General features: G+C 45.6%; 1 protein-coding gene across 1 annotated transcript; it reads left to right on the top strand.

Annotated features, from left to right (window-relative positions):
- Positions 1-1016: 1016 nt before the first annotated feature.
- Positions 1017-76643, top strand: dnajc5b (DnaJ (Hsp40) homolog, subfamily C, member 5 beta). The gene is made up of 6 exons (XM_070875501.1): positions 1017-1081; positions 8464-8580; positions 34306-34441; positions 43575-43788; positions 50841-51012; positions 75145-76643. The coding sequence occupies exons 3-6, from the start codon at positions 34335-34337 to the stop codon at positions 75237-75239; spliced, it is 588 nt and encodes a 195-aa protein (XP_070731602.1). The 5' UTR covers positions 1017-1081; positions 8464-8580; positions 34306-34334; the 3' UTR covers positions 75240-76643.
- Positions 76644-119724: the final 43081 nt, after the last annotated feature.

Raw genomic sequence — 119724 nt, 5'->3', positions numbered from 1 at the left:
AATGAAGAGGTATGGGGAAGAAGCAGGTCGGTCTCAAGAATTTCACAACATGTATTCCACCTGCCATATATTCCAACAGTGATGCCATGGATGCTTGGAAACCCTGCCACTCACCAGTTGCTGGGTCATTTCCACTGGTGAGTGGCAGGGTTTCCTATCAAATCTGACATATGCTTTTCATTATGTGTCCAGATGCCATATTTTCCAGGGAAATATCTTAATATCTATGCACAACAAATTGTGCATACCGACACCGACACCTGGGAATCCCCGGCCCAGGACCGCCCAAAATGGAAGAAGAGCATCTGGGAGGGCGCTGAGCACCTCGAGTCTCATTGCCGAGAGCATGCAGAAATCAAGCGCAGACAGCGGAAGGAGCGTGCGGCAAACCAGGCTCCCCACCCACCCTTTCCTTCAACCACTGTCTGCCCCACCTGTGACGGAGACTGTAATTACTGCATTGGACTGTACAGCCACCTGAGAACTCACTTTTAGAGTGGAAGCAAGTCTTCCTCGATTCTGACGGACTGTCTATGATGATGACTAGTCATGAATGTAGTCTGCAAAACCACCTGAAGCAGGTTGGCACAGCTTGGTCACTGCCTCTCTGATGAAGCAGGCATATTGAAAATAGCATGGTCTTGAGTTGGAGCACATATAGTGGCTGAGGTGCCTTTGCGCCTGAAGGTGATGGCGCCTCGTGAATTAATTCTCTTCATCTAGGTCATGCAGCATTATTGGAGCATTCCTAGGGATTCCTAGCTTCCCAACTTGCTTTCCCAGCATTAATGAGCAAGACTGTAAATGATGGCCTTGTTGTCTACAGTAAAAGTCGCAATAATGGAGGCATCTACAAATATGCAATTATTTCTAAATTGACAAAAAAAGGGTTGATCCCGCTTCCAGCCGGATGGTGCGAGCAGGGGACCATTACTGCCAGAACTCCGAGTGCTGATGACTCTAATTCTTGGCTTCCAATTTCCCAGACCAGTCCTTACTTGGCATGCGCCATGTTTTGGCGGGAAGCCGCTGTGTCTTTGTCCTTTCCTCAATGCTGCGAAGCGCCGGGTCTACCTTACTGGTAAGGGTTTGTTTGTTTCATATGGGGTAATAATTACCAGACAGGCAGGTCCCATCACTCACTTTTAGTCAGCGTTACCAATCAGGCCGATCTTGGAAACGATATTCCCGGAAGTCGCTGCCTGCCAGATCCGCGCGCTTTCAATGTGCCGTCTCCGGCCCACCGCGTGCCTTCACCCAGCGCCGGAGGGGAAGGGGGAGAGGAATGAAGGTCCAGGGGAGGAGAATGGGGGTCATGGGGAGGGGAATGGGGGTCCAGGGGCGGGGGGAGGTGAATGGGGGGAGGGGGAAGGGAATGCGGGGGAGAGGAATGGGGGTCGAGGGGAGGGGGTCATGGGGAGGTGACTGGGGAATAGGTGGGAGGGGAATGGTGGGGGAGGGGAGGCAAATGTGGGGGGGGAGAAATGAGGGTCATGGGGTGGGGAGTGGGGGAGGGGAGGGAAATGGGGGTCCAGGGGAGGTAACTGGGGGGGGGATGGGGGTCCAGGGCAAGTGACTGGGGATCCAGGGGAGGGGGGAGGGGAATGGAGCCGGAAGAAGGGTAATGAGGGATGCGAATAGGGGGGGGGGAGAGGGGAAGAGACCGGGGGGTGGTGGGAGCGGTCCAGGGGAGGTGACTGGGGAATAGGGTGTCCAGAGGAGGGGAATAGGGGATCCAGGGGAGAGGAGGGAAATGGGTGGGTCCAGGGAATGGTAGTGGAATGGGGGCTCCGGCAGGGGGGGGGGGGACAAGACGAGGGGGATCCAGGGGAGCGGACTGGGGTGTGGGGGCTCCAGGAGAATGGGGGTGTCCAGGGGAGGTGACTGGGGAATGGGGGGAGGGGAATGGGGGTCCAGGGGAGGTGACTGGGGAATGGGTGGGAGGGGAACGGGGGTCCAGGGGAGGTGACTGGGGAATGGGTGGGAGGGGAATGGGGGTCCAGGGGAGGTGACTGGGGAATGGGTGGGAGGGGAACGGGGGTCCAAGGGAGGTGACTGGGGAATGGGGGGGAGGGGAATGGGGGTCCAGTGGAGGTGACTGGGGAATGGGGGGGAGGGGAACGGGGGTCCAGGGGAGGTGACTGGGGAATGGGTGGGAGGGGAACGGGGGTCCAAGGGAGGTGAATGGAGAAGGGGTGGGAATGGGGTCTGGGGGAGAGAAATGGGGGTGGGAATTTCCGGGGAGGGGAGGAAACTGTGGGGTGGAGGATTCCAGGGGAGGTGACTTGGGAATGGCGGATCCAGGAGAGGGGAAGGAAGGGAATGGGGTTTCCGGCAGGGGAGTCCAAGGGAGAGGGAGGTCCAGGGGAGGTGACTGGGAAATGGGGGTCCATGGGAGTCCAAGGGAGGGGACTAGGGAATGGTGGGTCGGGGTCCAGGGGAGGGTGAGGTGACTGGAGAATGGGTTTGGTGGAGGGGAAGGGGACTGTGGTCCAGGGGAGGGGAAGGGGGCTGAGGAATGGGTCCAGGGGAGCGGAAGGGGGCTGGGGAATGGGTGTCCAGGAGAGGGGGAGGTGAATAGTCCAGGGGAGGGAGGGGTTACTGGGGAACGGGCGTCCAGGGGAGGGGGAGGTGACACAAGAATGGTTCTCCAGGGGAGGGGGGAGGTGACTGGGGATTGGTGTTTGAGTGGGAGCAGCCAGTAAAGTGATGAGTGAAACCTTAGTGTGGGTAAATAGGGAGGGAGACTGAGGATTCCTACTGGAAAAACAAGGGGGAAGTGAGAAGGAAATTTCTTGAGCTCGGACCTATTGTACCATGAGATGCTTCACCACAACTGGCTATTGAGGCAAACTGGACTGTCATTTAAAAGGGAATGGGGTGAATGTTTAAAAAAGGAGGACTATAGGGAGGATCTAGGGGAATGACCTTAGAGGAGAAAGAACAAATGGCTGCCTCCTGTGCTGTTATTTCTGTAATTCTATGAAAACTCACCGAGAAACATAGACACATAAAAAATAGGTGCAGGAGTAGGCCATTCGGCCCTTCGAGCCTGCACCACCATTCAATAAGATCATGGCTGATCATTCCCTCAGTGCCCCTTTCCTGCTTTCTCTCCATACCCCTTGATCCCCTTAGCCGTAAGGGCCATATCTAACTCCCTCTTGAATATATCCAATGAACTGGCATCAACAACTCTCTGCGGTAGAGAATTCCACAGGTTAACAACTCTCTGAGTGAAGAAGTTTCTCCTCATCTCAGTCCTAAATGGCCTACCTCTTATGCTTAGACTGTGTCCCCTGGTTCGGGACTTCCCCAACATCGGGAACATTCTTCCCGCATCGAACCTGTTCAGTCCCGTCAGAATCTTATATGTTTCTATGAGATCCCCTTTCATCCTTCTAAACTCCAGTGAATAAAGGCCCAGTTGATCCAGTCTGTCCTCATATGACAGTCCAGCCATCCCGGGAATCAGTATGGTGACCTTCGCTGCATTCCCTCAATAGCAAGAACGTCCTTCCTCAGATTAGGAAACCAAAACTGAACACAATGTTCCAGGTGAGGCCTCACCAAGGCCCTGTACAACTGCAGTAAGACCTCCCTGCTCCTATACTCAAATCCCCTAGCCGTGAAGATCAACATACCATTTGCCTTCTTCACTGCCTGCTGTACCTGCATGCCAACTTTCAATGACTGATGAACCATGACACCCAGGTCTCGTTGCACCTCCCCTTTTCCTAATCTGCCGCCATTCAGATAATATTCTGCCTTTGTGTTTTTGCCCCCAAAATGGATAACCTCACATTTATCTACATTATAATGCATCTGCCATGCATTTGCCCACTCACCTAACCTGTCCAAGTCACCCTGCAGCCTCTTAGCGTCCTCCTCACAGCTCACACCGCCACCCAGTTTCGTGTCATCTGCAAACTTGGAGATATTACATTCAATTCCTTCATCTAAATTGTTAATGTATATTGTAAAGAGCTGGGGTCCCAGCACTGAGCCCTGCGGCACTCCACTAGTCACTGCCTGCCATTCTGAAAAGGACCAGTTTATCCCGACTCTCTGCTTCCTGTCTGCCAACCAGTTCTCTATCCACGTCAGTACATTACCCCCAATACCATGCTCTTTGATTTTGCACACCAATCTCTTGTGCGGGACCTTGTCAAAAGCCTTTTGAAAGTCCAAATACACCACATCCACTGGCTCTCCCTTGTCCACTCTGCTAGTTACATCCTCAAAAAATCCTAGAAGATTCGTCAAGCATGATTTCCCTTTCATAAATCCATGCTGACTTGGACCGATCCTGTCACTGCTTTCCAAATGCGCTGCTATTTCATCTTTAATAATTGATTCCAACATTTTCCCCACTACTGATGTCAGGCTAACCTGTCTATAATTACCTCTTTTCTCTCTCTCTGCCTTTTTAAAAAGTGGTGTTACATTAGCTACCCTCCAATCCATAGGAACTGATCCAGAGTCGATATACTGTTGGAAAATGATCACCACTATTTCTAGGGCCACTTCCTTAAGTACTCTGGGATGCAGACTATCAGGCCCCGGGGATTTATCGGCCTTCAATCCCATCAATTTCCCTAACACAATTTCCCGCCTAATAAGGATATCCTTCAATTCCTCCTCACTAGACCCACTGTCCCCTAGTACATTCGGAAGGTTATTTGTGTCTTCCTTCGTGAAGACAGAACCAAAGTATTTGTTCAGTTGTTCTGCCATTTCTTTGTTCCCCCTTATAAATTCACCTGAATCCGACTGCAAGGGACCTACATTTGTCCAAGCCCAAGGAGTGGTTTAGAAATTTTGGTGCTCAGATCAGTTTAGGATGATGTGTCCTATGAGAAGTGCCCCAAAAACCAAGCTCACTGCCCTTTGTGAGATCTCTCAATTTGGTTCAGGCTTGGTTTTGACGTGTGCAGTCCAGGTACAGATCGGCTCTGACTCAGTCTCCCAGTTCAGAGTTGTTACCTTCACACAGAACTTTAGTTCAAACCAGTGTCCAAGGAGATAGGAAGAGAGATGGGGCCTGTTAAAGTGACATTGACTGGGCAGATGGACCTGGAGCAGTGCCAGGTGATTCCGGCCTCTTTAGTAGGTGAACTGGCAGTCATAAGGAGAGAAAAATGGTAGAAAAGAGAGCAAATGTTGCTGAAGAGTCCTTATCAGGTTTTCTAAAGAGACCAAAGTCCAGAAGTTACATAAAGTGTAGAAGCACAATTCTGCCTTAATTGTGGCATGGTGGGGGGAAACAACAATTTGGGGCAGATCCTGAATCTGCTGGGTTTCCCCTGAAGAAGCTCAGCCAATCATGCTCTGTATGGGCTGGCCGCTTCTTTTGCAGACCCCCACTATGTTACACAACCAGGCCAGTTTGAGAGCTTTTCTGGGGCTTTTCACAGGCTTCCCTAAATCTATGAGTTGCAAGATATTCCTTGTGCTTCAATGTTTGAAATTTGGTACTGGAGTTATGACTCGTAGATTCAGATCAGGGTCTACGTCACATATAAAAGTGAGTAGCATTTAGTGTACAGAGCAATGATGTTGAATCCATAGGTTAGTCCCTTATCTAGCCGCCAGTTCTTCCAATAACCTATGTAGATTATGAGGACTCGGGGACAGCAACAGGGGTCTGGAGATTACATAGAAATGACAACATAGGCCTCAATTTTAACGGGGTGGGCGGCAGGGGGTGGGGGATGGTGGTGATTTAGTGAGTGTGCCCGCGCTCCGAAGCGGGCAGCATGCTTGGAAACAACTAATACGTCAAGGCCCGGACGATTTTTAACTGGCAGGTGTCATTTCAATAAATTTCCTCAGACTCCCAACCTAACTCGGCAACTATGTGGCCGGTGGGTGGGAGCGGGAAATGAGGCCGCAGCGAGAAACCCGTGGGAACAGTTCCCGACAGTGGGGTAAATAATGATGGGGGAAGTAATCCTGGTCCTCCTGGACTACAAAGAAACTTGAATTATTTTTTTTTAATTACCTGCCTCGATCTCTTCTGGACTACGATCCACCTCCCAGCAGGTTTGGTCTGATGGGAAACTATGACGGCCCCTCCAACTAAAATTGCAGTTGGGTCCCAATCTGCTTATTTAAAGAAGGATCCCACTACCTTCCTGCTCAAAAGAGCAGGTTAATATCAGGACCTGATGGGAAGGCTGTGGGATCACAGGGTAAGTTGCTGCTCTTATTTTAACTTTCTCCTGTCCCGCTTTCTGCCAGGTGGTTGGGAGTTAAAATTGGGGCTGTAGAAGCAAATTGACCCAACTATCCTACCTTGGTGGTTATTTTCCAACAGAGAGGTAGTCGTAATCCCATGTGCCTGCTCTGTTCCCATATTCTTTTATCCCCCTTTCCTTCCACATATCTAACCTATTCTTAAATGTTGGCATGTTCTCTGCTTTCTTCACTAATTCCAGTAGTGTATTCCACAGCCTCACAACCCTCTCCTACTTTCCATTATAAATGTCTTGTATCTTATATCTATTTTCTTGTTCTGACTTGACGACTAGAAACAATCTGTTTCACACTGGAAACCATCTGTTTCTATTTCCTCTAGCCCACCCTTTTTAATTTCAACCATCTGTTTCAGAAAATACCTTGCTGCTTATTGATGATACAAAGGTAATGCCCAAGGGCTTTGCACCCCATGATGGATATGTAGCTTCTGCACAAAATGTGATGAAATGGTTAATTTCCACAATGTGGCAACATTCAAATTATGCACAAATACACAATGCTGCTATAGAAACAACAGTGCGATTTTGTTTGCAGAACTATTCAGGCGGGTGGTAGGCAGGGCACACGCAGCAGCCACTCATTCCATTTTGGTTTGTGGCCCTCATAATATGCTCGGCGAGTTGCTAGCGTAAAACGTGCTCCCTAGTAGGCAGCTCGCCAATCTGGAGGAGAGAAATTAGGTGGGGTGGCTGAATGAGAAAGGCCTGCAGCAGCACCTTTTTTTAAAGGAAAGTAGAAGCATCGGGAGTGCAAAAAGCAGCACATCGAGCAGCATGCAACATTTTTGCATAACGCACAGCAGCAAGTACATTAAATTTTGAAGCCTTTAAGGTTTAAAATGCAATGGCACTGCCATAAAAATGTGTTCCAAACCTCCTCTAGCCTTCCCTGACTGCAGCTGAGGATCCCATTAATTACGCTAATGCCACCTCTTGAATTGTACTGCCCATGGTTGGTAGGTAGAACAAGGAAGTGGTGATGGCATCGGGCGTTCTAACTGTGTCTTCTGTCCTCGATTCACATATATACTTGAGGTTCCCACCTGCTTTAGGCAGGAGTTAAATTGAGGTGTGCATGAAATTCAAGATAGATGGAGACTCGGTGGTAAATGACCAGTTCCATTCCATGCACAATTTTGGTGCTGCCACTACCCTGTTTTTAAGCACAAACTGGATAGTAGGGACATGAAAATCGCCCTCAAAATTTCAAAACAAATCACAAAATGTGCTCCCAAGTACATTGCACATAATAAGTCGACCCATGCATAAGGAGATGGAACTTAGGCCCATCTCTAAAACTAGATGTAGGAATGTGATTCTAGACTGAATATTTCTGATCATCAAAACTAAAATATCAAAGCATACAGTTTAGTTAGTCAGCCTGGCTTCAGGGGAGAGGGGCAGTGACTGCCATTTTCGGCACCCAAAAATAGAAATGTTAATTTTCAAATTTTAGTACGTAAATTTAGAATTGTGGATTTTGTTGAATATATTTTTAATAAAACCATTCAATAGTCTTTATTTTACTTTTAGGTCTAACCTGTGAAAGTACTTTGTTGGATTAACAAATACAATTAATGTAATGTATGTAGCACTCAAATCACTGACTCCACACGGTCTTGTGTTGTAGTAACTGCTGTGACCTTAGTCCTTTATTGTGCAACTCCAGAGTGCCTCTCAGGTGTGGTGGGCAGCCTTTCATACTCTGTCTTGCAGATACTTTCAGGTCTCCCTCTGTGGCGCACCATTGTACTTATACATTTAATGTACCTGGACAATACGTAACAATTAACACTAAGATTCTATCAAGTTCCCTATGCTTTAGATATAGATGAAGTGTAATCAGATAGCTAACACTTTAGAACAACATTTGTCCCAAACTGATACAGGCCCTTAAATGTACCACTGAGGATGGTTAATAAGAAGATATTACTTTCTCTTTGACCACACATGAAAAAACAATTGCAAAATAAATGTGAGTGACCGTTTATATTTTTCATAGAAATACAGCTATTTAGATGGATTTATAGGAAAACATTACTTTTCCAAACACCTTATTTCTTGATTTCATCAATCAGCCTGATGGGCTGGAGGAGTGCAGAACGACTATTAGCTGTCGGTTGGTGAAACATAATACCACTTTTCAGTCTCATTGGTTTCCAGGTCGACTATGACGATAAATGTTTTATTCATTCTGTCCTAGGTTTTATGATTGGAAGGCCAATCAAATACCTGCTTGAACAAAGTAGGGAATACAATCTGAGTGACCTGTTTACCTCCGTACTGAGATCTGAGAGCAGCCGTTGTATCTTCACCGCAGGTAGACAATGTACTGACGATAAATAGCTTATCTCGTTATTTTGGTATTCTGTAATTTTTGCTATAAATGTACTTCACAGATCAATGTATGACGGTATTACAAATATAATGTCTGTGTGTAGCAAGAAGACTGCACAACAAGCAGATCATCTGTTAGTTGCAGGTGATTATGTTGGAGAGTTTGGTTACATCAGCTGAACTGAAGGATGGTTTGTAAGTGTAGGGTTCAATTTGACAACTCAAGTTTGTGGAATTACTGAGTTTTCTCTTGTAATGAAATGTGGTGAATTTAAGATGTGATTATAATGCACAAAATTGTGACTATTGTATATTGTAAAATATATTACACTGAAATTGCACGTGTGCAAGAACAAATCTCTTTCTTTCCTACACCTTTATATAATCAAATATCTTTGACACATGCTTGCCATGACTAAGTGGAAGTGCCTTTTATAGGAATGGCTCTTGGTGTGAACATTTTCATTTTATAGGATAGCAATACCTATAGTTATTTAATAGCCCCAGACATTTACATCAGCTTCTATCAGGACTTTAACCACTGTCAGGACTATTTTGTTTCCATCTGTTGATAAAAAAAGCAATAGAAGTACGAACATGTAAGGTAATACTATAGGTCTGTCCTGAAGTGAACTACTATTTCATGTAACAAAGTCTAAGGTCACTTTTTTTTAATGGATCCCAGCTTCTTGGCATAACCACACCATCTTGGTTCTTTAATTTATATCCTTTTGATCTTTTCTCTCTGCTTCCTTTCCCTGAATTTGAAGTCCTTGGGTTCTACAAGATCATCTTAGGGGCAGAAATTGCCTCTTCTTATAGCCCCGTTAGCACCTCCTGGGGGGTGATAATGGGGCGCAGTGTCGTTTTCACCTGGGGGAATGGGGGCAGTAGTGCCTCTGGGGAAATTGCCCTGGAGGTTTGGGGGGCGCTAACCCGGCAGCGCTGTGTCCCGTGATTAGCGCCAAACTGGTGATGATGTCATCAGCATGTGCGCCGATCCCTCACCGCCCACACCGCCCGCTTTGCACCCCATGGGAGAAATTGCCCCGCGAGCATCAAGGCTGGTGTGGGTGGATGCCAACGCGGACATCCGCCGCTGGGGCGCCCCTTAAAGAGAAGGCCTTTATCGCCCCAGGCCACAATTTTATTTTGTTGGCTGACCCTTGGGTCAGCCCAACAATTGCAGCCCTTGCGTCAACTTGGCCCCCCATCATGAAGCTCGCACTCAGTTTTGGGTGCCAGGCCGCTAGGCTGGTCAATCACGTCCCTGGCCCAGTGGCAGCCACCAAAGCCTGCAGAGTGAGCAATGGCCCTCCCCTTTAACTGTAGGGGAGGGGCGTTGTAGCACGTCAGCGCTATTTGGATGATCCACGCAGTGCCAGTCTCCTCAGCGCACTGCTGGACTCAGTGCCACGCTGCCGCCCCGGGAGCATCCATCCAACGAAGTGGAGTGCCGGAGACAGCGCTCCGCTTCGTTTATGGGGCGCATGACCCAATTCCGTGTCGGGGCGGATTTACGGGCGCAAGAAGTCCCGTCCCCGGAAGATTACCGCCCCCAATCGGAACGTGGGGCAATTTCGGCCCCTTAGTGTTTTCTATGAGTTCTAAATTTTTTTTATGTTCCATATACCTCTCACTCCCTAACAGTCAGTCCAATGGAGAACATCTTTCACAGCTTTATAGCTGCTTATCCACCTTTATGTAGTCCTTAGTGCTCTTGGTTACTCAGTTCAACCTCTCTCTTTTAGTTGGCTTGCACTATCCAATCTCGTGACTTATCTCTGCTCCATTCTGTCTATCTGCATTGGATAAATCCTTGTGCGATTTTTATGTGAGCAGTATACTTAAAGCATGTCATCACAGCAAAATTATAAGCATGGCTAGAAGATGCCTCAGTCCCATGGGCTTCAGAGTTCAGTTTGTCCATGCTGGCGTCTTTGCCCCATGTCAGATTTTATTCAATTCTCAGTAGATCAATTGTGTCACTTCTCCTTGATAACAAAGGGAAGAAGGGTTCTCAGACAATCAGAAATGACCCGCACTTAAGCAATATAATTGCTGTAAGCATAATGTCTGAATTTATCTATTATTTGTAAGTATGTTATAGGTTCTCAGATAGGTGTTCTTATCCAAGTGCAACTTCGCTGAAGCCAAAATATGGTCTCTATGCTTTAGATTCTCCATGAATGTGCCTCTAAAGTTGAGACCCACGGCTTTTTTCTTGCCGGCCCTAATGTAAGTTCCCATTGCTGGTCTCAGTGGAGCAGATTGGTCAATCCTGGCATTCGACTGACATGCAGGACTGTTGATATTGGTGCTATTGGCCAGGGACTTTGAGCACTGTTTGGGAGTGAGCGGAATATTGGGGAGCCAGAAGGTAATGTCAGGTGGGTCATGGAGCATGTTAAGGAGCACAAGCTGGAGGTTAGGTAGCAAGGTTGGTCAGAAGAGCATATTAGGGAGCAGAAGGGATATGGTGGATAGGTGTTAAAGGAGCAGGCATAATGGGTGAGAAGGATTGCACTGTCACTTCTACTTTCCATTTCTTCACTGTTCCTTCCTTACTCCAATCATTCCACTCAGCTCCATTCCACCTTCTCCCATCGCCTAAAATCCCCCAGTAACTCACTCCCTAAAATGTCCTTCCACACCCATCCCCAAAAGGAAGGAGGAGGGAGGGGACAAGTGGTGGATAAAGAGGGGGGTCGGGGAATGGGGAAATTGGGAATTTGGGGCTTCAAAAACAGATATGGAGCAAGGTGATTGGTCCTTTTTTTATGTTGCTTTCGAATACCACTGGAAAATGAGGCCTGTTCCCCTCAGTAGCTCCTTTCCGTCACCTCAAGCCCTTTGAAAGAAAGAAGAAATGGAAAAGACAGATGCAGAAAATTACATGGAGCTTAGAACAAACCAACAAAAGAGGAGAAAAATAGAAAGGGAACAGAAATAAACTGGGAAGCGGAAGATGAGATAGACACACAGGGAAGAACAACATGAAGATGACAGGGAAAGGTAAGAGAGAGACTATTTGCTCTGACTTCCCATGAGCAACACCATAGGAAGCTCACTAACTATATTCAAATCAATGTGTGGCTCAAACATTTAATTTCAATATGCATTGAAAAGTTCTATTTCTGTCTTTGTCTGTGGCAAAATCCATTTTAAAAGTGTTAACATTTACCTGCATTGCCTGTTTATGTCTCCTAGATGAGGCCATGAATGGCATTTACAGTGTTAAAGCCTGTTATATATGTGGACTTGTATTTACTCTGTACAGCCATCAGAGGGCTCATTCCCCGGAGTCCCAAGGAATCCCATAATCCCTTGGGAGCACAGGTGTTTAAGAAGGCTTCACAGGTTGGAGTGGCACTCTGGAGACCTGCAATAAAAGACTAAGGTCACACTTTACTTTGAGCTCACAGTGTTCAGTCTGACTCTTTCTCCATACACTACAACTGGCGACGAGATACAGATAGCGAACCCAAAGATGCAGAGAACAGTGGACATCCAGGAGAAATTTTCGGAGGGAGATGATTGGGAAACTTTTGTGGAGCGACTCGACCAATACTTCGTGGCCAACGAGCTAGATGGGGAAGAGAACGCTGCAAAATGAAGAGCGATCCTCCTCACCGTCTGTGGGGCACCAACGTATGGCCTCATGAAGAATCTGCTCACTCCAGCGAAAACCACGGAGAAATCGTACGACGATTTGTGCACACTTGTCCGAGAGCATTTGAACTCGAAGGAAAGCGTTCTGATGGCGAGGTACCGGTTCTACACCGACAAAAGATCTGAAGGCCAGGAAGTGGCGAGTTAAGTCGCTGAGCTAAGACGCTTTGCAGGACATTGCGAATTTGAAGGACATTTGGAGCACATGCTCAGAGACTTTTTCGTACTTGACATTGGCCACGAAACCATACTTCGCAAACTTTTGATTGTAGAGACCCCAACATTGATTAAGGCCATAGCGATAGCCCAGGTATTCATTGCCACCAGTGACACTATTAAGCAAATCTCTCAGCACACAAGTGCTGCTACAAGTACTGTGAACAAAGTGATGTTGTTTTCGAATCGTAATGTACAGGGCAGGTCACGCATACCTGCAGCTACACGTCCGCAGATATCCCAGAGTCCACCATCAAGGGTGATGAATGCAAGGCCATTAACACCTTGTTGACGCTGCGGGGGTGATCATCGTTTCCATTCATGCCGATTCAAAGGATACGTTTGCAAGGGCTGTGGAACAATGGGACACCTCCAACGAGTGTGCAGGCGAGCTGCTAAGCTGTTAAACCTGCACACCACCATGTTACAGAGGAGGATCACGACGAAACAGAGCCTCAGATAGAGGAGGCAGAGATACATGGGGTACATACATTCACCACGAATTGTCCCCCGATAATGCTGAATGTTGAACTAAATGGACTCCCGGTGTCAATGGAGCTGGACACGGACGCAAGCCAATCCATCATGGGCAAAAAGACTTTCGAAAGGTTGTGGTGCAACAAGGCCAGTCTTAACTCGCACAAAACTAAGAACTTACACAAAAGAACTGATTCCTGTAATCGGCAGTGCTACCGTAAAGGTCTCCTATGATAGAGCGGTGCACAAGCTACCACTCTGGGTGGTACCCGGCGATGGTCCCACGCTGCTCGGCAGGAGCTGGCTGGGAAAGATACGCTGGAACTGGGACAACATCCGAGCGCTATCGCCCGCTGATGACAGTTCGTGTGCCCAGGTCTTAAACAAATTTCCTTCGTTGTTCGAACCAGGCATCGGGAAGTTCCAAGGAGCAAAAGTGCAGATCCACCTAATTCTGGGGGCGCGACCCATCCATCACAAGGCGAGAGCAGTACCGTACATGATGAGAGAAAGGATAGAGATTGAGCTAGACCGGCTACAAAGAGAGGGCATCATCTCACCGATCGAGTTCAGCGAGTGGGCCAGTCCTATTGTCCCAGTCCTCAAGGGAGATGGCACAGTTACTTTGTAATCGCCATAGGTTCTAACGATCAATCATTTCTCCCTGCAGGACCAATACCCACTACCAAAAGCCGACGGATCTCTTTGCAACGCTGGCGGGAGGAAAGACGTTCACGAAGCTGGATCTGACTTCAGCCTACATGACGCGGGAGCTGGAGGAATCATCGAAGGCCCTCACCTGCATCAACATGCACAAAGGTCTTTTTGTTTATAACAGATGCCCGTTTGGAATCCGATCAACGGCGGCGATATTCCAGAGAAACATGGAAAGTTTACTGAAGTCGGTCCCGCACACCATGGTCTTCCAGGACGACATCTTGATCATAGGTCGGAACACAGTTGAGCACCTGCAGAACCCGGAGGAGGTGTTCTTAGTCTTCTCAACCGCGTGGGGCTCAGGTTAAAACGCTCGAAGTGCGTTTTCCTGGTGTCTGAAGTGGAGTTCCTGGGAAGGAGGATTGTGGCGGACGGCATTAGGCCCACCGATTCGAAGACGGAGGTAATCGAGAACGCACCGAGGCCACAGAACGTGATGGAGCTGCAGTCGTTTCTGGGACTCTTGAACTACTTTGGTAACTTCTCACCGGGTCTCAGACACTGTTAGAACCACTGCATGTCTTACTATGAAAAGGGGGCGAATGGTTTGGGGCAAAAACGAAGAAAATGCCTTTGTAAAAGTGAGAAAACTGTTATGCTCAAACAAATTGCTTGTGTTGTATGATCCATGTAAGCATTTGGTACCAGCATGTGATGTGTCGTCATATGGCGTTGGGTGTGTATTGCAACAAGCTAATGATTTCGGGAAACTGCAACCGGTTGCTTATGCATCCAGGAGTCTGTCTAAGGCCGAGAGAGCCTACAGCATGATTGAAAAAGAAGCGTTAGCGTGTGTCTATGGGGTAAAGAAAATACATCAATACCTGTTTGGGTTAAAATTCGAATTGGAAACTGACTATAAGCCACTTATATCTCTGTTTTCTGAGAGTAAAGGGATAAATACCAACGCAGCGGCCCGCATCCAAAGATGGCCGCTCACATTGTCCACATACAACTACGCCATCCACCACAGGTCAGGCACAGAAAACTGCACCGATGCTCTCAGCAGGCTGCCATTACCCACCTCGGGGGTGGAAATGGCTCAGCCCGCAGATCTAGTCATGGTTATGGAAGCATTTGAGAGTGAGCAATCACCCGTCACTGCCCGGCAGATCAAAACTTGGACAAGCAACGACCCCTTATTATCTCTAGTCATAAGCTGTGTGCTTCATGGGAGCTGGTCCAGTGTCCCAGTGGAAATGCAGGAAGAGATAAAGCCATTCCAGCGGCGCACAGATGAAATGCCTTCTGTGGGGCAATCGCGTATTGGTCCCCAAAAAGGGCAGAGACACCTTCATCAATGACCTCCACAGGCATCGTAATGATGAAAGCGATAGCCAGATCCCACGTGTGGTGGCCCGGTATTGATGTGGACTTAGAGTCCTGCGTTCACAGATGTAATACATGCTCGCAGTTAAGCAATGTACCCAGGGAGGCGCCGCTAAGTTTATGGTCTTGGCCCTCCAAACCGTGGTCTAGGGTTCACGTCGACTATGCAGGCCCGTTCTTGGTTAAAATGTTCCTTGTGGTTGTAGACGCGTACTCCAAGTGGATTGAATGTGAGATAATGTCGGCTAGCACGTCCGCTGCCACTACTGAAAGCCTACGGGCCATGTTTACCACTCATGGCTTACCCGATGTTCTGGTGAGCAACAAAGGGCCATGTTTTACCAGTGCTGAGTTCAAAGAATTCATGACCCGTAACAGGATCAAACATGTCACATCTGCCCCGTTTAAACCAGCGTCCAATGGTCAGGCAGAGAGAGCAGTGCAATCCATCAAGCAATGCTCATGAAAAGAGCACTTAAGACAAGGTTCTCGTTAGTTCACCCTGATCTACTTGAACAGGTAGAGAGCAGGCGGCTTCAACGAAGTGCATACCATGATAACGCAAATGTGTCATGCGAGATTGAAATCAATGATCCTGTATTTGTTTTAAATTATGAACAAGGTCCCAAGTGGCTTCCGGCACTGTCGTGGCCAAAGAGAGGAGCAGGGTGATTCGGGTCAAACTTTCAAATGGATTCATTCACCGGAAACACTTGGACCAAATCAAACTCAGGTTCACGGACTATCCTGAGCAACCCATCTTGGACCCTACCTTTTTTGATCCCCCAACATACACACCAGTGGCAACCGACACCACGGTTGACCACGAAGCAAAACCCATCATCCACAGCAGCCCTGCAGGGCCCAACACACCAGGCAGCCCAGCAAGGCCAGCTGTACAGCAGCCCAGTGAGGGCCCAACAAATGATTCAACAACACCAGTTTTCACACCGAGACGATCAACCAGGGCAAGAAGGGCCCCAGATCGACTCACATTGTAAATAGTTACACTATTGACTTTGGGGAGAATGTTGTTATATATGTGGACTTGTAGTTACTCTGTATAGCCACCAGAGGGCTCATTCCCCGGACTGCCAAAGGATCCCATAATCCCTTGGGAGCAAGGTATTTAAGAAGGCTTCACAGGTTGGAGTGGCACTCTGTAGACCTACAATTAAAGACTAAGGTCACACTTTATTTTGAGCTCGCAGTGTTCAGTCTGACTCTTTCTCTATACACTACACCTGTCAGGATAAGGTTGGGTGCAAAGACTTTCAATTGTACTATGATTTTGGCCATGAGAGCAGCATGCAGTTCCAGTACAAAAGCACTGGGTAGCAGCATATGAATGTGTGAGGAGTTCTCGCAGGTTTGCAATATGTGGATGAATGGCAAGAGTTGTGTTGAACGAAAAAATATTTGAGAAAAAAAAACTAAGCCTTTGTTTTTAAACAAAATTAGTACTCACTTTTGCCTGAAGCTAAAATCAGTTTCATCCACCTGTCAATTAAGTTTTGAGAATTTGCAATCGTACTTTGAGGTGTGATCTGCATCACTCCCCTTCCATGCTTTAATTCTGCCTAAAATTCAGGCTCATGCCCCAGATGCCATTCAAGGAATGACGTCCAAAATAATTTTTAACCCCTGTATATTGTAGTCCTACCTCCACCTAACCCAAAAGTGAGTTTTGCTCAATGCAGGCAGATTTCACTATGGCAAGAACTTAAAGGTTATCTTTATCTGTGCTCTAGACTAGACAGTTTTACCCGTTATAGAGATTACTTGGGCAGTGTAGAAAATAGATACGCAAGCTGCAAGATTGTCGGCTAAGGCATTGTGATGCTTGAATAGATTATGGTGTCATCAGAACTCCAATATTGTGTTACTGACTTTTGATGTACACATGTTGCATTTTGTAATATCAGAAATGGAAATATTCTTCAGGGAGAATTGCAGTGCCTAATACAAGAACACTTGCAGCAACAAAAACTTGCATTTATATAGCACCTTTAATGCAGAAAAATTGTCCCAAGGTGCTTCAGAGTCAAAAGGGACAAAAGTGGACTTCGAGCCAAGGAAGATAGTATTAGAAGGGGTGACCAAAAACTTGATTAAAGAAATAGGTTTTAAGGAGGGTCTTAAAAGAAGGGGGGAGGTTATAGGGCTGGAAGAGATTATAAAGACAGGGAATGATGAGGCCATAAAGGGATTTAAACACAACAATAAGAATTTTAATTTTGACGAGTTGGGAGACCAGGAGCTAATGTAGATCAGCAAGGACACGGGTGAAGGGTGAGTGGGTCTTGGTGTGAGATTGGATATAGGCAGCAGAGTTTTGGATGAGGGTTGTAGTGCTGGAGGAGGTGACAGCGATAGGAAGGGGCGAGGCCATGGAGGGATTTAAAAACAAGAATGATCATTTTAAAATCGAGGTGTTCCTTAACTGGGAACCAATGTAGTTCAGCGAGCACAGGGGAGATGGGTGAATGGGACTTGGTGCGAGGTATGATACGTAGAACAGAGTTTTGGATGACCTTGCATTTATGGAGGGTGGTAGATGGGAGACCGTCCAGAAGAGCATTAGAGTATTCAAGTCTAGAGGTAGCAAAGGTATGGATAACGGTTTCAGCAGCAGATGAACTGAGGCAGGGGGTGGAGATGGGCAATGTTAGGGAGGTGGAAGTAGGCAGTCTATGTGGTTGGAAGCGCATCTTGGGGTCAAGCAGTCTGGTTCAGCCTCAGTGACCAGGGAAAAGGATGGAGTTGGTGGCTAGGGAACAGACTTTGAGGAGAGGACCGAAGACAATGGCTTCGGTCTTCCCAATATTTAGTTGAAGGAAATTACTGCTCATCCAGTGCTGGATGTCGGACAAGCAGTCTGACAATTTAGAGACAGTGGATGGGTCATCATCATAGGCAGTCCCTCGAAATCGAGGAAGATTTGTTTCCACTCTAAAAGTGGCTGAACAGTCCAATGTGGGAATTACAGTCTCTGTAACAAGTGGGGCAGACAGTGGTTGAAGGAAAGTGTGGGGGGGGAGCCTGGTTTGCCGCAAGCTCCTTCCTCTGTCTGCGCTTGATTGCTGCATGCACTCAGTGACGAGACTCGAGGTACTCAGTGCCCTCCCGGATGCTCTTCTCCACTTTGGGCGGTCTTGGGCCAGGGATTCCCAGTTGCCGCTGGAGATGTTGCACTTTACCAAGGAGGCTTTGAGGGTGTCCTGGAATTGTTTTCTCTGCCCGCCTGGGGCTCGCTTGCCATGTAGGAGTTCCGAGTAGATTGCTTGCTTAGGGAGTCTTGTGTCAGGCATGCGGACGATGTGGCCCGCCCAATGGAGCTGGTCGAGTGTGGTCAGTGCTTCGATGCCTGGGATGTTGGCCTGGACGAGAACACTGACATGAGAACACAGGGTGTGAACTCCTCAAAAAAAGGGGACAAGTCCGACTGCGGCACCTACAGAGGAATCTTCCATCTGTTGGCCACTGGGAAAGTCATCGCAAGAATCCTCCTCAATCGTCTTCTCCCTGTGGCTGAAGTGCTCCTCTCAGAGTCACAGTGCGGATTCTGTCCACCACGGGGTACAATGGACATGATCCTCACCACGCGACAACTACAAGAGAAATGCAGGGAACAGCACTGACCCTTGTACATGGCCTTCTTTGATCTCACAAAGGCCTTTGACACTGTCAACCGTGAGGGACTATGGAGTGTCCTCCTCCTTTTCGGCTGCCTCTAAAAGTTTGTCACCATCCTCCAGCCTGCGTCATCGCACCAATGTTCTTCTCGATCTTCCTTGCTGCAATGCTCCATCTCACTCTCAACAAGCTCCCCGCTGGAGTGGAACTAAACTATAGAACCTGTGGAAACTTGTTCAACCTTCCCCGCCTCCAGGCTAGATCCAAGGTCGTCCCATCCTCTGTCATCAGATGGGTCAAGAGAGGTGGTGGTGAGGTAGAGCTGAGTGTCATCAGTGTACATGTGGAAACTGACGCAGTGTTTTCGGATAATGTCACCGAGGGGCAGCATATAGATGAGAAATGGGAGTAGACCAAGGATAGATGCTTAGGGGGACACCAGAGATAATGGTGTTGGAGGAGGATGGTATGATCAACTGTGTCAAAGGCTGCAGACTAGTCAAGATGGATGAGGAGGGATAGTTTATTACAGTCACATAGGTTGTCATTTGTGACTTTGATAAAGGCCATTTCAGTACTGTGGCAGGAGTGGAAACCTGATTAGAATGATTCAAACATAGAGTTGTGGAAAGATGGGCATTGCTTTGGGAGGCAACACCACAGTCAAGGATTTTGAAGAGGAAAGGGAGGTTGGAGATGGGGTGTTAGTTTGCAGAGGGATCGAGGGTGGATTTTTTGAGGAAGGGTGTGATGGTGGTTTTGAAAGGGCAGGGGGGAATACCTGAAGAGACAGAACCATTAACAAACACGGGAGTGAGGAAGGGACGTTGGGTGGTCAGCAGTTTGATGGGAATAGGTTCGAGGGAGCAGGAGGTGGCTCTCATGGACAGGGTGAGCTTGGAGAGGGCATGAGGTAAGATAGGAGTGAAATTAGAGAAAGATGCAAGTTCAAGGCCAGGGCAAGGGGGAACCTTGGGGGAAGTTTAACTTGGTGGGCTAAGGGAAGTAAGGGAAGCAACAGAGGCAGCTGATCGAATGGTCTCGATCTTAGTGTTGTTGGAGATGAGGGTGAAGGGGGCAGGGGAGATGGTTTGTCGTGGAGAAGCGAAGCCGGGGGTTATTATTGCATTCCAGGATGATCCTGGAATAGTGAGCAGTTTTGGCAGAGGAGAGCAGAACCCGATAGTGCTTTGTGCTTCAACCAGATCTGGCGATGAATGTTTATGGTGGACAACTGTCTGCAACCTTTAGACTTAATGGAGCAGAGATAAAGGCCGTACCAGGTTGAACGACCAGGGTGAGAGGGAGTAATGGTTTTAGTGGGGCCAAGGGCATCAAATGTGGGTGCAAGGGTGTGATTGAACAGAGTGATAGCTGCAGAAATGTACTGGTAAATGGAGGACCATCGGGTACACTGTTCGGTACTGGGTTAAAATGATCCTAAATTACTTTCCTATTACATGTCTTGTTCCGGGTTATAAGAACATAAGAAATAGGAGCAGGTGTAGGCTATACGGCCCCTTGAGCCTGCTCCGCCATTTAATACCATCATGGCTGATCCGATCATGGACTCAGGTCCACTTCCCTGCCCGCTCCCCATAACCCCTTATTCCCTTAACGGTTAAGAAACTGTCTATCTCTGTCTTAAATTTATTCAATGACCCAGTTTCCACAGCTCTCTGATGCAGTGAATTCCACAGATTTACAACCCTCTGAGAGAAGAAATTCCTCCTCATCTCAGTTTTAACTGGGCGGCCCCTTATTCTAACATTATGCCCCCTAGTTCTAGTCTCCCCCATCAGTGGAAACATCCTCTCTGCATCAACCTTGTCAAGCCCCCTCATAATCTTAAATGTTTCGATAAGATCACCTCTCATTCTTCTGAATTCCAATGAGTAGAGGCCCAACCTACTCAACCTTTCCTCATAAGTCAACCTCCTCATCTCCCGAATCAACCTAGTGAACCTTCTCTGAACTGCCTCCAAAGCAAGTATATCCTTTCTTAAATATGGAAACCAAAACTGTATGCAGTATTCCAGGTGTGGCCTCACCAATACTGTGTAATTGTAGCAAGACTTCCCTGCTTTTATACTCCATCCCCTTTACAATAAAGGCCAAGATTCCATTGCCCTTCCTGATCACTTGCTGTACCTGCATACTAACCTTTTGTGTTTCATGCACCAGGAACCTCAGGTCCCTCTGTACTGCAGCACTTTGCAATCTTTCTCCATTTAAATAATAACTTGCTCTTCGATTTTTTTTTCTGCCAAAATGCATGACTTCACACTTTCCAACATTATACTCCATCTGCCAAATTTTTGCCCACTCACTTAGCTTTGTCTATATCCTTTTGCAGGTTTTTTGTGTCCTGCTCACACATTGCTTTTCCTCCCATCTTTGTAGCGTCAGCAAACTTGGCTATGTTACACTCGGTCCCTTCATCCAAGTCATTAATATAGATGGTAAATAGTTGGGGTCCCAGCATTGATCCCGGCAGCACCCCACTAGTTGCTGATTGCTAACCCAAGAATGAACCATTTATCCCAACTCTCTGTTTTCTGTTAGTTAGCCAATCCTCTATCCATGCTAATATATTACCACCAACCCCGTGAACTTTTATCTTGTGTATGGCACTTGTCAAATGCCTTCTGGAAGTCCAAATACACCACATCCACTGATTCCCCTTTATCCACCCTGTTCGTCACATCCTCAAAGAACTCCAGCAAATTTGTCAAAATGACTTCCCCTTCATAAATCCATGCTGATTCTGTCTGACCGAATTATGTTTTTCCAAATGTCCTGCTACTGCTTCTTCAATAATGGACTCCAACATTTTCCCAACCACATTAGATTCTAACTCTAAGTAAAAGGACAATGTTTGAACCGACGCGCTTTCTAGCTTCAGCCCAGCCCCCATGACCTTTGAGGCAGACTGGTAGGCCACGATTTCACCTACCAAGATGGGATCAGTGTGGCCGAGGTAGGTGGCGGACTGCGACCCCGCTTCTGGCTCCATGCCAGCTTCCCCCACAAATTCCCTTGATGGGGCTTATTAAGCCCGCCCTGTGGGATTCCCGTCCAATTAAAAGGAAGTGGGTCTGATGATGTCATTTGATGATGCGTCATCAGCTGGTTTCCTTAAAGGGACCATGTCCAAATTGATTTTAACAGTTGTGCTGTCAGTGTTTTGCAGCATTGAGGTGCTACAAACACTGACAATGACTGCATAAAGGTGCACGGCTGCACCCAGGTTCTCCCATGACTATCTCCATATGCTTATGGAGGGAGTCACAGAATGCAGGGAGGTTCCCTTCCCTTCCAATGGGTGGAAGAGACCTCCCCAGGACACCAACGCAGCCTGGTTGCACATTGCACAGGAGGGCACAAGCAGGGATGTCATCAGGAGGACCTGACTACAGTGGCACAAACCTTTCAATGATCTCAGTAGATCATGAAACGTTACTGCAAAGCCACACTCAACCTCATCCTGCTGTGCCACTCATCACATCCCCATCACTCTGCCTTCCTAGCCTACTCCTTACTCACACCAACTTACCTTGCACCTCCTTCCATCCCTCTCTCTCTATCTACATTATCACATAGAATCATAGAGTAATAGAAATTAACAGCACAGAAGGAGGTCATTCGCCCATCGTGTCTGGGCCGGCCAGTAAATAGCTGTCCAGCCTAATCCTACTTACCAGCTCTTGGTCTGTCGCCTTGTAGGTTACGGCACTTTAAGTGCATAACCAAGTACTTTTTAAATGCTATGAAGGATTCTGCCTCTACCATCCTTTCAGGCAGTGAGTTCCCGAAACCCACCACCCTCTGGGTGAAAGAATTTCTTCTCAAATCTCCTCTAAACCTCCTACCACTTACTTTAAATCAATGTCCCCTGGTTATTAACCCCTCTGCTAAGGGGAATAGGTCCTTCCAATCCATTATATCTAGGCCCCTCATAATTTTATACACCTCAATTAGGTCTCCCCTCAGCCTCCTCTGTTCCAAAGAAAACAGCCCCAGCCTATCCAATCATTCCTCATAGTTAAAATTCTCCAGTCCAGGCAACATCCTCATAAATCTCCTCTGTACCCTCTCTAGTGCAGTCACATCTTTCCTGTAATGTGGCCTAACTAGTGTTTTATACAGTTCAAGCATAACCTCGCTGCTCTTACATTCTATGCCTCAGTTAGTAAAGGAAAGTGTCCCGTATAACTTCTTAATCACCTTATCTACCTGTCCTGCTACCTTCAGGGATCTGTGAATATGCACTCCAAGGTCCCTCTGTTCATCTACAGTTCTTAGTGTCCTACCGTTTATTGTATATTCCATTGCCTTGTTAGCCCGCCCCAAATGCATTAACTTACACTTCTCCGGATTGAATTCCATTTGCCACTGTTCTGCCGTCCATTGATATCTTCCTGCAGTCCACAGCTTTCTTCTTCGTTATCAATCACATGGACAATTTTTGTATCATCTGCAAACATCTTAATCATACCCTCTACATTCAAGTCCAAATCATTAATATATACCACAAAAAGTAAGGGACCAAGTACTGAGCCCTGCGGAACCTCACAGGAAACAGCCTTCCCATCACAAAAACAGCCTTTGCTTCCTGCCTTTGAGCCAATTTTGGATCCAGCATGCCACTTTTCCTTGGATCCTATGGGCTTTTACTTTCGTGACCAGTCTGCCATGAGGGACCTTATCAAAAGCCTCACTAAAAATCCATATAGACTACATCAGACGCATTACCCTCATCAACCCTCCTTGTTACCTCCTCAAAAAATTCAATCAAGTTAGTCAGACATGACCTTCCCTTAACAAATCCTTGCTAGCTGTTCTTGATTAATCTGTTTCTTTCTAAATGAAGATTTATCCTGTCCCTCAGAATTTTTTACAATAATTTTCCCACCACTGAGGTTAGGCTGACTGGCTTGTAATTACTCAGTGTATCCCTTTCTCCATTTTTAAACAATGGTACGTTAGCAGTCCTCCAATTATCCGGCACCACACCTGTAGCCAGAGAGGATTGGAAAATGATGGTCAGAGCTACTGCTATTTCCTCTCTTGCTTCTCTTAACAGCCTGGGATCCATTTCATCTGGGCCTGGGGACTTATCCACTTTTAAAGATGCTAAACTCCTTAATACTTCCTGTCTCACTGTGTTTACTTCATCTAATATTTCACACTATTCCTCCCTGATTGCAATGTGCGCATTGTCCCTCTCTTTTGTGAAAACAGACGCAAAGTATTCATTAAGAACCTTACCCCCATGTCTTCTGCCTCCAGCCACAGGTTACCTTTATGGACCCTCATAGGCCCTATCCTTTCTTTAGTTATCCTTTTGCTCTCAATGTATTTAGAAAACATCTTTGGGTTTTCCTTGATTTTACTTACCAATATTTTTGCTTTCCTAATTTCCTTTTTAATTTTTCAGCCCTGCACTTTCTATACTCCTCTAGAGTTTCTGCAATATTGAGCCCTCGGTATCTGTCATAAACTTCTTTATGACAGCTTTTTCTTTATCCTACCTTGTATGCCCCTTGACATCCAGGGGCCTCTAGATTTGTTAGTTCCATCCTTTTTCTTTAAGGGAACATACTTGCTCTGAACTCTCACTATCTCCTCCTTGAATGCCCCCTAATGCTCTAACTCCTGGATGCATTTTAAGAATTTTGCTCCCTCTATACCTTTCACACTAATTCTATCCCAGCTAATATTAGGGTAGTTGAAATCCCCTACTATTACTGCCCTATTGTTTCTACATTTCTCAGAAATTTGTGTGCATATTTGCTCTTCTATCTTCCTCTGACCGTTTGGGGTCTATAGTACACTCCCAGCAGCATAATTGTTCCTTTTTTGATCTTTAATTCAACCCATATGGCCTCATTTGATGATCCTTCTAACATATCATCCCTCCTCACTGCTGCAATTGTTTCTTTAATCAATATTGCGACCCCCCCCTTCATTTTTGACCCCCCCTCTATCTCGTCTGAAAATCCTGTAACCAGGAATGTTGAGCTGCCATTCCTGCCCTTCTTTCAGTCATGTCTCAGTAATAGCTATAATATCATATGTGTCTATCTGTGCCCTCACTTCATCTGTCTTATTCTTGCATTGAAGTATATGCCATTTAGCCCTGTTAAACTCCCTTGTTGACTATTTTCTGCCTTCCATTTCCAGCTTTTCTTCTCTCCCCTCTGAATGTACTCTCAGGTTTTGATCCCCCTGCCAAGCTAGTTTAAACCCTTCCTAACAGCACTAGCAACCCCCCCACGAGGATATTGGTCCCGGCCCTGTTGAGGTGTAACCCGTCCGGCTTGTACAGGTCCCACCTCCCCCAGAAACGGTCCCAATGCCTCAGGAATCTAAATCCCCATGTCACTAGCTATCCCTTACATTCATCCTCAACCTTGTCCAATCATATCAACCAACAACACACAAGGGTAGGGACTTGGGTCTTTTAGCCAATGTTCATGTAGAGTTTCTGCTAATGTGTTATCAAACATTGAAACCTGTATTTTGAACACTTTGCCTTCTAAGACAGATTTGTGTGCTCCTTTGGAAGTGGCTTAGTGAGTTGTAGCGAATGATGAGGCATAACGGTACCTCCCGCAATGGTGATGAAAGGAATGGCTTGGGCATTGTAAGGGTGCTTTATAGTGCTGGTGTGGGGTCATACCAACCTGGCGCATCATGTGGCAGCCAGGTTGTACAGCCTCAAGTGAAGTAAATCTGGCCATGATGAGGCCATCCCTGGCCCCCTGGGCAGCAATGTGGTTGGGTGCTGATGCCCTGTGTCCTGTGCAGCATCAGGTGAAGATTTGTGTTGTTGGTGGTGATGCTGGTGTGCCTGATTGTGGTGGATTTCTGAGGACCAAGGTGATATTTTTTCAAGGGCACCAATGCTGCTAGAATAGATGGCAGCTGAAGTTGAGATGACAGAAGCGATCTGTCAATGGTGAGAGAGGTTGTTTCAAGGAGGTGACAGTGGATAGAGAATTTACTCCAAATACTTCCAACCTTCCTAAAGCTGAAAAGTGTATTCCAAATCCTGAAGGCTCCAGCTTCTAACATTGGAAAGTGAACAGCTGTGAAATGGTAGCTTTTATACCACTTTTGCAGCTGTTACCTATTCAGAGAGTCATTGAAAACCAGAGCTACTTATCAGATGTGATCCCCGAACGCCGTGAAACTTGTCAAAAAGCTGGAAAAATGGTAAGTAGATGGTAAAATGCTGTTTAACTACCTTTCAACAATCTCAACTATTTCAATTGGCTCATCCGACGCTTAGTGTCGGGTCTATAAAGCACAGGCAGACATGGCACTTGGAAAAACTGACACTGAGGTGGGTTCACAGTGGGATACCGCCACGCTGTCAATCTTTTAGATTTTGCCAGTGGACCTGCTTCTGAGTCCACCCCCTGAAGCCGTCAAAATCCTGGCCCTAGTGTGCCAAATAGTATGCACTTTTCTCCTGTGAAGTTGCAACTATCAGAACTAGGTTAAGAAAAAAATAATTTAATGTAGGACCCTAACGCTGATGGAGAGGAGACTTTCTGGGATTTGAACCCATATTTGCACGTGAATGGACAGTGACCAGCTTCACCCAGTAGAACAACAACGTTTAAATTCGTACAATGTAAATTGGGCTTTTGGCCCCTTAAATATGCTAATAAGGGGTCTATCGCAGTTTTAACTCCCATTCCTGAAATTCTTTTGCCTTGAGCAGAGCAAATGTCGGGTTTACTCTGATCAGGGTTACTTGGTCTATGTGAGGCCTAACCAGTGGTCCTTTGAGGGACTGCTGGAGGCCACAACTAAAAGGGTACGTTAAAAAAACATTTTTAAAGTGAATCCATGAGGATCAGGAATGCTCCTCACAGCTCCTCAGCACTATTATGGGCCAATTCTAATTACTTACCCTTCAGGACTTGTCTGAGGGATGCTGGTGTTGCAGTGGTCTGACATTCATCCTTGCATTATTGGTGAGATGACTGTGGGCATGCGGTAGACACCCACAGGTTGCTGGTTTTGTAAAAATGAGGCCCGAAGCCCAATATCAATTTGGGCCTACCTGTTCTGGAGTAGGAATCGTCCCCTGCGGCCAGTTTGTGCTGGCCTACCAACTTCTACCCCATGGTTTCAAAAAACCCACATTTGATTGTTGCTATGCAAATAGCACCCCATCTGTGATTCAGACAACTTTCTGCAAAATAATTCAGAGATTGTCCTTCTTAGCTGGGATTTCTGCTGGAGTTACGTTAGCTCTGTCACGTAATGCTAGCGAGCAAGGGCAGAAAATCAGGAGGGAGTCATTCCATTGACTCCTCCCAGGCCCCACCAGTTCTGGGATTTTCTGACCTGAAGTGATAGGAATGTAGGCTATATCCACCCTCATATGTCTTGGATCCCCTTGTAGGCTACATCCACCCTCTCCAGTCATCTTGGATCCCCTTGCCACTGGACCAAGACCTTGCTCTGTCAAGCCCGTGTGGTGGCTGGTATGTAACGGCCACCCCACGTTAAAATAATTCACGCACAGGCATCTTCCACCATTTAAAATTAGTTTATCAGTCACCTGAGTGCTTTTTTTTTAGTGTGGAAGCAAGTCATCCTCGACCCCGAGGGACTGCCTATGATGTATCACTGTATTCAAAAGCTACACAAATAACAGAAAAACGTCATCCAATAGTTTTCCCATGATTTCTACCACAGCAATGCTGGAGACTAAGAATGCTACAGCATTCCTGGTACCTAAGGTTGGTATTGGGATGCAGGGAAGATTTAGAAACTAATGATGGAAATGATTTTTAAAAAAGGAGGGAGAGAGAAAACGGGTCATTATAGACCGGTTAGCCTGACATCAGTAGTGGGGAAAATGTTGGAATCAATCATTAAGGATGAAATAGCAGCGCATTTGGAAAGCAGTGACATGATCGGTCCAAGTCAGCATGGATTTATGAAAGGGAAATCATGCTTGACGAATCATTGAATGGCGGTGCAGGCTCGAAGGGCCAAATGGCCTACTCCAGCACCTATTTTCTATGTTTCTATGTTTCTATGTTTCTAATCTTCTGAAATTTTTTGAGGATGTAACTAGCAGAATGGACAAAGGAGAACCAGTGGATGTGGTGTATTTGGACTTTCAAAAGGCTTTTGACAAGGTCCCACACAAGAGATTGGTGTGCAAAATCAAAGCGCATGGTATTGGGGGTAATGTACTGATGTGGATAGAGAACTGGTTGGCAGACAGGAAGCAGAGAGTCAGGATAAACGGGTCCTTTTCAGAATGGCAGGCAGTGACTAGTGGAGTGCCGCAGGGCTCAGTGCTGGGACCCAGCTCTTTACAATAAAAATTAACGATTTGGATGAAGGAGCTGAGTGTAATATCTCCAAGTTTGCAGATGACACTAAACTGGGTGGCGGTGTGAGCTGTGAGGGGGACGGTAAGAGGCTGCAGGGTGACTTGGACAGGTTCGGTGAGTGGGCAAATGCATGGCAGATGCAGTATAATGTGGATAAATGCGAGATTATCCATTTTGGGGGCAAAACACAAAGGCAGAATATTATCTGAATGGCGGCAGATTAGGAAAAGGGGAGGTGCGACGAGACCTGGGTGTCATGGTACATCAGTCATTGAAGGTTGGCATGCAGGTACAGAAGGCAGTAAAGAAGGCAAATGGTATGTTGGCCTTCATAGCTAGGGGATTTGAGTATAGGAGCAGGGAGTTCTTACTGCAGTTGTACAGGGCCTTAGTGAGGCCTCACCTGGAATATTGTGTTCAGTTTTGGTCTCCTGATCTGAGGATGGAAGCTCTTGCTATTGAGGGAGTGCAGCGAAGGTTCACCAGACTAATTCCAGGGATGGCTGGACTGTCATATGAGGAGAGGCTGGATCAACTGGGCCTTTATTCACTGAAGTTTAGAAGGATGAGCGGAGATCTCATAGAAACGTATAAAATTCTGACGGGACTGGACAGGTTAGATGCGGGAAGAATGTTCCCAATGTTGGGGAAGTCCAGAACCAGGGGACATAGTCTTAGGATAAGGGGTAGGCCATTTAGGACTGAGATGAGGAGAAACTTCTTCACTCAGAGAGTTTTTAACCTGTGGAATTCCCTGCCGCAGAGAGTTGTTGATGCCAGTTCATTGGATATATTCAAGAAGGGGTTAGATATGGCCCTTATGGCTAAAGGGATCAAGGGGTATGGAGGGAAAGCAGGAAAGGGGTACTGAGGGAATGATCAGCCATGATCTTATTGAATGGCGGTGCAGGCTCGAAGGGCCGAAAGGCCTACTCCTGCACCTATTTTCTATGTTTCTATGATTCAGTTATAATTTAAAATATATTTTATTTAAAAGTTTAACATTTGTTTGTACTTAACTTTAATAAAAATATTTTTGTATCAGATATGTTTTCAGTTAAGATTACTTACAAACTTTAAGATCACTTACAAACTTTTAAACTTGTGAATTTGCATCATTTACAAAAACTTATATTTGAGAACAGTTACAACAGTAACAACAACAACAGCTGTAAAGAAAGGCTGCATCCATCTCTCCTCCACCTTATTCCAAGACCGCCCGCAGCACTTGGTCTTGGTGACTTCACCCCTGCCCGCAGGCAGTGGTGCAGCGTTTCTCGGGTTGGTACCAAGCTTATTCTTTCAAGCATCTTGGGTAATGCGCACTTCTTGATAGGGGGCATGGGCAGGCGGTAATGTGGAAGGCCCGGCTTGGGCCTCTTCAGAGGCTGGTCTGGGGATTAGAGTGAGAGTGCCAGTTGATTCCGTCAATGGCCGTGGGGTCTGGCGTGTTCCCTTATTACAGCAGTAACTCCGACATTCCCTCCCTCATGTTCACCGACAGTGTATCAGCTACCTGGGACATTCCCTCTCTCATGTGCACTGACAGTGTCTCAGCTGTCTGCGACATTCCCTCCCTCATGTGCCCGGACAGTATTCCCATTTCTCATGAGAGTGTTGTTACTTCTCCAGACACCTCATCACCCATCCCACTGATGGTGTCCTTGAGTAATCATGCAAGGTCAATGCTCTCCACACTCATTGCCATCATCTGAACCACATCTGTTAGATCCTGCACCTCAGGAGAGTGCTGTCGAGCTCTCCTTCCCCTCCTCACCCTGGGTGTGGCTCGCTGCATCCCACTGGGCCCCGCAGCATCGGGAGTATGCAAAACCATGGAATGTCCCAAAATTCATCCCACTCAGGAAAGGGGCTGACACCTCAATGGACAGCACCTGAACCTCCTCTAGAGTGAGTACAACAGAGGAGGTTTCATCCCCCCCCTCACCCCCGTGTTCTTGGTCTGGAAGGTGGGATTGGAAGATACTTTCCTCAGGCTCGTCCGCATCTGAACCTTCTTCTGCATCGGCTTCAGCCTCGTCAGGGTTGGCCTCAAGTTCTGCAAAATATAACAGAACAGACAAATGGTTAGCAACAGAGGAGGGGGCAGGGTGGGTGGCATGAGTCGGCTCACACAGCGCAGGCAGCAGGCTGATTTGAAGGACCACGATGAATGAAAGCACATTACATCAACTGAAGCGTAGCTGACGGAGACATTCCCATGAACCGAAGCATGGCTAGCCCGTACAGTACTTGACTTTTAGCAAAGCGAGACTGTGGAATTTGCAGGACTTACCCTCTCCCTTGAGTGTGGACCCAGCTTGTGCAGTGGTGGTTGCTTTTCTCCAGGCAGGACCCATTAAAGCAGCAACCCTGTCTTTCAAGTGTGTTCGTGGGTGCAGATTTGCCAGACCTCCTCCTGTTCGAGTTCTTTCTCTTTTGTTGTGTGCCATCTTACTCGGGAAATGTAACTTATTAGAGAGGGTCTCTTTCTGCTGGGTGGGATATACAGATGGTCACATTTATAATTGCAATTCCAGTGAATAAATGAAAATATTACTTACACTACATACTTGACCAAGGTCCTGCCATTTCTTTTTGCACTGGCCTCCAGACCTCAGGGTGGTCACCATTGCACAGTAATCTTCTGCAAGTTGGTTCCAGCGTTTCTTTTTCTAGTGCCTCCACTTCATCCTGTGAGAAATTCTTGCTCCTTGAGCCACGTGGCATATTGCAGCTCCGATTTTTCCACTGAGAATTAAAGTTCTCACACTTTAAAAATGGCTGAATGCAGAACGGGAGGTGTACTGACCATGTACACCCATAGCAGTCACGTCAAAAACATCATTTTTTTCCTGTGCATGCGCAGAAGGGGGGGGCATTGTTTTTTCGGCGCAGACACTAGGCTCCACCCCCCCGAAGCTAAAGTATAGGCTGCGTGGCGCCAATTAAAAAAATTAGAACGGGAAAATTTGCAAGTTATTTTTTTTGGAGTAGTCGGGACCAAAAAAACAGGTGTAACTTTTTAAATATGCCAAAAAACAGCATTGGGGAAAATTGAGCCCTAGAATTTAAAAATTAAATCTACTGGATGTAGAGAAAAGTTAGCGCTTATTTATTTAATAGCAACAGAGATACAATGAACTGTGATGCTGTTGTTCTCTGAAAGCTGTTTTTCTTCGATCCAGTTTCCAGTTTCCAATCATAATTGGGATAGGGTAAATTTTCCAATCTGGTGAAGTTCAGTCCAGAAGTGTGAAGTCGGTGAGAAATAACGTGTTGATTGTGTGCAATTTTCCATGCAATGCTCATACAGGTAGAACGTCCAAAATCCGGAGTTCTAAAAACCGTAATTGTCTGAAAACCAGACATTGAGCAGATCGCAGAAGTCGGCATCCGGAATCTGGAAATCTGTTTCGAAAACTGGATTTGTTTTTAAACACCGCAAATACAGACCTGCTCCTGAGCCTTTCGGAATGCCCCATTACCCCAGCCCATGTGAGACCTGAGCCGACCCGACCTAACCCACAAGTGACCCGAGCCGACGCCCACCTGACCCATGAATTCCCCTCAGATTTCTTCTCCGAAATCTGGAAATACCTGAGTCTCGGCCCAGGGGTTTCCGGATTCGGGACATCGGATTTCTTCTTCGAAATCTGAAAAAAAACAAAAACTGGAATGGCCTCGGTCCTGAGGTTTCCGGTTTCAGGACTTTCTACCTGTATCTGAATTATGGAAGCCTGAAAGGCCACCTGGCTTGCACATTTAAGGTTGTATAAATAAAGTTTCTAAGAGATGAATGCCGTAGATGGATAAACACCTCAATCCTTGATCTCAGCAAATGTGCACCTACGAATGCTGTTGTGTGTAGATATGCACGGTAGCCAAATAGTATAAAAATAGAACACTTCCCCTCTGAGTTACAGCAGTCTCGGAAGAGTTGGAAGTCAATTTACCTGCTCTGTACCTACTCGTTTTAGCCTCCCACCCACATTTGCAGTCAGAGGTGCATACTGCACTCTATCAGAGGATCAGTGCATGTAGAGACTTCAATTCCCAGGGGAAGCAATGATAGCAGATCTCATGGCACGGATGTGATATGTGCAGATCTCATCAATCTTTATGTCAATGGCTCCTCAAAAGCAACATTGTGCTTTGAATAGTGCTGGGTGGATGAAGGTAAGTCAACAACCACAGAGACAGATTTTCAAATGTGAATGATGCAGAGGCGTACATCAAGCATGCTCAGCCCATTTTTAACTAGGCAATGAGTGGCCTAACCAGTGACCATTAAAGACCAAAAACTTTTAATTTTTAATTTTTTGTGGGGCCAGGAGGAGATCCTCCCCAGGATCCCTCCCTTCCAGGTTCAACGAGCTAGCCGGCACAGCTTGGGAGTTAGCCGGCACAGCTTGGGAGCCAGCTGATTTCCCACCCTCTCAAGCGGTGAGCTGCAGAAGTGTGCCCGCTTGGCATCCGCAGCCCGCTGGGAGCATTTAAATGAGGCCTCCCGATGCCAGCTTTAGATGGACAGTGTGTGACTCTTCCATCAACTTAGCACCTGTTTTGGGAGAAAGTTGAAAATCGACCACAATGGCTTCTGACCCCTAAGTGAGCACAGCAGAAAGAATAAAAAGCAAAATACAGTTTGAGGCATGAAAATGTCCTAGCAATGATCCAAGCTCTTGAAATCCACTTCTGTATATATCTGTGACTAGCAATACTGGATGTTCCTGTTCAATGGATGGGAACATAAACCAGTGTTATGTGGGTGGAACACTAAGTGATTCTGTTCTTCTGTAATGTGGACTTCAGTAAAATGTTAACATTAAAGCTTCCTGTAGCATACAACCTAGAACTAGAAATGTGTGTGATGTGCTAAATGGGCAGAGAGCTGGCATTATAGATTGGCACATTTTTGGGGAAAAAAGATGAGCAATTGAATTGTTCATTTTTTATTATGTGGAATCCTCATTCCTGAGTGGTAGTTTTCCAGACTGGCAACGTTCTCCATTTGTCCATATTTACCTGATTAACTTAACAGAAAAGTATGAAACATATCATTTTTCATGCTTTGAGCAGATTTAAAGTGTCACCCTGCAGATTTAATGTGTGACACACACAAAATATGCATAGATATAGTTAATATGTAATATAAATATTACATAGATTGATGTGTTCATTCTGATACAAAATGATGGTTGACCCAGATAAATATATGCATAGTGACTGCGACTGTGTTAAAATGAGATTGAGAGAGAGAGAGAGAATCCATGTTTGTTCCAGTATATTGTCTGATTTCACAAATAAAATATAGGATTGTTTCTTTTCATGTTCAAAAATATATTATCTACATATTGATATAGTTAAATATATTACCTACACCTTGAAGTTAGCGTAATCATTTATACATAAATTTATTGTGGGGCCGATTTCTCTTGGCTGTTATCTGCTGTGAATGCCTACAATAGATGGAGGCCCAATGCATAGATGAAAATGAGGAAAGAAGGGACATTTCTAGCTTCCTGTCTCTGTGCGGCCCAGGGAAGCACAGACACGGGTGCCCTATGAAACGTGTGGTAGGTTTGCACTGGAAACCCCAATCGGATCGCAGATCCAAGCCTAGCAGGCAGCCGAGGAAGACCCCATAGGTAAGTTTTTATTTAAAAATAACAATTAAATTCTGGTCCAACAGCAGCTCGAAGGCCTTGCAACTGGTGGCCAGGCCTGCAGCTGCACTCCTTTTTCCTGGCCAATTTTCTCGTGCCAGGCCAGCCAGGGGGCAGACTTTCATTGGGGTAACCCCGGGTCATGTTGATGCCCCAGGACAGGAAATTCAGGCACATCTGAGCACTTGGGATGTGCTGCTCCTTGTTCAGCTCCAAGGCAGGAAAATCGGCTCCTGTTTTTTAGAATGCTTATTTTTGTTGTGGTTGTTTGCCAGTGAGAATATTCTATCTGCAGCGTATAGCAACTGATGACTTATTCCCTGATCTACAAAAGAAAGACAAAAAATATGCAGAGTAATTCACAAGCATAAACAAGTTTTTCCTTGTGGTTTTACTGGGAGTTTTTTTAGTCAGTCTGAAATGTACTCAGATTATTGTTATTAGCTTCAAAGTGAAGAGATTATGTTAAACAATAAAATATTTCAGCCAGACAAATAGGGATTTTCACAAATTTGTTTAATACTTGCTTAAATAAACAAATGTTTCATCCTTTTGTATTTTTTCTGCCATACAAGTATAGCTCCATGAAATTGGCTTCATGAATTTAATTTTGTTTTTCAGACGCCTGGCAAAAGCAGACTTAAGTTAAAATGGCTGAACAAAGACAACGTGCACTTTCTACATCTGGGGAAGCACTTTACCAAATTCTAGGCCTAGAAAAAGGAGCTTCACATGAGGAGATAAAAAAATCCTACAGGTACATAGAATAGTTTACCAAATCCCACACCAAAGTACTATATAGGGATGAAAATACTGGGAACTACATTTTAGATTTTCATCCCTATTCACTAATCTGAAGCTGAAGATGGTTGGGACTATGTCACTGGCCTGAGGAACTCCTGCAGCGATGTCCTGGGGCTGAGATGATTGGCCTCCAACAACCACAACCATCTTCCTTTGTGCTAAGTATGACTCCAGCCAGTGGAGAGTTTTCTCCCTGATTCCCATTGACTTCAATTTTACTAGGGCTCCTTGATGCCAAAACTCAGTCAAATGCTGTCTTGATGTCAAGGGCAGTCACTCTCACCTCATGTGTGGAATTCAGCTCTTTTATCCATGTTTGGACCAAGGCTGTAATGAGGTCTGGAGCCGAGTGGTCGTGGCAGAACCCAAACTGAGTATCGATGGTCAGGTTATTGCTAAGAGCCGCTTGATAGCACTGTCGACAACACCTTCCATCACTTTGCTGATGATTGAGAGTAGATTGATGGGGCGGTAATTGGCTGGACTGGATTTGTCCTGCTTTTTGTGGATAGGACATACCTGGGTAGTTTTCCACATTGTCGGGTAGGTGCCAGTATTGTAGCTGTACTGGAACAGTTTGGCTTCGGCTAGTTCTGGAGCACAAGTTCTGGAGCACAAGTCTTCAGCCTGACAGCCGAGATATTGTCAGGACCCATAGCCTTTGCTGGAGTCAGTGCGCTCAGCTGTTTCTTGATATTTATGTGGAGTGAATCAAATTGGCGGAAGACTGGCTTCTGTGATGGTGGGTACCTCAGGAGGAGACCAAGATGGATCATCCATTCGGCACTTTTGGCTGAAGATGGTTGCAAATGCTTCAGCTTTGTCTTTTGTGCTCACGTGCTGGGCTCCGCCATCACCGAGGATGGGGATGTTCATGGAGTCTCTTCATCCCATTCGTTGTTTAATGGTCCACCGCCATTCATGACTGGATGTGGCAGAACTGCAGAGCTTTGATCTGATCTGTTGGTTGTCAGATTACTTAGCTCTGTCTATAGCATGCCACTTCAGTTGTTCAGCATGCTTGTTCTGTTTTGCAGTTTCCCCAGGTTTGCACCTCATTTTTAGGTACGCTGAGTGCTGCTCCTGGCATGCTCTTCTGCACTCCTCATTGAGCCAGGGTTGATCGCCTGGCTTGATGTTAATGGTGGAGTGCGGGATATGGCGGGCCATGAGATTACAGATTGTGGTGGAATACAATTCTGCTACTGCTGAGGCCCACAGCGCCTCATGGGTGCCCAGTTTTGAGCTGCTAGATATGTTCTGAATCTATCCCATTTAGCATGGTGGTAGTGCCACACAACACGATGGAGGGCGTCCTCAGTGTGAAGCTGGGACTTCGTCTCCACAAGGACTGTGCGGTGATCACTGCTACCAATACTGTCATGGACAAATGCATCTGCGACAGATAGATTGGTGAAGGCGAGTTCAAGAAGGTTTTCCCCTCGTGATGGTTCTCTCACCACCTGCTGCAAGCCCAGTCTGGCAGCTATGTCGTTCAGGACTCAGCCAGCTCAAAATACAAATCAAAAAGCATAACAATCCAATTATGTAAGCTTCAGCTGCTATCAAATATGAATGAGACCAGCCAAGTTTGAGCCAATACAGTGCAAAGATGAGCACCTTTCCCAGAAAATTATTGCAATGGATACTGTAACCAACAATGAGAAGGAAAAGATTTGGAAAATGACAGATGCCATTTATCAGACTGTCAGACTGATAGAAGACACCAGAACTGTCAACCTTGTTAAGTAGCATCCTGTACTTAGAAATGTGATGGATGCTAATGATAACAATGCTGCAGATGACTGCTAATTTTAATGAAAAATATATGCTACTACTTTCAGGTATTTTCAAATCAGTAGAAATTTATTGGAAAAAAAATCCATGGCACTAATATCCATGGAGAAATTAAGATTCTATAATTTCACTTATACTTATACCTTCTTGTGGCTCTTAAATTTTAAAAAAATCTTGCGACAGTATATTTGCTTTTGCTGTTACATAAATATTAAGATGTAAATAAAACTTCACATTGCTAATATATCTTATTACGTTTCTGATGCTTCCTAATTGACATCATGCATTGAATACCTTAAAATTATCTTTAATTGAGTTATCAAACAGGATGAATTGAGTTATGTGTCATTTATAGGAACATAGGAAACATGACTTGCATTGTAAAATGGAGTTTACTTAACTAATTAATGCAATTACTAATGTGACACAGCTTTCAAAAGACATGGGGGACCAGTGTTTCTAGTGGAATACATGATTATCCGTTCAGAAGAAATTGATCATACAGATCATAACAGAAGAAACACTTATTATAAATATTAATTTCCTTTTCTATTGATTTTTTTTTGCCACTGCCAGATGCTTTCAACATTTGATTATGAAACGCCTGACATTGATTTAGTGCAATTATATTCTTTTTTTTATAATGATGTTTTTCATTTTTTGGGATATGTTCCATCACACACACACCTGCACTAATTCCCCCACCCCGCATCCTCCACCATCTCTCTTAGTCAGGTGAGATGGACTTGGTCACAGAATTCTCCATGACTGTTGACACTGCCACATTATCAGTGGCCAGAAGGGCATCATTCAAGCATGGACTGTTGGATATTTTTAAATTTTTCTTCCCCAGGATGGAACTTACCATTTTTGCATGGTGCTCCATTCAATGGTTCAGACAACTGGCAAAACTCACTGACTGAGATGTACAATGTAAAAAGTATTCTGATTATGTACTGCCTCTGTGTACCTGCATTCGCACACATAGTATCATAGTAATGTAGGAACAAGAGTAGACCATTCAGCCTCTCCAGCCTGTTCTGCTATTCACTTTGATCATGGCTTATCTGTACCTCAACTCCATTTACCCACCTGTGTTCCATATCCCTTGATACCCTTACCAAATGAAAACCTTTTGATCTCCGTCTTGAAAACTTCAAATGACCCAGCACCTCCATCTTTTGGGGGAAGTGAATTCAAGATTTCCACTCCCCTTTGTGTGGAAAAAGTGCTTCCTGCTTTCACTCCTGAATGGCCGAGCTCTAATTTTATGATTATGTCCCTTTTGTTCTGGATTCCACCACCAGAAGAAATAGATTCTCTGTATCTACTCTATTGAATCCTTAGATCACACCTCAACTGTCTCAGCTCATGCGTATACAAGCTAAGTTTATGCAACCTGTCCTCATAATTTAATCCTTTAAGCCCTGGCATAATTCTGGTGAATCTTTAATGTACCCTTTCCAAACCCAGTGTATCATTCCTGAAGTTTGGTGCCTAAAACTAAATACAGTTCTCCAGATGGGGTCTGACCAAGGCTCTGTGCAACGGAAGCATAATTTCCTCACTTTTGAATTCCAGTTCCATTGGGCTTAAGGCCAACATTCCAATGGTCTTTTTGATTCATTTTTGTACCTGTGCACTAGCTTTTAGTAATTTGTCTACTTGGACATCCAAATTCCTTTGCTTCTCCACAGCTCCTGGTCTCTCACCATTTATAAAAAATCTGATTTATCTGTCTTGGATCTGAAGTGGATTACCTCACACTTCCTAACGTTAAACTCCATCTGCCAAAGTTTTACTCATCTCACATAACCACTTAATCTATCTATATCCCTTTATAAATTCATGCTCCCATCTACACAACTTACTGTGCTTCCTAACTTAGTGTCATCTGCAAACTTGGATATACAACTCTCTATTCCTTCATCCAAGTCATTGATTTATGTGGTGAAAAGTTGAGGCCCCAGTACAGTCCTGAGGGAAAACGATTGTCACATCATGCCAGAGTATATTCCCTTTATCCCTACTCTCGGTCTCCTACCTCACAACTAATTTTCAACCCATGTCACAAGGTTATCTCCAATTCCGTGCGCTTTTATTTTTGCGAATAATCTCTTTATCAAACATTGTCTGGAAGTTTATTTGGCAATATTCATAGACATTTTCCTGTCACCAATGTTTGTGACTATGTAAAAAAAATGAATAAGATTACTCGGACACGACCTACCCTTCACAAATCCATGCTGACTCTCTTTGATCTCTCTTTGCTCATACTTATTGAGATGCATCATCTCTCTATTCTTGATAGAAACATAGAAACATAGAAAATAGGTGCAGGAGTAGGCCATTCGGCCTTTCAAGCCTGCACCACCATTCAATAAGATCATGGCTGATCATTCACCTCAGTACTCCTTTCCTGCTTTCTCTCCATACCCCTTGATCCCTTTAGCCATAAGGGCCATATCTAACTCCCTCTTGAATATATCCAATGAACTGGCATCAACAACTCTCTGCAGTAGGGAATTCCACAGGTTAACAACTCTCTGAGTGAAGAAGTTTCTCCTCATCTCAGTGCTAAATGGCTTACCCCTTATCCTTAGACTGTGTCTCCTGGTTCTGGACTTCTCCAACATCGGGAACATTCTTCCTGCATCTAACCTGTCCAGTCCCGTCAGAATTTTATATGTTTCTATGAGATCCCCTCTCATCCTTCTAAACTCCAGTGAATACAGGCCCAGTCGATCCAGCCTCTCCTCATATGTCATTCCTGCCATCCCGGGAATCAGTCTGGTGAACCTTCGCTGCACTCCCTCAATAGCAAGAACGTCCTTCCTCGGATTAGGAGACCAAAATTCAACACAATATTTCAGGTGAGGCCTCACCAAGGCCCTGTACAACTGCAGTAAGACCTCCCTGCTCCTATACTCAAATCCCCTAGCAATGAAGGCCAACATACCATTTGCTTTCTTCACCGCCTGCTGTACCTACATGCCAACTTTCAATGACTGATGTATCATGACACCCAGGTCTCGTTGCACCTCCCCTTTTCCAAATCTGCTGCCATTCAGATAATATTCTGCCTTCGTGTTTTTGCCACCAAAGTGGATAACCTAACATTTATCCACATTATACTGCATCTGCCATGCGTTTGCCCACTTACCTAACCTGTCCAAGTCACCCTGCAGCCTCTTAACATCCTCCTTACAGCTCATACTGCCACCCAGTTTAGTGTCATCTGCAAACTTGGAGATATTACACTCAATTCCTTCATCTAAATCATTGATGTATATTGTAAATAGCTGGGGTCCCAGCACTGAGCCCTGCAGCACCCCATTCACTGCCTGCCATTCTGAAAGGGACCCGTTTATCCCGACTCTCTGCTTCCTGTCTGCCAACCAGTTCTCTATCCACGTCAGTACATTATCCCCAATACCATGTGCTTTGATTTTGCACACCAATCTCTTGTGTGGGACCTTGTCAAAAGCCTTTTGAAAGTCCAAATACACCACATTCACTGGTTCTCCCTTGTCCACTCTACTCGTTACATCCTCAAAAAATTCCATAAGCTTTGTCAAGCATGATTTCCCTTTCATAAATCCATGCTGACTTGGATTGATTCTGTCACTGCGTTCCAAAATGTGCTGCTATTTCATTTTTAATAATTGATTCCAACATTTTCCCCACTACTGATGTCAGGCTAATAATTAACCGTATTCTCTCTCCCTCCTTTTTTAAAAAGTGGTGTAACATTAGCTACCCTCCAGTCGATAGGAACGGATCCAGAGTCGATAGACTGTTGGAAAATGATCACCAATGCATCCACTATTTCTAGGGCCACTTCCTTAAGTACTCTGGGATGCAGACTATCAGGCCCCAGGGATTTATCGGCTTTCAATCCCATCAATTTCCCCGACACAATTTCCCACCTAATAAGGATATCCTTCAGTTCCTCCTTCTCACTAGACCCTTGGTCGCCTAATACTTCTGGAAGATTATTTGTGTCTTCCTTCGTGAAGACAGGACCAAAGTATTTGTTCAACTGGTCTGCCATTTCTTTGTTCCCCATTATAAATTCACCTGAATCTGACTGCAAGGGACCTACGTTTGTCTTCACTAATCTTTTTCTCTTCACATAGCTATAGAAGCTTTTGCAGTCAGTTTTTATGTTCCCGGCAAGCTTCCTCTCATACTCTATTTCCCCCCTCCTAATTAAACCCTTTGTCCTCCTCTGCTGAATTCTAAATTTCTCCCAGTCCTCAGGTTTGCAGCCTTTTCTCGCCAATTTATATGCCTCTTCCTTGGATTTAACACTATTCTTAATTTCCCTTGTTAGCCACAGTTGAGCCTTCTTCCCCATTTTAGTTTTACTCCGGACAGAAAAGTACAATTGTTGAAGTTCATCCATGGGATTGTCATTGCTTATCCACCGTCAACCCTTTAAGTATCATTTGCCAGTCTATTCTAGCCAATTCACGTCTCATACCATCGAAGTTATCTTTCCTTAAGTTCAGGACCCTAGTCTCTGAATTAATTGTGTCACTCTCCATCTCAATAAAGAATTCTACCATATTATGGTCACTCTTCCCCAAGGGGCCTCGCACAGCAAGATTGTTAATTAGTCCTTTCTCATTACACATCACCCAATCTAGGATGGCCAGCCCTCTCGTTGGTTCCTCGACATATTGGTCGAGAAAACCATCCCTAATACACTCCAGGAAATCCTCCTCCACTGCACTGCTACCAGTTTGGTTAGCCCAATCTATATGTAGATTAAAGTCGCCCATGATAACTGCTGTACCATTATTGCACGCATCCCTAATTTCTTGTTTGATGCTGTCCCTAACCTTACTACTACTGTTTGGTGATCTGTACACACCTCCCACTAGCGTTTTGTGCCTTTTGGTATTCCGTAGCTCCACCCATACCGATTCCACATCATCCAAGCTTATGTCCTTCCTTACTATTGTGTTAATTTCCTCTTTAACCAGCAATGCCACCCCATCTCCTTTTCTTTTCTGTCTATCCTTCCTGAATCTTGAATACCCCTGGATGTTGAGTTCCCAACCTTGGTCACCCTGGAGCTATGTCTCCGTGATGCCAATTATATCGTATCCGTTAACAGCTATCTGCGCAGTTAATTCTTCCACCTTATTACGAATAGTCCTCGCATTTAGGCACAGAGCCTTCATGCTTGTCTTTTTAACTCACTTTGCCCCTTTAGAATTTTGCTGTAATGTGACCCTTTTTGCTTTTTGCCTTGCGTTTCTCTGCCCTCCACTTTTACTTTTCTTCTTTCTATCTTTTGCTTCTGCCCCCATTCTACTTCCCTCTGTCTCCCTGCATTGGTTCCCACCCCCCGCCTTATTAGGTTAACCCCTCCCCAACAGCACTAGCAAGCACTCCCCCTCGGACATTGGTTCCGGTCCTGCTCAGGTGCAGACCGTCCGGTTTGTACTGGTCCCACCTCCCCCAGAACCGGTTCAAATGTCCCATGAATTTGAATCCCTGCCTTCTGCACCACTCCTCAAGCCACGTATTCATCTGAGCTATCCTGCGATTCCTACTCTGACTAGCACGTGGCACCGATAGCAATCCTTAGATTCCTACCTTTGAGGTCCTACTTTTTAATTTAGCTCCTAGATCCCTAAATTCAACTTGGAGGACCTCATCCCATTTTTTACCTATATCATTGGTACCTATATGCACCACGACAACTGGCTGTTCACCCTCCCCTCCAGAATGTCCTGTAGCCGCTCCGAGTCATCCTTGACCCTTGCACCAGGGAGGCAACATACCATCCTGGAGTCTCGATTGCGGCCCCTTACAATAGAATCCCCTATCACTACAGCTCTACCACTCTTTTTCCTGCCCTCCTGTGCAGCATAGCCACCCACGGTGCCATGAACTTGGTTGCTGCTGCTCTCCGCTGATGAGTCATCCCCCTCAACAGTACCCAAAGTGGTGTATCTGTTTTGTAGGGGGATGGTCGCAGGGGACCGCTGCACTACCTTCCTTCCACTGCTCTTCCTGTTGGTCACCCATCCCCTATCTGGCTGTGTACCCGTTCCCTGCGATGTGACCAACTCACTAAACGTGCTATTCACGACATCCTCAGCATAGCGGTTGCTCCACAGTAAATCCACCGCAGTTCCAGTGCCGCAATGCGGTCAGTCGGGTGCTGCAGCCGGGTACACTTCCTGCACATGTAGTCGTCAGGGACACTGGGAGCATTCCTGACTTCCCATATAGCACAGGAGGAGCATGACACGTGTCCGAGCTCTCCTGTCATGACTTAACCCTTAGATTAACTTAATTTGGCAACAACAATGATAAAGGTAACCTACTGATAAAGGAAAAGAAAAAGAAAAACTACTCACCAATCACCAGCCAATTACTTACTCTCTTGGCTCTGACGTCACCCTTCGATTTCTTTCTACTTTTTTGCCTTCTCACCCTGCTGCAGCTGCACCAGCTAGCCTCCTCGACGACTCACCGACGGTCCCTGACTGATGGGCCTTTTATAGGCCTCCTGGATCTCCCGTTCCGCCTCCTTGACGACTCACCGACGGTCCCTGACTGATTGGCCTTTAGTAGGCCTCCTGGATCTCCCGTTCCGCCTCCTCGATGACTCACCGATGCTCCCTGACTGATGGGCCTTTTGTAGGCCTCCTGGATCTCCCGTCCCGCCTCCTTGACAACTCACCGACGCTTCCCGACTGATGGGCCTTTTGTAGGCCTCCTGGATCTCCCACTCTGCCTCCTCGATGATAGATTCCAGTAACTTTCATGTAAATTATGTTGAACTGACCTGTCTTTGGTTTCCTGATTCTTCCCCCCACCACCCCTGCTTTCTTAAATAATGGCGTGACATTTGGAATTTTTCAACCCAAAGGCACACTTCCTGAATCTAGAGAGCTTAGGAAAATTATAATTGGTTCTCCAAATCATCTATCAGGAGAAGCCCCAAGAAAGTTCTTGGCAACAGTATACAGGTTTACAGTTATGATTTTCCCAAATGTCGAGTTTATATGGAGGGGTTCAAGTTTTTCTCCACAGGCAGAAAGGAAAAAATCACTTCAGGCTACTTTCATATTTGGAACTAGCTTAAGAGCAGCCAACCTGACAGAAATTTGTGAACAGATTCTCTACCTATCGTCTTATAGTGTGGCATTGGGAAAATGTGCAAAATTACAAAAAAAGATTTTGAATACTTTAATCTGTTAAGGTATGCACTGCTCAGCCAGTTTTTAGATCAATTTAAATCTTTTACTTGTCACATTCTACAGAAAACTTGCTTTGAAACACCACCCAGACAAAAATCTTGACAACCCAGATGCGTCTGATAAATTCAAAGAGATCAACAATGCTCATTCAATATTGTCGGATATAACAAAACGAAACATTTATGATAAATATGGCTCCCTGGGTCTCTACGTAGCTGAACAGTTTGGTGAAGAGAATGTGAACACGTACTTCATGCTGTCTAGCTGGTGGGCAAAGGTAACATTGTTTTTTCTTTTATCTGTTTTAATGTACAGTGATATTTTGAGGTGCGACAAGTTACATAAAAGCTGCAGTCTGAAAATGTGCTTTCTATTGACACCTAGAGGATCAGAATCGGAAAGAGGGAAACTAAAATTGTCATAAGGAATTAGTACTATCAGTGTAACATGATGGAAAGGTTCACTATTCTCATACAGGTCTAAAAGGTATACAGTGTCTTGCCTATCCTGAATATATTACTTAGCTCATTTCTTTCCTCTGTAAAACAATCCTGTGTTATGTTAAAATTTTAAGTAACTCGAGTAATTATTCCAATAGGAATTACCACAGAGGCGCTCTCACTCTCCTGCCATAACTTTTGCAGGGGATCGGCGGAAACCCGGGAGAAAGGTTGGGGTGGGGATGGTTAGGGAGAGGCGGTGTTCATTATAAACGGGCATTGGGCAGGTGGTGGGCAGATCGATCGAATCGCAGGCCTGATGGTCGGGTCACATTTGCATCTGGTTTGCGAGCAGCAGGTGCTGAACCAGACTCCAAGGTAGCTCACAATCAGGGCAGGGCAGGTACAGGAATTCCATCAAATCCTCTGCAAAGCCAAGGCGGACATTGGAACTTGAAGAGAGAGGCAATCATGGGAGGAGGGCTCAAAGGGAATGGTATGAGATGGGAAGATTTTTGTGAGGCTAGGAGGATCATTCATGCTGTCCCCGACCCCACATTCGTTCTTTGTGCAGCCTGCAGCGCTCCTTTAAAGCTGCTTGGCTAATACCAATGGGCAGAGTGTGCCCCTCACACAATCCACCTGTTGGTGCCTGAAAATTGCATTGGGGTCCTACCGACATCATACTTTAATGAGATGCCTGCCTCAAACAGGCGTGTGCTGGCTGCCCATTTCCATGACCAATTAGAGATGGCAGTAAGCAGATTATGATCCATAATGGGGTGATAAGTTTAACGCTGTGATTTTCAGAGCACAACCACTCCATTCCTTCCGCCGGAGACATTGAATGTCATCCTGTGTAAATTATAATTTATGCTGTTTGTCTGGGGGCTTTCCCCCAAACTTACAGTGGGACATTGGGAGAATTCCCATGGAAATTCTACTCCCCGATCTTTTTCCTCCTTCCACCATGGATGGCTGGCTGAGATCAGAAAATCACTGTGTCGAGAACTATGGTAATAAACCTACACCCAACCATTCTGTGGCACATTATGTGAGAGTGCCAATGTCCTGCACCATTGTGCAATTCTGACATATTTTAAATATTATAATCTCCTCAGTATTGGAAGGGAAAACTGTAATACACATGGGGCAGTTTGCATTGCACTCAAAACTCAGCTCATAACTTTCTTACATAAACCGGGCACATTGAGCAGAACAGGTCCAAAGAAATTCACCCTACTTGTCTTATTTTACACTTTCAGTTATGCAGAAGAGAAATAGAAGTTCAAAATGTTCATCCAAAAATTGACCTTTCCCTTAACTTGTGGTGCTACATTTTCTTATTTTACTATAACATTTGTGAGAATACAACAAAACATACAACCTGGATTTATAGTTCCATTGAGATAACATTGCACAGATGATTATCTCTTTCTAACTCATGGAATGAACTGTGCATCCTTCAGTTCCCCCTCCCCTTAAATTATCAAGTTACATCGAGTCTACAGCACAGAAACAGGCCATTCTGCCCAGCTCTGCTCATGTTTATGCTCCACACGAACCTCCTCCCACCCCTCTTCATCTAACCCTATCAGCATAATCTTTTATTCTTTTCTCTCTCGTGCTTATCTAGCTTCTCCTTAAATGCATCTGTGCTATTCATCTCAACTACTCTTTGTGGTAGTGCATTCCACATTCTAACCAACCTTTGGGTAAAGAAGTTTCTCCTGAATTCCCTATTGGATTTAGTAGTGACTATCTTATATTTATGACCTCTAATTTTGGACTCTCCCACTAGTGGAAAAATGTTCTCGGCGTCTACCCTATCAAACCCTTTCATTATCTTAATCTCTGTCAGGTCATCCCCAGCCTTGATATGTTGGGCTACATATTCCTGCTGGAAGATGGTAGCCAGGAATGGTCACCAGCAACAGTGACATGATTTCATCCCCCTTTTACATTTTAAATAGTGCTAAAATCTAAGAGGTCCTTCAATGTACTTTATGCTCGCCACACTAATTGTGAAGCCTTTGCCAATCATAAAAATGTAGGAAATTTTTTTTAGTTTGCGCCCAAAAATGGGCCCTGTGTCTGAATGGATAGGCCGAAAGCACACCTCATATTTGGCCTTAGGCCTCATTATCATTGAACCGCTGATCTGTGGACACCTAATGGCCGCATCAGGCAGCTCGTCGAAGAAGAGGCCTTGAAGATCGGGCCACTGCGTCGCCTGCAGCAGCCCTCAGTTAAGTCTATAAAGGGGACCGTGTGAGGTGTTAGCTTGATTACCGCCTGTTTAAGGCATGGGCCCTGGACGCCTATTTTTTCGCCTATACCAATAAGGTGGGCGGCATACTGCTGACTCGTAATGAGCATGCACATTCTGCTTGCCATGTTAGAGGCTTAGGTTCCCAATAAGCTACTGAAAAATGGGCAAGGCTCTCGACCTAAGGAGCTAGGACCTAAGCTTTGCACTTTCATTAGCCAGGGGCCATATATTTTCCACAAAATGTATGATTTCAAAATAAATTTGGAGAATGCAGTTTTGTTATCAACAATGAAAGGTACAAACCAATCATAGGATTACATAGGATATACAGCACAGAAACAGGCCATTCGGCCCAACTAGTCCATGCCAGCGTTCATGCTCCACTCGAGCCTCCTCCCGTCCTTCCTCATCTAAGTCTATCAGTGTTACCCTCTATTCCCATAGAATCATAGAAAATAGGTGCAGGAGTAGGCCATTCGGCCCTTCGAGCCTGCACCACTATTCAATATGATCATGGCTAATCATGCACTTCAGTGCCCCATTCCTGCTTTCTCTCCATACTCCTTGATCCCTTAAGCCATAAGGGCCACATCTAACTCCCTTTTGAATATATCTAACGAACTGGCCTCAATAATTTTCTGTGGTAGAGAATTCCACAGGTTCACAACTCTCTGACTGAAGAGGTTTCTCCTCATCTTGGTCCTAAATGGGTTACTCCTTATCCTTAGACTGTGACCCCTGGTTCTGGACTTCCCCAACATGGGGAACATTCTTCCTGCATCTAACCTGTCCAATCCCGTAGGAATTTTATATGTTTGTATGAGATCTCCTCTCATTATTCTAAATTCCATTGAATATAAGCCTGGTCGATCCAGCCTTTCTTCATATGTCTGTCCTGTCATCCCAGGAATCAGTCTGATGAACCTTCGTTGCACTCCCTCAATAGCAAGAATGTCCTTCCTCAGATTAGGAGACCAAAACTGTACACAATATTCAAGGTATGGCCTCACCAAGGCCCTGTACAACTGTAGTAAGACTTCCCTGCTCCTATACTCAAATCCTCTCGCTATGAAGGCCAACATGCCATTTGCCTTCTTTACAGCCTGCTGTACCTGTATCCCAACTTTCAATGACTGATGTACCATGACACCCAGGTCTCGTACCTCCCTTTTTATTAATCTGTCACCATTCAGATAATAATCTGCCTTCCTGTTTTTACCACCAAAATGGATAACCTCACATTTATCTACATTATACCGCATCTGCCATGTATTTGCCCACTCACCTAACCAGTCCAAGTCACCCTGCAACCTCTTAGTATCCTCCTCACAGCTCACACTGCCACCCAGCTTAGTGTCATCTGCAAACTTGGAGATATTACATTCAATTCCTTTGTCTAAATCATTAATGTATATTGTAAATAGCTAGGATCCCAGCACTGAACCTTGCGGTACCCCACTAGTCACTGCCTACCGTTCTGAAAAGGACCCGTTTATTCCTACTCTTTGCTTCCTGTCTGCCAATCAGTTCTCTATCCATTTCAGTATATTACCCCCAATACCATGTGCTTTAATTTTGCATACCAATCTCTTGTGTGGGACCTTGTCAAAAGCCTTTTGAAAGTCTAAATACACCACATCCACTGGCTCCCCCTTGTCCACTGAACTAGTTACATATGCTTATCTAGCCTCCCATTTAATGCACTATTCGCTTCAACCATTCCCTGTGGTAACGAGTTCCACATTATCACCACTCTCTGTGTAAAGATGTTTCTTCTGAATTCCCTATTAGATTTCTTAGTGACTATCTTATATTGATGGCCTCGAGTTATGCTCTTCCCCACAAGTGGAAACATTCTCTCTGTATCCACTCTATCAAAACCTTTCATTATTTTAAAGACCTCTATTAGGTTATCCTGCAACCTTCTTTTTTCAAGAGAAAAGAGACCTAGCCTGTTCATTCTTTCATGATATGTATATCTTTGCATATCATGAAGGATCTGCAGCAATTATATTTGTATGTGGATCCCTACAACCTATCTATCATCCCATCTTTAGCCTCTCTTTCTTCTTGAAGCTCCTTGAGCATGTCTTTGCCTTCAAGCTTCATACCCATCTCCTCAAAACTCCTATTTGATTCCCTCCAGTCCAATTTCCATTTAAGTCACAGTGCTAAGACTGTATTGGCCAAAGTCACGAAATGCATCCTTTGTGTCTGTGACCTTGGTGCATTATCATCCTTGACCTCTACACATCATATGACATATTGATCGGGCTGTCCTCCATCACTGCCGGTTCTCTCCTCTATTATCCAGCTTTAGGGAACTGTTCTTGCATGGTTCCACTCCTACTCATCCAAGGCAGCCAGCGTTTCACCTGCAATTGCTGTTCTTGCTTTCTGTGCAACATCACCTCCTGAGACCCCCCAAATATCGATCCTTGGCTCCCTTAATTTCTTCATCCACATGCTGCCTCTCTCTGACATTATCCACAAGCATGTGGTTAGCTTTCATACATATGCTAACAACACTCAGCCTTACCTCTCCACCACTTCTTTCAACCCTATGACCACCTCAGTACAGTTGGACTGCCTATCTGACGTTAAGTCATGGATGAATCATAACTTCCTTTGGCTGAACATTGGAAAGACTGAAGCCATCATTCACCGTGTCTGCTACAAACTGCTGCTTTACCACAGACTGTAAGATAGAAACCTTTCTGAAGGATTTGAACAGTGAGTGGTAGTACAGCAGTTTTGTATCTTATAGAAAACTAAAGACCTGGGACTTATTTTTTTGCAAATTTAGCTTTGTGGCTATATTAGCATATCCTACATTTTTATGGGCCGCTGATATGCAAATTCTGTGCACCTGCTGGAATACCAAACTTTAGTTTGTTAAAACAGTTGAAAGGTTATTTAATTACTTAGGAAGTGGAAAAGGAACATTATTACAGCTGTGTCATTGTCCAATCTGCTGTTCAAATGGATTACAAAATTTACCAAAATAGAATGACAACCATCCACCATTTTGATTGCAAAACTATTTTCAGCAACACTTTTTGAGAAAAAGTATGCCCCTTAATGAATCTGATTGTGTTACTATTAAAGTAACTTGTCTTCATGCCACCTATGTGTGCAGTGAGGTGTTGCCATGGGCAGACTAACACCTCTTTATGGGAACAGGATACTTTGGGATTCTCACAGAGAAAGGGGAGCCCTATTTCCCATATGGCCAGTCCACCCTGGGTGTAGTCTAGCTACACATTTGAGCCTGGAAGACTAAGGTAAGACAAAGTCTATTGGATGTGTTTTTTTTAAAGAAAACCCAATGCCTTGAATGATCAGTGAAGCAGGAAACTGGAGGTTCGCATAGGAATGGCCATCTACAACAAAGGCAATTACAAGAAATAGGAGCAGGAGTAGGCCATACGGCCACTCAAGCCTGCTCTGCCATTCAATATTATGGCTGATCCCCATTGCACAACACTGCCCCCCAGTCATCAAGATCCATGGCGCGGCCCTGGACAACGTGGACCTTTTCCCATACCTCGGGAGCCTCTTATCAACAAGGGCAGACATTGACGACGAGATTCAACACTGCCTCCGGTGTGCCAGTGCAGCCTTCGGCCATCTGAGGAAAAGAGTGTTTGAAGATCAGGCCCTCAAATCTGCCACCAAGCTCATGGTCTACAGGGATGTAGTGATACTCGCCCTCCTGTATGGCTCAGAGACATGGGCCATATACAGTAGACATCTCAAACTGCTGGCGAAATACCACTAATGATGTCTCCGCAAGATCCTGCAAATCCTCTGGGAGGACAGACACACGAATGTTCGCATATTCGACCAGGCCAACATCCTCAGCATTGAAGCACAGACCACACTTGATCAGCTCCACTGGCAGGCCATATTGTCCGCATGCCTGACACAAGACTCCCAAAGCAAACGCTCTACTCGGAACTCCTTCACGGTAAATGAGCCCAAGGTAGGCAGAGGAAATGTTTCAAGGACACCCTCAAAGCCTCCTCGATAAGGTGCAACACCCCCACCGACACCTGGGAGTCCCTGGCCAAAGACCGCCCTAAGTGGAGGAAGTGCATCTGAGGGGGCGAGAGCATGCAGAAACCAAGCGCAGGCAGCGGAAGGAGCATGCGGCAAACCAGTCCCAACCCACCCTTTCCCTCAACGACCGTCTGTCCCACCTGTGACAGAGACTGTAATTCTTGTATTGGATTGTTCAGTGACCTATGAGCTCATTTTTAGAGTGGAAGCAAGTCTTCCTCGATTCCGAGGGCCTGCCTATGATGATGATGGCTGACCTTCTACCTCAACTCCACTTTCCTGCCCTATCCCCATATCTCTCGATTTCTATAGTGCCCAAAAATCTATCGATTTCCGTCTTGAATATACTTAACAAATGAGCATCAACAGCCCTCTGGGGTAGAGAATTCCAAAGATTGACAAAGTCCATTGTGCACTATTCAACCACCAGAGCATGGCCAATGGAAAATCCAGCCCATAACTTTTGATCAGAGAGCTCACTAAGCACAGCCGCACCAACTGAGTTATATATTCACTTCTGATTGTTTGCTTTTGTCTGATTTGCATTTTACCCAGGGCCTTTTTGTATTCTGTGGGCTGATTACTGGCTGTTACTTCTGTTGCTGCCTCTGCTGCTGCTGTAACTGTTGCTTTGGTAAATGCAAACCCAAGTCCCCAGGAGAAGAATACGAATACTACGTCTCACCAGAGGACCTGGAAGAACAAATCCGCACAGACATGGAGAATGGTAAGTGCTAAAGGCAAGATATTTGTTCTCCTTCAGTCTTCCACAGACAAGGAGCATCGGGTTAGTCCTGCGTGTGCTCAATTGACGAGAACGTTTGTAAAATTTTGGCCCTGATATTCCTCTTCCTAACACCTGGATAATGCTCAGTTCCCCGGTGAAAAAGAAGAAAAAGAGGCGAGACTCAAAGCACTAAGTCTCTACCTTGTTGCCCTGAGATTTCAAGGGCATCCCCTGGGGGCACAGGCACAGGGCGCCTATGCCTACTACTGATGCAGGCATTCTAATGGCATGGATATGAGGGGGAGGGGCCAAACAGCACCTCCCGTCACATTTTCTATTGGGAATTGATGGTGAGCACCCATTTTGAGGGGTGCCCAGAAAGCTAACCCAAGGATCTAAAAGGAAATAGGACCAGGTGTAAACCATTTAGCCACTTGAGCCTGTTCTGCCATTCAGTGAGATCATGGCTGATCTGCGACCTAATTCCATCCACCCACCTTTGCCCCATTTCCCTTAATACCTTTGGTTAACAAAAATCTATCAATATCAGATCTAAGATTAATAATTGATCTGGGATCAGTTGACATTTGTGGAAGAGAGTTCCAAACTTCTACCACCCTTTGTGTGTAGAAGTATTTTCCAATTTCACTCCTGAAAGTTCTGGCTCTAATTTTTAGACTCATCAACCAACATAAGAACATAAGAATTAGGAACAGGAGTAGGCCATCTAGCCCCTCGAGCCTGCCCCGCCATTCAATAAGATCATAGCTGATCTGGTCGTGGACTCAGCTCCACTTACCCGCCCTCTCCCCGTAACCTTAATTCCCTTCTTGGTTAAAAATCTATCTATCTTTGACTTGAAAACATTCAGTGAGCTAGCCTCAACTGCTTCCTTGGGCAGAGAATTCCACAGATTCACAACCCTCTGGGAGAAGAAATTTTTTCTCAACTCGGTTTTAAATTGGCTCCTTCGTATTTTGAGGCTGTGCCCCCTAATTCTAGTCTCCCCCACCAATGGAAACAACCTCTCTGCCTCTATCTTGTCTATCCCTTTCATGATTTTAAATGTTTCTATAAGATCACCCCTCATCCTTCTGAACTCCAAGGAGTAAAGACCCAGTCTACTCAATCTATCATCATAAGGTAACCCCCTCATTTCTGGAATCAGCCTAGTGAATCGTCTCTGTACCCCTTCCAAAGCTAGTATATCCTTCCTTAAGTAAGGTGACCAAAACTGCACGCAGTACTCCAGGTGCGGCCTTACCAATACCTTATACAGTTGCAGCAAGACCTCCCTGCTTTTGTACTCCATCCCTTTTGCAATGAAGGCCAATATTCCATTTGCCTTCCTGATTACCTGCTGCACCTGCAAACTAACCTTTTGGGAGTTTCATGCACAAGGACCCCCAGGTCCCTTTGCACCACAGCATGTTGTAATTTCTCCCCATTCAAATAATATTCTCTTTTACTGTTTTTTTTCCCAAGGTGGATGACCTCACACTTTCCGACATTGTATTCCATCTGCCAAACCTTAGCCCATTCGCTTAACCTATCCAAATCTCCTTGCAGTCTCTCTGAGTCCTCTACACAACCCGCTTTCCCACTAATCTTAGTGTCATCTGCAAATTTTTGTTGCACTACACTCTGTCCCCTCTTCTAGGTCATCTATGTATATTGTAAACAGTTGTGGTCCCAGCACTAATCCCTGTGGCACACCACTAACCACTGATTTCCAACCGGAAAAGGACCCATTTATCCCGACTCTCTGCTTTCTGTTCGCCAGCCAATTCTCTATCCATGCTAATACATTTCCTCTGACTCCGCATACGTTTATCTTCTGTAGTAACCTTTTGTGTGGCACCTTATCGAATGCCTTTTGGAAATCTAAATACACCACATCCATCGGTACACCTCTATCCACCATGCTCGTTATATCCTCAAAGAATTCCAGTAAGTTAGTTAAACATGATTTCCCTTTCATGAATCCATGCTGCGTCTGCTTGATTGCACTATTCCTATCCAGATATCCCGCTATTTCTTCCTTAATGATAGTTTCAAGCATTTTCCCCACTACAGATGTTAAACTAACCAGCCTATAGTTACCTGCCTTTTGCCTGCCCACTTTTTTAAACAGAGGCGTTACATTAGCTGCTCTCCAATCCGCTGGTACCTCCCCAGAGTCCAGAGAATTTTGGTAGATTATAACGAATGCATCTGCTATAACTTCAGCCATCTCTTTTAATACCCTGGGATGTATTTCATCAGGACCAGGAGACTTGTCTACCTTCAGTCCCATTAGCCTGTCCAGCACTACTCCCCTAGTGATAGTGATTGTCACAAGGTCCTCCCTTCCCACATTCCTGTGGCCTGCAAATTTTGGCATTTTTTTTGTGTCTTCCACTGTGAAGACGGAAGCAAAATAATTGTTTAAGGTCTCAGCCATTTCCACATTTCCCATTATTAAATCTCCCTTCTTATCTTCTAAGGGACCAACATTTACTTTAGTCACTCTCTTCCGTTTTATATATCGGTAAAAGCTTTTACTATCTGTTTTTATGTTTTGCGCCAGTTTACTTTCGTAATCTATCTTTCCTTTCTTTATTCTTTCTTAGTCATTCTTTGCTGTCGTTTAAAATTTTCCCAATCTTCTAGTTTCCCACTAACCTTGGCCACCTTATACGCATTGGTTTTTAATTTGATACTCTCCTTTATTTCCTTGGTTATCCACGGCTGGTTATCACTTCTCTTGCCACCCTTCTTTTTCACTGGAATATATTTTTTTTGCGCACTATGAAAGAGCTCCTTAAAAGTCCTCCACTGTTCCTCAATTGTGCCACCGTTTAGTCCTTGTTTCCAGTCTACTTTAGCCAACTCTGCCCTCATCCCACTGTAGTCCCCTTTGTTTAAGCATAGTACCCTCGTTTCTGATACAACTTCCTCATCCTCAATCTGTATTACAAATTCAACCATATTGTGATCACTCATTCCGAGAGGATCTTTTACGAGGAGATCGTTTATTTTTCCTGTCTCATTACACAGGACCAGATCCAAGATGGCTTGCTCCCTTGTAGGCTCTGTTACATACTGTTCTAAGAAACAGTCCCGTATGCATTCTATGAATTCCTCCTCCAGGCTACCCCCTGCGATTTGATTTGACCAATCGATATGTAGGTTAAAATCCCCCATGACTACTGTCGTTCCTTTTTCACATGCCTCCATTATTCCCTTGATTATTGTCCGCACCACCGTGAAGTTATTATTTGGGGGCCAAAAACTACGCCGACCAGTGACTTTTTCCCCTTACTATCTCTAATCTCCACCCGCAATGATTCAACATTTTGTTCATTGGAGCCAATATCATCCCTCACAACTGCCCTGATATCATCCTTTATTAACAGAGCTACCCCACCTCCTTTCCCATCTTGCCTATCTTTCTGAATCGTCAGATACCCCTGTATGTTTAATTCCCAGTCTTGGCCACCTTGCAACCATGTTTCTGTAATGGCCACCAAATCATACCCATTTGTAATGATTTGTGCCGTCAACTCATTTACTTTATTTCGAATGCTGCGTGCATTTAGGTAGAGTGTTTTCATCCTCGTTTTTAAACCATGATTTTTAGTTTTTACCCCTCCTGCAGCCCCTTTATATTCAGTGGCCCTTTTTGTTTCTTGCCTTTGGTTTCTCTGCCCTCCATTTTTACTCATCTCTTTTCTGTTTTTTGTTTTTGTCTCCTTTTTGTTTCCCTCTGTCTCCCTGTATTGGTTCCCATCCCCCTGCCATATTAGTTTAACTCCTCACCAACAGCACTAGCAAACACTCCCCCTAGGACATTAGTTCCGTTCTTGCCCAAGTGCAGACCATCCAGTTTGTACTGGTCCCACCTCCCCCAGAACCTGTTCCAATGCCCCACGAATTTGAATCCCTCCCTGCTGCACCACTGCTTAAGCCACATATTCATCTGTGCTATCCTGCGATTCCTACTCTGACTAGCACGTGGCACTGGTAGCAATCCCGAGATTATTACTTTTGAGGTCCTACTTTTTAATTTAACTCCTAGCTCCTTAAATTCGTCTCGTAGGATCTCATCCCTTTTTTTTACCTATGTCGTTGGTACCAATGTGCACCACGACAACTGGCTGTTCTCCCTCCCTTTTTAGAATGTCCTGCACTCGCTCGGAGACATCCTTGACCCTTGCACCAGGGAGGCAACATACCATCCTTGAGTCTCGATTGCAGCCGCAGAAACGCCTATCTATTCCCCTTATGATTGAATCCCCTATCACTATCGCTCTCCCACTCTTTTTCATGCCCTCCTGTACAACAGAGCCAGCCATGGTGCCATGAACTTGGCTGCTGCTGCTCTCCCCTGATGAGTCATCTCCCTCAACAGCACTCAAAGCACTCAACAGAAATAGTTTCTCTCTATCTACCCTATATGTTCCCTTTAATATCTTGAAAACATCAATCAAATCACCCCTTAACCGTCTAAATTCATGTGCAAAATTAAAACACATGTTATTGGGGGTAATGTATTGATGTGGATAGAGAACTGGTTGGCAGACAGGAAGCAGAGAGTCGGGATAAACGGGTCCTTTTCAGAATGGCAGGCAGTGACTAGTGGGCTGTCGCAGGGCTCAGTGCTGGGACCCCAGCTATTTACAATATACATCAATGATTTAGATGAAGGAATTGAGTGTAATATCTCCAAGTTTGCAGATGACACTAAGCTGGGTGGCGGTGTGAGCTGTGAGGAGGATGCTAAGAGGCTGCATGGTGACTTGGACAGGTTAAGTGAGTGGGCAAATGCATGGCAGATGCAGTATAATGTGGATAAATGTGAGGTTATCCACTTTGGTGGCAAAAACATGAAGGCAGAATATTATCTGAATGGTGACAGATTAGGAAAAGGGGAGGTGCAATGAGACCTGGGTATCATGGTTCATTAGTCATTGAAAGTTGGCATGCAGGTACAGCAGGCGGTGAAGAAGGCAAATGGCATGTTGGCCTTCTTAGCTAGGGGATTTGAATATAGGAGCAGGGAGGTCTTACTGCAGTTATACAGGGCCTTGGTGAGGCCTCACCTGGAATATTGTGTTCAGTTTTGGTCTCCTGATATGAGGAAGGACGTTCTTGCTATTGAGGGAGTACAGCGAAGGTTCACCAGACTGATTCCCCCCGGGATGGCAGGACTGACATATGAGGAGAGACTGGATCGACTGTGCCTGTATTCACTGGAGTTTAGAAGAATGAGAGGGGATCTCATAGAAACATATAAAATTCTGACGGGACTGGACAGGTTAGATGCAGGAAGAATGTTCCCGATGTTGGGGAAGTCCAGAACCAGGGGACACAGTCCAAGGATAAGGGGTAAGCCATTTAGGACTGAGATGAGGAGAAACTTCTTCACTCAGAGAGTTGTTAACCTGTGGAATTCTCTACCGCAGAGAGTTGTTGATGCCAGTTCGTTGGATATATTCAGAAGGTAGTTAGATATGGCCCTTACGGCTAAAGGGATCAAGGGGTATGGAGAGAAAGTAGCAAAGGGGTACTGAGGTGAATGATCAGCCATGATCTTATTCAATGGTGGTGCAGGCTCGAAGGGCTGAATGGCCTACTCCTGCACCTATTTTCTATGTTTCTATGTTAATACAATTCTAGTCTGTGTAATCTCTCCTCTTAACTTAACGCTTGAAGTCCAGGTATTATTGTGGAAAACCTACACTGCACTACCTCCAAGGCAAATATATCCTACCTAAGGTGTCGTTCCCAGAACTTCTCTGAGTACTCCAGGTGTGGTCTAATCAAGGCTTTATATAGCTGAAGTATGACTTCTACCCCCTTGTAAACTTGTCTTCTAGATATAAAGGCCAGCATCCATTTGCCTTTTTTGATTATTTGTTGTCTGTTCATGACATTTTGATAATAGAATCATAGGGCCTGAATTTAGTGGACTTACCGCCAACTGCAACCGAGCTTTCTCAGCGGTCTCCCTGTTTTTTCGGTGCTCTCCCCTCCGAGCGTGTTTGGTGAGGCCTTCATGCCGGCAGGAAGAGAAGACCGCTGGGGAGCGTCCGCTGGCGTGTGCCGGCATGCAACACTGACAAAAGCCCGCTCCGTCCCGAGATTGGTCTGGGCGGTCCTCCGCTCCAGCAGCAGAAAAGACCGCCGTGTGGAGGCAGGTCTTACCTGAACGATAAGTATGAAGACCTGCAAGAAAAGGTTAGTGAACTGGTTTTCTTCATTTGCAGCGATTTTGTTGGATAAGGTCCTCTGAAGGATTTGTAATAGTTTTTTTTTCATTTGTTGAACATTTTTTTTCCCGTTTCCCCCCACCCCGCCTGTCTATCTTCGGCTTTACTTTGCCGAGGACCGCATTTGCCGCCCAGAATCCGACCTACCGCCCGCTGCTGCCCAGAATCGGCGTGTAACACCCATTTTTTCCGCCGGGCGTTTTTTTTCCCATTTTTACACCAAACTTCTGCCCAAAGTACTGCCAAGATCTTAGCGGTCCTTTCAATGGTGCATGGGCGGAAGTTAGATTTGACCAAACTCAGGCCCATAGAATCATAGAAAAATTTATGACACAGTTGGAGGCCATTCAGCCCATCATGTTCCTGCCGGTGAAAAAAGAGCTACCCAGCCTAATCTCACCTTCCAGCAGTAGGTCCGTAGCCCACGGATGTTTAAGTGGACACACAAATACATTTTTAATGTGATGAGGTTTTCTGCATCTACCATCCTTTCAAGCAGTGAGTTCCATATCCTCACTACCCTCTGGGTGAACATTCTTTTCCTTATCGCCCCTCTAATCCTTCTACCAACTACTTTAAATCTATGCTCCCTGGTTATTGACCCCTCTGCTAGGGGAAATAGATCCGTCCTATCCACTCATCGAGGCGGTCATAATTTTATACACCTCAATTAAATCTCCTCTGTTCCAAAGAAAACAACCCCAGCCTATCCAATCTTTCCTCATAGCTAAAATTTTCCAGTCCTGGCAACATCTTCATAAATCTCCTCTGTTCCCTCTCTAGTGCAATCACATCTTTCCTGTAATGTGGTAACCAGAACTGTATGCAGTACTCAAGCTGTGGCCTAACTAGTGTCATATACAGTTCTGGCATAATTTCCCTGCTCTTATATTCTATGCCTTGGCTTATAAAGGAAAGCATTCTGTATGCCTGTTTAACTACCTTATCGACCTTTCCTGCTACCTTTAAGGATCTGTGGACATACACTCCAAGGTCCCTCTGTTCCTCCACTCCTCTCAGTATCCTCCCATTTATTGTGTATTCCTAGCCTTGTTGCACCTTCCCAAATGCATTACCTCAAACTTCTCTGGATTGAATTCCAGTTTACACTTTTCTGCTCAACTGACCAGTCCATCGATATCTTCCTGCAGTCTAAAGCTCTCCTCCTCTATGTACTCTATAATCTACGTACCTGGACCCCCAAGTTTCTTCTGCCTCCACTGTTTTTAACTTTTCACCATTTAAAATGTACCCTGTTCTATTTTTTTTAGTTTCAAAGTGGATGACCTCACATTTGCATACATTGAAATCTATTTGCCACAGTTTTGCCCATTCGTTTAATCTATCAGTATTTCTTCCATCTACACTGACTGCAATGTAGTGGAACATAAACTGTAGCGGATCAATGGGCTGCCTTTAAAGAGGAAATAGTTCAGGTGCAGTTGAGATACATTCCTACGAGGGCAATTAAAGTCACAGCTCCCTGGATGACGAAACAGATAGAGAACATGATGAAGCAGAAAAAGAGTGTATATAACAGATGTCAAGTTGCAAATACATCTGAGAATCAGGTAATATATAGAAAGGTCAGAGGAGAAGTGAAAAGGAAATTAAGAGGGGCAAAGAGAGGCCATGAGAATAGAATGGCAGCCAACATAAAAGGTAATCCAAAAGTCTTCGATAGGTATATAAATAGTAAAAGGGTAGTAAGAGGAGACGTGAGGCCAATTAGGCTCCAAAAAGGAGACCTATGTATGGAGGCAAAGGCTTTGGCTGAGGTACTAAATAAGTAATTTGCATCTGTCTTCACCAAGGAAGAGCATGCTGCCATAGACATAGTAAAGGAGGGGGTAGTAGAGACACTTGATAGGATAAAAATTGATAAAGAGGTATTAGAAAGACTGGCTGTACTTACAGGAGCGGATGGGATGCATCCTAGGATGCTGAGGGAATTGAGGGCGGAAATTGTGGAGGTGCTAGCCATAATATTCCAATCCTCCATAGATACAGAGGTGGTGCCAGGAGAGTTGCAAATTTTGCACCATTGTTCAAAAAGGGTGTAAAGATAAACCCAGCAACTACAGGCCAATCAGTTTAACCTTGGTAGTGGGGAAGCTTTTAGAAACAGTAATCAGGGATAAAATTAACAGTTATTTGAATAGGGATTAATTAAGGAAAGCCGGCACGGATTTGTTAAAGACAAATCGTGGTTAATTAACTTGATCTCGAGTTTTTTGGTGACATAATGAGGGTAATGCATTTGATGTAGTGTACATGGATTTCTAAAAGGCGTTCGACAAAGTGCCACATAATAGGCTTGCCTACTAAATTGCAGTCCATGGAATAAAAGGGCCAGTGGCAGGCTGGATATGAAATTGGCTAAGTGACAGAAAACAGAAAGTAGTGGTGAACAGTTGTTTTTCGGATTGGAGGAAGGTATACAGTGGTGTTCCCCAGGGGTCGATTCTAGGACCGCTGCTTTTCTTGATATATATTAATGACTTGGATGTGGATGTACAGGGCACATTTAAAAAATTTGCAGATGACACAAAACTTGGAAGTATAGTGAACAATGAGGAGGATAGTGATAGACATCAGGAAGACATAGACAGGCTGGTGAAATGGGCAGACACGTGGCAGATGAAGTTTAACGCAGAAAAGTGTGAAGTGATGCATTTTGGGAGAAAAAAATTAGGAAAGGCCATATAAACGAAGTGGGAGCAACCTGGGGGTATGTGTGCATAAATCGTTGAAGGTGGCAGGACAAGTTGAGAAAGCAGTTAAAAAGGCTTACGGGATCCTGGGCTTCATGTATAGAGTACAAAGGTGTGGAAATTATGATGAACCTGTATAAAACACTGGTTCAGCCCCAACTGGAGTACTGCGTCCAATTCTGGGCACCACACTTTAGGAAGGACGTAAAAGTGCAGAAAAGATTTACGAGAATGGTTCCAGGAATGAGGGACTTCAGTTACGTTGATAGACTGGAGAAGCTGGGGCTGTTCTCCTTGGAGCAGAGAAGATTGAGAAGAGATTTGATAGAGGTGTTCAAAATCATGAGGGTAGATAGGGAGAAACTGTTCCCATTGGCAGAAGGGTCGAGAACCAGAGGACACAGATTTAAGGTAATTGGCAAAAGAACCAACTTTTTTTTACACAGCGGTTAAGATCTGGAATGCATTGCCTGAAAGGGTGGTGGAGGCAGACTCAATTTTATCTTTCAAAAGGGAGTTGGATAAGTATCTGCAGGAAATAAAATTGCAGGGCTACAGGGAAAGGGCAGCGGAGTGGGACTAGCTGAGAGTCGGCACAGGCTCGATGGACCAAATGGCCTTCTGTGCTGTAACCATTCTATGATTCTATGAATACCACCTATCTTTGTGTCATCAGCAAATTTGGATATGTGGCTTTCTATCCCATTATCTAAGTTGTTAATAAATACGATGAATAGTTGAAGCCTCAACACAGATCCTTGCGGGACACCACTAGTCACAGTCTGCTAATTAGAGTACCATTATCCCTACTCTCTGTCTCCTGCCGCTCAGCCAATTTCCCAACCAAGTCAATAATTTGTCTTCACTTCAATGAGCTTCAACTTTAGTTAACAGTCTCTTATGAGAGACTTTATCACATGCTTTTTGGAAGTCCATATAAATAGCATCCCCTGTCCAATACTTTAGTCATTTCAGTCAGGTTTGTCAGGCATGACCTACCTACCCTTTACAAATCTATGCTGGCTCTCTCTGATCAGCTGAAAATTTTTTAAGTGTTCAGTCGCCTTATCCTTAATTATAGACTCTATAATTTCCTGACAACGGATGTTAAACTAACTGGTCTATAATTCCCTGATTTCCCCCTCTCGTGGAGTGACAAGCACAATTTTCCATTCTAAAGGATTGAACTTGATTATATTATGATTGCTATGAGATAATGTTCACGCACCATTAAGGTGTTAGCTAAATATGGCTCATTACTCATTACTAAATTTAATATGGCATGCCCCCTTGCTGGTTCTAGGATATATTGTTGTAGAAAACACTCAAGAAATTCACCACATTTCTGACATGTGCTAGTCTGCTTAACCCAATCTATATGAAAGTTAAAATTCCCCATTAAATCCACTCTGCCTTTGCTACATTTTTAAATTTAGCTCCTAGTTCCTGGTACTCTCCAAATAGGACCTTTTACCTACTCTTCCCTATTGTTGGTCCCAATATGGATCACAACAATGAGATCCTCCCCCTTCCTCTCCAATATTTTCAAGACAGTTCGAGATGTCGCTCACCCTGGCATTAAATAGGCAGCATACCATGGGGGACTCTTGATCCTGCTTACAAAGGATACTATCTGTCCCCCTAATTATTGAATCTCCTACAACTACCACATTACACTTCCCCTTCTCTTCCCCCCTTTGGACAGCCTCCTGCTCAAAGGTGCCATGGTCCGCACTGTGCTGTCCTTCCGACAGTCTTTTTCCTTACCGCACAAGCAGCAAGTACATTGTACCTGTTGAATAGGATCAGTTTCTGTGGATCCTCATTCTCTCTCTCATCTAAGTTCCCCTTACTTTGCACAATATCGGTCACACCAACCCCATTCTGAACCTGCACCTCTCTACGAGATGTGACTGAGGTCTGGAGCAAAATGTTCAGATACTGCTCCCTCTCCATTGTGTGTTCGAGTGTCTCCAACTTGCATTCCAGTTCAGTGACTCTGAGCCGGAGAGGAGCACACCAAGGAGGCCTAGAAAGGTATGTGGCCTTTTCTTCCCACTGACATTCATCAGATCCTTGGGGCTGGAGCCTTTCTGCCTGCAGTTAGAAGGCTGTTATATATTTTCTACGTAAGCATTCAATATCCTTTGTATGTAAACCCTGTTCTGATGGTCATCAGTAGTTCTTTCTTCTGCTTCACCAGTAACAGGTCAGACCGTGTTAATTTTTAGAATACAGGCCTCATCTAATCTTACCTAAATTATAATTATTAAGTGCCCAATGGGAATGTGAAGCAGGCTAGGGTGTGGTGATCTAACAGTTCAATACTCAAGGAACCCCAGATATGCAAATAACCACGTCCCTGGTATTTTGGCGTCAACAGGCTGGGGCAAGGGTAGGGGGTGGGTTCTGCTCCACTGCACTTACACAGGTGAAGTGGGCCCTCAGGAATGTGTTAGTTGGTGCAATAGTGAGTATGCTGGCCATACATCTTTGGGACTGGTCTAGAATCCAATCCAAGACTGATGCAATGAAAGGCTCCTGTCTTTTGGCTCTACAAGCCCGATATGAAATTAGTTTGTGCAGTTTCAGGCCAGCCTCCAGTAGATTTGGGTCCAAAGCACAAAACTAGCATTAATTAGTAAAGAAAGAAAGAATATATAGCACCTTTCATGACCAACAGACGTCTCAAAGTGCTTTACAGCCAATAAAGTACTTTTGGAATGTAGTTGCTGTTGCAATGTGGGAAACGTAGCAGCCAATTTACGCACAGCAAGCTCCCAGGTTCACGGGGTTGATTCCTGAGATGAAGGCGTAGTCTTATGAAGAAAGATTGAGCAGGTTGGGCCTATACTCATTGGAGTTTAGAAGAATGGAAGGTGATCTTATTGAAACATATAAGATTATGAGGGGGCTTGACAGGATAGATGCAGAGAGGATGTTTCCCTCATGGGGGAATCTAGAACTAGGGGGCATAGTTTCAGAATAAGGGGTCGCCCATTTAAAACGGAGATGAGGAGGAATTTCTTCTCTCAGAGGGTTGTGAATCTGTGGAATTCTCTACCCCAGAGAACTGTGGAGGCTGGGTCATTGAATATATTTAAGGTGGAGATAGACAGATTTTTGAATGATAAGGGAGTCAAGGGTTATGGGGAGCAGGCAGGGAAGTGGAATTGAGGCCAAGATCAGATCAGGCATGATCTTATTGAATGACAGAGCAGGCTCCAGGGGCCAAATGGCCTACTCCTGCTTCTATTTCCCACATTACAACAATGACTACACTTCATAAAGTACTTCATTGGCTGTAAAGCGCTTGGAGATGTCTGGTGGTCGTGAAAGGCGCTATATAAATCCATGTCTTTCTTTCTTCTTTCCTTATGTTCTTATGTAAACAGCAATGTGATAATGACCAGATAATCTGTTTTTGTTATGTTGATTGAGGGATAAATATTGTCCATGACACTGGGGATAACTCCCATGCTCCTCTTCGAAATAGTGTCATGGGATCTTTTACGCCCACCTGAGAGAGCAGATGGGGCCTCGGTTTAATGTCTCATCCAAAATGTTGAAACCTGGCTTAAAATGGCCACAAGATAACTAGTGTGAGAAATGTTACATTGGTGCATTAGGGTATAATCTTCTATGGTTGGGGTTAAATCACACTTTGGACAGAGCAAAGGGTCATTTATTCTGCCTCTGTCCTAACTATAGCTGATCTTGGAATGCTTGATGCTGACACCATGGTCTACAAATTTGTTGGTGACCGAAAAGTTGGGTGCAGGGAATGATCCTTGTACCTAAATGGATAGGCCCGATGTGCATCTAATATTCAGCCTCGAGCCTCATCATCAGTGAACCAGTGAGCTATTTGCCCCAGGCAGCTTGCCAGAGAAGAGGCCTTGAAAATCGGGCCACTGCAATGTTGGCAGCGGCCTTCGCGTAATTTCGGATAAAGGAGAGATCAGAAGAGAGTGGTGACCGGGAGGGTGAGTAGTGGTGGCCAGGATAGGAGGATAGGGAAGGGTGGGCAGCGATGTTCCGGTTCAGGTGACGACAGCAATAGAGGGGCAGGGGAGAGGTCGCGATCGGAGTGGGGGTTACGGTGATTCGTAGTGGCCTGATTTGGAGGATGATGTAGCTGCCAAATCAAAGGCTTTAGAGGTTGAGCGAGCTGCCCGTATATTGGTGTAGGCAAAAAAATAGGCATCCAGGGTCCACGCCTGGAACAGGCCTTTAGCCCCTTATTTGAATATGCAAAGACAAATGCCTTTTCAGGTGCGGGCCCAGGATGCCTATTTTGTTGCATATGCCAATATGGTGGGCAGCTTGCTCTATTTCTTTGCAGCCTTTGACATGGCGACTGCACCCTCCTCCAATGCTTCTGTTGTTGAGCTCCATGCTTACTTATTCTAACTTAGCCAGAGCATCTCCAGCAATAGCTTCTCTTCCTACCCGTGCACTGTTGTCTCTGGAGTCCACCAAAGATCAATCTGCCTCCTCTTCCTCAGCTACCTGCTGTCCCTTGACGGCATTATAGAAACATAGAAAATAGGTGCAGGAGTAGGCCATTCGGCCCTTCGAGCCTGCACCATCATTCAATATGATCATGGCTGATCATGCAACTTCAGTACCCCATTCCTGCTTTCTGTCCAAACCCCTTTATCCCTTTAGCCATAAGGGCCACATCTAACTCCCTTTTGAATATATCTAACGAACTGGCCTCAACAACTTTCTGTGATAGCGAATTCCATAGGTTCACAATTCTCTTGAGTGAAGAAGTTTCTCCTCATCTCGGTCCTATATGCCTTCCCCCTTATCCTTAGACTGTGACCCCTGGTTCTGGATTTCCCCAACGTGGGGAACATTCTTCCTGCATCAAACCTGTCCAATCCCATCAGAATTTTATATGTTTCTATGAGATCCCCTCTCATTCTTCTAAATTCCAGTGAATATAAGCCTAGTCGATCCAGTCTTTCTTCATATGTCAGTCCTGCCATCCCGGGAATCAATCTTGTGAACCTTCGCTGGTTAAAGAGGAGATTAACGCAATAGTAAGGAAGGACATTAGCTTGGATGATGTGGAATCTGTATGGGTAGAGCTGCGGAATACCAAAGGGCAGAAAACGCTAGTGGGATTTGTGTACAGACCACCAAACAGTAGTAGTGAGGTTGGGGATGGCATCAAACAAGAAATTAGGGATGCATGCAATAAAGGTACAGCAGTTATCATGGGCGACTTCAATCAATATATAGATTGGGCTAACCAAGCTGGTAGCAATGAAGTGGAGGAGGATTTCCTGGAGTGTATTAGGGATGGCTTTCTAGACCAATATGTCGAGGAACCAACTAGAGGGCTGGCCATCCTAGACTGGGGTTTGAGTAATGAGAGAGGATTAATTAGCAATCTTGTTGTGCGAGGCCCCCGGGGAAGAGTGACCATAATATGGTAGAATTCTTTATTAAGATGGAGAGTGACAGTGTTAAATCCGAGACTAGGGTCCTGAACTTAAGGAAAGGTAACTTCGATGGTATGAGATGTGAATTGGCTAGGATAGACTGGCGAATGATACTTAAAGGATTGATGGTGGATAGGGAATGGCAGACATTTATAGATTACATGGATGAACTTCAACAATTGTACATCCCTGTCTGGAGTAAAAATAAAACGGGGAAGGTGGCTCAACCGTGGCTAACAAAGGAAATTAGTGATAGTGTTAAATCCAAGGAAGAGGCATATAACTTGGCCAGAAAAAGCAGCAATCCTGAGGACTGGGAGAAATTTAGAATTCAGCAGAGGAGGACAAAGAGTCTAATTAGGAGGGGGAAAATAGAGTATGAGAGGAAGCTTGCTGGGAACATAAAAACTGACTGCAAAAGTTTCTATAGATAAGTGAAGAGAAAAAGATTAGTGAAGACCAACGTAGGTCCTTTGCAGTCAGAATTGGGTGAATTTATAACGGGGAACAAAGAAATGGCAGACCAATTGAACAAATACTTTGGATTTGTCTTCACTAAGGAAGACACAAATAACCTTCCGGAAATACTAGGGGTTCGAGGGTTTAGCGAAAAGGAGGAACTGAAGGAAATCCTTATTAGTCAGGAAATTGTGTTAGGGAAATTGATGGGATTGAAGGCTGATAAATCCCCAGGGCCTGATAGGCTGCATCCCAGAGTACTTAAGGAAATGGCCCTAGAAATAGTGGACGCATTGGTGATCATTTTCCAACATTCTGTAGACTCTGGATCAGTATCAATGGACTGGAGGGTAGCTAATTAACACCACTTTTTAAAAAAAAGAGGGAGAGAGAAAACGGAATTGTAGACCGGTTAGCCTGACATCAGTCATGGGGAAAATGTTGGAATCAATTATTAAAGATGAAATAGCAGCGCATTTGCAAAGCAGTGACAGGATCGGTCCAAGTCAGCATGGTTTTATGAAAGGGAAATCATGCTTGACAAATCTGGAATTTTTTGAGGATGTAACTAGTAGAGTGGACAAGGGAGAACCAGTGGATGTGGTGTATTTGGACTTTCAAAAGGTTTTTGACAAGGTCCCACACAAGAGACTGGTGTGCAAAATTAAAGCACATGGTATTGGGGATAATGTATTGACGTGGATAAAAAACTGGTTGGCAGACAGGAAGCAGAGAGTCGGAATAAACGTTTCCTTTTCAGAATGGCAGGCAGTAACCAGTGAGGTGCAGCAAGGTTCAGTGCTGGGACCCCAGCTGTTTACAATATACATCACATTTAGATGAAGGAATTGAGTGTAATATCTCCAAGTTTGCAGATGACACTAAGCTGGGTGGCGGTGTGAGCTGTGAGGAGGATGCTAAGAGGCTGCAGGGTGACTTGGACAGGTTAGGTGAGTGGGCAAATGCATGGCAGATGCAGTATAACGTAGATAAATGTGAGGTTATCCACTTTGCTGGCAAAAACAGGAAGACAGAATATTATCTGAATGGTGACAGATTAGGAAAAGGGGAGGTGCAACGAGACCTGGGTGTCATGGTTCATCAGTCATTGAAGTTTGGCATGCAGGTACAGCAGGCGGTGAAGTAGGCAAATGGCATGTTGGCCTTCATAGCTAGGGGATTTGAGTATAGGAGCAGGGAGGTCTTACTGCAGTTGTACAGGGCCTTGGTGAGGCCTCACCTGGAATATTGTGTTCCGTTTTCGTCTCCTAATCTGAGAAAGGACGTTCTTGCTATTGAGGGAGTACAGCGAAGGTTCACCAGATTGATTCCCAGGATGGCAGGACTGACGTATGAGGAGAGACTAGATCAACTGGGCTTGTATCCACTGGAGTTTAGAAGAATGAGAGGGGATCTCATAGAAACATATAAAATTCTGACCCGATTGGACAGGTTGGAGGCAGGAAGAATGTTCCGATTGCTGGGGAGTTCCAGAACCAGGGGTCACAGTCTAAGAATAAGGGGTAAGCTATTTAGGACCGAAATGAGGAGAAACTTATTCACTCAGAGAGTGGTTAATCTGTGGAATTTTCTACCACAGAAAGTTGTTGAGGCTAGTTCATTAAGTATATTCAAAAGGGAGTTAGATATGGCCCTTAAGGCCAAAGGGATCAAGAGGTATGGAGAGAAAGCAGGAAAGGGGTACTGAGGTTGAATGATCAGCCATGATCTTATTGAATGGCGGTGCAGGCTCGAGGGGCCGAATGGCCTGCTCCTGCACCTAATTTCTATGTATCTATGTATCTATGTTACCTCTCTCCTTGCTGATCTACATTGGCTCCAAAAGTCTCCAAATTGAAATCATCATCCTCATATTTAAATCTCTTTAATGCCTTGCTCCTTCCTAACTCTGTAACTAAGCCGACTCTCCCCTCCTCTCCCCCAAATGCTCCATTCCTCTTGTGCATCCACCTTCGCTGCGTTCAGGTCTCACGCTCTGTAATTTCCTCCCTAAACCTCTCCACCTCCCTCTATTCCTTTAAGACCATCCTTAAAATCCACCTCTTTGACCAAGCTTTTAGTCACTCGTCCTAATGGGCTCAATTTTCCCCGAGCCCGTTTTCTGGTGTACTTGCCCAAATTGTGCCGCTTACTTACGTGCATAGATGCGTCAGGAAAAAATCTTTGTAGTTTCTCCGATATTTGGCCTCCAATCCGCAGCCGCACAGCGTGGCCAGTCGCCTCGCGGGGTGGAGCCTGTGGTCGGCGCTGGAAAAAGGAGCCGGGCCTTCTGCGCATGCGCAGGGGAAAAAAGTGACGTTCTTGACGTCGCTGAAATGGCCGCGCATGCTCAGTAGAGCTCCGAGTCTGGGAGACTTCCTTCCGCTTCATTATGGTGAGTAACCTTCCCCCGAGCCTCTCCAGTGCCTTTTCCTGCTGCTCTGTGGCCCCCAATGCCCGCCAGTTCGCTGTCTCTACATCCCCAGCTTCTCCGGTGCCTTCCCGCCGCTCTGTGGCCTCCTATGCCGGCCAATTCGCTGTCTCTCCCCGCCCCCCCAGCCCCTCCGGTGCCTTCCCACCACTCTGTGGCCCCCGATGCCGGCCAGTTTGCTGTCTCTCCGCATACCCCCCCACCCCGCCCAGCCTCCCGGTCTGCTCCCCCGCCCCTAGCCCTGGTCTAAGAGCTTGCCAGTGCGTTCTCCCGTCCCAAGCCCAGGCCGAGTGGCCTCTCGGTGCGTTCTCCCGCCACTAGCCCAGGCCGAGTGGCCTCCCGCTCCGCTCCCCCGCCCCTAGCCCAGGCCGAGTGGTCTCCTCCCTCCCAGTCCCCACACCTAACTACACCCGAAAGGCTCCCCCCGCACCCCCTGTCCCTCCCCTCACCTCTCTCTTCCTCCCCCACCTCTCTCCCCCCCTCTCACCTTTCCTGCTGCTGCCATACGGGCATCTGCTGCACTAACCTGCGCCGATTTCTTTAACTCTCCGCAAAGGTTTTCTCGAGTGGCCACATATGCTGGCCTAAGTAGAAATGGAGCAACTATTAGCTGGCCAAAGTTGCCTAAATGGCCAGAATTGGATGGTAACACCCACTTTTGAGCAAAAAAAAACTTACCTTAAAAAAAGCATAACTAAGTCAGTTACGCTGGTGCAAATTGATTGGGAAAACTGGGGATTTTTAAAGTTAGGCCAGAAAAAGCAGCCTACTCCAAAAAAAAATGGAGCAAATACTGAGGAATATTGAGCCCATATATAATCTCTTTCTTTGACTCGGTGTCAATTTCTGTCTGAATTCACCATGTGTGTCACCGTGCAGCATCTGGTGTTTCTGTTGCCTTGTGCATCTGGTGGCCATCTGCAGTTTATTTTGTGTTTTCTGTGAAACGCCTTGAGATGCTTTTCTATGTTAAAGGTGCTATACAAATGCAAGCTGTTGTTAAAGATAATGAAATATTGCAGTGAATGTGATATGTGGGAATTCAAAGCATTTGGAATCTCTTCACCAATGGATGCGTCTTGATAAATCTGCTGTCCTGTTACTTATCGGTCACATCTTACTGTTGAATGGAAGACTGTCAGCTTATTTTTAGAAGTTAAGCTTTTATACTTTATTTAGCTTTCATTTACAACTGGTTCATGGAATTTACTTCTCAGCACTTTCTATTCTTCAAAAAAACCAACACTGCCAGTGCCAGAGCTGTGAATGGCAAGTTCTGATTTCTAAGTATAAAAGACTGTTTGGATAATTCTGTATAAGGGACAAAAATTGATGACTTATTAACTAGCCATGTTTGTGGTTCTGGAAGGATCAGAAACCTAGAAATAAGCAGGAGTGGAGTAGATAAACGGCAGAAAGCAACGGTTTATTTAAGGTAAACTGCGAACCAGATGCACATGGCAACAGAAACATTATTGTTTGTTTCATTCAAAATTAGTCTTTCATGTGTATTCTGTTTACAATATATTTGATTCTAAAAATCTTGAGATTTTAAATTAGGCAGCACTAAGTATTTAGTTCATTTTAGGAAAATTTCCTGATGCAGCTATTGGGCTCAATTTTCCCCAAGTCCGTTTTCTGGCGTATTGACAGAGTTATGCCTGTTTTTCTAGGCCAGAAATGCGGCAGAAATATTTTGCCAAAGTTTCCCCGATGTATAATTCGAATGTGGCCGCTCGCAGGTGGCGTCCAGTCACCTTGGGGGTGGAGCTTGCTGTCTGCGCCAAAAAACAAAACCGCACCTTCTGCGCATGCGCGGGGGAAAAAAGTTACATTTTTGACATTGTTCCAATGGACGCGCATGCTCAGTACAGCTCGGCCATTTTTAAAGAGCCAATTGTGTGTGTGAGAAGGAGTGCTATGAAAGCATTGGCAAAATCATAGCTGGAGCAGTACAAGATGCAACACAGTGCAAGGACTAAGAATTTCTTACAGGATGAAGTGGAGGCACTAGTTACTGTGATTGAGAACAGATGGCAGGAGCTGGACACCAGCAGAGGTCACATAAAAGTTCCACCCAAAGAAATGAAGAAACGCTGGAACCAAGTTGCAGAAGATTACTGCGCAGTGGTGACCACCATGAGATCTGGAGGCCAATGTAAAAAGAAATGGCAGGACCTTGGTCAAGTAGTTAGTGTAAGTAATATTTTGATTTATTCAATGGAATTGCATTTGCAACTGTAAATGTGACCAGCCGTATATGTCCCACCAGCAGTAAGACACCCTCTCTAAAAAGATGCATTTTCATCTTTGCAGAGGAAGGTGGCACATAATTAAAGGGAACGAACTCGAACAGAAGGAGGCCCGGCAAATCTGCACCCACTGACACCCGTGGAAGAGAGGGTTGCTGCTTTGATGAGTCCTGCCTGGAAAAAAGCAATCAGTACTGCACAAGCTGGGCCCACACTCGAGGGAAAGGGCAAGTCCTGCAAATTCACCATGGTACTTCAAATCAGCCTGCTGTTTGGCCTGCGATGTGTGAGCCTAATAATCATGCCACCCACCCTGCCCCCTCCTCTGCTGCTAACCATTTGATTGTTCTGTTATATTTTGCAGAACTTGAGGCCAACCCTGACAATGCAGAAGATTCAGACGAGGATGAGATTGAAGAGGAGAACATCTTCCAATCCAACCCTCCAGACCAAGAACATGGGGGGAGGGAGAGGGGATGGAGCTGGTTGAAGCTCCCACTGTTGTACTGACTTTGGAGGAGGTGCAGCTCATGGAGGTGACAGCCTGTTCCGTGACTAGTGGTTTGAGTGTTGGTGGGACATTCCATGGTTTCACACCTTCCGAGGTTGCGGTGCAGCGAGGCACACCCAGAGCCCCACCTTCCGAGGTTGCGGGTCCCAGTGGTGTAGTGCAGCGAGGCACACCCAGGGCCCCACTGTCCTAGGCTGTGGGTCCCCAGTGTTGGGGTGCGAGCCACGCCCGTGGGAAGGAGGGGAAGGAGAGCTCGACCGCGCTCTCCTGAGGTGCAGGACCCAACAGATGTGGTTCAGATGATGTCATTGAGTGCAGAGAGCTACATGAAAGTGTTATATCTGCCATGTTTCAGCAGCAGCCAGAAGGGCAGAGCTGGCTACTGGGTGACAAAGGGTACGGCCTCGCCACCTGGCTCATGACGCCCGTACGCGTAACCCAGATGGAAGCTGACCGTCAATACACCATGTCTCACATTGCGACGCGCAGCATCATTGAGAGGACCATTGGCATCTTGAAACAGCGTTTCTGATGCCTGGACCATTCCAGAGGCTGCTTGCTGTACTCCCCTGAGATTTTCGGTCAGTTCACTGTTGTGTGCTACATGCTGCATAACTTAACCATCATGAGGCAGCAGCACCACCTGCGGTGAGAGTGGCTGATGATAATGATGTGGAAGATGCAGGTGACGAGCAGGTGGTGGAGGAGGGTGAAGACACAAAAAGCAGCCAAGACTGTTGGGGGAAAAAGTTTGAAATTCCTCTTAACTTTTGAAACAAATTTCTAACAGTTGTATACTAAAGTAAACACACTAGAAAGAGGGAGTTCACTAAAACACACTTGCCCCAAATAGCTGAAAGGGAACAAAGTTCCCACAGTGGTTTGATGGAAAAACAAATCACCCAGCATAGACTACCAGGATAAATTTACTGTCACAGCATTTATAAAATGTCATCATCTGTACAGTGAGGGACTTGCTGCTTTATGGAAGGTTTTGCAATATCTTGGGCAGCCTGCCACACTGCCTTTCTATTTTTAAATGTTGAAAAGAGATAACTTATAATCATCTCCTTATAATCATCCTAAATTTCAATGGCATTCAGAGGCCAATCATCAGAGCTCCATGTACAAGTCTGAGTAAGTATGCACAGAGCTCTGCTCTCCCTGCTCAATAGCAACGAAAGTGAGTGGTGTGACTATGGCTGCATTGCGTGCGGCGGCCCGGTCTGGAACTCGATGCAGTCCCAGGCCTACAAGACCATCAGCAGGCCGGGGCCATTAAAGGGAGCAACGTGCAGCGGCATGCCACTGCAGGGAGCAGTGCGTATTGCTGCAGGAGGGCGACAGCTGTAAAGAGAGCCACTGAATTTGATGTCGCCGAAATCCAGGTCACTGATTGCAGTGCAGGCAAGGTCGGGGTGAGGGAGCGGTAAGAGTTCGTAGAGGGATGTGATCGGGGCCCAGGAGAGACGTGAGTTTGGGGCCCAGAAGAGGCGAGAGCGCAGGGGCAGCACGGGCCAGCCCACACTGCACTATGTGTGCGCACTAGATCTGTGCAGCAGAGCTGGTCTCCAGTTGTCTTTGTTTATCCTTGCACTGGACCAAGACCTAGTTCTGTCAAGCCCGTGTGGTGGCTGATGTGCAACGGCCATCACACGTTAAAAAAATCCACACACAGGCATCTTCCACCCTTCGAGATGTAATTCGGGACTGGAATATTAGGTTCTTCATTGAAACACCTGTGAACTCGTCCCTTTTTGGCGTGGAAGCAAGTCATCCTCGATACGAGGGACTGCCTATGATTGCTTGCACTGCTTTTATAGATACCCCTAATTTTGCTGTCCACAATACATAGAAGTGGAGCATTAGCATGAATAAGGCTGATCAGATTTTCTTTTGTTCGCTCTTTCAGAATGACATTTGTGTCACCAGCTTACTATTTTCAAGTTGTATATTATTTTATCCCCTCCCCCACCCCCTTCACACTCACCCTGGAAAAAGGGACTTGACTGAAGTATAATTTCACAGGAGCTGGCAATCCCCATTCCCAGTATCTATTCTTCATGTCTGAGTCTAAACAGTGTATTACAGCAGGTATTCTAACATGAGGGCATCACTGCAAAGCCCAGTCATGTCCTCACCCAACGTACACTCACAGTTTCCAGCAGGGGTTATTGAACAGTGATCAGGAGTAGGAATTTCTTCTTGGAACAGTCCAAACTTTGAACCTGGGAATTTGGTGGTCTGCATCTAATCAGATGATGATGATCATCATCTTAGGCAGTCCCTTGGAATCTAAAAATGAGTCCTTAGGTGACTGAACAGTCCAATATGAGAACCACAGTCACAGGTGGGACAGCCGTTGAGGGAAAGGGTGGGTGGGACTGGTTTGCCGCACGCTCTTTCCACTGCCTGCGCTTGATTTCTGCATGCTCTCGGCGATGAGACTCGAGGTGTGCAGCGCCCTCCCGGATGCACTTCCTCCACTTAGGGCGGTCTTTGGCCAGGGATTCCCAGGTGTCGTTGGGGATGTTGCACTTTATCAGGGAGGCTTTGAAGGTGTCCTTGAAACATTTCCTCTGCCCACCTTTGGTTCATTTGCCGTGAAGGAGTTCCGAGTAGAGCGCTTGCTTTGTGAGTCTCGTGTCTTGTATGTGAACAATGTGGCCTGCCCAGCAGAGCTGATCGAGTGTGGTCAGTGCTTCAATGCTGGGGATGTTGGCCTGGTTGAGGATGCTAACGTTGGTGTGCCTGTCCTCCCAGGGGATTTGCAGGATCTTGCGGAGACATCGCTGGTGGTATTTCTCCAGCGACTTGAAGTGTCTACTGTACATGGTCCATGTCTCTGAGCCATACAGCAGGGCGGGTATTACAACAGCCATGTAGACCATGAGCTTGGTGGCAGATCTGAGGGCCTGGTCTTCGACCACTCTTTTCCTCAGGTGGCCGAAGGCTGCACTGACGCTCTGGAGGCGGTGTTGTCAATGTCTGCCCTTGTTGATAAGAGGCTCCCAAGGTATAGGAAATGGTCCACGTTGTCCAGGGCCGCGCCGTGGATTTTGATGACTGGGCGGCAGTGCTGTGCAGTGGGGACAGGTTGGTGGAGGACCTTTGTCTTACGGATATTTAGTGTAAGGCCCATGCTTTCGTACGCCTCAGTGAATATGTTGATGAATTTACTTGGTGAGTCATGTGAGCAAGCCAAGTAATGTATTTTTAAAGAGGCACCATCTAAAGATAGCGACTACTGTGCGGAGCTTATCATATTCATTCCGCTGGAGACGTGTATCATAGTGTTTAACTGATCATGTTTCACTCTCCTGAAAATCTATTTGCATTTAAATTCTGTTTTCTAATTCATTTTGTATAAGGACCCCTTGAAAACAGTGCCCTTGTTGATTCTGACACCGCATAGTGCTACAATTGATTTTCATTTACTTTGAAACAGGTGGGAATTTCCAAAATAGGAAACAACATTCCATTCTACTATATACAGTTCACTCAGCGCTAATACCAGGGAATGTTTCTTCAGCTGCCTCCCTTGCTGAAATAGATTCTGTCAATGGTTTAGCAGTGAATCATCCTTTGAATACTTGCAGTACTCTCTGCACTGTATATCATTTGAGTGCACAGTAAAAGGATGACTTATTTTGATACAATGCAAACTCACATTAATATGTACATCAACAACAGAATATTAATTCTTGCTAGAATTTAATTTGGTCTTGTTTCCAGGAAGTGAAATTAATTAATTATGGATCACTAATGTTCTGTTTTTTGGGGAACAACGGGGCATAAATTCAACATTGTTGCACCATAAAAAGAGTGCAAAAATAATCAATTTGCTGGTTGATCAGAAGGACTGGATTATGTTGAAACAAACGTGAAGCTCACAGTAAATAAATCAACAATTGGTGTGTATGCTCTTCCAAAGCTTTGTTTGATATAATGATATCAGATTGTATCTTTTTTGGCTTCAGAACAATATGTTGAAGCACAGCCAAACAGCATTTTAATGCGCTGATTCCTTATTACGTGTTGTTTTGTTGTTGCAGATGGAGAGACACCGATCGTGCTTCAGCCTACAAATGCAAATGAAAAAACTCAGCTTATTGGTGATGGCCGACGTAGCTACAACACAGATGGGTAGAATTTAAGAGAGTAGGAAGTTGAGCTGAAATTCCAGGCAATCTTTACAATGTGGACATGCCATGGAGAGAGGTTGCATTTTTAATTTGGAAAATGAAGCCATCAACTACTCATCTTGACATTACTTAAAGGACCATCGTCAATTGTACCCACAACTGTAAAGCAGTTTGAAAAGCTATCTATAAGCAGAGTCCAATATTGCTTTATTGCTCTAAATACTTCAAAATCAAATCTCTGCCTTTTCTCACTTTACCTTATAACATCATCTGGAAACAAGCATTCAATTATTTAAACACTTCTGGTGATTATTGTGTTTAATATACTTTTCCCCCTCATATGTTGTCATATTTTGTATACTGTGTAAACAAATTGCACCTTTTTGGATAAGCAGATGTATTTTATTAAATAGACTCCAACTAACGTGAGGCTGGGAATGAAAATGAACTCCTTCCTCCCACTTTACTAGCTATTTGTTGGCCCAACAATAAGAAAGTTAGAAATCATAGAATGGTTACAGCACAGAAGGAGGCCCATCGAGCCCATGCCAGCTCTCTGCAAGAGCACTTCAGCTAGTCCCACTCCCCTGTCCTTTCCCTGTAGCCCTGCAATTTTTTTCCTTCAGGTACTTATCCAATTCCCTTTTGAAAGCCACGATTGAGCCGCCTCCACCACCCTTTAAGGCAGTGCATTCCAGATCCTAACCACTCGCTGAGTAAAACGTTTTCCCTCATGTTGCCTTTGTTTTCTTTTGCCAATCATCTTGAATCTGTGTCCTCTGGTTCTCGACCCTTCCGCCAATGGGAACAGTTTCTCTCTATCTACTCTGTCTAGACCCCTCATGATTTTGAATACCTCTATTAAATTGCCTCTCAACCTTCTCTGCTCTAAGGAGAACAACCCCAGCTTCACTAGTCTATCACATAACTGAAATCCCTCATCCCTGGAATCATTCTCATAAACCTTTTCTGCACCCTTTTCTGCAAATGAATCTTTCGCTACTAAATATTGTAGAAGTTCTGCTGCTTGCTACTGCATTCTTTGTGATTGGGATATTGGCACTGCACCTCTGAAAATAATAGACTGACTGACTTGGTTACAGCCGTAACACAAGGACTGGGAGGAGTAAGACCAACACTTTAATCATTTATAGATTGGAAGCTCTTTGTGAAGTACAAATGAACTGTGCTAGAGATTTTAGCAAGGTTTCTCAGGTCAAAAAAAAATTAAAAGGATTTGTGCAGATGCAGAATAGGAATTATTTGATATGCCTTTGGAGCAGAGAATATAATGTATTTACGACCTATCTCAACCATAACCTCAGTTCAGTCTTCAATATTTCAGCTCTTTGATTACTGGGTTCCCTTTCATAGCTTTCATAAGATGCACATTTCTCTAATAACCAACATGACAGTATACAATAGAATAGAGAAATATTCAAAACCATAGAAAATGTTGTAATTCCCTGCATTCTTGGATAAATTCAGGAGCAAACTGTAATTTTGTAGTTTATTTTGGTATTAACATCTTCATTCAGTGCTCAGACTTAAAATGCATCTGCTTTTCACTCTTTCATGGACTAGATTTAAATATATTTATATTCTATTGAATTATCATTCAATCCTGCATCTTGTAAAGAGATATTTCTGTGCTTACTTATATCTTTCCATCGCAACGTATCTTGCTTTATAATCGATGGTTAAAGAAAGTCTTGAAACAGACATTTAAGGAGTAATTTACTAACTTGGTGTCCCTGGTAGGGAGCTTCACACCCACTGACTCCAAAAGCACATATTAGGAATTTCAGAATGCACTGTGCCGGATTTTACAACCACCTCAAGCACAATGTTGTAGAATGTCTCCTTTAATGTAAAGTTTCCTGTCCTGTGATACAATTAAACTCTTCCAGTTGCACTCTACATCAAAGCAATTCTGAATGCAATTCATCATTCATGATGTTACTAGTACAGAAATTTACTAGGCTACATTTTTCATGTACCCCAGGCAGCAAGAAACCTTGCTCGCCACTTGTACATATTGGAATTTCTGTCCATTGAAATTGTACTGATGAGTGGGGACGCTCCCCACCTCAAGTATTCAGAAAATGCAGCCTGTTTCTGCCTCTAAACGCGAAGCAGAGTAACCATGTGTGTGCATATCTCTCCCTTTATAACTTTTTGGATTGTTGGACAATTCTATTCCTTCCTGTTTAAAAACAAAGAATATTGTCTTCGACATCTTCTATCCTTCTTGTGTAACTAAAGATTGTTAAATAGCAACATCAAATATGTTTAAAAAAAAATACAGGAATGTTTTCTGAAGGCAAATATGACACAACTTGTCTGTAGATTTCATTTTAGAATATGAAACAGATTAATTTTGCACAAAGGGATTTTCTGTCTATAATTTTAAAAATGAACTGTTTAAAAATTAGCAATTGATTTGTATAGTTTACTTATTTTCTTCAAACAATATTATAAGTTGCTGCAGTTAATGTATCAAGTTCATCTGTGTGTGATGCTACTTGTATTTTGCTGTTACTTGTAAAGTCGTCATCATAGGCAGTCCCTCGGAATCGAGGAAGACTTGCTTCTTAGGTGGCTGTACAAGAACCACAGTCTCTGTCACAGATGGGGCAGATAGTCATTGAGGGAAGGGGTGGGTGGGACTTGTTTGCCGCACGCTCTTTCCGCTGCATGCGCTTGATTTCTGCATGCTCTCGGCGACGAGACTCGAGGTGCTCAGCGCCCTCTCGGATGCGCTTCCTCCACTTTGGGCGGTCTTTGACCAGGGTCTCCCAGGTGTCAGTGGGGATGTTGCACTTTATCAAGGAGGCTTTGAGGGTGTCCTTGTAACGTTTCCACTGCCCACCTTTGGCTCGTTTGCCATGAAGGAGTTCCGAGTAGAGCGCTTGCTTTGGGAGTCTCGTGTCTGGCATGCGAACTACATGGCCTGCCCAGCAGAGCTGATCAAGTGTGGTCAGTGCTTCGATGCTGGGGATGTTGGCCTGGTCGAGGACACTAATGTTGATGCGTCTGTCCTCCCAAGGGATTTGTAAAGACCAAAGCCCTGGTTAACCACTTTCCTTTGTTCAGCCTATTGTGGGAATATTGTCTGTTCATTGAAGTTAAATCAATTGTGAAGAAAGTGTGAATTTGTAGTTTTGGAAATTTTAATGCTAGACCAATTCATATTGCAGGCAGCTTCAGGTGTTCTCTGTTGTTAGTTGCTACCTTTAGCCACTGTACTTGCCTGACTACTTGCCTTCACTTCTTTGGTATTTACCCATCACAATATGATACAAAGTACAGATAATGCGAATGAGAAACAAATGGAAACAGAAGAAAACAATATTAATTTTCTGATATGTAAATGTAAAATACAGTTCTCAGAAATGCAAGCATACTACACAACTAAATATTTGTTAGTGGATATTAGTATGTTGTTACCATCCCACCCACTTGCTGTGAATTCAGAGCATTAAAAATTGGGAAAGACTGGTAAGTTCTGTGAAAGAACCTTCTATGCTGCATGCACTACACCTAAACCTGCTGAGGATGACAAAGGACCAATCAACATTTCTTTTACCTTTGTATTTCATGTTTACCTAAACGTTTCTTTATGTTCTGTTTGACAAATGAATATAAACTCAAACTGTGAGGAAAGACAAAATACAGTATTTGAATGAGAAAACTAATATGTATGGTTGCACTGGAGCTAAACAAAATAAAAAATTGAAAAAGTGATAAAAGTGTTTGCAAAGTGTCTGCAATCAGAAAAATGATTTCATATATATGTTTTGTGTATACATTTACCTATGTGAAAGAATCAGCATGTTATTAAAAAGTGTACTGTTCTAAACAAAGGCCTACACTTTCTGAATGCTGACTAGAAGTCTACTATTTCAATACCTACTCTTTTTGGTTATATTATAGAGCAGCTTCATGCAACAGGAGCACATATTGAGATTTGGTTATATTATAGAGCAGTTTCATGCAACAGGAGCACATATTGAGATTTGGTTATATTATAGAGCAGCTTCATGCAACAGGAGCACATATTGAGATTTGGTTATATTATAGAGCAGTTTCATGCAACAGGAGCACATATTGAGATTTGGATGTGAAGATCACTGGGCTGTGCACAATTTTCTTACCCTTAACATTAATGGATGAATAATTCTACAGATCCTATTGATTTGCATCTCATATTCGTATTATGAGATCCTGATGCACAAAGCTCTACACTGGGAGAGCAAAATTGTGAAATCTGCTTTCAAGTCTCCTCTTTTAGGTCATTTTGCACCACACACTGATTCTCCAATTAGGGATGATATGACATAACTATCCTCCCATTTTGTAAGAAATCATGAATCCGAAGAAATTTCAAATTATAAAAGAAACAATGATTTTATAAAAGTAGGTATGCCAGCACAGCAGATGGGGCAAGCTGATGAGACAGGAGAAATTCCAACCACATCAGTTAAGAACTACACAGAGAGCTAAGGTCATTACGAGGTCAGGACATGAAAAACACCTTCAAGCAGGCATAACTAAACTAATAAGGAAGGTGGCAAGGAGCTGTAAAATAAACAACTGTCTATGAAAGTGTAACAGAGATAAGGAAGACGATGACCTCATGAGGATGGGAGGGTGCTGTCATATGTACTCACTCCCCTGTAATTGGACAATTGAATGGGTAAAAATATGATTGACGCCAGGTATCCATTGGCCCATCGATATAAGGTATATAAACAGGCAGCTGAGAGAAACAGACAGTCTGAAGAGAGAGTTACCTCTGAGGTGGACCTCATATTGGTTTTGGCCTAACATCTCCGCCAGCTCGGATCTGTTCCAAGACCACCGTTCTGTTTCAGCTTGCCCCATCTGCTGTGCTGGCATACCTACTTTTATAAAATCATTGTTTCTTTTATAATTTGAAATTTCTTCGGATTCATGATTTCTTACAAAATGGGAGGATAGTTATGTCATATCATATTGGTTTTGGCCTAACATCTCCGCCAGCTCGGATCTGTTCCAAGACCGCCGTTCTGTTTCAATATCCGTCCGTTCCGTTCAGGGCCGTAAATCGTTCTCATCATCTGTCACAGGTTGTATGTCTACTACAAGTTGAACCTCTCTTATCTGGAACCCTTGGGACCTGACCTGTTCCGGATAAGGGATTTTTCCGGACGTGGTTGGGATCACGTTAAATTGGATGGTACGGGTACTGAGCAAGGGGATATTAGGGCTGGCTGGCTCGGGGCTGGGAGTGCGTCAGAGAAATCATGGGGGGCGGGGGGGGGGGGGGGGGGGGACGATGGATCACGGGGTCAGGCCAGCGATTGCAGGAATCGGCAGTGAGGAAGGACTTCAATTTGTTTATGTCGGAATTCTGCGCATGCGTCACCTGATGGCCGGGAATGGTTCCGGATGAGGGGTGGTTCTGGATAAGGGAGTTCCGGATAAGGGAGGTTCAACCTCTATATCGTTCTTAATCGCGTGTTGTATCTGAAAACTGCCGCTCCTTACTAAAACGCCTTATAACCTTAAACGCCTAAAACCCTTTGGGTAATCTGTGTGTGATGTTTGATCCTAATCTTACAACTTGCTGATCCATGTGACTGTTAGCATTGTCCATATCTTCTGCAGTCCATGCTATCTTACAAACTCCATTGGTACTCAGTTACTTTGTGAATAAAAGCCACAAATAAAAGTTACTTCTCTTTGTGGAAGATGCTCTTTTCATCTCTGAAACATTGCCGGTTTGGGCCTCTAGGTCTCTCCCTCTGCCACCAAAATCCTAATCTATACTTTCATCAGCACTAGAATTTATATTTCAAATGCTCTCTTCACTGGCCTACAACTTCCTACAACCTTCACAAACTCCAGCTAATTCAGAACTTCAGAGCCCAAAATCTCTCATACAATCTCCTATACCCATCATCCCTGTTCTGGTCAAGCTTACTAGGTCCCTGTCCCCAGTGCATTGACTTCAAGGTGCTTGTCCTCATTTTCAAATCCCTCCACAGTTCCACCACCTTATCTAACCAATTCTCTCCAACCTGCACCTTCCATTTCTGTGACTCCAGATTATTTCTTGATGGGGTATGCTTGCTCAGCTTTACTATCTGTCATGTATGTATGCTTGGGTTTACTAGCCACCAGGTGTCGCCACTGTTGGAGGTCATTAGGCTGTGCGCACTTGTGTGCGGGCCAGGTATAAAAGGCCAGCCATCTTGTAATGTAATCACTTTGGGCCCTAATAAAGTAGAGCCAGGTTTGTACTTGTTCGGAGTTTACAGTATTCAGTCTATTGAATTATTGCATACACAACATTTGGCGACGAGGTAACAAGAACCTTCGCATGCAAAAATGAGCACAATTGGAATTCTGGAGCGATTTGTGGAGGGAGAAGATTGGACAGACTTTGTAACCCACTTGAATCAGTACTTCGTGGCCAACAAAATGGAGAAAGAGGCAAACGCAGTTCAGCTCTGGGCGGTCCTCCTCATGGCAGTCCAAAAATCTATGGACTCATAAAGAATCTCCTCTCGCCCTTAAGTCCAATGGACAAGGACTATGAAACATTGTGTACTCTGGTATGTGACCATCTCAAACCAGGTAAAGGCATCATTATCTCAAAATATCGATTCTATACGCACGTTCATTCTGAGGGCCAGGATGTATCGGAATTCGTTACCGACCTAGCTGGGCCGTGTAAGTTCGAAACTGCGTTGGCAGACATGCTGTGGGACTTCTTTGTAATCGGCATCAACCACGAGGTAATCCTGCATAAGCTACTAGCAGCGGAGATGCTGGATTTGAGCATGGCCATCACGATTGCCCAATCATGCATGACTACAAAAGCTTAAAGCATATTATTGAAAAATCGGAACTCAGCAAGTACTGTAAACAAGATAGTATTGTCATTTGGCAGAGCTGCATAGGGCAGGGCCTACCCGACTGCGTAAGTGAAACCTGTGGCTGCTCAAAGTCGGCCAACGGGAATGAATCCGGTATCACCATGTTGGCGTTGTGGGGGAAATCATCAGCATCATCAGTGTCGGTTTAAACAGTATATTTGTAAAGGCTGGTCGAGAGTGGGGCATCTCCAATGCATGTATCCGCAATTTTCAATCGCGGACATGGTCAATGAATCTGGACTTTCAATCCCTGACGTGGTCATTGCCACTCCCATCAGATCGGCTACCCAGACCCCAGTCACAACAGACTCAGAACGCTCGCCCAAGGCTGGAGTTGAACTGAGACGTTCAACTTGGGAGCAGAAAGCCCCAGACCACCTCAATTTCTAAAAAGACCGTTACTGATATCTTAAAGGGGGATATTGTCATGTATGTATACTTGGCTTTACTAGCCACCAGGTGGTGCCACTGTTGGAGGTCATTGGGCTGTGCACACAAGCGTGCGGGCCAGGTATAAAAGGCCAGCCATCTTCTAATGTAATCAGTTTGGGCCCTAATAAAATAGCCAGGTTTGTACCTGTTCGGAGTTTACAGTATTCAGTCTATTGAGTTATTGCATACACAACACTATCGGAGGCCTATCTTTCAGCCATTATGTCTCTCCCCCGTGGAACTCTCCCGAAATCATTTTGTCTTGCGACTTTTCTCTCTGCCTTCAAAAGCCTCTTAAAAACAATCTCCTCGATTGGGTTTCCACTCCCGCAAATCTTTCCTTTCTTCTTCTTGGTGCCCTCATCTGAATGCCCTAACTAAGCACTCTGAGATGGTCTTCTGCAGGAAGGGCCTTTATAAATGCAAATTAAGAACAGAAGAAATAGGAGCAGGAGTAGGTCATACGACCTCTCGAGCCTGCTCAGCTATTCAATAAGATCATGTTTGATCTTCTACTTCCACTCCATCTTCCAGTCCTATCCTCATATCCCTTGATTCCCTTAATGTCCAAAAATCTATCAATCTCAGTCTTGAATATACATAATGATTGAACATCCACAGACCTCTGGGGTAGAGAATTACAAAGATTCACCACCCTCTGAGTGAAGACATTTCTCCCCACCTCAGCCCTGAATGGCTGACCCCGTATTCAGAGACTATGACCCCTAGTTCTAAACTCTCCATTCAGGGGAAACAGCATCTTAGCATCTATCCCGTCAAGCCCTTTAAGAATTTTATACACTTCAATGAGACCACTTCTCATTCTTCTAAACTCCAGCGAATGTTCAATATCTACTCAATATCTCCTCATGGGACAACCCTCTCATCCCAGGAATCAATCTCGTGAAGCTTTGTTGCACCCACTCTAAGGCAAGTATATCCTTAGGTAAGGAGACCAAAACTAAACACAGTACTCCATGTGTGGCAAGATCCTGCAAATCCCCTGGGAGGACAGGCGCACCAACATCAGTGTCCTCGTCCAGGCTAACATCCCCAGCATTGAAGCACTGACCACACTTGATCAGATTCGCTGCGCAGGCCACATAGTATCTGAATGGCAGCAGATTAGGAAAAGGGGAGATGCAACGAGACCTGGCTGTCATGATACATCAGTCATTGAAAGTTGACATGCAGGTACAGCAGGCGGTGAATAAGGCAAATGGCATGTTGGCCTTCATAGCCCGGGGATTTGAGTATAGGAGCACGGAAGTCTTACTGCAGTTGTACAGGGCCTTGGTGAGGCCTCACCTGGAATATTGTGTTCAGTTTTGGTCTCCTAATCTGAGGAAGAACATTCTTGCTATTGAGGGAGTGCAGTGAAGGTTCACCGGACTGATTCCAGGGATGGCAGGACTGACATGAGGAGAGACTGAATCGACTGGGTCTGTATTCACTGGAGTTTAGAAGGATGAGAGGGGATTTCATAGTAACATATAAAATTCTGACGGGACTGGACAAGTTAGATGCAGGAAGTATGTTCCCGATGTTGGGGAAGTCCAGAACCAGGGGACACAGTCTAAGGATAAGGGGTAAGCCATTTTTAGCACCGAGATGAGGAGAAACTTCTTCACTCAGAGAGTTGTTAACCTGTGGAATTCTCTACTGCAGAGAATTGTTGATGCCAGTTCGTTGGATATATTTAAGAGGGAGTTAGATATGGCCCTTATGGCTAAAGGGATCAAGGGGTATGGAGAGAAAGCAGGAAAGGGGTACTGAAGTGAATGATCAGCCATGATCTTATTGAATGGTGGTGCAGGCTCGAAGGGCCGAATGGCCTACTCCTGCACCTATTTTCTATGTTTCTATGTTTCGCATGCCAGACATGAGACTCCCTAAGCAAATGCTCTATGTGGAGCTCCTTCCCGGAAAACATGCCAGAGGTGGGTAGCGATACCGTTACAAGGACACCCTCAAAGCCTCCCTGATAAAGTGCGACATCATTACTGACCCCTAGGAGTCCCTGGCCGAAGACCGCCCTAGGTAGAGAAAGTGCATCCGGGAGGGCGTTGAGCTCTTCGAATCTCAGTGCCAAGAGCGTGAAGATGTCAAGCGCAGGCAGTGGAAGGAGCGTGCGGCAAACCAGTCCCCGCCCACCCCTTCCCTTGACGAATGTCTATCCCATCTGTGACATGGTCTGTGGCTCTCGTATTGGACTGTTCAGCCACCAAAGAACTGACTTCAGGAGTGGAAGTAAGTCTTCCTCGCTTCCGAAGGGCTGCCTATGATGATATAATTGCAGCAAGACTTGCTTACTCTTATACTCCAACCCCCTTGCATTAAGGCTAACAAACTATTTGCCTTCCTAATTGCTTGTTGTACCTGCATGTTAACTTTCTGTGCAAGGACACACAAATCCCTCTGCATACCAACATTTACTCGTCTCTCGCCTTTTAAAAAATATTCTGCTTTTCTATTCCTCCGCCAAAGTGGATAATTTCACATTTCCCCACATTATGCTCCATCTGTCACCTTCTTGCCCATTCACTTAACCTGTCTATATCCCTTTGCAGCCTCTTTGCGTTCTCCTCACAGCTTACTTTCCCACCTAGCTTTATATTGTCAGCAAACTTGGATACATTACACTTGGTCTCCTCATCTAAGTCATTAGTATAGATTGTAAATAGCTGAGGCCCAAGCACTGATCCTAGCAGCACGCCATTAGTTACAACCTGCCAACCTGAAAATAACCCATTTATTCCTTCTCTCGCTTTTCTGTCCATTAACCAATCCTCAATCTAAGCAAATATATTACTCCCAATCCCATAAACTCTAATCCACTGGACCCCCCTTAGTTTGCCGCACGCTCCTTCCACTGGACCTCCTCGTTAAACCCTCAAAAAAACAAAGATTTGTCAAACACGATTTCATAAAATCGTGTTGACTCTGCCTAATGGAATAATGATTTTCTAAGTGCGCTGTTACCAAGCCCTAATGATAGATTCTAGCATTTTCCCTACTGCTAGTATCAGGCTTACTGGTCTATAGTTCCCAGTTTTCTCTCTCAACAGTGATTACACTCCAAAAATACTTAATTGGCTGTAAATGGCTATATAAAATGCCAGTCTTTCTTTCTTTCTCCCTCCTTTTTTGAATAGTGGGGTTAGATTTGCAAACTTCCAATACATGGGGACCATTCTAAAATCTAGGGAATTCTGAAAGATCAAAATCAATGCATCCACTAACTCTGCTGCCACCTATTTTAAAACCCTAGGATGTAGGCCATTAGGTCCAATGGATATAATGGACTTTTAGTCGCATTAATTTCTCTAGTACATTTTCTTTACTAATATTAATTACTTTAAATTCCTCACTCTCATTAAACTCTTGGTTCCCCACTGTTTATTTTGTCTTCTACTGTGGAACAGATACAAAATATTTGTTTGACATCTCTGACATTTCCTTAGTCCACATTATAATTTCTCCTGTCTCTGCCTCTAAGGGACCCTATTTCTTGCTAGTTTACTCTTACATTAAGGGGGGAGGGTGAACAGCTAGAGGTCCTGGTCCATATTCGTACCAACGACATAGGTAGAAAGAGGGATTATGTCCTGCAGGCATATTTTAGGGAACTGGGAAAGAGATTAAAAAGCAGGACCTCAAAGGTAGTAATCTCTGGATTACTCCCGTGCCACGCACGAGTGAGTATACAATTAGGAGGACAGAGCAGATGAACGCATGGCTGGAGAGATCGTGCAGGAGGGCTTCAGATTCCTGGGGTATTGAGGTTGGTTCTGGTGGTGGTGGGACCTGTACAGGCTGTAAAGGAGGGTTTAAACTAAATTGTCAGGGGGTGGGTACCAGGATGTAGTATAAGAAAGGAGAAACAAAGGACACAAAGGATTGGGAGACAAGGATTCCACTCAAGCAAGAAATAGTCAGTTATTAGGTGGGGTCAGATGAAGAGAAAACAGGATGGTTTAAGATAGGTTTACAATGTATGTATGTGAACACACAAAGCACAGTAAACAAGGTTGGTGAGCTGCAGGCACAAATAACCACATGGGAATATGATGTCGTGGCAAGAACGGAGACGTAGCTCAAAAAAAGGACATGATTGGGTTTGTAATATATCTGGATATAGGGTGTTCAGGAAAGAATGGGAAGGAAAGATAGGAGGTGGTGTGGCAGTATTGGTTGAGAATTTTACCACTGATAGCACAGGATCCTGGCTGGTCCAGGTCCTGATCTGGCGAGCAGTGACGGGTGACCCCTCGCTCTCAAAAGCATCCATAGCCAGAAACAAGTCTGCGGGCTGTGCCATTTCCACCCCAGTAGTGGGCAATGGTAACCGACTGAGGGCATCAGCACAGTTCTCCGTGCCTGGTCTGTGGCGGATAACATAGTCATAGGCGGACAATGTTAGTGCCCATCTTTGGATGCGGGACGAAGCATTGGTGTTTATACCTTTGCTCTCTGAAAACAGTGAAATGAGCGGTTTGAGGTCGCTTTCAAGCTCAAACCGAAGTCCAAATAAGTATTGGTACATTTCCTTAATCCCATATACACATGCTAACGCCTCTTTCTCGACCATACTGTAGGCTCTTTCAGCCTTAGACAGACTTCTAGATGTGTATGCAACCGGTTGAAGTTTGCCCAATACATTGGTTTGCTGTAACACACAGCCGACCCCGTACGAAGATGCATCACAAGCTAGCACTAATCGTTTACACGGATGATACAGTACAAGCAACTTGTTAGAACAAAGTAGGTTTCTGGCCTTCTCAAAGGCTGTCTTTTGAGATTTACCCCAAACCCAGTCATCACCCTTGCGTAGCAACATGTGCCACGGTTCCAGCAAAGTGCTTAAGCCGGGTAGAAAGTTACCAAAATAGTTGAGGAGTCCCAGGAACGAACGCAGCTCCATCACATTCTGTGGTCTGGGTGCATTCTTGATGGCCTCTGACTTTGAGTCTGTGGGTCTGATGCTGTCTGCCGCAATCTTTCTCCCCAAAAATTCAACCCCTGGTGCGGCGCCAGGAAAACACACTTGGAGCATTTCAGCCTGAGTCCCATTCTGTCTAGTCGACTTAGAACCTCTTCCAGGTTGAGCAGGTGTTCGGTGGTGTCACGACCAGTGATCAGGATGTCGTGTTGAAACAATGGTGCGCGGAACCAATTTCAGCAGACTCTCCATGTTCCTCTGGAAGATGGCAGTAGTTGAGCGAATCCCAAAAGGGCACCTGTGGTATATAAACAGTTCTTTTTGCGTGTTGATGCACGTCAATCTTTTCGAAGATTCAGCCAGCTCTGTGTCATATAGGTGGAGGGGTGGAGGCTAGGTCCAACTTAGTGAACGACATCCCCCCCCCCCCCCCCGCTAACGTTGCGGACAGGTCATCTGCCTTGGGTAGCAGGTACTGGTCTTGTAAAGAGACTCGGTTGATCGTTACCTTGTAGTCTCCACAGATTCTGACCGTGCCATCGCTTTCCGACACCAGAACAATCGGACTGGCCCACTTGTTGAACTCGACTGGTGATATGATTCCCTCTCGTTGAAGTCTATCCAGTTCGATCTCGACTTTCTTCTTCAAAATATATGGAACCGCTCGAGCCTTGTGATGAACGGCCCTTGCATCGGGGACTAGATGGATCTGCACCTTGGCGCCTGTGAAGTTGCTGATGCGTGGTTCAAATAGCGACGGAAACTTGCTCAGCACTTGGACGCACGAGGCATCATCCACTGAAGATAGTGCTTTGATGTCGTCCCAGTTCCATCGAATTTTCTCAGCCAGCTTCTGCGAATAGTGTTGGGCCATCGCCTAGTAATAAATCACGCACAGCTTCATCGTACGATACCTTAACTACCGCACTGCCAATGACTGGTATGAGCTCTTTGGTGTAGGTACACAGCTTTGTCTGAATCGGGCTCAGTTTGGGCCTTTGTGCCTTGTTACCCCACAGTTTCTCAAAAGCCTTCTGGCTCATAATTGACTGACCCGCCCCCGTGTCCAACTCCACTGATACCGGAATATCATTCAATTTGACTTTCAGGATGATAGGAGGTGAAGGTGTGTACCCCATACACTTCTTCCTCGGGTTTCGATCATCCTCTGCCGACTCTGGCACGTGGTGAGTTGCAGCACTCTTGCACATTCGCTGGAGGTGTCCCATTGTTTCGCAGCCTTTGCACAAGTAGTGCTTGAATCGACTTTGATGGGCTCGATGATTACCCCCGCAGCACCAACATGGTGCTAATGGATTTGCATTCACACCCGATGGCGGACTCTGAGTCATCCTAGGTCTTGCAGCTGCAGACGTGTAGGCCCCGCCATATGCAGTTCTGCCTGGTAGCGACATTATTTTATGCACAGTACTTGCCGGTGAGCTTCGATGCTGGGAAGATATTTATCTGGTATTATCGCTCGTGGATGTGAATGCCTGGGCTGTGATGGCCTTGCTCAGGTCTAGGGATTTGACGGACAGCAGCTTGCAAAGAATGACCTCATGACCGATGCCAAGCGTAAAAAAGTCCCGCAGCATTTCCCCTCAAAATCCAGCAAATTCGCAAGTTCCCGCAAGGCATCTCAGGTTGGCGACATAAATCACCACGTCCTGGCCCTCGGAGCGGTGGTGCGTGTAGAAGTGATACCTGGCCATTAAGACGCTCTCCTTCGGCTTGAGGTGGTTCCGAACCAGTATACACAACTCTGTATATGTCTTCTCCGCTGGTTTCTCCGGTGCTAACAGATTTTTGATGAGGCCGTAAATTGTGGACCCACACACGGTGAGGAGAATCACCCTGCGCTTGATCGCTTTATCGTCCCCATCCAGCTCATTGGCCACAAAGTATTGGTCGAGACGCTCAACGAAGGCTTCCCAATCATCACCCTCCAAATCTCTCTAAAATACCAACGGCAGCCATGACTGCATGAAAGTTCGTAATCTGTTACTCGTTGCCAATTGTTAAGTATGGAAGAACTCCACAAGACTGAGTACTGTGAGCTAAAACTTATGTGACCTTAGTCTCTTTAATACAACTCCAGAGTGCCTAAGCAGCATGGCTGACAACCTTTTATACTCCCTTGCACGAGGTGTACAGGTGACCCTAGGGCCTCCAACGGTTGCGCCCTCTGGTGGCAAGTCTTACACAGTTACAATGTTTACATACATAACATCACTCCCCCCCCCAAAGTCTTTGATACAAATTATTTACAAGTTGAGACGATCCGGGGACCTACGCTCCCTGGTTGATTGTCTGAGTTCAACTCTGGCAAGCGTGAGTTGTTCAGGCTATTGCTGCACTGCGGCACGGCTGGTCTGACAGGACTGTTTGGAATGGTGGGTTCATCCTCTTGATTGACAGTGAGGTTGATTGCTGGTTGGATGTGTGTTGGTGGACAGATGATGGTGATGTCCTTTTCAGGTTGCTCCTGGTTGTCGGTGAACCGCAGTTTGGTCTGATCCAAATACCTTCTGCACGTTTGTCCATTCAACAATTTGACTATAAACACTCTATTCCCCTCCTTGGCCTCGACAGTGCCAGCGACCCATTTAGGACCATGACCGTAATTAAGGACAAACACAGGGTCGTTAACATCAATGTCACGCGATACAGCTGCGCGATCGTGGTACATAATTTGCCGGTGACGCCGGGTTTCCACATGATCATTTAGATCCGGGTGGACTAGGGAGAGCCTGGTTTTGAGTGCTCTCTTCATTAACAATTCTGCAGGGGGAACCCCAGTGAGTGAGTGGGGTCACGTCCGGTAGCCGAGCAGAACCCGAGATAAGTGGGTCTGCAAGGAGACTTCTGTCTCGCGTTTCAATCTCTGCTTGATAGTTTGGACTGCCCGTTCCACTTGACCGTTGGATGCGGGCTTAAACGGGGCAGACCTGACATGCTTGATGCCATTGCGGGTCATAAACTTGTTGAATTCCGAGCTGGTGAAACACGGTCCATTGTCACTGACAAGGACGTCGGGCAAGCCATGGGTGGCGAACATAGCCCGGAGGCTTTCAATGGTGACAGTGGATGTGCTGATGATATGATTACGCATTCAATTCATTTCGAGTAAGCGTCCACTACAACTAAAAACTTCCGAGAAAGGGGCCAGCAAAATCTACGTGGATCCTGGACCACGGTTTGGAGGGCCGTGACCACAGTTTCAATGGAGCCTCCCTTGGTGCATTGCTCAATTGTGAGCACGTGTTGCACTGGTGTACACATGACTCTAAGTCTGAGTCAATGCCGGGCCACCAAACATGCGACCTGGCTATAGCCTTCATCATGACTATGCCTGGGTGGGTATTGTGTAGGTTGCGTATAAACATTTCCCTGCCTTTTTTTGGCAAAACCATGTGATTACCCCATAAGAGACAATCCGACTGGATGGACATTTCATCTTTGCGTCGGTGAAATGCCTTAATTTCATCTTGCATTTCCCCGGGAATGGCCGACCAGCTCCCATTGAAGACGCAACTTTTTACAAGTAATAGCACAGGGTCCTGGCTGGTCCAGGTCCTGATCTGGCAAGCAGTGACGGGTGACTCCCTCACTCTCAAAAGCATCCATGACCAGAAACAAGTCTGCGGGCTGTGCCATTTCCACCCCAGTAGTGGGCTATGGTAGCCGACTGAGGGCATCAGCACAGTTCTCCGTGCCTGGTCTGTGGCGGATAACATAGTCATAGGCGGACAATGTTAGTGCCCATCTTTGGATGCAGGACGAAGCATTGGTGTTTATACCTTTGATTTCTGAAAACAGTGAAATGAGTGAATTGTGGTCGGTTTTAAGCTCAAACCGAAGTCCAAATAGGTATTGGTGCATTTTCTTAACCCCATATACGCATGCTCTTGCCTCTTTCTTGACCATACTGTAGGCTCTTTAAGCCTTAGAAAGACTTCTAGACGCATATGCAACCGGTTGAAGTTTGTCCGATACATTGGTTTGCTGTAACACGCAGCCAACCCCGTACGAAGATGTATCACAAGCAAGCATTAATTGGTTACACGGGTGATACAGTACAAGTAACTTATTAGAACAAAGTAGGTTTCTGGCCTTCTCAAAGGCTGTCTCTTAAGATTTACCCCAAACCCAGTCATCACCCTTATGCAGCAACATGTGCAACGGTTCCAGCAAAGTGCTTAAACCGGGTAGAAAGTTACCGAAATAGTTGAGGAGTCCCAGGAATGAATGCAGCTCCGTCACATTCTGTGGTCTGGATGCATTCTTGATGGCCTCTGTCTTTGAGTCCATGGGTCTGATGCCATCTGCCGCAATTTTTCTCCCCAAAAATTCGACCTCTTGTGCCAGGAAAACACACGTTTCAGCCTGAGTCCCACTCTGTCTAGTCGACTTAGAACCTCTTCCAGATTGTGCAAATGTTCGGTGGTGTCACGACCGGTGATCAAGATGTCATCTTGAAATACAACGGTGTGCGTTACTGATTTCAGCAGACTCTCCATGTTCCTCTGGAAGATGGCAGCAGCCAAGCGAATCCCAAAAGGACACCTGTGGTATATAAACAGTCCTTTTTGCTTGCTGATGCACATCAATCTTTTCGTGGCCATCCAGCTCGTTGGCCACGAAGTATTGGTCGAGACGCTCAACGAAGGCTTCCCAATCATCACCCTCTACAAATCTCTCTAAAATATCAACGGCAGCCATGATCGCATGAAAGCTCGTAATCTGTTACTTGTCGCCAATTGTTAAGTATGGAAGAACTCCACAAGACTGAGTACTGTGAGCTAAAACTGATGTGACCCTAGTCTCTTTAATACAACTCCAGTGTGCCTAAGCAGCATGGCAGACAACCTTTTATACTCCCTTGCGCGAGGTGTGCAGTTGATCCTTGGGCCTCCAACAGTTGCGTCCTCTGGTGATAAGTCTTACACAGTTATAATGTTTACATACATAACACTAATATAGGGCCCCAGTTTCCCTAATAAAACTAATGGCGCTCACTCACCTGGATGCCCGTTTTTATTTGGCCTCTTAGCGCTGAAAATAAAACAATGAAGTTTTGTCCCACCATGTGCACCTTCTGGTGCCGGCGCAATCCGAGCGGAACTCGCAGGGCGTGGCTTCCAGTGTGTGCCGGAACCGCACAGCGCATGTGCTCCAGAAAAAAAAACGGGCAAGTAATTGAAAAAAAAAATGCACTGCGCATGCGCCTGGGGCTAGCAGCGGCTGTAGTCAACGAGGACAAATGGCAGAAGGCTGCCCTTGCTGTTCACAGAAGAAAACTTCATTTTTCCAGCTTCTTTGAAAAACCTGGTGGATGTCTCGGAAGATGGAGCCTGGTGGATTATCTTTGAAGATTTTGGATGGTTTTGGGACCCAAAAACATCCATGGAAAAAGTTTAATTTTTAAAAATTTTGTGGCCTGAATGCAGTTTAACATCGCAGGAGCAGCATTATTGGTAAATTTTCATTTAACCTTTTTATTTTTATACTTACTTACAGGTAATGTAGTATTTTTAATTGTGCTAAAAGTTTAAGTATTAGTGAGGGAGACCATTTGGCTGGCGATAGGAACAGGCCAGCGTGGATTTCTCCAAGTGAAGGTAAGGCTTTTTCCTACGGTGATTCTAGGATCTGTGTGCTGGTTTAAACATTTTCGTTCAGGAGGTAACTTGGCCTTAAGCCCAGAAATGGTGCGGGGAACCTTCTTTACAACTACCAGCGCCTGAATGTTTGGCGCCATACATTCTGGCGCTGGTAGTAGACGCCGGCGACCAAACATTGGGGAATCTTTGAACTGGGCTTCGGCGCCAAAAAACTCACTGGGCGCAGAATAAACGGCACCCAGTGCTGGGGAAAATTTGGGCCATAGACTGGGATAATAATAGTGTAAAGGGCAGAGAAGGGAAAACATTTCTGAAGTGTGTTCGTAGAATCATATATCATAGAAATTTACAGCACAGAAGGAGGCTATTCAACCTATTGTGTCCATATCTGCTGACAAAGAGCTATCCAGCCTAATCCCACTTTCCAGTTCTTGGTCTGTAGCCTTGTAGATTACAGTACTTCAAATGCATATCCAATATTTTTTTAATGTGGTGAGGGTTTCTACCATCCCAGATGCCCACCACCCTCTGGGTAAAAACATTTCCCCTCAAATTCCCTCTAAACCTCCCACCGATTACTTTAAATCTATGCCCCCTGGTTGTTGACCCCTTTGCTAAGGGAAATTGGTCCTTCCTATCCACTCTATCTAGGCCCCTCATAAATTTTTACACCTCAATTAGGTCTCCTCTCAGCCTCCTCTGCTCCAAAGTAAACAACCCCAGCCTATCCAATTTTTCCTCATAGCTAAAATTCTCCAGTTCTGGCAACATCCTCGTAAATCTCCTCTCTAGTGCAATCACATCTTTCCTGTAGTGCGATGACCTGAACTGCATGCCGTACTTTAGCTGTGGCCTAACGAGTGTTTTATACAGCTCAAGCATAAAGAAGAACATCAGAAATAGGAGCCATTTGGCCTCTCGAGCCTGCTCCACCATTCAATAAGATCATGAATGATCTGATCCTGGCCTCAACTCCACTTCCCCACCCATTCCCCATAACCCTTGACTCCCTTATCATTCATAAAATCTGTCTATCTCCACCTTAAATATATTCAATGACCCAGCCTCCACAGCTCCCTGATGTAGAGAATTCCAAAGATTCACGACCCTCTGAGAGAAGAAATTCCTCCTCATTTCTGTCTTAAATGGATGACTCCTTATTCTGAAACTATGCCCCCTAGTTCTAGATTTCCTCATGAGGGGAAACATCCTCTCTGCATCTACCCTGTCAAGCCCCCTCAGATTTTTATACGTTTCAATAAGATCACTTCTCATTCTTCTAAACTCCAATGAGTACAGGCCCAACCTGCTCAACCTTTCTTCATACGACATTATCATAGAAACGTAGAAACATAGAAAATAGGTGCAGGAGTAGGCCATTTGGCTCTTCGAGCCTGCACCGCCATTCAATAAGATCAAGAGTGATCATTCCCTCAGTACCCCCTTCCTGCTTTCTCTCCATACCCCTTGATCCCCTTAGCCGTAAGGGCCGTATCTAACTCCCTTTTGAATATATCCAATGAACTGGCATCAACAACTCTCTGCAGCAGGGACTTCCACAGGTTAACAACTCTCTGAGTGAAGAAGGTTCTCCTCATCTCAATCCTAAATGGCCTACCCCTTATCCTAAGACTGTGTCCACTGGTTCTGGACTTCCCCAACATTGGGAACATTTTACCCGCATCTAAGCTGTCCTGTCCCGTCAGAATCTTATATGTTTCTATGAGATCCCCTCTCATCCTTCTAAACTCCAATGTATAAAGGCCCAGTTGAACCAGGTGCAACGAGACCTGGGTGTCATGGTACATGTCATTGAAAGTTGGCATGCAGATACAGCAGGCGGTGAAGAAAGCAAATGGTATGTTGGCCTTCATAGCTAGGGGATTTAAGTATAGGAGCAGAGAGGTCTTTTTGCAGTTGTACAGGGCCTTGGTGAGGCCTCACCTGGAATATTGTGTTCAGTTTTGGTCTCCTAATCTGAGGAAGGACATTCTTCCTATTGAGGGAGTGCAGCGAAGGTTCACCAGACTGATTCCTGGGATGGCTGGATTGACATATGAAGAAAGACTGGATCGACTGGGCCTTTATTCACTGGAGTTCAGAAGGATGAGAGTGGATCTCATAGAAACATATAAAATTCTGACGAGACTGGACAGGTTAGATGCAGGAAGAATGTTCCCAATGTTGGGGAAGTCCAGAACCAGGGGACACAGTCCAAGGATAAGGGGTAAGCCATTTAGGACTGAGATGAGGAGAAACTTCTTCACTCAGAGAGTTGTTAACCTGTGGAATTCCTACTGCAGAGAGTTGTTGATGCTAGTTCATTGGATATATTCAAGAGGGAGTTAGATATGGCCCTTACGACTAAAGGGATCAAGGGGTATGGAGAGTAAGCAGGAAAGGGGTACAGAGGTGGATGATCAGCCATGATCTTATTGAATGGTGGTGCAGGCTCGAAGGGCCGAATGACCTACTCCTGCACTTATTTTCTATGTTTCTATATTTTCTGCATCCTGAAAAGATGCCCACATCACGATGTGCGTACAGTCTATTGCTCCCTGCAACTTGGGAAAGTTAGCAATTCGGTAGAATCCTCATGCCCTCTCAGTCTGAGCCTCCCTGGTCATGGGAAAGCTGATAAAAGTCCACCCTGCATGTGTAAAGGGCTTCAGTGACCTGTCTAATGTAGCAATGTGTGGCATGCTGAGATATAACGCAAATGTCGCCAGCTGAGGCCTGAAAGGAACCTGACTTGTAGAACAAAAATGCCATGGTGACCTTGACCTCGAAGGACAGTGCGGTTCTGATGGTGTTGGCAGGTGCAGATCTCCTCTGATGAGCTGGCATATCTCACTGATAATCTTCTTGTGAAAGCGCAGTTTCCTAAGGCAGGTGTTATCGGACAAGTTGAGGTAAGACCACTTCTCCCTTTAAGTGCAGGGGGTGTAAGGTCTGGTCCTCCTCATCAGTCTAGCACATCTTAGATTGGGCACATAATACTGTCGAATATACCTTCTGCCATCTCTAGTCTGCAGCATGTGTATACTCATCAAGACAGGCTGCGAAATGACAGGCCTAATTCCAATAACTATCAGTATTACACTGATTGTTCACAAACGATAAATGTCCCCACGAAGACACCAAAAGTAAATTCCAATCGTCCACAGTATGACAAAATGTTTGTTCAGATGTTCGCATCACCTTAAAAGATCTCCAGAATACATCCAAACTCCCCCGAAGTTGAAGCAGAGCAGCCTTTTAAATGAAGTGACCTGCGATTTAGAAAATGCCGTCCATTCCACTGTGATTAGTTCAGGTGAGAGCAACTTTTTCACAGTGTTTTTTTCGGCGAGCAATATTGTTGGCGAGATGTGTGCGAGGTGCCGAAAGTAACGGCGGGCGATTTTCTGGGCGTTAGTTTCGGCAAATGTGATCTTTACGATAAAAAACAATGGCCGGGTGGTATTATTAAATCTCAGTGTTAATTACCTGCTGAAAGTAATGCTGGCCAATAATATGGCCGTTGGTTTTGCCCATTCTGAACTTTCCGCCCAAAAAAGTGGGCGGCGGTATTATTTTTTATCGGCATTAAGTACATGCTGAAAGTAACGCTCGGCAATAAGTGACCGAGAAATGGCCGTTTCTATTTTGTGGCTAAATGGGCGATATATGGGTGTTATACCTCATTTCAGCGTTAAAATGGATGTTAAGTGGGCAATATGCATGCAAAAATAATGGAAAATCTAGCCCCACGTCTCTGAGCCAGATAGTAGACTGCTGAGGTATGGAAAATGTCCTCACTGTCCAAAGCCGAGCCGTGGATATTGATGACCGAGGGGCAGTGTTGTGTGGCGGGGTCAGGTTGGTGGAGGACCTTTGTCTTACGGATGTTTAGTATAAAGCCCACACTTTCATATGCCTCGGTGAAGGTGTTGACGATGGCTTGTAGTTCGTCCTCCAAGTGTGCGCAGACGCAAGCGTCGTCCGAGTACTGTAGTTCGATGACAGAGGATGGGACGACCTTGGATCTAGCCTGGAGGCGATGTAGGTCTGGAATCAATCTCATGAACCTTCTCTGAACTGCCTCCAATGCAAGTATATCCTTCCTTAAATAAGAAGACCAAAACTGAATGCAGTACTCCAGGTGTGGTCTTACCTTGTACTGTTGGAGCAGGACTTCCCTGCTTTCATACTCCAACCCCGTACAATAAAAGGCCAACATTCCATTTGCCTTCTGATTACTTGCTGTACCTGAATGCTAACTTTTTGTGTTTCATGTACAAGAACCCCCAGATCCCTCTGTACTGTAGCATTTTGTAATTTCTCCCGATTTAAATAGTAATTTGCTTTTTTATTTTTCCTACCAAAGTGGATAATCTCACATTTTCCCATATTATACTCCATCTGCCAAATTTTTGCCCACTTGCTGAGCCTATCCATATCCCTTTGCAGATTATTTACGGCCTCCTCAAAACTTGCTTTCCCACCTATCTTTATAATATCAGCAAATCTGGCTACGTTACACTCGGTCCCTTAATCCAAGTCATTAATATAGATTGTAAACAGTTGAGGCCCCAACACTGAAGCCTGTGGCACCCCACTAGTTACAGTTTGTCAACCTGAAAATTACCATTTTATCCCGACTCTCTGTTTCCTATTTGTAACCTCCCTGCTCTTATATTCTATGTCTTGGCTAATAAAGGCAAGTATCCCATATGTCTTCTTAACCACCTTATCTATCTGTCTTGCTACCTTCAGGGGTCTGTAGACATGCACTCCAAGTTCCCTCTGTTCCTCTACAATTCTCAGTGTTCTACCATTTATTGTGTATTCCCTTGCCTTGTTAGCCCTCCCAAATGCATTACCTCACACTTCTCCAGATTGAATTCCACTTGCACCTGTTCTGCCCACCTGACCAGTCCATTGATATCTTCCTGCAGTCTACAGCTTTATTCTTCATTATCAACTACATTACCAACTTTTGTATCATCTGCAAATTTCTTAATCATATCCCCTACATTCAAGTCAAAATCATTGATATATACCACAAAAATGTTCAGGAGAACTTTCTTGATCAGTATGTTTCTGGCCCAACTGGGAAGGAGGCATTGCTGGATCTGATTCTGGGGAATGAGGTAGGTCAAGTGGAGCAAGTGTTAGTAGGTGAACATTTAGGGAACAGTGATCATAGTCTCATAAGATTTGGATTAGCTATGGAAAAAGACAGGAAGCGATCTGGAGTAAAAATAATTAATTAGAGGAAGGCAAATTTCAGTGGGATGAGAACGGATCTGGCCCGGGTAAATTGGAATCAAAGATTGGCAGGCAAATATGCAGTGGAACAATGGGCTTCCCTTAAAGAGGAAATAGTTGGGGGTACAGTCAAGGCACATTCCCACGAGGGGGAAAGGTAGAGCAACTAAAGTCAGAGCTTCCAGGATGACCAAAGAGATAGAGAGTAAGATGAAGCAGAAAAAGAGCGTGTATGACAGATGTCCGGTCGGGAATACATCTGAGAATCAGGCTATATATAGAAAGTTCAGAGGAGAAGTGAAAAAGAAAATAAGAGGGGCAAAGAGAGGGTATGAGAATAGCATGGCAGCTAACATAAAAGGTGATCCAAAAGTCTTCTATATTCATATAAATAGTAAATGGGTAGTACATAAGAACATAAGAACATAAGAAATAGGAGCAGGATTAGGCCATTTGGCTCCTCAGTCCTGCTCCGCAATTCAATAAGATCACGGCTGATCTGATCATGGACTCAACTCCACTTCCATGCCCGCTCCACATAACCCTTTATTCCCTTATCACTCAAAAATCTGTCTATCTCTGCCTTAAATATATTCAATGACCCACCTTCACAGCTCTCTGGGGCAGAGAACTCTATAGATTTACAACCCCCAGAGAAGAAATTTCTCCTCATCTCAGTTTTAAATGGTGACCCCTTATTCTAAAACTATGTCCCTTAATTTTAGTTTCCCCTATGAATGGAAATATTCTCTCTGCGTCCACCTTGTCGAGCCCCCTCATTATCTTATAAGTCTCATTCTTCTGAACTCCAATGTGTATAGGCCCAACCTATTCAACCTATCCTTATAAGTCAAGAGGAGGGGTGTGGCTGATAGGGACCAAAAAGGAGACTTATGCATGGAAGCAGAGGGTATGGCTGAAGTACTAAATGAGTACTTTGCATCTGTCTTCACCAAGGAAGAAGATGCTGCCATAGACATAATAAAGGAGGAAGTAGAGGAGATACTGGATGGGATAAGAATTGAACTCCAATGTGTATAGGCCCAACCTATTCAACCTATCCTTATAAGTCAAGGTACTAGAAAAGCTGGCTCTACTTAAAGTAGCTAAGCCACCAGGACCAGATGGGATGCATTCTGGGACGCTGAGGGAAGCGAAGGAAGAAATTGTGGAGGTACTGGCCATAATCTTCCAATCCCCCTTCGAAATGAGGGGTGGTGCCAGAGGACTGGAGAATTGCAAATGTTGCATCCTTGTTCAGAAAAGGTGTAAAGAAAACCCAGCAACTATAGGCTGGTCAGTTTAACATCGGTAGTGGGGAAGCTTTTAGAAACAATAATCAGGGACAAGATTAATGGTCTCTTGAACAAGTGTGGATTAATTAAGGAAAGCCAGCATGGTTTGGTTAAAGGCAAATTGTGTTTAACCAACTTTTTTTGAGTTAAAAAAGTTTTTTGATGAGATAACAGAGGGTTGATGAAGGCAATGTGGTTGACGTGGTGTACATGGATTTCTAAAAGGTTTTCGACAAAGTGCCACACAATAGGCTTGCCAGCAAAGTTGGCCCATAGCATAAAAGGGACAGTGGCAGCATGGATACAAAATTGGCCAAGTGACAGGAAACAGAGAGTAGTGGTGAATGATTGTTTTTTGGACTGGAGGAAGGTATACAGTGGTGTTCCCCAGCGGTCAGTACTAGGACCACTGCTTTTCTTGATATATATTAATGAATTGGTATATACTAATGACAGGGCACAATTTCAAACTTTGCAGATAACACAAAACTTGGAAAGATAGTGAACAGTGAGGAGGATAGTGATAGGATTCAAGAAGACATAGACAGATTGGTGGAATGGGTGGACACGGGGCAGAAGAAACAACGCAGAACTGTGTGAAGTGATACATTTTGGTAGAAAGAATGAGGCAAGGAAATATAAACTTTAGGGTACAATCCTAAAGAGGGTGCATGAACAGAGAGACTTAGGGGTATATGTGCACAAATCGGCAGGTTGAGAAAGTGGTTCAATATGCTTACGGGATGCTAGGCTTCATGAATAGATGTATAAGAGTACAAAAATGTGGAAATTATGATGAACCTGTATAAAACATTGGTTCAGCCTCAACTGGAGAAATGTATCCAATTCTGGGCACTGCACTTTAGGATGAATGTGAAGGCCTTAGAGAGGGTGCAGAAAAGATTTACGAGAATGATTCCAGGAATGAGGGACCTCAGTTACGTGGGTAGACTGGAGAAGCTGGGGTTGTTCTCCTTAGAGCAGAGAAGATTGAGAGATTTGATAAAGGTGTTCAAAAACATGAGGGGTCTGGACAGAGTAGATAGACAGAAACTGTTCCCATTGGCAGAAGGGTCGAGAACCAGAGGACAGAGATGTAAGGTGATTGGCAAAAGTACCAAAGACGACATAAGAAAAAAACATTTTTACACAGCGAGTGGTTAGGATCTGGAATGCACTGCCTGAAAGGGTCGTGGAGGCAGACTCAATCACTGCTTTCAAAAGGGAGTTGGAAAAGTACCTGAAAGAAAAAAATGTGCAGCGCTACGGGGAAAGGGCAGTGGGACTAGCTGAGGTGCTCTCAAAGAGAGCCAGCACGGGCTAGACAGGCCAAACGACACTTCTTCCATGCTGTAACCATTCGATGATTCTATGATATTTTATTTTCTCCCTCTTTAGCAATTTCTTGGTCATCCTTTGCTGATTTCTAAAACCCTTCCAATCTTCAGGCTTACTACTCTTTTTGGCAATATTGTTAGCCTCTTTTAATCTAATACTATCCTTAACTTCTCTTGTTAGCCACTGTTGTACCACTTTTTCCATGGAATTTTTATTCCTAAAATTCCTCAAACTCCTTTGCTGTCCCCTCTATGGCACTATTATATCTTGCACCCATCCATAGCTGTCACAACACTGCCACAGCTTCTCCTCTCCTATCTCCATGGGCAGATCAGTGTGCACCAGGATCCTTTATTCATCCACCCCGCAACCCCGCACACCCTTTGGCAATATCATCTGGAGGCATGTATGCTGATGACATGCAGCACTATCTCTCCCCATTTAAGAATATGTTAGATAGAGTTAGGTGGTTGAAGGAAAAAGGAATAAAGGGATATGAGAATACTATGGGCAAATGTGATTAGAGCTACTGCTAAACTCCAACACAGACTGCTTGGGCCCAGTGTTTCCGTGTTGTAATTTCAATATAACTAATTAATATTTCGGCAAATTTACAGAAGTAAAAACCATACTGCAACGAAACAAGACAGTGGCTTTCTATGCAAAAGCAAAATAGTGTGGATGCTGGAAATCTGAAATAAAAACAGAAAACGCTGGAAATACTCAGCAGGTTTGACTCCTGTCTAACTCATACTGCTTTTTTAAATTAGATTAGAAAGAAAAACTTGCATTTATATAGCCACTTTCACAACCACCGGACGTCTCAACGCACTGCCACTTAAAAAATAACAGGAATTAAAACACTTTGTTAAGTCTAAAAAGGTGTGTTAAAATACAATCTACACAATTTACTTAAAGTTCAAAGCTTTTTCAGGAAGCTGAACAGATCTTAATATGTGAAGTCACATGAAAACAAAGCCACATTTTATTAAATCAGATTGATTTTGCTATCTGTAGAGAGAGAAACAGTTAACCTTTCAGGTCGACGACTTGTCGTCAGAACTTATAACTTCATTAGTTGCTTTTCGTGTATTGCAGAAGTAATCAAATGTTGGATGTTTAAACTCATTCTAAGTGCAATTTACTGCAGCGCATTATTTTTTTTAAGTCAGGCAGGAGTCGAACCTGCAATTTTCTTATCCGTAGTCAGATGCGTTATCCATTGCACCACTGACTCCATAATACTAAAATGATCCTCTCACAGATCGTAGCAAACAAATAGATGCAAGCGACCCCCACTCACTGACTTGATGCTAAACTGCCACTTCCTCCAGCCGGCCCCTGGTCACAGCCACTGCCGGCAGCTCATTGCACTTCACATGTCGCCCTTTCACCGCCTCCTTTTCGAAAATACAACCGGACTGAAGGCAAAGCTGCTCCTCAGGCTGAAGGGAGAAAATATTATTTCATTGAGAGATGGTGTTTTTCCATCACTAACAGTTGTCGTTCTGCATTCGACATATTATTGCAGAATGGTTCAATATTTCAAATTTGAACTCGGGCCGAAACAATCGAGTACTTTTAACGTTAGCATAGTCACAGACCTTTCCAGTACTGGTTGCTTATCGATTAGCAAACGTGAAAACGTTTGACTTGTTTTAAAAAATTCTTCAAGTAATTAGCAATTATAACTGCAAGAGGGCAGCGTGTCAAACATAATGACGTTTAATTTACATTGAATTATTACTTCGATCTTGCTTGGTACAGGAATATTGTGTACAGATGAATTAAAATGGACAAAGGTGCTGTCAAATGCTCGCAGTGACGATTTGTCCTAACTCGTGCTTCTGCGCATGCGTCTCCCGACAAATAGTCACCACCAGCCCCCCAGCGCAATTTTCAATAACCTGTCTCTGCGCATGCGTCGGAACCGACCCCGAACACCACGTTCCCCGCCAAGCAGTGAGCTGCCGAGCCCTGAGACGGGGTTGGGGGCGGGGAGAGAGAGCTTGTTTGGGGGAGAGGAGAGAGAGCCTGGTTTGGGGAAGGGGGTGGGAGAGCCTGTTTGGGGGGGGAAGGGAAAGCCTGTTTGGGGGAGAGGGGAGAGAGCCTGGTTTGGGGAAGGGGGTGGGAGAGCCTGTTGGGGGGTTGGGGGGGGAAGGGAAAGCCTGTTTGGGGGAGAGAGGAGAGAGCCTGGTTTTGGGGAGCGAAACAGTCTGCTTGAGGGGGGAAGAGAGAGAGCCTGTTTGTGGGGGGGAAAGAGAGAGTCTGTTTGGGGGCAGGAGAGAGAGAGAGATGGGGAGGGGGAGCGAGGGAACTTGGGGAAGACAAATCACGTTCTTCCAACCTCCTTTACACCCACACCCGACATCGTTGGAGTGGATAAAATCCAGAATTCAAGACACTGACACTTCATACCCAATAAACCTGTTAACAATCTGCACACAATGCCCCAATCTATGGCTGGGAGTAAGGTTATGCACTTGGGTAAGGGACTTAGGCTGGGGGAGGGATGCACTTGCACTGGGGTAAGGAGGGACTTCGGCTGGGGAAGGCAGCACTTGTGCTGGGGTAAGGGACTTTGGCTTGAGGAAGGATGCACTTGTGCTGGGGTAAGGAGGGACTTCAGCTGGGGGAGGGATGTCCTTTCTGACTTCTGAAGTCCAAATGGATCATGTTAAAATGTGGAAAGTTAGGCTGGGCGGTGCCATTTACACATTCCAGAGAAACCTCAGGGTGTGGCTTATCCTCCAAGGGGACCAATCAGCGACAGGTCATGTGATAATGGAGAGCCAATCAGAGAAATGGCTGCAATTCAGTTAGTACAAATAAACGCATCCTTAAATGCTAACAAGTTGCCTTTAGGCATTGTGCCTTTATTCTTAATGTCCTTTGGAAACAATCTTGCTCCTATTTTGGAATCAGTCTTTTGCGCTTGGTTGGTCATCAAAATCTACGGCGCAGCCTTGGACAACGTGGACCATTTTCCATACCTCAGGAGCCTACTATCATCAAGGGCAGACATAGATGACGAGGTCCAACTACGCCTCCAGTGTGTCAACGCAGCCATTGGTCGCCTGAGGAAGAGAGTGTTTGAAGACCAGGACCTCAAATCTGGCACCAAGCTTATGGTCTACAGGGCAGCAGTGATACCCGCCCTCCTATATGGCTCAGAGACATGGACCATATACAGTAGACACCTCAAAGCGCTGGAGAAGTGCCACCAATGCTGCCTCCGCAAGATCCTGCAAATCCACTGGGAGGATAGACGCACCAACGGCCCCAGCATCGAAGCACTGACCACACTCGACCAGCTCCATTGGGTGGGCCACATCGTCCTCATGTCCGACACGGCACTCCCTAGGCAAGTGCTCTACTTGGAACTCCTGCACAGCAAGCGAGCCCCAGGTGGGCAGAGGAATCGCTGCAAGGACACCCTCAAAACCTCCTTGATAAAGTATAACATCCCCACCGGCACCTGGGAATTCCTGGCCCAAGACCGCCCTAAGTGGAAGAAGAGCATCCAGGAGGGCATTGAGCACCTCGAGTCTCATCACCGAGAGCATGCAGAAATAAAGTACAGACAGTGGAATGAGCGTGCGGCAAACCAGACTCCCCAACCACCCCTTTCTTCAACCACTGTCTGTCCCACCTGTGACAGAGACTGTAATTCCCATATTGAACTGTAGTCATCTGATAACTCACTTTTCGAGTGGAAGCAAGTTTTCCTCGACTTCGAGGGACTGCCTATGATGATGGTAGCATTCAGACTTTCACTGAGTTTACCTATGTTGCTTTTACAGTATTTCTAATAAGTGATTTTTTTTCTGCTTCTTCATTCTCCCCACTTCACTTCCCCTGCAATAGGCATATTCTGCTAGCTTTGAAAGCAAATGTGTTTTCAGATTTCTGCCACTAGAAATTGCACAAAAACGACTTTGTGTGATTTGCCGAAAATGTTCCGCTGAGATCCTCAGCAAAAGGAATAATCTCAAGATGCCAATCGGCCATTCCTGCTGAAAGGCAGTTCCAGTGACAAGATCAGTGGTATAAAAAATCTGGGGTTATTTCCAATACTACAGTGAAGTCGAAGAGGGGTTTAATACAGGTTTTTAAACTATGAAGCTTTTTAAAAGGGTGAACAGGGAAATACAATTTAATTTGCTTGAAGAGTCTGTGACAAAGAGTATTCAATTTTAATTATCTCGAAAAAAGTGAGGAATAACATTAGGAGAACATTTTTCATGCATAGTGTTAGTGATTGAAATATTTAAAGCAAAGAAATGTACTGGGCTAGGAGGAGGTGTCAGTGCAATGGGATTAGTTTTGGAATGTTTAAGCAAACTATTGGCATAGAAATAATAGGTTCAATAGCCACGTCTGTGCTGCAAACATCTGTAAGCAGAACTTTCAACTTTGGTGGGGTCTGTTATACACCCAGCTCAATGTTCCTTTCCATTGACTTCAGAGTTATTGACAATGTTGTCCTCCAGTGCTGCCTGCAGTTGGGTTTCCACCTCCACTTCCTCACTATTTAGGCCTCTTCTTGATAGCAAAATAGTACAGCATCTTACATGCTAATCATTCTTGGAGTCTGGTCTGTGTTCACAGACAGAAATCAGTGTGGGCTCGCCCCTCCCCCCTCAATACCAATCCTATCCGAGTCACAGAATCATAGAATGATACAGCACAGAAGGAGATCATTCGGACCATCGTGCCTTTGAAAGAGCAATCTAATTAGTCCCATTCCCCAGCATTTATTGCTCATCCCTAATTACCCTTGAGAAGGTGGTGAGCCACCTTCTTGAACCGCTGCAGTCCTTGAAGTGAAGGAACTCCCACAGTGCTGTTATGGAGGGAGTTCCAGGATTTTGACTCAGGGACGATGAAGCAATGGCGATATACTTCCAAGTCAGGATGGTGTGTAACTTGGAGGGGAACTTGCAGATGATGGTGTTTCCATGTGCCTGCTGCCCTTGTCCTTCTAGGTGGTAGAAGTCAGGGGTTTGGGAGGTGCTGCTGAAGAAGCCTTCGTGAGTTGCTGCAGTGCATCTTGTAGATGGTACATACTGCAGCCACAGTGTGCCGGTGGTGGAGGGAATGAATGTGGTGAATTGGGTGCCAATCGAGCGGGCTGCTTTGCCTTGGATGGTGTCGAACTTCTTGAGTATTGTTCGAGCTGCCCTCATCCCGGCAAGTAGAAAGTATTCCATCACATGCCTGACTTGTGCCTTGTAGATGGTGGAAAGGCTTTGAGGAGTCAGGAGATGAGATGCTTGTTGCAGAATACCCAGCCTCTGACCCACTCTTGTAGCCACTGTATTTATGTGGCTGGTCCAGTTAAGTTTCTGGTCAATGGTGACCCCCAGGATATTGATGGTGGGGGATTCGGTGATGGTAATACTGTTGAATATCAAGGAGAGGTGGTTAGACTCTCGCTTGTTGGAAATGGTCATTGCCTGACACTTGTATGAAGTTACTTGCCACTTATCAGCCCAAGCCTGAATGTTGTCTAGGTCTTGCTACAAGCGGGCTTGGACTGTTTCATTTTATGAGGAGTTGCGAATGTAACTGAACATTGTGCAATCATCACCGAATATTCCCACTTCTGAACTTATAATGGAGGGAATGTCATTGATGAAGCAGCTGAAAATGGTTGGACTTAGGACACTGCCCTGAGGAACTCCTGCAGCGATGTCCTGGGCTGGGATGATTGACCTCCAACAACCACAACCATCCTCCTTTGTGAGTTTTCTCCCTGATTCCCATTGACTTCAATTTTATTAGGCATCCTTGATGCCACACTTGATCAAATGCTGCCTTGATGTCAAGGGCAGTCACTCTCACCTAATCTCTGGAATCCTGCTCTTTTGTCCATGTTTAGACCAAGGCTGTAATGAGGTCTGGAGCTGTGTGGTTCTGGCAGAACCCAAACTGAGCATTGGTGAGCAGTTTATTGGTAAGTAAGTGCTACTTGATAGCACTGTCAATGACACCTTCCATCACTTTGCTGATGATTGAGAGTAGACTGATGGGGTGGTAAGTGGCCTTATTGGATTTGTCCTGCATTTTGTGGACAGGACATACCTGGGCAGTTTTCCATATTGTCGGGTAGATGCCAATGTTGTAGCTGTATTGGAACAGCTTGGCTTTGGCTCGTTCTGGAGCACAAGTTCTGGACCATGTCTTCAGCCCGACAGCTGGGATATTGTCGGGACCCATAGCCTTTGCTGGAGTCAGTGTGCTCAGCTGTTTCTTGATATTTACATGGAATGAATCAAATTGGCTGAAGTCTGGCTTCTGTGACGGTGGGTACTGTTGTGTCTGGAGAAAGAGTCAGACTGAACACTGTGAGCTCAAAGTAAAGTGTGACCTTAGTCTTTTATTGCAGGTCTCCAGAGTGCTTTTCCAATCTGTGAAGCCTCCTTAGATATCTGTGCTCCCAAGGGATTATGGGATCTCTTGGGACTCCAGGGGATGAGCCCTCTGGTGGCTGTACAGAGTAAATACAACATATATATAACAACACTCCCCCCCCCCCCCCCGCAAAGTCAATAGTGTAACTATTTACAATGTGAGTCGATCTGGAGCCCTTCTTGTCCTGGTGGATCGTCTCGGTGTGAAAGCTGGTATTGTTGGATCATTTGTTGGGCCCTCGCTGGGCTGCTATGCAGCTGGCCTTGCTGGGCTACCTGGTGTGTTGGGTCCTGCTGGGCTGCTGTGGATGATGGGTTCTGCTTCGTGGTCAACCGTGGTGCCGGTAGCCACTGGTGTGTATGTTGGGGGATCAAAAAAGGTAGGGTCCAAGGTGGGTTGCTCAGGATAGTCCGTGAATCTGAGTTTGATTTGGTCCAAGTGTTTTCGATGAATGAGTCCATTTGAAAGTTTGACCCGAAACACCCTGCTCCCCTCTTTGGCCACAACAGTGCCAGGAAGCCACTTGGGACCTTGTCCATAATTTAATACAAATACAGGATCATTGATTTCAATCTCGCGTGACACATTTGCGCTATCATGGTATGCACTTTGTTGAAGCCGCCTGCTCTCTACATGTTCATGTAGATCAGTGTGATTAACGAGAGCTTTGTCTTAAGTGCTCTTTTCATGAGCAGTTCAGCAGGTGGGATCCCAGTGAGCGAGTGGGGTCTTGTGCGGTAGGTAAGCAGGACTCGGGATAGGCGAGTCTGCAGTGAGCCTTCAGTTACCCTCTTCAAGCCTTGCTTGATGGTTTGCACTTATCTCTCTGCCTGACCATTGGACGCTGGTCTAAACGGGGCAGATGTGACATGTTTGATCCCGTTACGGGTCAAGAATTCTGTGAACTCAGCACTGGTAAAACATGGCCCATTGTCGCTCACCAGGACATCAGGTAGGCCGTGTGTGGCAAACATGGCTCGCAGGCTTTCAGTAGTGGCAGCGGATGTGCTAGCCAACATTATCTCACATTCAATCCACTTGGAGTATGCGTCTACAACCACATGGAACATTTTACCCAAGAACGGGCCTGCATAGTCGACGTGTAGCCTAGACCACGGTTTGAAGGGCCAAGACCATAAACTTAGCGGCGCCTCCCTGGATACATTGCTTAACTGCGAGCATGTATTACATCTGTGAACGCAGGGCTCTAAGTCCTCATCGATACTGGGCCACCACACGTGGGATCTGGCTATTGCTTTCATCATTACGATGCCTGGGTGGGTACTGTGGAGGTCATTGATGAAGGTGTCTCTGCCCTTCTTGGGGACCACTACTTGATTGCCCCACAGAAGGCCTGTATAGACATTGTTGTGAATCTGTAAAGCATGCACTCCCATGTTCCGCCACCAGGGAGCTCAACCCCTGAAGTCCCAAGGGATCCCAGCATCCCTTGGGAGCACTGTATTTAAGCCTGCCCCTAAAGCCTGTTCCTCACTCTGGAGTGTCTTATTAAAGACTGAGGTCACTGTTACTTTAACCTCCCTGTGTGCAGTCTCATCTGTGTTAGGAACACAATAACTGGTGACGATGAATACGAATCCAATGCAAAGATGCAGCAAACTGTGGGCATCCTGGAGAAGTTCTCGGAGGGTGAGGATTGGGAAGCCTATGTCGAACGGCTAGACCAGTACTTTGTAGCCAACGAGCTGCAAAAAGGAGAGCGGTCCTCCTCTGTCTGTGGGGCACCGATCTACAGCCTCATGAAGAATCTTCTGGCTCCGGTGAAACCCACAGATAAGTCGTATGAGGAGCTGTGTACACTGGTTCGGGAACAGCTTAACCCGAGGGAGAGTGTGCTGATGGTGAGGTATCGGTTCTACACATGCCAGCGATCTGAAGGTCAGGAAGTGGCGAGCTACGTCGCCGAGCTAAGGTGACTTGCAGGACAATGCGAGCAAATGTTCAGAGACTTTTTTGTACTGGGCATTGGCCACGAGACCATCCTACGAAAACTTTTGACTGTAGAGAACTGACCCTCAGTAAGGCCATTGCAATAGCACAGACGTTTATGTCCACCAGTGATAACACCAAATAAATCTCTCAGTACACAAGTGCTGGCAATGTTCATAAATTAACTGGAACTGTGTTTGCGAGCAGAAATGTACAGGGCAGAACCCTCGAGTCTGCAACTGTCAGCAGGCCTCATGTGACCCAGATGACTCAGAGTCCCCAACAAAGGATGAATGCAAGGCAATTCACATCTTGTTGGCGTTGTGGAGGCTTCCATTCAGCCTATTCATGCCGCTTCAAAGGGTATGTTTGCAAGAGCTGTGGAACAATGGGGCATCTCCAACAAGCTTACAAACGAGCTGTAAGCTCTGCAAAACCTGCTAACCACCACGTGGCAGAGGAAGATCGGTCCATAGTGGAGCAAAGCAATTTCGAGCCTCAGAGAGAGGAGGCAGATGCTGAAGTACACGGGGTGCACATATTTTCGACGAAATGTCCACCTATAATGCTAAACGTAAAATTGAATGGCTTACCCGTAGCCATGGAACTGGACACTGGCGCTAGCCAATCCATCATGAGTAAAAAGATGATTGAGAGACTGTGGTGCACAAGGCATTCAGACCAGCCCCGAGTCCCATCGACACGAAACTGAGAATGTACACCAAAGAGCTTATCACTGTCCTGGGCAGCGCCATGGTCAAGGTCACCTACTAGGGCACGGTGCACGAACTGCCACTCTGGATTGTCCCGGACGATGGCCACACACTGCTTGGAAGGAGCTGGCTGGGCAAAATCCGCTGGAACTGGGTTGACATCCGAGCGCTATCACATGTCGATGAGGCCTCATGTACCCAGGTTCTTAACAAATTTCCTTCCCTCTTTGAGCAAGGCACTGGAAACTTTTCTGAGGTCCCAGAGGCACGACCCATTCACTACAAGGCGCGAGCGGTACCTCACATGACGAGGGAGAGAGTGGAAATCGAGCTGGACAGGCTGCAACGCGAGGGCATCATCTCCGCAGTGGAATTCAGTGAGTGGGCCAGCTCGATTGTTCCAGTACTCAAAAGTGATGGCACGGTCAGGATTTGCGGCGATTATAAAGTGACTATTAATCATTTCTCGCTGCAGGACCAATACCCGCTAGCTAAGGCAGACGTCCTATTTGCGACGCTGGCAGGAGGCAAGACGTTCACCAAGCTCGACCTGACTTCAGCCTACATAACGCAGGAGTTGGAGGAGTCTTCGAAGGTCCTCACCTGCATCAACACGCACAAGGGACTGTTCATCTACAACAGATGCCCATTTGGAATTTGGTCGGCTGCAGTGATCTTCCAGAGATACATGGAGAGCCTACTCAAGTCGGTACCATGCACGGTGGTCATTCAGGACGACATATTGGTCACGGGTCGGGACACCGCCGAGCACCTACAAAACCTGGAGGAGGTCCTCCAGCGACTGGATCGCGTAGGGCTGCGGCTGAAGAGGTCGATATGCGACTTCATGGCAACAGAAGTGGAGTTTTTGGGGAGAAAGATCGCGGCGGACTGCATTCGGCCCACAGACGCCAAGACAGAGTCTATCAGGAACACGCCCAGGACACAGAACGTCACGGAGCTGCGGTCGTTCCTGGGACTCCTTAACTATTTTGGTAACTTCCTACCAGGATTAAGCACCCTTTTAGAGCCCCTACATGTATTATTGCGCAAAGAGGGTATGGGGAAAAAAACAAGTAATTGCTTTTGAGAAAGCCAGAAACATTTTATGCTCCAACAAGCTGCTTGTATTGTATAACCCGTGTAAAAGACTTGTGCTAGCATGTGATGCATCGTCGTACGGAGTCGGTGTGTATTACAAGCTAACGTTGCGGGGAAGTTGCAACCTGTCGCCTATGCTTTCAGGAGCTTGTCGAAGGCCGAGAAAGCCTACAGCATGATTGAGAAAGAAGCATTAGCATGTGTGTTCGGGGTAAAGAAAATGCATCAGTACCTGTTTAGCCTCAAATTTGAGCTGGAAACCGACCACAGGCCCCTCACATCCCTGTTCGCTGAAAACAAGGGGATAAATACTAGTGCCTCAGCCCACATACAAAGGTGGGCACTCGCGCTATTAGCATGTAACTATACCATCCGCCACAGGCCAGACACCGAGAACTGTGCGGATGCTCTCAGTCGGCTACCATTGCCCACCACGGGGGTGGAAATGGCGCAGCCTGCAAATTTGTTGATGGTGGCACAGCCCGCAGACTTGTTGATGGTCATGGAAGCGTTTGAAAATGATAAAGCACCTGTCACAGCCCGCCAGATTAGGACTTGGACCAGCCAAGATCCTCTGCTGTCCCTCGTAAAAAACTGTGTACTGCATGGGAGTTGGGCCAGCCTCCCCGTTGAAATGCAAGAGCTAATCAAGCCGATCCAGCGGCGAAAGGACGAGCTGTCCATTCAGGCAGACTGCCTGTTGTGGGGTAACCATGTAGTGCTACCAAAAAAGGGCAGGGAGACGTTCATCTCGGATCTCCACAACACACACTCGGGTATAGTAATGATGAAAGCGATTGCCAGATCCCACATGTGGTGGCCCGGTATCGACTCTGACTTAGAGTCCTATGTACGGCAATGCAGCGTGTGTGCTCAGTTGAGCAACGCACCCAGCGAGGCACCACTAAGTTTGTGGTCCTGGCCCTCCAGACCATGGTCGAGGATCCATGTCGACTACGCGGGCCCGTTTCTCGGTAAAATGTTCCTGGTGGTGGTGGATGCTTTTTCAAAATGGATTGAACGTGAAATAATGTCGGGAAGCACCGCCACCGCCACCATTGAAAGCCTGAGGGCCATGTTTGCTATCCACGGCCTGCCTGACATACTGGTCAGTGACAACAGGCCACGTTTTACCAGTGCCGAATTTAATGAATTCATGACTCGCAATGGGATCAAACATGTCACATCTGCCCACTTTAAACCAGCCTCCAATGGGCAGCCAGAGCGGACAGTACAAACCATCAAACAGAGCCTTAAACGAGTCACAGAAGGCTCACTTCAAACCCGCCTGTCCTGAGTACTGCTCAGCTACCGCACGAGACACCATTCGCTCACAGGGGTGCCCCCGGCTGAGCTACTCATGAAACGGACACTTAAAACCAGACTCTCGCTGGTTCACCCCAACCTGCATGATCAGGTAGAGAGCAGGCGGCAGCAACAAAATGTAAACGATGGTCGCGTCACTGTGTCACGGGAAATTGATCTGAATGACCCTGTGTATGTGCTAAACTATGGACATGGTCCCATGTGGGTCGCGGGCACGGTGATAGCTAAAGAAGGGAATAGGGTGTTTGTAGTCAAACTAGACAATGGACAAACTTGCAGAAAGCACCTGGACCAAACGAGGCTGCGGTTCACAGACTGCCCTGAACAACCCACAGCAGACACCACCTTTTTCGAGCCCACAACACACACCCAAAGGATCAACGACACCACGCCGGACCAGGAAATCGAACCCATCATGCCCAACAGCCCAGCAAGGCCAGGCTCACCCAGCAGCCCTGCAGGGCCAACAACACGCCAGCCCAGCGAGGGCACAGCCAACACACCAGAACAGACATTTGTACCGAGGCGGTCCACTAGGGAAAGAAAGGCTCCCGACCGCCTCACCTTGTAAATAGTTTTCACTTTGACTTTGGATGGGGAGTGATGTTGTGTATCTGTAAAGCATGCACTCCCATGTTCCGCCACCAGGGAGCTCATCCCCTGAAGTCCCAAGGGATCCCAGCATTCCTTGGGAGCACTGTATATAAGCCGGCCCCTAAGGCCTGTTCCTCACTCTGGAGTGTCTTTTTAAAGACTGAGGTCACTGTTACTTTAACCTCCCTGAGTGCAGCCTCATCTGTGTTAGGAACACAATAGACATTTCATCTTTGCGCCGCTGGAAAGGCTTTATCTCTTCCTGTATTTCCACTGGGACACTGGACTAACTGCCGTGAAGCACACAGCTTTTGACTAGAGATAATAAGGGGTCCTGGCTTGTCCAGGTTTTGATCTGCCGGGCAGTGACGGGTGATTGCTCACTCTCAAATGCTTCCACAACCATGGCTAGATCTGCGGCTGTGCCATTTCCACCCCCGTGGTGAGCAATGGCAGCCTACTGAGAGCATCGGCGCAGGTTTCTGTGCCTGGCTTGTGGCGGATGGCGTAGTTGTATGCGGATAATGTGAGCGCCAATTTCTGGATGCGGGGCCGATGCGTTGGTATTTATCCCTTTGCTCTCGGAGAACAGGGATTTAAGTGGCTTATTGTCAGTTTCCAATTCTAATTTTAGCCCAAACAGGTATTGATGCATTTTCTTTACCCCATAGACACACGCTAACGCTTCTTTCTCAATCATGCTGTAGGCTCTCTCAGCCTTAGACAGACTCCTGGATGCATAAGCAACTGGTCGCAGTTTCCCGAAATCATTAGCTTGTTGCAATACACACCCGACGCCATATGACGACGCATCACATGCTAGTACCAAACGCTTACATGGATCTTACAAGACAAGCAATTTGTTTGAGCATAACAATTTTCTCGCTTTTACAAAGGCATTTTCTTGGCTTTTGCCCCAAACCTATTTGTCCCCTTTTCATAGTAAGACATGCAGTGATTCTAACAGTGTGCTGAGACCTGGTAAGAAGTTACCAAAGTAGTTCAGGAGTCCCAGAAACGACCGCAGCTCCGTCACGTTCTGTGGCCTCGGTGCGTTCTCGATTGCCTCCGTCTTCAAATCGGTGGGCCTGATGCCGTCCGCTGCAATCCTCCTTCCCAAGAACTCCACTTCAGGCGCCAGGAAAATGCACTTCGAGCGTTTTAACCTGAGCCCCACGCGGTTGAGTCGACTAAGAATCTTCTCCAGGTTCTGCAGATGCTCGACTGTGTTCCGAACTGTGACGAAGATGTCGTCCTGGAAGACCACAGTGTGCGGGACCGACTTCAGTAAGCTTTCCATGTTTCTCTGGAATATCGCCGCCGCCGATTAGATTCCAAACAGGCATCTGTTGTAAACAAAAAGACCTTTGTACGTGTTGATGCACGTGAGGGCCTTCGATGATTCCTCCTGTTCCTGCATCATGTAGGCTGAAGTCAGATCCAGCTTTGTGAACATCTTTCCTCCCGCCAGCATTGCAAAGAGGTCGTCGGCCTTTGGTAGTAGGTATTAGTCCTGCAGGGAGAAACGATTGATAGTTACTTTGTAATCGCCACAGATTCTGACGGTGCCGTCTCCCTTGAGGACTGGGACGATAGGACTGGCCCAGTCATTGAACTTGATCAGGGAAATGATGCCCTCTCTTTGCAGCCGGTCTAGAAACATAGAAACAAGGTGCAGGAGCAGGCCATTCTGCCCTTCAAGCCTGCACCGCCATTCAATGAGTTCATTGCTGAACATGCAACTTCAGTACCCCATTCCTGCTTTCTCACCATACCCCTTGATCCCCCTAGTAGTAAGGACTTCATCTAACTCCTTTTTGAATATATTTAGTGAATTGGCCTCAACAACTTTCTGTGGTCGAGAATTCCACAGGTTCACCACTCTCTTGGTGAAGAAGTTTCTCCTCATCTCGGTGCTAAATGGCTTACCTCTTATCCTTAGACTGTGTCCCCTGGTTCTGGACTTCCCCAACATTGGGAACATTCTTCCTGCATCTAACCTGTCTAACCCTGTCAGAATTTTAAACGTTTCTATGAGGTCCCCTCTCATTCTTCTGAACTCCAGTGAATACAAGCCCAGTTGATCCAGTCTTTCTTGATAGGTCAGTCCCGCCATCCCGGGAATCAGTCTGGTGAACCTTCGCTGCACTCCCTCAATAGCAAGAATGTCCTTCCTCAGGTTAGGAGACCAAAACTGTACACAATACTCCAGGTGTTGCCTCACCAAGGCCCTGTACAACTGTAGCAACACCTCCCTGCCCCTGTACTCAAATCCTCTCGCTATGAAGGCCAACATACCATTTTCTTTCTTAACCGCCTGCTGTACCTGCATGCCAACCTTCAATGACTGATGATGTACCATGACACCCAGGTCTCTTTGCACCTCCCCTTTTCCTAATCTGTCACCATTCAGATAATAGTCTGTGTCTCTGTTTTTACCACCAAAGTGGATAACCTCACATTTATCCACATTATACTTCATCTGTCATGCATTTGCCCACTCACCTAACCTATCCAAGTCGCTCTGCAGCCTCACAGCATCCTCCTCGCAGCTCACACTGCCACCCAACTTAGTGTCATCCACAAATTTGGAGATACTACATTTAATCCCCTCATCTAAATCATTAATGTACAGTGTAAACAGCTGGGGCCCCAGCACAGAACCTTGCGGTACCTCACTAGTCACTGCCTGCCATTCTGAAAAGTCCCCATTTACTCCTACTCTTTGCTTCCTGTCTGACAACCAGTTCTCAATCCACGTCAGCACACTGCCCCCAAACCCATGTGCTTTAACTTTGCACATCAATCTCTTGTGTGGGACCTTGTCGAACGCCTTCTGAAAGTCCAAATATACCACATCAACTGGTTCTCCCTTGTCCACTCTACTGGAAACATCCTCAAAAAATTCCAGAAGATTTGTCAAGCACGATTTCCCTTTCACAAATCCATGCTGACTTGGACCTATCATGTCACCTCTTTCCAAATGCACTACTATGACATCCTTAATAATTGATTCCATCATTTTACCCACTACCGATGTCAGGCTGACCGGTCTATAATTCCCTGTTATCTCTACCCTTTCTCTCATCATGTATAGTACTGCTCTCGCCTTGTGATGGATGGAATTAGTTGGATCTGCACTTTTGCTCCTTGGAATTTCCCGATGCCTGGTTCGACCAGCGAAGGAAATTTGTTTAAGACCTGGGCACACGAAGTGTCGTCAGCGGGCGATAGTGCTTGGACATCGTCCCAGTTCCAGCGAATCTTTCCCAGCCAGCTCCTGCTGAGCAGCGTGGGACCATCGCCCGGTACCACCCAGAGTGGTAGCTTGTGCAGTGTTCCATCATAGGAGACCTTTACGGTAGCACTGCCAATTACAGGAATCAGTTCTTTCATGTAAGTTCTTAGTTTCGTGCGAACTGGAGTTAAGACTGGCCTTGAGGCCTTGTTGCAGCACAACCTTTCAAAAGTCTTTTTGCCCATGATGGACTGGCTCGCACCCGTGTCCAGCTCCTTGACACCGGGAGTCCATTTAGTTCAACATTCAGCATTATTGGGGGACAATTCGTGGTGAATGTGTGCACCCCATGTACCTCTGCCTCCTCGATCTGAGGTTCTGGTTCATCGTGATCCTCTGTGGATCTGTCCTCCTGTGCAACATGGTGGTTTGCAGGTTTAACAGGCTTAGCAGCTTGCATGCACACTCGTTGGAGGTGTCCCATTGTTCCACAGCCCTTGCAAACGTACTCTTTGTATCGGCATGAATGGAAACGATGATCACCCCTGCAGCGCCAACAAGGTGTTAATGGCCTTGCATTCATCAGCCTTGATGGTGGACTCTGAGACATCTGTGGACATGTAGCTGCAGGTATGTGTGACCTGCCCTGTACATTACAACTCGAAAACAACATCACTTTGTTCACAGTACTTGTAGCAGCGCTGCTGAGAGATCTGCTTCGTATTGTCACTGGTGGCAATGAATGCCTGGGCTATCGCTGTGGCCTTACTCAAGGTTGGGGTCTCTACAGTCAAAAGTTTGCGAAGTATGGTTTCGTGGCCAATGCCAAGTAAGAAAAAGTCTCTGAGCATGTGCTCCAAATGTCCTTCAAATTCACAATGTCCTGCAAGGCGTCTTAGCTTGGCAACATAACTCGCCACTTCCTGGCCTTCAGACCTTTTGTAGGTGTAGAACTGGTACCTCGCCATCAGAACGCTTTCCTTCGGGTTCAAATACTCTCGGACCAGTGTGCACAAATAATCGTATGATTTCTCCTTGGGTTTCGCTGGAGTGAGCAGATTCTTCATGAGGCCATACGTTGGTGCCCCACAGACGGTAAGGAGGATCGCCCTTCGTTTGGCAGCATGCTCTTCTCCATCTAGCTCGTTGGCCACAAAGTATTGGTTGAGTCACTCCACAAAAATTTCCCAATCATCTCCCTCCGAGAATTTCTCCAGGATGCCCACTGTTCTTTGCATCTTTGGGTTCGCTATCTGTATCTCATTGCCAGTTGTTGTGTATGGAGAAAGAGTCAGACTGAACACTGTGAGCTCAAAGAAAAGTGTGACCGTAGTCTTTTATTGCAGGTCTCCAGAGTGCCTCTCAAACCTGTGAAGCCTCCTTAGATACCTGGATTATGGGATCCCTTGGGACTCCAGGGGATGAGCCCTCTGGTGGCTGCACAGAGTAAATACAAGTATACATATATAACAGGTACCTCACGAGGAGGCCATGATGGATCATCCATTCAGCACTTCTGGCTGAAGATAGTTGCAAATGCTTCAGCCTTGTCTTTTGAACTCATATGCTGGGCTCCACCATCATTGAGGATGGGGATGTTCACAAAGCCTCCTCATCCCATTCATCATCATCATCATCATAGGCAGTCCCTTGGAATCGACTTGCTTCCACTCTAAAAGTGGCTGAACAGTCCAATATGAGAACCACAGTCCCTGTCACAGGTGGGACAGATAGTCGTTGAAGGTAAGGGTGGGTGGGACTAGTTTGCCGCATGCTCTTTCCGCTGCCTGCGCTTGATTTCTGCATGCTCTCGGCGATGAGATTCGAGGTGCTCAACGACCTCCCGGATGTACTTCCTCCACTTAGGGTGGTCTTTGGCCAGGGACTCCCAGGTGTCAGTGGGGATGTTGCATTTTATCAGGGAGGCTTTGAGGGTGTCCTTGCAACGTTCCTCTGCCCACCTCGCTTGCCATGAAGGAGTTCCGAGTAGAGCTCTTGCTTTGGGAGCCTCGTATTTGGCATGTGAACGATGTGGCCTGCCCAGCGGAGCTGATGAAATGTGGTCAGTGCTTCAATGCTGGGGATGTTGGCCTGGACGAGGACACTAACATTGGTGTACCTGGGAATTTGTAGGATCTTGCGGAGACATCGTTGGTAGCATTTCTCCAGTGACTTGAGGTGTCTACTTACATGGTCCATGTTTCTGAGCAATACAGGAGGGCGGGTATTACTGCAGCCCTGTAGACCATGAGCTTGGTGGCAGTTTTGAGGGCCTGGTCTTCAAACACTCTTTTCCTCAGGTGGCCGAAGGCTGCACGGGCACACTGAAGGCGGTGTTGAATCTCGTCGTCAATGTCTGCTCTTGTTGATAAGAGGCTCCCGAGGTATGGGAAATGGTCCACGTTTTCCAGGGCTGCGCCGTGGATCTTGATGACTGGGGGGCAGTGCTGTGCAGCGAGGACAGGCTGATGGAGGGCCTTTGTCTTACAATGTTTAGCGTAAGGCCCATGCTTTCGTACACCTCAGTAAATACGTTGACTATGACTTGGAGTTAGCCTCTGTATGTGCACAGACACAGGCGTCATCTGCATATTGTAGCTCGACGACAGACGTTGGGGTGGTCTTGGACCTGACCTGGAGTCGACGAAGGGTGAACAGGTTCCCACTGGTTCGGTAGTTTAGTTCCACTCCAGTGGGGAGCTTGTTGACTGTCATCCCATTAGTTGTTTAATGTGGCAGGACCGCAGAGCTTTGATCTGATCTGTTCATTGTCAGATCACTTAGCTCTGTCTATAGTATGCCACTTCAGTTGTTTCGCATGCATGTAGTCCTGTGTTGAGCGTGAGATGGAGCATTGCAGCGAGGAAGATTGAGAAGAGGGTTGGTGCAATGCCGCAGCCCTGCTGGACCCCGGTCCAGACGTGGATTGGGTTTGTGGATCTATTGGTCAGGATCACGGACTGCATGTCATCGTGGAGCAGGCGGAGGATGGTGACAAACTTATGGGGGCAGCCGAAACGGAGGAGGACGCTCCATAGTCCCTCGCGGTTAACAGTGTCAAAGCCCTTTGTGAGGTCAAAGAAGGCCATGCTGTTCCCTGCATTTCTCTTGCAGTTGTCGTGCTGTGAAGATACAAACATAGAAACATAGAAATTAGGTGCAGGAGTAGGCCATTCGAGCCTGCACTGCCATTCAATAAGATCATGGCTGATCATTCAACCTCAGTACCCCTTTCCTGCTTTCTCTCCATACCCCTTGATCCCTTTGGCCGTAAGGGCCATATCTAACTCCCTTTTGAATATATCTAACGAACTGGCGTCAACAACTTTCTGCGGTAG

This window comes from Pristiophorus japonicus, chromosome 1 (assembly GCF_044704955.1).
Source record: "Pristiophorus japonicus isolate sPriJap1 chromosome 1, sPriJap1.hap1, whole genome shotgun sequence".
NCBI classification, from domain to species: Eukaryota; Metazoa; Chordata; class Chondrichthyes; family Pristiophoridae; genus Pristiophorus; species Pristiophorus japonicus.
This window is presented reverse-complemented; position numbering and strand designations above follow the sequence as displayed.

Coding starts and splice junctions, on each gene's coding strand:
- dnajc5b (XM_070875501.1), top strand. CDS start 34,335: ATGGCTGAACAAAGACAACGTGCACTTTCTACATCTGGGGAAGCACTT. Junction 43,789..50,840: donor TGTCTAGCTGGTGGGCAAAG/GTAACATTGTTT, acceptor CATTTTACCCAG/GGCCTTTTTGTATTCTGTGG. Junction 51,013..75,144: donor CCGCACAGACATGGAGAATG/GTAAGTGCTAAA, acceptor TTGTTGTTGCAG/ATGGAGAGACACCGATCGTG.